Below are 144179 nucleotides of genomic sequence, written 5' to 3' on the forward strand. Positions count from 1 at the left end.
GGAGTTGTAGAACGAAAGAATAGGACTCTGCAAGAAATGGCCAGAACCATGATCAATGAAACCAATATGGCTAAGCATTTCTGGGCAGAAGCAATAAACACTGCATGCTATATTCAGAATAGAATCTCTATCAGACCTATTCTAAATAAGACTCCTTATGAATTGTGGAAGAATAAAAAGCCCAACATTTCATATTTCCATCCTTTTGGATGTGTATGCTTTATTCTGAACACTAAAGATCATCTTGGTAAGTTTGATTCCAAAGCACAAAAATGTTTCCTTCTTGGATATTCTGAACGCTCAAAAGGCTACAGAGTATACAATACTGAAACATTGATTGTAGAAGAATCAATCAATATCAGGTTTGATGATAAGCTTGGTTCTGAAAAACCAAAGCAGTTTGATAATTTTGCAGATTGGGATATTGATATATCAGAAGTTGTTGAGCCAAGAAGCAACGCATCAGAAGCAGAGCTTCTCAGAAGCAAAGAATCTGAAGATCAAGTATCAGCTTCTCTGGAGAATCTAAGCATTTCTGAAGAACCATCTGTCAGAAGATCATCCAGACTCATCTCTGATCATTCAGAAGATGTCATTCTTGGAAAGAAGGATGATCCAATCAGAACAAGAGCATTCCTTAAGAACAATGCAGACTGTCAATTAGGCCTTGTGTCTTTGATCGAGCCAACTTCTGTTGATCATGCTCTAGAAGATCCAGACTGGATAATTGCTATGCAAGAAGAACTGAATCAGTTTACAAGAAATGATGTTTGGGATCTTGTTCCTAGACCAGATGGATTCAATATAATCGGTACAAAATGGGTCTTCAGAAACAAGCTCAGTGAGAAAGGTGAAGTGGTAAGGAACAAAGCCAGACTGGTGGCTCAGGGTTATAGTCAGCAAGAAGGGATTGACTATACAGAAACCTTTGCACCAGTGGCCAGGTTAGAATCTATTCGTCTATTAATTTCATTTGCCACTCAACATAACATCACTCTCTATCAGATGGATGTTAAGAGTGCCTTCTTAAATGGTTATATAGATGAAGAAGTTTATGTCCATCAACCTCCTGGTTTTGAAGACTCTATGTCTCCTAATCATGTTTTTAAACTAAAGAAATCGTTGTATGGATTGAAACAAGCTCCCAGAGCTTGGTATGAACGCTTAAGTTCTTTCCTTCTGGATAATGGTTTCACTAGAGGAAAAGTGGACACTACTCTCTTCTGTAAAACCTTTAAAAGGGATATTTTAATTTGTCAAATATATGTAGATGATATTATTTTTGGAACTTCTAATGCTACACTTGGAAAGGAGTTTGCTGAGTCTATGCAGGCTGAGTTTGAAATGAGCATGATGGGAGAACTCAAGTATTTCCTTGGAATACAAATAAATCAAACATCAGAAGGAACGTATGTTCACCAAACCAAGTATGTGAAGGAACTTCTGAAGAAGTTTAATCTTCTAGACTGCAAAGAAGCCAAAACTCCTATGCATCCAACATGCATCCTAGGTAAGGATGAGGTAAGTAAGAAGGTAGATCAGAAGTTATACAGAGGTATGATTGGATCTCTTCTATATTTGACTGCTTCTAGACCTTACATTCTGTTCAGTGTTTGTTTGTGTGCTAGATTCCAATCAGATCCTAGAGAATCTCATTTAACTGCTGTTAAGAGAATTCTAAGGTATCTGAAAGGTACTACTAATGTTGGCTTAGTTTACAGAAAATCTAAAGAATACAACTTAGTAGGATTCTGCGATGCTGACTATGCTGGAGACAGAATTGAAAGAAAGAGTACTTCAGGAAGTTGCCAATTTCTTGGAAGTCATTTGATCTCCTGGTATAGCAAGAAGCAAGCAACTATTGCTCTATCAACAACAGAAGCAGAATATGTCGCTGCTGCTGGTTGCAGTACACAGATGCTCTGGATGAAGAGTCAGTTAGAAGATTATCAGATATATGAGAGTAACATTCCTATATTCTGTGATAATACTTCTGCTATATGTTTATCTAAGAATCCTATTCTTCATTCAAAGGCTAAACATATTGAGATTAAACATCATTTCATAAGGGACTATGTTCAGAAGGGTGTTATATCTTTAAACTTTGTTGATACAGACCATCAATGGGCTGATATCTTTACAAAACCCCTGGCTGAAGATAGGTTTAAGTTCATTCTGAAGAACATCAGTATGGATTTATGCCCAGAATAAGAAGATGAGAAGTTCTTACGTATGAGTATCTTTTGAAATGAATGTGGATTTCTTTTTAAAATCAGAAGTTCTGATTGAAATCTTTTAGAAATTATGATTCGGTTATTACTAACGTTTCATTGTCTAAGTTGATTCAGAACCTCTTTTAAAGCAAAACAGCTGTAACGTTTTATCTCGGGATGGTAAACCTGTCGTTACTGTTCATGGATAAGCGCGCGTGCAGTTGAAGGGACGCCGACCATAGGTAACTGTGCTAGTCACCTCATTTGTCTTTATTATCTCTCCTCATGTCACGTAACATTAAATGCTATCCATCATTTGTTTCATTTTATTTTCTTTTTATATTCTTCAAACGTTTCTTTTCCCTCTTATATTTCTCTCACTTTGCATTCAGTTTCTTTTTCGTTCTCTATCTTTTTGCATTCATATCAAACCCTAGCTGTTCATTATCTGCAAATCCATCATGAATTCTTCATCAAGCCCAGGAAACCATGAAAATGATCAAAACAAAAAGAGAAAAGCTGTTGAAACATCTTCTTCCAAACCCAAAAAGATAAAGATCACCTATGACCCTCTCAAGGTGAATCCATTCGAAGCAAAGTTATCTGGAAACTATTCTAGACGTGTGTTTCAACCCCCTGGTGAAAGCCCTCCATCATCTCCATCGTCTTCCTCATCTTTTTACCTTCAAGACTCAACTTCCTCCTCATCTAACCTTTCCTCTCCCTCAACCCATTCCAAAGAAATCTCTTCTTTTTCACCTGCTGAGAATGTTGTCTCTGATAAAGATTGTGGAAGATCTGCATCAGAACCAAGTCTCCCTGACCCCTCGCCTGGAAGCCCAAGAAGCAGTCAATGATGCGTTTCACTCCTTCATGGCAAGGAAAACTGCAACTAATGACAGGGTTCAAGACATGCTGGCACAGATTTTGTCTTAGCTAGGGTCTTAGTCTTTGGTCTTAGTAGTTTTCTTTCCTTGTTGCATCTGCTTGTCAAACATCCTCTCATGTAATATCTTTTGATTATCAATGAAAAGTTTCTTTGTTTTTACATTCCAGTGATTTTATTTGTCGTTTTATTCATCTGAATCTTTTGATATATCCTTTTTGATGTTATGACAAAAAGGGGGAGAAGATAAATGATAAATGATTTGATTAATCTATCAGTTGCTGGGTAAAGCTCCCACACATGTACTAACAAGAACTGCAAGTTCTATATGGTTTAAGTGTTTTGCAGGTATAAAGAAGTGAAGAGAATCTTCAAAGCAAACACAAGAAGCAAAACCATAAGAAGTGTTATTCTGTAAAAAGAATAAGCTCATGGAAACTGAAGCAAGCTAAGTGCTATCAAGCTTCAGAAATCAGAAGCAAGAAAGAAGAATAAATCAGAAGCACTGATAATAGAATTTGATCCATATTTGTCTATTTGCTCTGACAAAATTCTATTTGCTCTGATACATTATTTTAGCCTATATGGCTCTGATACATATAATGTGTTCGAATATACATTTTATGTTCTGACTCGTTCATGCTGACTTTTGTCGTTTAGTTTTTGTTCTGTAACATTTCAGGATGTAGAGATGCTCTGATGATGCTCTGGTACATTCAACAATGTTCTGATACAAATCTAGCATGAAGTGATGTTGGTAGAAATTCAAGCTCTGAAGCTATCCGAGGGAAGCAGAAATCAGAAGCTGTGAATGTTCTAAAGATCCAGAAAACTCAAGTTCTGAAGCTGTCCTAAATGGAAGCAGAAATCAGAAGCTGTGAATGTTCTGAAGATCAAAGAAATTCAAGTTCTGAAGCTGTCCTAAATGGAAGCAGAAATCAGAAGCTGTGAATGTTCTGAAGATCAAAGAAATTCAAGTTCTGAAGCTGTCCTAGATGGAAGCAGGAATCAGAAGCTGTGAGTGTTCTAAGGATCTAAAGAAATTCTAGTTCTGAAGCTGTCCAATGGAAGCAGAAGTCAGAAGCTATGAATTCTCTAAAGACAGAAGCTTATGTGATCGTCTCTACCGAAATAATCAGGGAAGTCTTTTATTAAAGTTCTTCGAGTATTTATTTCAGGGGGAGATTATTTATCTCAGGGGGAGATTGTTAATCTCAGGGGGAGACATATTCATATGCTTATGCTATAGCTGTGTAATTTGTCTTTTGCCGTCTGCTCTTTCTGATCGCAAATTCATATCATTTATATATGTTTTTGTCATCATCAAAAAGGGGGAGATTGTTAGAACAAGATTTGTTCTGATCAATTATCTTAGTTTTGATGATAACAATAATATGAATTTTGCTTAAGATAATATGGTACTCTAATCCAATGCAATTTCCTTTTCAGGAAATATATAAAGAGTATGCATAATTCAGCGCTCAGAAGCTTTGTCTCAAAGGGTTCAGCATGCAACATCAGAACATGGTCTGGCAAGACATCAGAAGATGGTCGAAGCAGAATCAGAACATGGGTCTATGGAAGCATCAGAAGAACATGAGATCAGAAGCACTGAAGTTCTGATGGTATCACGCTCAGAAGCACTTCAAGGTAAGAAGATCAGAAGATGCTTTGCACCAAGCTGTTTGACTCTGATGATATTCAAACGTTGTATTCACAAACATCAGATCAGAAGGAAGTACAAGTGGCAAGCTACGCTGACTGACAAAAGGAACGTTAAAAGCTACTAAAGGCAACGTCAGTAGACACAGCGTGAACAAGGCTCGAGGTAGTTGACAAAAGCGTATAACATTAAATGCGATGCTGTACGGAACACGCAAAGCATTAAATGCACTCAACGGTCATCTTCTCCAACGCCTATAAATATGAAGTTATGATGAGAAGCAAGGTTAACGATCCTGAACAAAACAACTCATATTAACTTGCTGAAACTCTGTTCTATTCAAAGCTCAGAATCTTCATCTTCATCAAAGCTCACTACATTGCTGTTGTAATATATTAGTGAGATTAAGCTTAAACGTTAAGAGAAATATCACAGTTTGTGATTATAGCTTTTAAGAAGCAATTGTAATACTCTTAGAATTGATTACATTAAGTTGTAAGGAACTAGAGTGATCGTGTGGATCAGAATACTCTAGGAAGTCTTAGAGGTTATCTAAGCAGGTTGTAACTAGAGTGATCGTGTGGATCAGAATACTCTAGAAAGTCTTAGAGGGTATCTAAGCAGTTGTTCCTGGAGTGATCAGTGTGTGATCAGAAGACTCTGGAAGACTTAGTTGCTGACTAAGTGGAGAACCATTGTAATCCGTGCGATTAGTGGATTAAATCCTCAGTTGAGGTAAATCATCTCTGCGGGGGTGGACTGGAGTAGTTTAGTTAACAACGAACCAGGATAAAAATAACTGTGCAATTTATTTTTATCTGTCAAGTTTTTAAAGCTACACTTATTCAAACCCCCCCCTTTCTAAGTGTTTTTCTATCCTTCACATGGTGGACTACGCGCTCACGTGTGCTGGATGGAGAATCAGATGCATCTAATGGTGAATAGAGTGAGGCACATGGCAAGAGTGTGGACTGCAAAGCACAGGAACCGAAGGATTCAAAAAAGCTGACGCGCGCTTTCTGGCTAATCAAGGCCTGCCGCACTTCATCTTCTTCCTCCCTTTCGTTGCTAAAACCTCTGCAACCGTAGCTAAAGCTTTTAGTTATGGTTTTTGTCCGTAGCTACAAGACCTGTACATGTCAAAATTTCATACAAGCAATATAAATTATTTAGGAGACCATGGTTCAGCTTAAAATCGTCCCCTGAGTTCAAATATGCCACTGGTTTCCTCTAATTTTGCCTAAATCAAAGGATCCCAAATTTTAGCTTAAGAACCCTAGAATGGTATCTCCATGAATACACAACCAAACCTTAATTAAATGTCCAGAATCATTCAGAGTGTGATACTAAACACAAATCTACAAATTAAACATGTTAATTATGCTTGAAAGATTGTATTCGTGTTCATTTTTGTTGGAACAAACTGTGAGCCTTAGTGGATGATTCTGAGTGCTTTGCTTGCTGAAAATGATTGGGATAGGTTCAGGGATGTTTGAGGATCGTGTTTAGATAATTATTTGGACTTGAAATTAGCTTAAACTCAGAATTCAAAATCTAAATTTCTTTGAAAATTTGAAGTTGATACAAGTGTGATACAAGTATGATATTGGTTCAAAATTCGTGTGTGTGTCCTTGCTGAAGTGTTCTAAGCTATTTATAAGCAGTAGAGGTGCTGCAAACTTAAGGTAACAAGCTTTGAGTGTCTTTGAACTTTTGAATTTTTTAATAATAAAAGCTTTGAATTTCTTGACCATGGCTTTAATTTTCTTCACCCCTCTTGCCATAGGTCTTCTGTACCTCTATGCTGCAGAACTTGGATCAAACTTGGTGACTCAAGCTAAGGACAAAAGCCTTGAATCATTATCTTGAACCATTTCTTTTTTAATTTAACTTTAAATGAAATAAAATTAAATTAAAAAAGAAATAAAAATGTCATGGGCCTAATGTTGGTCGTGGGAGCCCTTTAACATCATTAGAAACATGTTTGGATCATGAATGTGTGGTGTCGTTTTTTTTACCTCCCCGTTTCTCTTGGGAGGACGGCACTCTAGACCCTTCACGCAAAATTTGGAAGGAGAATGCGCCCGGGGCGGGATGAATTTTGTTTCAGTTCTTCCTACTATATCACACGAACTTTCTTATTGTCCTACGAGTAGGAAAGGGGAAAAAAGATCTCAACTAAACCCTAGGAGTTTGCTAAGTGTGGGGATTCACCTAGACTAGAAATTCTGGAGTTCGGGGGGTCGGTTATGTGGTGTCGTTTTTTTTACCTCCCCGTTTCACTTAGGAGGACGGCACGCTAGACCCTTCACGCGAAATTTGGAAGGAGAATGCGCCCGGGATGGGATGAATGTTGTTTCAGTTCTTCCTACGATATCACACGAACTTTCTTATTTGTCCTACGAGTAGGAAAGGGGAAAAAAGATATCAACTAAACCCTAGGAGTTTGCTAAGTGTGGGGATTTCACCTAGACTAGAAATTCTAGAGTTCGGGGGGTCGGTTATACATAGGGAAGAGTTTAAGCACCCTACATATCCGTAGTACTCTACGGGAACCTTCTCTGTGTCATTGTGATTGTGTTTATTGCTAATGATTGGGAAAGTTTCTCCTTTGTGTTAGGAGAAGGAATTGAATTGATTTAAAAAGACAGACAGACAGATAAACAAACTGACTATTTTTGGTATTTTATTAGCTCGCTGAGATTCCTTGTGAACCTCATGCCTACATATCCCTAGTGGAAGTCAGAGCTTAATGTAGTTCGGGGAACTAACTAGGGAAATTAATTATTTTTTGGTGCCTTGCTTGAAGCTCAAGGTTGAAGCTTTGAATTAAATCTCTGTTTACAGTAAAGAGACATGAAGTCATCTTTATAGAGAGGTATTTCTACTATTCCACCACAAACATTTTTAAGTGACAGAAAAGCTGAATTCATTTCATTAAGATAGGGACCTTACTTGTATGTTTGCAAGTATGCCAGTCGCGTTCTCTTAAATGAAAGAAAGATTCTCATCCAAATTAGGGAAAGTGTACAAGTCTGGGATTGTTTGCCTCAGAGCATGCCTTTCAGAGTCCTAAATGGGAGAATGTTTGAAATTGAAATTGAAATTGAAATTGAAATGTTTGTTTGAATGTGGTGAGATAGAAGAAAGATCTCTCTATAGAGATAAGCTATGTCTATCTACTGTATAAAAGATTTGATTTTTTAGCTGGCTTGAATGAGGCCCAAGCTTGAGGCTTTTTGATTGATTTTATTGACTTATTGAAAGATAACTCCACTGGGGAGAATTTAAACTAAGGAGTTTTTTGTGTTCTGTACAAAGCCCAGAATTGAGGCTGACTCTAGTTGGAGAGTTTTTATTTGATGGATTTTATTTGGTGTTCTGTATAAAGCCCAGAATTGTGGCTGACTCTACTTAGGGAGACTCTATTTGTGTGTGCCCTGTACAAAGCCCAAGGTTGTGGCTAACTGCTGAGGATGGTTATTAATTTGTTCCTTGTATGAAGCCCAAGGTTGTGGCTACTCTAGCTAGGGGGAATATTATTTTCTGCCTTGTACAAAGCCCAAGGTTGTGGCGGACTTTTAAAGAAACTGAGTGTGGAAGACTCTATGGGGAAAAGATCCTAGAGATTAGGAATCTTTAACACAGGGAAATATGGTTTATCTGCCTTGTACAAAGCCCAAGGTTGTGGCTAAAAAATGAAAGACTCACTGGGGGAGTTTTATTCTGCTAGAGGTTTTAACAAACTAATTTATTATTTTTATGTTTTTTTTGGAAGCTAACCCTTTCCAGGGATTTTGACTCAGCTGGAGAAATTGACTATTAAAAGATTGATTTTTATCATGTTTTTTTGGAGGCTGACCCTTTCCAGGGGTTTTTGACTCTTTTGAGGAATTTATCCCTTAAAGGAATAAATCTTTTGATTTTAAAGGAGTGATTTTGGAGGCTGACCCTTTCCAGGGGTTTTTGTTAAAATGGAAGAATGATTTGGAGGCTAACCCTTTCCAGGGGTTTTTGTTAAAATGAAAGAATGATTGGAGGCTAACCCTTTCCAGGGGTTTTTGTTAAAATGAAAGAATGAATGGAGGCTTTTACCAAGATGTTTCACCGGGAATAATTCATCTTGGGGGTTTGAACTACAGATCTCTAATTAGGAAAGAGCCTTCACCGGGAAGACATTCTCAATCCTAGGTCATATTCCTATAAGATATATATAGTTTAACTGTCCTAGGGTTTACACTCAAACGTAGTTCTAAACAAATATATAAACAGTTCTATATTTGACAGTAATTTAAATAAAGACTGTAAATTGAAAGCTTGTAAAGCATAACCTGGATGGAGTGGAGGCCTTTGAAGAAGTATGTACAAAGCCTTACCAGCAATTTTGTTGTTTTGTTGATAACAGTTGAATATTTATTATAAACAGTTAAAGGTTTTTGAAAACAGAAGAAGTGAAGATGGACAAAGGTCACATAGGTATCTGAAGAGTTTCACCGGGAATAATGCCCTTCAAATACCAGAAGAATGTTTTGAAACAGAAAGGAGATTTTGTAAATACAGTTTTTGAAAACAAACTATGAAAAGAAAAAGGTGCTGGGACTTACACTCTATTAGAGGCCCAATGAAACTGATTTACTGTTTATAAAAAAAAACAGTTGAATGATGATTGAAAAGATATAAGGTTTTGTTGTTTGAAAACCTTAATCGTCCGCATAATCAGAGATTGAAAACAGTTTTGAATATTGACAAAAGTCAACTTAATTAAGGCAGAGATGAAATCTATACCTAATTAAGACCTAAATAATTAGGGTTTTATCATAAAATTATTCACAAAATAATTAGGTTAAAACAAAATGAAGATATATATATTTTCAAAGTATTTAAGAAAACACTTAAAACATTCTATTTTTAACCTAATAAAAATATATGAAAATAAATAATATTTTTATGATTTTTTTGATTATTCACAAAATAGATATATTAAATAACAGGTGTGTGAAAAATGAGATGAAAATGATTTAATTTGATAGGTGAGTTAATTGGTTGAGCTTGTGAAGAAAATTAAACAAAATAGTGATAAAAAATAGGGTTTTGGTCTCACCATGGTTTGAACACACGCCCTCTAAGTCACCAGCTCAAAATAACACCACTGAGCCAACGCGCGCTTGGTGATTATAACACACCCATTTGGTTATGTTTCAAAACAAGTGGTAAATCATTGAAAAATAAAAGAATCAAAAAGTCTGGGGCGAGGGGTGTAACACCCTTCTAAACCCCGCGGAAATTAACATCAAAATCAGAGTAAAACATGAAGAAGAGTATTACAACGCCAACAAAATAAACAACATTCATGTCATGCCATAAAGGAACGATAAACCAAAAATTATTCAGGTAGCATGTTAACACAGCGGAATCTTCTTAACAACTGAATAATCAAACATCTGGAGTCGAAGACTCATAATTCAACCATAAACCATAAACAAAACAGAAGTTTATCAGCCAATTCTAAAATAACGTTCCCGGTGTTACACGACCAGAGCATGACATTGACCCAACCGACTCTAACGAACTACTTGACGAGCTAATCCTAACCAAGTAGACAAGCTACTCCTCAATCTGAAAAATAACAACAGTAAGGGTGAGTTTCGTTCGCATTAACAAATGTTATAGGTATATAAACAATACAACTTCATCCATACATTATTCACCCAAATCAATTATATTCAGATAATATAGCAACACACATACCAAAATACACACAAATCATAACATTGGACAACTTCCATTCATGTTACAATTATACACAACAACCTAATGCAATGCAACTAAATGCATGTGGTACCAAACATGGGATAACCCATCTCACCGATCCACCACCATAAAGATTCGGCTACTTCTCTCACCAATTCCACACAATGGGAATTAGCTACCGCTGTCCCACCACCATAAGGGATACAGCCCACAACATGATTATGAAATGCATGCATCACATACCGCATGCTAATCATCAACACCAAACAACTGAACAATCATAATCATCAACCAATGCAATAACAATATACACCACCACAACCAATTAAATCAAGTGTTTAAATTAAATTCGAGTCACAACTCAAACACTATTTTATTGCATATATCACTGAATTAGCCTCACTATGTTCGAACGACACATCAAACAGACTAACGGTTAAAAAGTGATACATCGTTAAACTTTAACAAAAAAATCCAAACAGCACAGCACGCGGCGCCAACATCCACACGCGGCGCGAAACGAGGAAAAGTTACGCCTTCGCGGCGCCAACACCTACACGCGGCGCGACGCGAGGAAAAGTTACGCCTTCGCGGCGCCAACACAGGTACGCGGCGCGACCTGTGCGTATCAAAACATCTTGCCAATCAGTCCACCTGTTCGCGGCGCCACCCTGTGCACGCGGCGCGAACCGGTGATTTCAGAAATCCCAACCTGCAGAAAACAGCATTCTATGCCTCCCAAATACTCTCAAATCATACCAGTACGATTTTCAGCAGAATAGACCACACATACGACATAAAATGCACGTTTACACATACTTCTAATCAGGTTTAACATCATTGTTCATCACCAATCATCATTCACAACCTAAATTGAATCAAAGTTCTATAAACCCCAAAACCCCAAACCCGACATATAATCCAATTCGAAATCCTAACATACAAATTCCATCGAATCATTCATACATCCCATAATAGAGGTTAATGAGAAGAATCCCCCCTTACCTCGATGTCGAATTCTTGAATGCTCTTCCTCTTCGCACTTGCTCTTCTCCCAATTTCACGTTCAATCTCCTCTGCTCCCTTTTGGTTCTTTTTTCACAAAAATACTCCTCTTTTCTATTTTTATGAAAATATAACTTTATTTTAGAAAAAGGGCTTTGCAACTGATACACCCCCCAACTGCTACTTACAACACTGGCCCATTAGCCTTATTTCATCCCTATTCCCAAATAATTCCACTTAATTCTAATATTTAATAAAAAAATTAATTAAATTAAATAAAGAATTTTATGGGGTGTTACAACTCTCCCCCACTAGAAAAGTTTTCGTCCTCGAAAACATACCTTAGGCAAAGAGTTCTGGGTAGGAGTCCTTCATCTGGCTCTCCAATTCCCATGTAACATTTCCACCGGCTGGTCCTCCCCAAGCTACTCTGACCAACGCTATCTCCTTGCCACGCAATTGTTTCACCTTCCGATCTTCAATCCTCGTAGGCAAAGCTTCAACTGTCAGATTATCCTTTACCTGTACATCATCCACTTGGATAACATGTGACGGATCAGCAATGTATTTCCTCAACTGCGACACATGGAATACATCATGCAGATTCGCAAGTGTCGGTGGTAACGCAATGCGATACGCCACCTCTCCCACTCTTTCTGAAATCTGAAACGGACCAATAAAACGCGGAGTTAATTTCCTTGACTTTAGAGCTCGTCCGATACCAGTCATCGGTGTAACTCTCATAAACACGTGATCTCCTTCTTGAAACTCAAGAGTTCTCCGTCTCTTGTCATGATAACTCTTCTGACGACTCTGAGAAGCCTTCATCTTCTCCTGAATCATCTTAATCTTTTCTGTCGTTTCTTGAACAATCTCTGGTCCAATCACCGCACTTTCGCCAGATTCATACCAACATAAAGGCGTTCTACATCTCCGACCATACAAAGCTTCAAACGGAGCCATACCAATGCTCGAGTGAAAACTATTATTGTAGGTAAATTCGATCAAGGGTAGATAACTATCCCAAGTACCACTCCTTTCCAACACACAAGCACGCAATAAATCCTCTAGCGATTGGATAGTTCTTTCTGTCTGTCCGTCCGTCTGCGGATGATAAGCAGAACTCAATCTCAGCTTAGTACCAAAAGCCTTCTGCAACCCTTCCCAAAATTTGGATGTAAACCTTGGATCTCTATCTGACACGATACTCGAAGGAATACCATGTAAACTCACTATCTTCTCAATGTACAATTGAGCCAGCTTCTCCATCGAGTAATCCATTCTCATTGGTATAAAGTGAGCAGACTTAGTCAACCTATCCACTATGACCCAAATGGCTTCTAGTTCTTCACCGTTCTCGGCAATCCAGAAACAAAATCCATAGATATACTATCCCACTTCCATTCCGGAATAAATAACGGTTGCATAGCTCCATATGGTTTCTGATGCTCAACCTTCGACTTCTGACAAGTTAAACAAGCATAGACGAATTCAGCTATTTCTTTCTTCATTCCAGGCCACCAAAACAGCTTCTTCAAATCATGATACATCTTGGTCGCACCAGGATGTATACTCAATCCACTACGATGTCCTTCTTCGAGAATACTCTTCCTCAATTCAGAAACATTAGGAACACAAACACGATTACCAAACCTTATAATACCATTCTCGTCGATTCTGAATTCACCTCCCTTGCCTTGGTTAATTAGAGTCAATTTATCCACTAACTCTACATCAACTTTCTGACCCTCTCGAATCTCTTCCAGAATGCCACTAGTCAACTTCAGCATGCCCAACTTAACACTGACAGGAGTGTCTTCGCATACTAAACTCAAATCTCGGAATTGTTCAATTAAATCCAATTCTCTCGCCATAAGCATAGACATATGCAAGGACTTCCTACTCAAAGCATCGGCAACCACGTTTGCTTTACCCGGATGGTAATTCAGCCCAAAATCATAATCCTTGAGGAACTCTAACCATCTCCTTTGCCTCATATTCAGCTCTTTTTGATCAAATAGATACTTCAGGCTCTTGTGGTCACTAAACACTTCAAATCTTGAACCATATAGGTAATGCCTCCACAACTTCAACACAAATACCACTGCTGCCAACTCTAAGTCATGAGTCGGATAGTTTCTCTCATGCGCCTTGAGTTGTCTCGACGCATAAGCGACTACCTGTTGATTCTGCATCAGTACACCTCCTAATCCTGACAACGAAGCATCACAATAAACAACAAAAGATTCCCCCGGATTCGGCAAAATCAAGATCGGTGCACTAGTCAATCTCCTTTTCAACTCTTGAAATCCTTCTTCACATTTCGAATCCCAGATGAATGCTTGACCCTTCCTAGTCAACTTAGTTAACGGTAACGCTAACTTCGAGAAACCTTCAATGAACTTTCTATAGTAGCCCGCAAGACCAAGGAAACTACGGATTTCGAAAACTGACTTCGGAGCTTCCCATTGAGACACTGCTTCTACTTTCGTTGGGTCAACGGCAATACCATCTTTAGAAATTACATGCCCAAGAAAGCTTACTTCACTTAGCCAGAACTCACACTTTGACAGTTTCGCATAAAGTTTCTTTTCCTTCAGTAGTTCTAATACCGCTCTCAGATGCTCTGCATGTTCTTCTTCACTCTTAGAATATATTAGAATATCATCGATAAATACCACCACAAACTGATCCAGGTAAGGGTGAAAGATCCTATTCATATATTCCATGAAAACTCCCGGTGCATTAGTTACTCCAAATGGCATCACTGTATATTCGTAATGACCATACCTTGTTCTAAATGCTGTTTTCTGAATATCGTCCGTCTTCACCCGAATCTGATGATATCCCGACCTCAAGTCAATTTTGCTAAACACACTCGCACCGACCAGTTGATCCATTAAATCATCAATCCTCGGTAATGGATACCGATTCTTGATAGTAACTTTATTCAGCTGTCTATAATCCACACACAGTCTCATAGAGCCTTCTTTCTTCTTTACCAACAACACCGGCGCACCCCACGGCGACACACTAGGACGAATGAATTCTTTTTCCAGTAACTCTTCCAGTTGACTCTTCAAGTCTGCTAATTCAGATGCCGACATACGATACGGCGCCATCGACACCGGACTAGTCCCAGGGACTAACTCAATAGCAAATTCCACCTCCCTCTCTGGCGGTAACTCTCTTACATCTTCTGGAAAAACTTCTGGAAATTCACATACTACTGGCAAATCACTACTCACCGCTTTCTTCTTCACTTTTGCACTCGTGAACACGATGTCCAGGTTCCCCACACTTAAAGCACTTAACAGGAGCACTAGAGTCTCCCCCACTAGGCTTCTTCCAACTTCCAGCTTTATAATTACCTCTACCATATGGTTTACCACGGTCCATAGGCTTCTTCCCTTTCTTGTCAACTACCTCACGGGAGTGAGATGACTTCAGCTTCAGGTTGTCCTCTTCGTAGATTCTACTACAATCTACCAGATCAGCAAACCGACGAATCCTTTGGTACCTGATTCCCTGCTTAATTTCATCACGGAGACCATTCTCGAACTTAACACACTTCGAAAATTCGCTCGCTTCATCATTGTTATAGTGAACATAGTATTTGGCCAGCTCAACAAATTTTGAAGCATACTCCGGTACCGTCATATTACCTTGTGTCAGCTCCAAAAACTCAACTTCTTTCCTGCCCCGAATATCCTCAGGAAAGTACCTCCTCAGGAATTCTCGCCTGAATACCGCCCAAGTGATCGCTACACCTGCAGATTCAAGTTCATCTCTACTAGCCATCCACCAATCATCAGCTTCTTCAGACAGCATGTGAGTCCCGTACCTCACCTTCAGATTTTCAGCACAATCGATCACCCTGAAGATCCTTCAATTTCCTTCAGCCACCTCTGAGCGCCTTCGGGATCGTGCGTGCCTTTGAACAAAGGAGGATTGTTCCTCTGAAAGCTATTCAGCTGCCTGTCAGCACCAATACCAGCTCCATTGGCATTCCCTCCCAACACACCAGCAATCATGCCCAGAGCCTCAGCGATCGCGTCGTCATTTCTTCCCCCTCTTCCGGCCATTGTTCTGCTAAATATCAGACAATATTCATTAGAACAAGAAGTATCGACAGTGTCAACTTTACACTAGTCGTATACGAAGGATTAACCGACACTAAGACTCTGACTCAAACGACCGACTATGCTCTGATACCACTATTGTAACACCCTTCTAAACCCCGCGGAAATTAACATCAAAATCAGAGTAAAACATGAAGAAGAGTATTACAACGCCAACAAAATAAACAACATTCATGTCATGCCATAAAGGAACGATAAACCAAAAATTATTCAGGTAGCATGTTAACACAGCGGAATCTTCTTAACAACTGAATAATCAAACATCTGGAGTCGAAGACTCATAATTCAACCATAAACCATAAACAAAACAGAAGTTTATCAGCCAATTCTAAAATAACGTTCCCGGTGTTACACGACCAGAGCATGACATTGACCCAACCGACTCTAACGAACTACTTGACGAGCTAATCCTCACCAAGTACACAAGCTACTCCTCAATCTGAAAAATAACAACAGTAAGGGTGAGTTTCGTTCGCATTAACAAATGTTATAGGTATATAAACAATACAACTTCATCCATACATTATTCACCCAAATCAATTATATTCAGATAATATAGCAACACACATACCAAAATACACACAAATCATAACATTGGACAACTTCCATTCATGTTACAATTATACACAACAACCTAATGCAATGCAACTAAATGCATGTGGTACCAAACATGGGATAACCCATCTCACCGATCCACCACCATAAAGATTCGGCTACTTCTCTCACCAATTCCACACAATGGGAATTAGCTACCGCTGTCCCACCACCATAAGGGATACAGCCCACAACATGATTATGAAATGCATGCATCACATACCGCATGCTAATCATCAACACCAAACAACTGAACAATCATAATCATCAACCAATGCAATAACAATATACACCACCACAACCAATTAAATCAAGTGTTTAAATTAAATTCGAGTCACAACTCAAACACTATTTTATTGCATATATCACTGAATTAGCCTCACTATGTTCGAACGACACATCAAACAGACTAACGGTTAAAAAGTGATACATCGTTAAACTTTAACAAAAAAATCCAAACAGCACAGCACGCGGCGCCAACATCCACACGCGGCGCGAAACGAGGAAAAGTTACGCCTTCGCGGCGCCAACACCTACACGCGGCGCGACGCGAGGAAAAGTTACGCCTTCGCGGCGCCAACACAGGTACGCGGCGCGACCTGTGCGTATCAAAACATCTTGCCAATCAGTCCACCTGTTCGCGGCGCCACCCTGTGCACGCGGCGCGAACCGGTGATTTCAGAAATCCCAACCTGCAGAAAACAGCATTCTATGCCTCCCAAATACTCTCAAATCATACCAGTACGATTTTCAGCAGAATAGACCACACATACGACATAAAATGCACGTTTACACATACTTCTAATCAGGTTTAACATCATTGTTCATCACCAATCATCATTCACAACCTAAATTGAATCAAAGTTCTATAAACCCCAAAACCCCAAACCCGACATATAATCCAATTCGAAATCCTAACATACAAATTCCATCGAATCATTCATACATCCCATAATAGAGGTTAATGAGAAGAATCCCCCCTTACCTCGATGTCGAATTCTTGAATGCTCTTCCTCTTCGCACTTGCTCTTCTCCCAATTTCACGTTCAATCTCCTCTGCTCCCTTTTGGTTCTTTTTTCACAAAAATACTCCTCTTTTCTATTTTTATGAAAATATAACTTTATTTTAGAAAAAGGGCTTTGCAACTGATACACCCCCCAACTGCTACTTACAACACTGGCCCATTAGCCTTATTTCATCCCTATTCCCAAATAATTCCACTTAATTCTAATATTTAATAAAAAAATTAATTAAATTAAATAAAGAATTTTATGGGGTGTTACAAGGGGGATTCGAACCCCAGACTTGAGGCATGAGGAGACTAAGGGCGTATGTGAGGCCACTAGGGCAAACGATGAATTCGTTTATAAAACGCATACCATTCAAAATAAAATAAACCTAGCCCATGGATTTGAATTTCGCGCGCCACTATAGTCATCTTCTTCCTCGAGCTCAAGGATTTTCAAATTCCTAACTCTCTGGTTTCTCAACTAAATGGCATGATGTAAACATCAATCTTGCTCTAAATTTCCTCACGAATCCAAATATGTAACTAACAATCATTTATATTAACTATAGCTACTTAATTTCTTAGAAAACATGAAGAATATATGAACCCTAAATTTAAAATTAAATGACAAACAAGATGAATAAATGAATGATGATAGAGGGTTTTCAATCCTCTGATGATGCTGAACAAGATAGTATCGAGCTTTATCACAAAGAGTACTTAAATTAAAGAGGTGGAGTTCAAAAACTTACCTCTGAAAATGGAGGTCGTGAGGATGATGGGGAACTTCTGGGCTTGTGTGAATGATCCTAAAAGCTTCCTTGGGACTCAGTGATGCTAACTGGATGTTTATTGTGGCTTGAATCCTTCTGAATTGCTCTACCCGACACCTTCGATTTGAGCTTCAAGTGGACATGGAGAGTGATGAATCTTGAGTTACAGATGAGCTGCAGCCATTTGAGCAGCTTCACTATGACCTAAGGAATGTGTCTGGATGTTTGGCTTTGTTGGAAACCTTCTGAATTGCCCTATGGACCTCCAACTGTAACAGCTCCAAAGTGAGAGCAACAATGGTGTTCCTCCACCTACAGAAGTGATCCAGGTGCTTGGATCACCTCAAGTGAGCCCCCTTGAGATGTTAGAATGCTTACTTTCCAAAGAGAAGCTCTGGTTTGAAGAAAACGATTCTTCTTGCCAAAGAACTTTGAAAAACCATAAACATGAGAAGAGAAAGAGAAAGCAAGGAATATGGTTGCTTTGGGGTGTTTTATGAATGAGAAAGAGCCCTCTATTTATAGGCAAATGGTTCAGAGCAATTGAACATAGCAAGCTTGCTTAGTGAAGTGAGTTTGGTTTCTTAGCCATGAAGAAAATTTGAAAATATCCCAAATGCAATGATGCATTTTCGGGCTAGCTTCCCCAACCATTGATCTTTTATGATCTTAGGGAACATTTCTGATGCAGAGGAGGGTTCTAATTGGCTTAGAGCAAGATTCTGTGAGTACAAGATTACACTCAAAGATGTTTTTGATTTATGGCAAACTCAAATGAGCATTCAAACAACAAGGAGGAATCAGAAAAGCAAAGCATTTGATCACTCATGAAAGCACAAGGTGATCCACTATGCATATAAGTCGACTCAACACAAGCTGGACATGAAAAATGCAGAAAATCAGCAGTTAGGTCGACCTACTGTCAACCTAGGTCGACCTAAAATGAAGGAAAATCCATATACCTCTGCTAGGTCGACTCACAGACCATTTAGGTCGACTCAAAATGAAGAAATCTTCATATCAGTCTGCTAGGTCGACCTACATGGCAACTAGGTCGACCTAATCTGTGAAAATGTCCCCAGAATGCATCAGAAGAGGATTCTGGTCGACCTACTCCTTCAACAGGTCGACCTAACTGGGAGCAAAATTCTGCAAGCTCTGTTAGGTCGACCTAAGCACTACAAGTGGTCGACCTAACTGATCAAGAAAGTTCAAAAATCAGTTTTTCTTGGTTCTAACTGTTATGCAATCATATATATTGTGCAAGGGTAATTATTCAAGCAACACCAACGACTGAAAGATACACAAACGCTTCTCATCTTCGTTCTTCATCATCTCCAACACAATTACACATAATCATTCTTGCGTTGCGGGTTAGTGATGAGTTCGATAACGTCCATGGAACGGAATTGAAGATTCCTAGTGGGTGAAGGTTTGTGGGGTTTGTTGGTGAATAAAATCTGCGGGTTTTGTCCTCCACGACGGGTGGTTCTTGGGGGTTTTTATCAAGAGGCGTTCATTGAGGATTCGGCTGAGTGTAACGATTGAGGAACGGGGAGTTCAAGGAATCAAGACACTGCAGAAGGGAATCAAAGTGAAGCTCTTGGATAACCTTGATCTGGCTCAAGATTAAGGGGGAAGAAGATTCAAAGGATCGACATAATTGGTTTATCGTTTATCGCTTTGTTATCTTCTTTGTATATACTACTTTCAACATTAATGAAAGATTACCCAATTTCAATTTGGAATTGGGGGCAGACGTAGTCGTAGCGAGGACGATCGACGAACTGCCTAAACAAATATCGTGTTCTTGTCGCTTTTACTTTCTCTTTTACTTTCTGTTCATAATTGGTTAGAAGTGCAAAATTGATCAACGATTCAAGTGTTAAAATTGTGAATTAAAGTTCTGCACAAACATCACAATTCACCACAACTTGAATCACTATCAATTTGAACCTATCACCAAGTGTTTGTGTTTTTGCTTTATCCAATCTTACTGCATTGCAAATCAAAGTTGTCAATCTAGAAGTTAATTGGATTTCAGTTGTTAAACGTATTGGTTAGCCATCATATTACTTCACCATCAATTCCACTTACTTTTTGGTTTTGAAACACATACGACCTTTGCAATAGCGGTCCAGAATAGACGCAAGTCGATTCAGAACCGCTTTCGCTCGAGTCTGTAGAAAAATCTGTAAAAACTTAGTGAGATCTATTCACCCCCCCCTCTAGATCTATAGGCCAGCGTCTAACAAGTGGCATCAAGAGCTCTGGTTTATTCCGTGCTACGTGAAACACTTATTGGAAAGATGGCTTCTGGACCTAAAGGGGCTCATAATAGAGCTCCAGTTTTCAACGGAGAAAACTACGGCTATTGGAAGGATTGTATGTGTGTCCATATCAATGCAATTGATAGGAACATCTGGACAGCTATTGTCAATGGTCCATTTCAGATCACTATGACAAATGCAGCTGGTGCAGTTGTTCCAAAACCAGAAGATACTTGGAATGCTGAAGATGAAAAGAAATATGCATACGATTGGAAAGCGAGAAACATTCTAATCTCAGCTCTAGGAGTTGATGAATACTATCGCGTTTCCCATTGTAGATCAGCTAAAGCTATGTGGGACACATTGCAAGTTGCCCACGAGGGAACGGATGATGTCAAACTAGCTAGGATCAATACGTTAACTCAAGAGTTCGAACTTTTCCACATGGAAGATGGTGAAACCATCGAAAGCATGCAGAAAAGATTCGTTCACCTGAAAAATCGATTAAATTCTCTTGATAGACCTGTTTCCAATGCAGTTGCTACTAACAAAATCTTAAGGTGTTTGAACAGGGAATGGCAGCCCAAAGTTACAGCAATTAAGGAAGCAAATGATCTCAACACTTTAGACATTACCACTCTTTTTGGTAAACTAGAGGAACATGAACAGCATCTTAAATGCCTTGACATGCATGAGAAGAGGACAAAGAAAGAAAAGAACATGGAGAAAGAGGTAGAGAAGAAGTCAATAGCTCTAAAAGCTTCGAGCTCCAAGACCTCAAAACGAGAGCCAAAGGATAGTGACACAAGTGATGACGAAGACTCCGATGATGAGGAAATGGGACTGTTTGTGCGAAGATACAACAAATATCTAAAGAAAAATGGAGCAAAACATTCCGACAAAGGATTGATCAACTATAGAAAGCAATCAAACATGTTCAAACAAGATGACGACAACAAAGGAAAGATCAAAGGTCTTTGCTTCAATTGTGGGAAAGCCGGTCACTACAAACCGGATTGTCCATACCTTAAGAAAGAAAAGGAGAAGAACCAAAGCAAAGGTCATAACAAATATAAAAGAGCTTACATAGCATGGGAAAGTGATTCATCTAGTGAAAGCTCGTCAAGCGATGAAGAAGAATCAGCAAACCTATGTTTCATGGCTCATCAAAACAAGAAAAAGAAAGCTGTAAGTCATCTTAAACCTGAACTCGTAGATAAGGTATCTCATTCTCAACTAAAACTTGCTTTTGAAGAATTACATAGAGATGCAATTAAAGCTTTCAAACTTTTGGCCTCAAATAAGAAAATATTTTCATATCTTGAATCAAAAGTTGAGAAAACCGAAAGGGATATGGAAGCTTTAAAACAATCTATGCTAGACATTCAAAAGGACAAAGTTGAAATAGATCCTACATCATGGTTTGGTTGTGAGACATGTCACATTTGGCAAAAAGAAGTGAGAGATCTAAAAGCCAAGTTAGACAAGGCTCTACAACCAAAAGTGACTTTTGCAGTTGATCCAAACAAGTTCAAAAGATCGTATACTCCTTTATATAGTAAATACACTTTTGTACCAAAAGTATCAACTAGCAAAACTCCATATTCTCATCATATTACCTGTCATTATTGTTGCAAAAAGGGACATACCATTGAAAAATGCAAATTTAGGAGAACTTTAGTTCCTAAAGGAGTATTTCAATGGTTGCCTAAGTGCAACAAATTGTGTACTCACCATCCAGGACCCAATGAAGATTGGGGACCTTCCACTCTAATTTAATCTCGCAGGAAAAGTGTCTTGACATCGCCGAACGGTGGTAGTTCCTTGATAGATGGTGCTCAAGACACATATAGGAAGACATACAAATTTTGGTATGTCATCTATGAAGACAGTTTGAAGAATCATACTTGGCAAAGGAAATGTAGGTGTCCTAGCCATAGCAAATGTATGAGATACACTACAAATACAGATATTCCGAGAAACACATAGGACGCAGTACTTGATGTGCAAATTGGCAAGTTGCATTGCAAAGAGATTTTAAACCTATTCTTAGCAGAATATTGTTTGGGACTATGTCCCGCATCCCGGAGAACATCGAGTAATTGATACTAGATAAGTTTTTCGCAAGAATCAACCTGTGAAACATTCCATCAAAACAATTCATTATCAAATCTAGGAGTATGGCACACTGATAAGAAGACTCCACACAATGATGACAAAACACCTACATATTGAGAAAGCGGTAACATGTTTATTGTTCACTTCCAAAAATTTTATTGATGCTATAATATGCTATCAATTAACATGCTTATAGTGACTTCATGTGCTCTTATCTACTCTTCTCAAATACTTATGTATATGTGTTCATCATTTCATTCATAACATACAATGGTTGTGCATTCAAGCAAATGACAAAACAAAAATACATCATATAGAAACATTTCTAAGGCATTTTCATCATTGAAAGCAACTTAGGTCGACCTACCCTGTATTTGAGTCGACCTACATAAGAAGCTTCTTTAGAAAAACCAAAAAGGTCCAGTTGCATCGACCTACTCATAATTTAGGTCGACCTAATTTGGTCATTTGTATTGTTACTTCTGTTAGGTCGACCCAGCTTCACTTTAGGTCGACCTACTGCGTAAATTTTTCCATATTTGGGCCTGTTAGGTCGACCCGACCCAATATCATGCATTCAAAACATTCCATTCTTGCATTCCCTCTCATTCTCATCTCTTTTGGTACGGCTAACCCTAACTCCTCAAACTCTAAACTATCAAAAATCATCCCTCTCTCACTCAAAGCATCTCCAATCATGCCTCCAAAATCAAGAAAAGGAAAGGAAATTGCTTCCAGTTCATCATCTCAACCGGTAAGTGCTCTTGTTCATCCTGATTGTAGAGAAAACTTTGAGAAGTGGCAGATGAAAAGGAAAATTGTTAAGCAATATACTTATGATCCAAATCTTGTCGAAAACATGCATATCCCTGATGTTGCTGCGTTAATTGAACATCAAAATATTCATCCCTTATTGCAATGTGATACCCCGTACTGTGAAAATACCGTTAGGGCTTTCTATGCAGGATTTTCAAAAGGAGACGGTTGTAATTTCCGTTTCAAAATGGGATCTAGATCGCATGTTGTCGACAAACGGGTCTGGATTAGTATCTTTGGTCTGACAATCGTTGGTGATGAACTCCGTATGGTAGACGGGGATGTACCGGGAAACTATGATCATGAGGCCTACATGAAGTCAATCCTCAAAGATCCTTCCGTATTTGATAGACCAAATGAAACAATAACAGCTGGTCATTTGAAGCGAGATCCTAGACTCTTGAACTGGGTAATCTCAAGAATCATTCGACCAAGGGCTGGAGGATATTCAAGAATTGAAAGAAATGAAGTGGTGCTCATGTATCTGCTGCAAAACAGAACGCGTTTACACTGGCCTCACTTCCTTGCTGCTAAGTTTCATGAAGTCAAACAGAAAACTACAGCCCTATGTTATGGTTCAATCATTCAAACAATTGTCAATCACTTTGGTATGCGACTTGATCACTTACACTACACTCGCGTACATCAATCCCAGGAATTCTCACAAACCACCTTGACTCTTATGGGATATCATTGGAATCCTGTGAGGAAGACATATTATCTCATTCAAAAAGGAACAGGGAAGGTTATCTACAACTATGATGATCCTACGGAGTTTGGAAACAATGTAGGAAATGAGGAAGAGGGAAACGATCAAGAAATAGCAAATGAGGAGGATCAAACCATGGAAGACATAGCTCATGACACAGATCCAAATTGGCAATATGTTCCGTCTCAACAGGAAGAAGTTCCTTGGGGATACACTGCTCCACCTCCTCCTGATCAATCTAACATAATATCTATGCTTGAAGCTATGCAACTTCAACAACAGCAGAACTTTGAAACTCAACAGCTTCAATTTCAAACGATGCAGCATCTTCAACAACATAGATATGAGGAACAACAACGGCAATACCAATCTCTGTACGGCTTGGTTCAGGAACAAAGGAACGATTTTGAGACGTTTGCATCCAACTCCATATTGAGGCAAAATCAGTTTGAGGAAACGGCATTGCATCGTCATGCTAACATCAGCCAGAGCTTCAACACTCTTAACATGTCTGTGCTGGATTTGTTGGAACAGGTTGAAGAAGATCGACCTCACACATTTCAAAGAGGAAGAGGAAGAAGGGGCAGGCGTTAGGACATATCGTTATCATATCATCATTTCATTGCATTTCATGCCATTAAGTTTTTTTTGTGTTTTGTTTTGTTTTGTTGTTAAAAACATTATATGATGTAGCACTCTATGTCCTCTTTTATAATTCTCTTGAACTACTATGTATGTTGTTAGCTTGCTTTAAAACATGTTATCTATCTCTATGACTACTGGTATTCTTTATTTTTCTTGTTTCTCTCCTACTCTGCTCTCTTTGTTTCTCTTTTTGATGTTGTCAAAGGGGGAGATAGATACAATAGATGCTGAGTGTACGGGGGAGCCTTGGTGAGAGATTGCCCTGTTGAGAGATAGATGCTGGATGTACGGGGGAGCTCTGTTGAGTCCTTGTCACTTACTACCAAAGCTTTTGACTATTGGTTTGCCATCATCAAAAAGGGGGAGTATGTGAGTACAAGATTACACTCAAAGATGTTTTTGATTTATGGCAAACTCAAATGAGCATTCAAACAACAAGGAGGAATCAGAAAAGCAAAGCATTTGATCACTCATGAAAGCACAAGGTGATCCACTATGCATATAAGTCGACTCAACACAAGCTGGACATGAAAAATGCAGAAAATCAGCAGTTAGGTCGACCTACTGTCAACCTAGGTCGACCTAAAATGAAGGAAAATCCATATACCTCTGCTAGGTCGACTCACAGACCATTTAGGTCGACTCAAAATGAAGAAATCTTCATATCAGTCTGCTAGGTCGACCTACATGGCAACTAGGTCGACCTAATCTGTGAAAATGTCCCCAGAATGCATCAGAAGAGGATTCTGGTCGACCTACTCCTTCAACAGGTCGACCTAACTGGGAGCAAAATTCTGCAAGCTCTGTTAGGTCGACCTAAGCACTACAAGTGGTCGACCTAACTGATCAAGAAAGTTCAAAAATTAGTTTTTCTTGGTTCTAACTGTTATGCAATCATATATATTGTGCAAGGGTAATTATTCAAGCAACACCAACGACTGAAAGATACACAAACGCTTCTCATCTTCGTTCTTCATCATCTCCAACACAATTACACATAATCATTCTTGCGTTGCGGGTTAGTGATGAGTTCGATAACGTCCATGGAACGGAATTGAAGATTCCTAGTGGGTGAAGGTTTGTGGGGTTTGTTGGTGAATAAAATCTGCGGGTTTTGTCCTCCACGACGGGTGGTTCTTAGGGGTTTTTATCAAGAGGCGTTCATTGAGGATTCGGCTGAGTGTAACGATTGAGGAACGGGGAGTTCAAGGAATCAAGACACTGCAGAAGGGAATCAAAGTGAAGCTCTTGGATAACCTTGATCTGGCTCAAGATTAAGGGGGAAGAAGATTCAAAGGATCGACATAATTGGTTTATCGTTTATCGCTTTGTTATCTTCTTTGTATATACTACTTTCAACATTAATGAAAGATTACCCAATTTAAATTTGGAATTGGGGGCAGACGTAGTCGTAGCGAGGACGATCGACGAACTGCCTAAACAAATATCGTGTTCTTGTCGCTTTTACTTTCTCTTTTACTTTCTGTTCATAATTGGTTAGAAGTGCAAAATTGATCAACGATTCAAGTGTTAAAATTGTGAATTAAAGTTCTGCACAAACATCACAATTCACCACAACTTGAATCACTATCAATTTGAACCTATCACCAAGTGTTTGTGTTTTTGCTTTATCCAATCTTACTGCATTGCAAATCAAAGTTGTCAATCTAGAAGTTAATTGGATTTCAGTTGTTAAACGTATTGGTTAGCCATCATATTACTTCACCATCAATTCCACTTACTTTTTGGTTTTGAAACACATACGACCTTTGCAATAGCGGTCCAGAATAGACGCAAGTCGATTCAGAACCGCTTTCGCTCGAGTCTGTAGAAAAATCTGTAAAAACTTAGTGAGTGAAGGATAGAAAAACACTTAGAAAGGGGGGGGATTGAATAAGTGTGACTTTAAATCTTGGACGATAAAAATAAATTGCACAATTATTTTTATCCTGGTTCGCTGTTAACGAAGCTACTCCAGTCCACCCCCGCAGAGATGATTTACCTCAACTGAGGATTTAATCCACTAATCGCACGGATTACAATGGTTTTCCACTTAGTCCGCAACTAAGTCTTCCAGAGTCTTCTGATCACAACTTGATCACCCCAGGAACAACTGCTTAGATACCCTCTAAGACTTTTCTAGAGTCTACTGATCAACACGATCACTCTAGGCTTAGTTCACTCCTAAGACTTCCTCTAGAGTATTCTGATCAACCTGATCACTCTAGTTACAAACTGCTCAGCCAACTGCCAAGACTTCCTAGAGTATACTGATCAACACGATCACTCTAGTTCCTTACAACTTAATGTAATTCTAAGAGTATTACAAATGCTTCTTAAAAGCGATAATCACAACTGTGATATTTCTCTTACAGTTTAAGCTTAATCTCACTAAGATATTACAACAGCAATGTAGTGAGTTGATGAAGATTCTGAGCTTTGATTGAACAGCGTTTCAGCAAGTTAATTTGAATTGTTTTTGGTCAGGATCGTTAACCTTGCTTCTCATCAGAACTTCATATTTATAGGCGTTGAGAAGATGACCGTTGAATGCATTTAATGCTTTGCGTGTTCCGTACAGCAATGCATTTAATGTTATACGCTTTTGTCAACTACCTCGAGCCTTGTTCACGCTGTGTCTACTTACGTTGCCTTTAGTAGCTATAACGTTCCTTTTGTCAGTCAGCGTAGTCTGCCACGTGTACTTCCTTCTGATCTGATGTTTGTGAATACGACGTTTGAATATCATCAGAGTCAAACAGCTTGGTGCATAGCATCTTCTGATCTTCTGACCTTGAAGTGCTTCTGAGCGTGATACCATCTTCTGATCTTCAGTGCTTCTGATCTCATGTTCTTCTGATGCTTCCATAGACCCATGTTCTGATTCTGCTTCGACCATCTTCTGATGTCTTGCCAGACCATGTTCTGATGTTGCATGCTGAACCATTTGAGACACAACTTCTGAGCGCTGAATTATGCATACTCTTTATATATTTCCTGAAAGGGAAATTGCATTGGATTAGAGTACCATATTATCTTAAGCAAAATTCATATTATTGTTATCATCAAAACTAAGATAATTGATAAGAACAAATCTTGTTCTAACAATCTCCCCCTTTTTGATGATGACAAAAACATATATAAATGATATGAATTTGCGATCAGAAAGAGTAGACGGCAAAAGACAAATTACACAGCTATAGCATAAGCATATGAATATGTCTCCCCCTGAGATTAACAATCTCCCCCTGAGATAAATAATCTCCCCCTGAAATAAATACTCGAAGAACTTTGATAAAAGACTTCCCTGATTATTTCGGTAGAGACGATCATATAAGCTTCTGCCTTCAGAGAATTCATAGCTTCTGACTTCTGCTTCCATTGGACAGCTTCAGAACTTGAATTTCTTTAGATCCTTAGAACACTCACAGCTTCTGATTCCTGCTTCCATCGTGGACAGCTTCAGAACTTGAATTTCTTTGATCTTCAAAACATTCACAGCTTCTGACTTCTGCTTCCATTCAGGACAGCTTCAGAACTTGAATTTCTTTGATCTTCAGAACATTCACAGCTTCTGATTTCTGCTTCCATTCAGGACAGCTTCAGAACTTGAGTTTTCTGGATCTTTTAGAACATTCACATCTTCTGATTTCTGCTTCCCTCGGATAGCTTCAGAACTTTGAATGTCTACCAATCATCACTTCATGCTAGATTTGTATCAGAACATTGTTGAATGTACCAGAGCATCATCAGAGCATCTCTACATCCTGAAATGTTACAGAACAAAAACTAAACGACAAAAGTCAGCATGAACGAGTTAGAACATAAAATGTATGTTTGACCACATTATATGTATCAGAGCCATATAGGCTGATATAATGTATCAGAGCAAATAATGTATCAGAGCCATAACATTATATGTATCAGAGCAAATAGAATTTTGTCAAAACAGGATAGACAATATATTCAAATTCTATTATCAGTGCTTCTGATCTCTGAAGCTTGACAGCACTCAGCTTGCTTCAGTTTCCAAGAGCTTATTCCTTTTACAGAATAACACTTCTTATGGTTTTGCTTCTAGTGTTTGCTTCTGAAGATTCACTTCACTTCTTTGTACCTGCACAACACTTAAACCATATAGAACTTGCAGTTCTTGTTAGTGAATGTGTGGGAGCCTTTACCCAGCAACTGATAGATTTTAATCAAATCATTTATCATTTATCTTTCTCCCCCTTTTTGTCATAACATCAAAAAGAAATATTTAACAAGATTCAGATGCATAAGACAAATAGAAACACTGGAATGGAAAACAAGGAAACTTTTTTCATTGATAATCAAAAAAGGTGTACAAGACCGGAATGCAGGAAAACAGATGCAACAAGGAAGGGAAACAACAAAGACCAAAAGACTAAGATCCTAGCCTACGCAAAATCCGTGCCAGAACATCATGAATCCCGTCAGTGCTTGTAGCTTGCCTTGTCATGAAGGAACGAAACTCAGCATTGGCTGCTTCTTGCGCGTCCAAACGAGAAGCCAGCAGAGCTTGATTCTGATGAAGAGTTTCCAAGGTCTCCATCAGAGCTGATGTTTCACCAGAAGAAGAAGCACCAGTATTTCTGCCCAGAGGGACAGCAATCTCAGCAGGGTGATCTCCTGGAAGATCTTCAGCTTGTGCATCTACCATTTCCTCATCTGAGTCTGACTCAGAAGGAGCCTTGGCATATTCTGGTTCAGGCAGCTCAGAAGTTCCATCTTCCAATGCTTGAAGAATAGCTGCTAGGTTTGTTGGAGGAGTAGGACCAGCAACTTCAGCACGATAAACCACTACTGGAAAGACCATGTGAGGTGCTTTTTCAGAAGGGTTCATTCTGAACCAGTTGAACAGCCACTGAAAATCTCCAGTCAGCACAGGAAACCAGAGCACAGAAGACCGGGGTTTCCACACCACGATATCTCTGCAGAGATTTTCTTCTTCCAACTCATCTGCAGGTATCTTCTCTTCAAGAATGCTTCTGTTCCTGATGAGATAGTAGTGGCTGCTCTCACCAACTTCCAATCGGAGACCACGAACACCAGGAGCTTCAGACATAATCCTTCTCTGAGTGTCTGTAGCCTTATCCAGAAAATCCTGACGAAAGGTATTCCAGAGGTTGTTTGTAGCATACTCATCCAGATGATTAAGGTGAGCAGCACCTAGAATCTCCAACCAGCCATTTACATCAGCATGTAAAAGCTCCAGATATGTTTGAGTGGTAGGGGTTGGAGGGTTGACAGTGAACCTTGAGTCGGGAAGAACAACACTATAGGGATTAGGTGTTCTGGTGGGAAAAGGGTATGAGAGGGATGAAGAAATATCTGATGGAAGGGTTAAAGGAGAGGAGATATCAGATGGTGAAAAAGGTGGTTCCGAGAGGATGAATGAGGAGGAAGAGGTGGTGGAGGTCTTTGAAGAGGGAGGTGATTGACGGGAACCGTCAAAGGGTTGATACACTTTGAGAGGGTCATAGGAGATCCTAACTCTTTTAGGTTTGGTTTCTGGTTCAGCAGATGCCTTTCTCTTTTGTTTCCTATCATTGTCTTGATTCCCAGAGCTTGACGATGGATTCATGATGAACTTTCAGATATTGGAAACTGCTAGGGTTTATGATATGAAAAGAGAGAGAGATGAAAAAGAAACCGAATGCAGAGAGAGAGAAATATGAGAGGGAAAAGAAACGTTTGAAGAGTATAAAAAGAAAACTGAAGAGAGTAAATGATGAAAAGCATTTAATGTTACGTGACATGAGGAGAGATAATAATGACAAAAGACGTGATTTGCACAGTTACCTAAGTAGACGTCCCCTCAACTGCACGCACGCTTGTCCAGGAATGGTGAACACGTGTTTACCATCTGGATAGCCAGTTACAGCTGTTTTGCTTTTAGAGAGATTCTGAATCAACTTAGACACTGAAACGTTAGTAATAACTGAATCACAAATTCTAATTGATTTCTATCAGAACTTCTTAAAAAAAATTTCATATCAAAGGATACTCATACGTAAGAATTTCTCATCTTCTCATTCTGAGCTTGTTTCTGAAGACCCATTTTGTACCAATTATATTGAATCCATCTGGTCTAGGAACAAGATCCCAAACATCATTCCTTGTAAACTGATTTAGTTCTTCTTGCATAGCAATTATCCAGTCTGGATCTTCTAGAGCATGATCAACAGAAGTTGGCTCGATCAAAGATACAAGACCTAATTGACAGTCTGCATTGTTCTTAAGGAATGCTCTTGTTCTGATTGGATCATCCTTCTTTCCAAGAATGACATCTTCTGAATGACCAGAGATGAGTCTGGATGATCTTCTGACAGATGGTTCTTCAGATATGTTTAGATCCTCCAGAGAAGCTGATACTTGATCTTCAGATTCTTTGCTTCTGAGAAGCTCTGCTTCTGATGCGTTGCTTCTTGGCTCAACAACTTCTGAGATGTCAATATCACAATCTGCAAAATTATCAAACTGCTTTGGTTTTTTAGAACCAAGCTTATCATCAAACCTGATATTGATTGATTCTTCTACAACCAATGTTTCAGTATTGTATACTCTGTAGCCTTTTGAGCGTTCAGAATATCCAAGAAGAAAACATTTTTGTGCTTTGGAATCAAACTTACCAAGATGATCTTTAGTGTTCAGAATAAAGCATACACATCCAAAAGGATGGAAATATGAAATGTTGGGCTTTCTATTCTTCCACAATTCATAGGGAGTCTTATTTAGAATAGGTCTGACAGAGATTCTATTCTGAATATAGCATGCAGTGTTTATTGCTTCTGCCCAGAAATGCTTAGCCATATTGGTTTCATTGATCATGGTTCTGGCCATTTCTTGCAGAGTCCTATTCTTTCGTTCTACAACCCCATTTTGCTGTGGAGTTCTAGGACAAGAGAAATCATGGGCAATACCATTTTCTTTGAAGAACTCTTCAAAGGATCTGTTCTCAAATTCACCACCATGATCACTTCTGACCTTTATGATTTTACACTCTTTTTCAGATTGAATCTGAATGCAGAAATCAAAGAACACTGAATGAGTCTCATCCTTGTGTTTCAAGAATTTTACCCATGTCCAGCGGCTATAATCATCTACGATGACTAATCCATATTTCTTTCCTCTGACAGATGCTGTTTTGACTGGTCCAAACAGATCAATGTGCAAGAGTTCTAATGGCCTTGAGGTAGAAACAACATTCTTAGACTTGAATGCAGGTTTGGAGAACTTGCCCTTCTGACATGCTTCACAAAGAGCATCTGATTGGAATTTCAGATTAGGGAGTCCTCTGACCAGATTCAGTTTGTTAATCTGAGAAATCTTTCTCAAACTAGCATGACCTAATCTCCTGTGCCAGACCCACTGCTCTTCAGAAACAGACATAAGACAAGTCACCTTCTGACTCATAAGATCTTGCAGATCTGTCTTATAAATGTTGTTCTTCCTCTTGCCTGTAAATAGGATTGAGCCATCCTTCTGATTTACAGCCTTGCAAGACTTTTGATTGAAGATTATATCATAACCATTGTCACTTAATTGACTGATAGATAAGAGGTTATGAGTTAATCCTTCTACAAGAAGTACATTAGAGATGGAAGGAGAGTTACCAGACTTTATAGTTCCAGAGCCAATTATCTTGCCCTTCTGATCTCCTCCGAACTTGACTTCTCCTCCAGACTTAAGCACCAGGTCTTGGAACATAGACCTTCTTCCTGTCATGTGTCGCGAGCATCCAGAGTCCAGGTACCATGACATGTTGTGCTTTGTCCTTCTTGCAGCCAAGGATATCTGCAATAGGAATAATCTTATCCTTAGGTACCCACATTTTCTTGGGTCCTTTCTTGTTAGATTTTCTCAAGTTCTGTTTGAACTTGGATTTAGCATTGTAAGCAATAGGAGGAACAGCATGATAATTCTTAATGTGAGTTTCATGATATTTCCTAGGTTGTGTCACATGCTTCTTAGTGTGTGTAATGTGAAAACTTTGTGCATGTGAAGTGTGCCTAATATCATGTGAGTGGCCATACTTGAACTGATCATACAATGGCTTGTATGTGATTTTCATCTCATCAACAGGTTCAAGTTTGTATGGGATTTCACCCTCAAAACCAATGCCGACTCTTTTGTTTCCAGACACAGCATATATCATAGAAGCTAGCTGACTTCTGCCAATACTTCTAGATAAGAACTTCCTGAAACTTAAATCATATTCTTTCAGAATATGGTTTAGACTAGGAGTGGATTTTTCTGAATTAGAAGGAGATCCAACATTATTGGATAATTTTAAAAGTTTTTCTTTTAATTCAGAATTCTCCAACTCAAGCTTCTTTGTTTCAAATTCAAATTGCTTTTTCAGCTTTTTGTATTTGAGACTGATCTGAGACTTGAGTTCCAGAAGTTCAGTTAGACCGGAAACTAACTCATCTCTAGTAAGTTCAGAAAATACCTCTTCAGAATCTGATTCTGATGTAGATTCTGATCCGTCATCTTCTGTCGCCATCAGCGCACAGTTGGCCTGCTCATCTTCTGAATCATCTTCTGACTCATCCCAGGTTTCCATAAGACCTTTCTTCTTATGAAACTTTTTCTTGGGACTTTCCTTCTGAAGATTTGGACATTCATTCTTGTAGTGTCCAGGCTCATTGCATTCATAGCACATGACCTTCTTCTTGTCAAATCTTCTTTCATCAGAAGATTCTCCACGTTCAAATTTCCTTGAACTTCTGAAGCCTCTGAACTTCCTTTGCTTGGTCTTCCAGAGTTGATTTAGCCTTCTGGAAATCATGGACAGTTCATCTTCTTCTTCAGATTCTGATTCTTCAGGATCTTCTTCTCTAGCCTGAAAAGCGTTAGTGCATTTCTTGATATTAGATTTTAATGCAATAGACTTACCTTTCTTTTGAGGCTCATTTGCGTCCAGCTCTATTTCATGACTTCTCAAGGCGCTGATAAGCTCTTCCAGAGAAACTTCATTCAGATTCTTTGCAATCTTGAATGCAGTCACCATAGGACCCCATCTTCTGGGTAAGCTTCTGATGATCTTCTTTACATGATCAGCCTTGGTGTATCCTTTGTCAAGAACTCTCAATCCAGCAGTCAGAGTTTGAAATCTTGAAAACATCTTTTCAATGTCTTCATCATCCTCCATCTTGAAGGCTTCATACTTCTGGATTAAGGCTAGAGCTTTTGTCTCCTTGACTTGAGCATTTCCTTCATGAGTCATTTCAAGGACTCATATATATCATAGGCCGTTTCCCTGTTAGATATCTTCTCATACTCAGCATGAGAGATAGCATTCAGCAAAACAGTTCTGCATTTATGATGATTCCTGAAAAGCTTTTTCTGATCATCATCCATTTCTTGCCTTGTTAGCTTTACGCCTCTGGCATTTACAGGATGTTTGTAACCATCCATCAGAAGATCCCATAGATCACCATCTAGACCCAGAAAGTAACTTTCCAGTTTATCTTTCCAGTATTCAAAGTTTTCACCATCAAATACCGGCGGTCTAGTATAACCATTGTTACCGTTGTATTGCTCAGCAGAGCCAGATGTAGATGTAGTCTTTTCACTTTCATCAACCATCCTTTAAATGAAGCGTTTTTCTCTTCCTGAATCTTTTCTAAACACGGTTAAGTGCTTGCACCTTAGAACCGGCGCTCTGATGCCAATTGAAGGATAGAAAAACACTTAGAAAGGGGGGGGATTGAATAAGTGTGACTTTAAATCTTGGACGATAAAAATAAATTGCACAATTATTTTTATCCTGGTTCGCTGTTAACGAAGCTACTCCAGTCCACCCCCGCAGAGATGATTTACCTCAACTGAGGATTTAATCCACTAATCGCACGGATTACAATGGTTTTCCACTTAGTCCGCAACTAAGTCTTCCAGAGTCTTCTGATCACAACTTGATCACCCCAGGAACAACTGCTTAGATACCCTCTAAGACTTTTCTAGAGTCTACTGATCAACACGATCACTCTAGGCTTAGTTCACTCCTAAGACTTCCTCTAGAGTATTCTGATCAACCTGATCACTCTAGTTACAAACTGCTCAGCCAACTGCCAAGACTTCCTAGAGTATACTGATCAACACGATCACTCTAGTTCCTTACAACTTAATGTAATTCTAAGAGTATTACAAATGCTTCTTAAAAGCGATAATCACAACTGTGATATTTCTCTTACAGTTTAAGCTTAATCTCACTAAGATATTACAACAGCAATGTAGTGAGTTGATGAAGATTCTGAGCTTTGATTGAACAGCGTTTCAGCAAGTTAATTTGAATTGTTTTTGTTCAGGATCGTTAACCTTGCTTCTCATCAGAACTTCATATTTATAGGCGTTGAGAAGATGACCGTTGAATGCATTTAATGCTTTGCGTGTTCCGTACAGCAATGCATTTAATGTTATACGCTTTTGTCAACTACCTCGAGCCTTGTTCACGCTGTGTCTACTGACGTTGCCTTTAGTAGCTATAACGTTCCTTTTGTCAGTCAGCATAGTCTGCCACGTGTACTTCCTTCTGATCTGATGTTTGTGAATACGACGTTTGAATATCATCAGAGTCAAACAGCTTGGTGCATAGCATCTTCTGATCTTCTGACCTTGAAGTGCTTCTGAGCGTGATACCATCTTCTGATCTTCAGTGCTTCTGATCTCATGTTCTTCTGATGCTTCCATAGACCCATGTTCTGATTCTGCTTCGACCATCTTCTGATGTCTTGCCAAACCATGTTCTGATGTTGCATGCTGAACCATTTGAGACACAACTTCTGAGCGCTGAATTATGCATACTCTTTATATATTTCCTGAAAGGGAAATTGCATTGGATTAGAGTACCATATTATCTTAAGCAAAATTCATATTATTGTTATCATCAAAACTAAGATAATTGATAAGAACAAATCTTGTTCTAACAGTGAGATCTATTCACCCCCCCCTCTAGATCTATAGGCCAGCGTCTAACAGATTCCTTGATGATTCACCATTTGTCATAAATTCAAAAATGCAATCATTACATAATCACATGCCTTTGTTTTTGGGAATCTTCTCTAATCCTTATGCAATGATGAAATTGGATGTATGGCATGTCTTCAGATGTATTAGAGGTCGGGTAGCATCATTTAGAGAGGTCACTTGCACAAAATTGCAAAGTTTCAAATTGCACATGACCTATAATTTTCACTTCAAGTGCCTAACTTTGATCAGCCATATCTCTTAGCTCAAAATGAATTTGGAGAAGGTTGAGCACAATTTGGAAAGCCCTTAATATGTACTTTGATTAATTAGTTTGGTGTTTGCCCAAATTCTTTAGGGAAATTAGTGAAAAAGTCCCATAAAGTTTGAAGAAAACTAGGGTTTTCTTGCATGTTTTGTGAAGGCAGCCACTTTGAAACTCCATAACTCTTCAATGGTTGATTTTTAGCCAAAACGTTATATGTGTTAAAGTTGTTTATTGGATCAAAATCTACAACTTTCATGTTGGAAGTTTTTTTCAGTTTGTAGGTGAAATTTTGAGAAAATCCCTTCCAAAGTTTGGCAAAAATCACTTGAAAACACTTGGAAAAATTTCTAAGTATGAAAAGTCAAACTTTTGACTTTTGATTCTTGATTGTTTTTTCTTGATTTTCCTTGATCAAATGACTTCAAATATCATATATTGATGATTTAAAACTTCAAAAGTCATGGTTGACCAAAATTTCTAAAAAGTCAAAGGTGATCCTGTGCAGTTGACTTTTTCAGATGAAGTGAATTCTTGGACTTTTGTGATGAATCAAAATCTCCTCTTCAAATGAGTGATGTGAATGGATTATATTGAGGGAATAGACGCTCTTGAGTCATTCTTTGAGTTTTGGATCCATGTCCTGATTAAAAGTCAACTGTCTTGGTGAATTAGGTCAAAAACCCTAATTGTCGACCAGATGAAATTGATGACTGTAGGCCTTGGATTGGGTTGTAATGCCCAATTGATATTGTCATATGAGCTATTTGAAGATGATTGATGCCTTTGAGTGATCCCCTGGAGTTTTCTAGGGTTTCCCAAATGTGATCCCTGATTTTAGTCCTTGATGGGGGCTCAAAACCCTAGACTGGGTATCAAATGAACAAGTGACTGCTCTGAGTATCTATTTTGTCTTTGATGAAAAGTCTAAAAGATATGACATCTCAGGGGGGTCAAAAATTAGGGTATGACAGATGCCCCTATTTAAGTTTCTTGCGTCTGGAGAGAGAGAGAGATTAATATCTCGATTGCTTCAGAGTGAAAGAGACTTAAATACCAAAGAATGCCCGAATTTTGGGCGCTTCTGAGATGTAATAGTGATAAAATCTTTGCATGACTTAATCCCGTTGTTGCACTTGGCGGGGAACAGGGAGACAAACTCCTATGGAAACACATGATGTGAACTCTGGTGAATGGATGGCAATGTAGGATGCGCAATCCATCTTCTTCAACTAAGTGTTGATACTTAGAAAAAGGTAAACAACCTCCCTTCGTTTCGGATGTCCGTATCTCGAAACTGGTCTAAGTTGTAATTTTGGACAATATCTCAGATAAAGAGAAAATCCCCAAAGATTTGTTTCCTCATCAAACTTCTCATCAGCACTTGGAGATGAGATGCCATTTGATGGTGATAAAGAAACTTCACCATCTTTTCTTTTGACTTGACGTCTTTGAAAGAATGTCATATGGCCTCATGATCTTTTGAGGGGCTAATGACTTTGCTTGAAAGCGGACGAACTGTTTTCAGGATGAAAACCACCATTCGTCAACTTATGCCGGGGAACCAACAAACTATTTTCCTAAGAGGAAAACTGCCATTTGTCGACTCTGAAGGGGATGAAATATCTCAGAAACAGACAAACTGTTTAAAGAAACTGCCATTTGTCGATTTCTTGAGTATTTAACAGACAAACTGTCTTTCCTTGGGGAAAGACTGCCATTTGCCAATTACTAGGGGAACAAACTATCTTCTACTGGGAGAGACTGCCATTTGTTGACCCTGCCGTGAGTGAACTGTCTTTTGCTGAAAGAGACTGCCATTTACTGGCTCGTTTTAGGAAAAAGTGAGCAAACTGTCTTCTAATGGAGGAGACTGCCATTTGCTTACTTTAAATAAGAATTCTTAAACGAACTGTCTTCATGAAGAAGACTGCCATCCGTTGACCCGCCTTGGGAAAAGGTGAGCAAACTCTCTTCTAATGGAGGAGACTGCCATTTGCTGACTTTGGAATAAGAATTCTTAAACGAACTGTCTTCATGAAGAAGACTGCCATCCGTTATCTCTAAGGGAACAAACTGTCTTCTGTTGAAAGAGACTGCCATTTGCCGACCCTGTCGAGAAATCCTTAAGCGGAACGAACTGTCTTCTGCTGAAAGAGACTGCCATTCGTTGACCAGTCTTAGGAAAAAGTGAGCAAACTGTCTTCTACTGAAGGAGACCACCATTTGCTTACTTTAAATAAAGAATTCTTAAATGAACTGTCTTCATGAAGAAGACTGCCATCCATTACCTCTAAGGGAACAAACTGTCTTCTGTTGAAAGAGACTGCCATTTGCCGACCCTGTCGAGAAATCCTTAAGCGGAACGAACTGTCTTCTGCTGAAAGAGACTGCCATTCGTTGACCCGTCTTAGGAAAAACTGAGCAAATTGTCTTCTACTGAAGGAGACCGCCATTTGCTTACTTTAAATAAAGAATTCTTAAACGAACTGTCTTCATGAAGAAGACTGCCATCCGTTACCTCTAAGGGAACAAACTGTCTTCTGTTGAAAGAGACTGCCATTTGCCGACCCTGTCGAGAAATCCTTAAGCGGAACGAACTGTCTTCTGCTGAAAGAGACTGCCATTCGTTGACCTGTCTTAGGAAAAAGTGAGCAAAATGTCTTCTACTGAAGGAGACTGCCATTCGTTGACCTGTCTTAGGAAAAAGTGAGCAAACTGTCTTCTACTGAAGGAGACTGCCATCTGCTGACTTTAAATAAAGAATTCTTAAACGAACTGTCTTCATGAAGAAGACTGTCATCCGTTACCTCTAAGGGAACAAACTGTCTTCTGTTGAAAGAGACTGCCATTTGCCGACCCTGTCGAGAAATCCTTAAGCGGAACGAACTGTCTTCTGCTGAAAGAGACTGCCATTCGTTGACCCGTCTTAGGAAAAAGTGAGCAAACTGTCTTCTAATGGAGGAGATTGCCATCTGCTGACTTTGGTGGGGAAATTCGAAAGTAGACAAACTGTCTTCCGGAGAAGATTGTCAACTGTCGACCTGCTTGGGAAGTCCAAGAGTGGACAAACTATCTTCCGGAGAAGATTGCCGTCTACTGACCCATTGGGGATAACAAAAGTAGTGAACAAACTTACTCTTTGAGGGAGATTTCTGCTTGCTGACTTGCTGGGGAATCTGAACTATCTTCTTGAAGAAGATTATCATTCACTGACTCCGCTGGGGATTTGTTGAAGTATCCTCCTGGGAGAAAACTTGTCGCTTGTCAATTTTGCCGGGGATTCAGAGTTATTTTCCTGATGCAATCTGTCATCCATTGCCCTTGCTCGGGATATCCAACGACTCTGTGAGGAAGGCAAATGCGAAACAAACTCATTTTGTCGAGTGTCGCTTTGCGGGAGAATCTTGGCTGGGGAACTCCAAAAGTGAACAAACTATCTCTTTAAAGGAGATTTCCATTTGTTGACCTGCTCGGGGAGACCCTTGTGTACGAACTGTCGTCTTCAAGAAGAAAGTTCCTCCATAACTCGCAGGGGAAACTCGAGTTCACGCCTTAATGACTCGGGCATTATCATGATCAGAGCCCGACTAGACTATGCAATTATGATGTAATGTATGCATAAATATTATGACAAATATAAAATGTAAAGTGAATGTGAATAGAATTGTCGCGGATGTGAAATCCTGGGATACGACTTGAATCGTGTTGATCAGAAGATGTCTTCTTCTTGAAATGCACTCCATTGGGGATATCTGGTTATCAGTTGCCCGCTGTTTGGAAGTGAGTGAAATGATTTAAAATGAAGATTCGTCATCGGGAGATGCTCGCAAAGCGACCTCATGGGGAAATCTGGGTTCCCGGAGTCTCAACCGTTCTTGGAACAAATGTTTGCATTCTTCCTATTGTAAGTAAACCTTAGAAAGAAATTTCACCTTTATTTTTGCAAGTAAATTCATTTAATTTTATGAAAACATTTGTTTCAAGAGAATGACTGTTTAAACTTAAAATGCATTTCAAGAAACTGAATAAGACTCGATTGCAAAGAAAAGCACAAGGCTCAAATTATTATATATGGAATGGTAACCAGCCAAATGCTTGATTCCATGGAGTATTTACAAAGTTGGAAATTGGTAATTTTTGGGAAAAGGGCTACGATTAAACGTGACGACCGTTATCTTTCCCTTCCACTCTGAATTGCGCTACATTCGTGCTTCGTAAAAGATGACCTACTGATGATGAATACTCCGCTATGGATTTCGAATGATCAAGTTTGTCCTGAACACAGTTACTTGCCATTTATCCCTAACTTTTGCGTAAAATACCCCTTTCGGGTTTTAAGTCTACCGGGATTGATTATATATATTTTTTATGTCTCTAACTTTTGCCTGAATCGCCCTTTCGGGTTTTCGATTCACCGAGACGCTCTTTTTTACCTAAGCCGCTCTTTGCGAGTTTTCAACTTAGCGAGCTGTTCTTTTGTTTATTTAGGCGAAGTATTTCTTGACTGCGTCGACGTTCACAGGACGGGTGAATTCCTCTCCATCCATAGCCGTGAGTATTAAGGCTCCTCCTGAGAAAGCTCTCTTGACCACGTATGGGCCGTCATAATTGGGAGTCCATTTCCCTCTCGAATCTATAAGAAAAGATTGAATTTTTTTTAGTACAAGGTCGCCTTCTTTGATTGTGCAAGGTCAAACCTTTTTGTCGAAAGCTTTCTTCATTCTTTGTAGATATAGATGTCCGTGGCATAAAGCTGTCATGCGCTTTTCTTCGATTAAGTTCAATTCATCGAATCTGCTTTGACACCACTCGGCTTCTGTTAATTTTGCTTCCATCAAGACTCTCATTGATGGGATCTCAACCTCTATAGGTAGGACTGCCTCCATGCCATATACAAGGGAGAAAGGAGTTGCTCCAGTCGAAGTACGTACAGATGTACGGTAACCATGAAGAGCAAACGGGAGCATTTCATGCCAATCCTTGTAAGTGATGACCATCTTCTGGATAATTTTCTTGATATTCCTGTTAGCTGCTTCTACAGCTCCATTCATCTTTGGTCTGTAAGGAGATGAGTTATGATGTTCAATCTTGAATTCTTCACAAAGTTCCTTCATCATTTTGTTATTCAAATTTGACCCATTGTCAGTGATTATCCTGCTAGGAATGTCGTAGCGACAAATGATGTGATTCTTGATAAACCTGACGACAACTTGTCTTGTGACGTTTGCATATGAAGCTGCTTCGACCCACTTGGTGAAATAGTCTATGGCTACCAAGATGAAGCGATGTCCGTTGGACGCTTTCGGCTCGATCATTCCAATCATGTCGATTCCCCACATGGAGAAAGGCCAAGGGGAAGAGAGTATGTTGAGAAGAGATGGTGGCACGTTAATTCTATCAGCGTAGATCTGACATTTGTGACACCTCTTTGCATACTGGTAGCAATCTGACTCCATCGTCAGCCAATAATATCCTGCTCTCAGTATTTTCCTTGTCATGGTATGTCCATTGGTGTGAGTACCAAAGGAACCTTCATGTATTTCTCTCATGAGTGTTTCTGCTTCTTTCTTGTCAACGCATCTGAGCAGAACCATGTCGAAATTTCTCTTGTACAGAACATCTTCATTCAGGAAGAATCTGCCAGCTAACTTTCTCAAAGTCTTCCTATCTTTCTTTGATGCCCCAAGAGGGTACTCTTGTCTTTGAAGAAAGTCCTTGATGTCGTGATACCACGGTTTGTCGTCGATGATTGCTTCTACTGTGAAAACATGAGCAGGCCTATCCAGGCGCATAACATCGATCTGAGGAATGTCATTCCAATGATTTATCCTAATCATGGAAGAGAGTGTGGCTAATGCATCAGCCAAGTTATTTTCTTCACGAGGAATGTGATAAAAATCTACCTTGTCGAAGAATGGTAACAATCTTCTCGCGTAGTCTTTGTAAGGGATTAGCCCTGGTTGGCGTGTTTCCCATTCTCCTTTGATTTGATTTATGACCAAAGCAGAATCTCCATATACATCCAAGTGTTTGATTCTTAGATCCATGGCTTCTTCGAGACCCATGATGCAGGCTTCATATTCGGCCTCATTGTTTGTGCATTTGAAAGTTAATCTGGCGGTAAATGGAATATGGGTACCCTGAGGTGTAACAATGATTGCCCCAATTCCTCGTCCATAAGCATTGACAGCTCCGTCAAAGATTAAGCCCCATTGGGATCCTATCTCAGGTCCTTCGTCTGGCAGTGGCTCGTCGTAATCCTTCATCTTGAGGTACATGACGTCCTCGTCTGGAAAGTCAAAACTGGTTGATTCATGACCATTGAGTGGGTGGTGAGCCAGGTGCTCAGCTAGGATGCTTCCTTTCACGGCTTTCTGTGCGTGATACTCAATGTCATATTCTGATAACAACATCTGCCAACGGGCAATTCTCCCAGTTAAGGCAGGCTTCTCAAAGATGTACTTGATCGGATCCATATGAGAGATCAAATAAGTAGTATGTCGAATCATGTACTGGCGGAGACGCTTGGCAGCCCAGGCCAAAGCACAATAGGTTTTCTCGAGCATGGAGTAGCGGGATTCACAGTCCGTGAATTTCTTGCTTAGGTAGTAGATGACATGCTCTTTTCTTCTTGTCTCGTCTTGCTGTCCAAGGACACAACCCATGGAATCTTCTAAGACGGTTAAGTACATTATCAAAGGTCTTCCTTCCACTAGAGGAGACAAGATGGGTGGTTCGAGCAGATATTCCTTAATGCTGTCGAACGCTTTCTGACAATCGTCTGTCCAGACGCAACTCTGATTTTTCTGTAGAAGTTTGAAAATTGGAGCACAAGTTGCAGTCATGAGATATATGAATCTCGAGATGTAATTCAGACGTCTAAGAAATCCTCTAACTTGTTTCTCGGTTCTGGGTGAAGGCATTTCTTTAATTGCCTTGACTTTGTCTGGATCCACTTCAATTCCTCGTTTGCTGACGATGAAACCAAGGAGTTTTCCTGAGTAGACACCAAAGGTACACTTGTTGGGATTGAGGCGAAGCTGAAACTTCCGTAAGCGTTGAAATAACTTTGTCAGATTCTGTATGTGATCTTCCTCATTCTCGGATTTAGCAATCATGTCATCCACATAGACTTCCACTTCCTTATGCATCATGTCGTGGAAAAGTGTAGTCATAGCTCTTTGATATGTTGCCCCTGCGTTCTTTAGTCCAAAAGGCATAACGCGATAGCAGAACGTGCCCCAGGGGGTCATGAAAGCTGTTTTCTCCATGTCTTCAGGTGCCATTTTGATCTGGTTGTATCCTGAAAATCCGTCCATGAATGAGAAAACTTTGGATTTTGCTGTACTGTCAACCAACATATCAATATGTGGTAAAGGAAAGTCATCCTTAGGGCTAGCTTTGTTCAAATCTCTGTAGTCGACGCACATGCGGACTTTTCCGTCTTTCTTAGGAACGGGAACAATGTTAGCCAACCACTGAGGGTATTCTGAAGTGACGAGGAAACCAGCGTTGATCTGCTTTTGAACTTCCTCTTTGATTTTCATAGCCATCTCCGGATGAGTTCTTCTCAATTTTTGCTTGACCGGAGGGCATTCTGCTTTTAATGGTAAGTGATGCTCCACTATACTGGTATCCAACCCTGGCATATCCTGATAAGACCAAGCGAAGACATCTGAAAATTCTCTGAGCAGCTGTATCAAACTTTCTCTGATCTCTGAACTGAGCGAAGCTCCAATCTTAACCTCTTTTCTGTTTCCATCGGAACCAAGGTTAATGATCTCTAGAGGCTCATTGTATGGCTGAATGGCCTCTTCCTTTTGTTGAAGTAACCATGAAATTTCCTTTGATATTTCTTCGTCTTCTTCTTCCTCTGCCTCGAATACAGGAAACCCAAAGCTTGGAGAAGTCATACGGTCGTACGTTTCAACGGGGTATTTTATAATTAATCTGCATATGTGTGATAAGTTTTATTTAGACAACGAGGGAAGACTCGGTGTATGCAGTTAATAGAATTTTTGATGTTTTTTAAGGGGTGTTTTTTTAGGATTACCAATTTCCGAAAAAAGAAAAGGAAAAACTAACGAAGGAACAAAATGACATTTTTATTTATTGACAATCATTTCTTGAAACAAAGACCCTATAAAACAAAACTCTATTGCTTTGGGCGAAGCAAAGAGGGACATTTTCCTAAGAAATAGTAAAATGCAAAGCCCTATGAAACATCTCTTCACCCTGGGCTATGGTGAGAGGACAAAATAACGGTGAAAGTTCCTACTTAGGAGTGCGAACAACAGTTGAAACTTCAACAGCTGTCCAATAGTGGCGAATCCCATTGTGCACTAAGTAATCTAGAACCTTAGGCTTAAGTTGGCCTGTGGTAGGTCTTGATTTACCAACCACTGTCTTTGCAACACTCAGACGATCTTCTTCTACTTCAGCAGACTGAGCGGTGTGAGCATACCCATTTCCAAGTGGATTATGTCGGACTTTCTTTTGAGGAAACTTCCAATCTTCTGAATGGAGAGACTCATTGTCGGAGACACTTTCGAGATCATCCTCTTCTGTATTTTGGTCTTGCTCTTCTCCCAAGATGGCATTGACTGGGTATGTGAACTCTAGATCCGTAGCCTCGGAAGGTGACTTGGGGATATAATCCTCAATGATGACTTCACCAGATGCTGATGATGAATAGCAAGGGTTATATATCTCTTTTGGATGAGAGAGGTACTTGTAATCAATGTTCCATCCAGTTGGAACAATGTCTTCAAGAGAGATTCTTGAACTTTCAGGAGCGGAGTATTTCACGATGTAGTCGAATTTTCCGCTTGGTTCTCCTAATGTGCCCCAAGTCTCTTCGGGGATAGGAGGAACTTCTTCTGATGAACTATGAATTCTGGTGGTGAAGCTGTTAGTAACTTCATCACTTCTTGGTTGAGTCTTACTTTCAGATCCTTTAGTTGGATAACAGCAAGGTGAATCAGACTCTGTTAGGGATATATATCCTGCTTTGTTAAGATAGGATAGCCATTCCTCTTCGTCGGTGTTTTCCGTACCGATGGTATTAACTGCTTGTTGAACAGGTTGAAGAAAACCTCCGCTGTGGAAAGATTCTTGAATTGGAAGAACTACCTCAATTCCTGGAATAGCCTTTGATGATGTTGGAAAGAATCCAACTCCTGTTCTATTCTTGCTGTTGGTAGGAATATTAATGTGCCCCCAACCACTGGTAGTGCCATCCTTTACAACTTGGATTGCATCTTTGTAGGAAGAAATAGACGCTGCTTTCTCTTTTCCTTTTTCCTTGTCCAAGGAAAGTGCTTGGAATTTAGTTCCAACAACTTCTTTTGGTTCTATGTCGGAGAATGATGACAGGTTGCTGATAATCAAAGCTTGTTCTCCACATACGGTTACCAATTTGTCATCTCTTATGAACTTCAGTTTCTGATGAAGTGTTGAAGTAATTGCCCCAGCCTCATGAATCCATGGGCGACCTAGCAAACAACTGTATTGTGCCGGGATATCCATAACTTGGAAAGTGATTTTGAACGTCTAAGGTCCAATAGTTATGGGAAGATCCACTTCTCCAAAAACTGACTTTCTTGATCCATCAAATGCTTTGATGATGACGTGACTATCCCTTAACGGGTGATCTTTGAAAGATAATCTTGACAATGTTGATTTAGGCATGACGTTGAGAGAGGATCCATTGTCTATTAGGACTCCTGTGAGTACATCACCCATGCAGCTAACTGAGATGTGAAGTGGAAGGTTATGGTCCACTCCTTCTTCAGGAAGATCTTCATCACAGAAACTCAGGTTGGTTCCTGCGGAAATGTTGGCAACGATACTGTTGAATTGTTCCATAGTAACACTTGGTTCTACGAAAGCTTGTTCCAAAACTTTCTGTAGAGCTTCCCTATGAGCTTCAGAATCAATAGTAGGGAGAGAACAGATATCCTAGACGGAGTATGTAGCAGCTGGTCTACAATGTTGTATTCACTCCTCTGGATTAACTTCAAGATCTCATCATTTTCTTTCGCTTGAACAGCATTGGTTGGATGATTGTCTTGCCTATGTGGGGCTTCTTCCGAAGGCTTTTCCACATTTTCTGTTGCTCTGTTGAAGACTCGTCCACTTCTAGTGACTCGACTAATGTCAGCAATGTTGACAACAGATGGTAATGGTATTTCCTTACCATTTTCAATGAATGTAGCATTGTACTTGTATGGTATAGCCTTCCTGGACTCATACGGTACAGGACCTGGTAAGTAAATGACTAATGGAGCAATTGCTGTCTTCCTGCTGTCATACTTGACTTGCATAGGTTCAACTTGATTAATTTGAGGAGATACGGTAAAGACTTCGTCATCTTCTCTGTTGGCAAGAACTGTAATGGTATTTTCATCCATCAGTTTCTGAATGTCGTTGCGAACGCGCAAACAACCTTGTGAATTTCTTCGACAAATTCTGCATCTACTGTAAGGATGGAAATCTGTTCCAAAGTAGGCAAGTCCATTCAAAGTCTTATGGAACCTGACTACCGATCCTTCGAGATCTTCAACTTTGTAGATTTTGTATTCTCCTGGACATCCTTGAACCATGTTGATGTCGTGCTCGGATTGGACTTGAATGTGTTAAATCCATCCTAAGTCCATTTGTTCTTGTAATGCAGCTTGAACTACGGCACATCATTGATTATTCTTTGGACAAATTTCACATGTGAGGTAGTTGTGAGGTGGTACGTGACCATACCCAGCTTGTCTAGCATGCATCTTGACAAGATTTTCCCCTATCTGACGAATGTCGTAGACTTGAATGACGTTGGGGTGTTGATCTATCAGATTCACTGAAGCTTCTTTATGCTGCGGCAGAGGATTTGCCTGGACGTTAGGATTAGTATCTTTGAAGGACAGCATTCCGCTCTTCACTAATTTTTGAACGTCGATCTTGAAATTGAGACATCTCTCATTGTTGTGACCTAGTGCCCCGTGATGATAGGGACAAGATTGGTCAGCCTTGAACCAATGTGATGATTCATTTGCAGGATTTGGAGGATTCTTTGTCTGAATGATTCCTTTCGCCAGTAGTGTTGGAAACAAATCCGCATAAGGCATTGGCACGGGGTCAAAAGGAGGATACCTTGAAACCCGATTGTTGTTGAAATTTGGAGGTCGAACCTGCTGCTGAGGTTGCTGCGACCTTTGTTGAAATGGTTGTTGCGAAACCTGAGGTTGATAAGCTGGCATTGAGTTAACGATCGGAGTTACTGTAGCAACCTGAGGTGAAAAATTCTTCTTTGCTTTGTGCAAGACATTGCTGACATCTTGATCCTTTTTCTTCTGGAAAGAACTTCCATACTTCCTTGGACCAATAGAAGATTCTGGTTCTTTGTTCAAGCGTCCTTCTCGAACTGCTTCTTCTAAACGCACACCCATGTTTACCATCTCGGTAAAATCACCTGGTGTACTTGCAACCATTCGTCCGTAGTAAAATGGACTCAAAGTCTTGGGATAGATTTTCGTCATTTCTTTCTCTTCAAGTGGTGGACAAATTTGAGCAGCAACTTCACGCCATCTCTGAGCGTATTCCTTGAAGCTTTCTCTATCCTTTTGAGTCATGGCCCGGAGTTGATCTCTGTCGGGAGCCATATCCAGATTGTACTTATACTGTTTGACGAAGGCCTCTCCGAGGTCTCGAAAAGTACGAATCTCTGAACTGTCCAAGTTCATGTACCATTTGAGTGCAGCACCAGTCAGGCTGTCTTGAAAATAATGAATGAGCAATTGTTGATTATCAGTCTGAGTTGACATTCTTCGAGCGTACATCACAAGATGACTTTGTGGGCATGAATTCCCTTTGTACTTCTCAAACTCTGGTACTTTGAATTTGTGAGGAATCTTAACATTTGGAACCAGACAGAGGTCTGCAGCATTCTTTCCAAATAGATCTTGTCCTCGGAGAGTCTTGAGTTCCTTCTGCATTTGCAGAAACTGTTCCTAGAACTCGTCCAATCTTTCATACACGCCAGCGTCCTCACTGGAAGCGTGATGATATACTTGTCCGCCCTGTGGAGGAAAAGTATGCATAATAGGTCGTGGAGAAGCCATGACAGCAGATCTTGGAATCTCAGCATTCTGTTGTGCAAAACCCATTGCCGTTGCTCTTGGAACTTCAATTTCCAGAGGTTTGTAACCCTCCGGTGGACGCATATCCATTGTAGATCTTGGAACTTTAGAAGCTGGAGGTATGTACCCTTCTGGAGTAAAGTTATACGGCATGCCCCAAGGTCGATCGGGTGGCATGGTATAATGAGGAATAGGAGTAGAAACGATCTCGGAAACCACAGTCATTTGCGGTTCTTTTGGCGTTGGTCGATTCTGCGCAACTACCAGGGCTTCTACCATACTATTGAGTCTTTCAACAGAACCTTTAAGAGTATTAATCTCTTCTCTGAGTTCTTCATTCTCTTGTTCAAAGTCTTCCATTCTTTTCTTGCGACTTGAGCGAGTGTTGTATGGATGAGACAGCTTGAAAGTCTTTGTTCACCTCCTTCTCCTCCTCTCTTTCTGGAGAAAGGAAAGTGACTATTAGATCCGCGACAATTCTCGTGTCAGTGCGTACGACTAAAGGGATGCATGATATTTAATTAAGTTATTATTTTTCAAGGAAACACCATAATTACGTTATGAAACATCAAACTTTTATTAATTAAGCGAAAACGCTGTTTTTTACACACTTTGAAAAAAGGAAACACAGAGAAACTGAGAGAAAGGACTCTAAAACTTTGACGAAGAGCCGACTTCACGTTCTAACATTTTCTTCTGTTTCTTGAGCTGAGCGTTCTCTGACGTGAGCTGATCGATGATCCAGGAAGCAGGAGGGATATGATGAGAAAGTGATGATTGTGTCACTTGTCGATCAAGTACTTCAAGTAACTCACCCTTCCTTCTTAGGATGTTTTGAATCTCAACATTTTCCGTGTTGACAATTCGGTACTTGTTCCTCCAAGCATTCCTTTCTTGGCATACCTTGTTTAATGCCGCTTGCAGTTTTTCAACATCAGTTGAGAAAAGGTATATTGGTTCCCTTAGGGGAATAGGTTCTTGATGTTGATATGGCATCCTGAGCTTGAATGCTCTGACGCGTACCCATTGAAGGTAAGGATCCAGAGAGATGCAAAGATGTTTTCCTAACAATCTTCTCCCTTTTGTGTGAACAAGACGCCAGGCTTGGACAATTTCCTTCTTCAGCATGTTGCCATGATCGTCGATGTTCTTGAAGAACAGACCCTCCAATTGGATACTACTTGGAATATTTTTCATGGGATAGCCGTACTGACGACGGGCTAAAGCTGGATTATAGCTAATTCCTCCCTTAGTTCCAATAAGGGGTACGTTGGGATAACTTCCGCAACTGAAGATGATCTTGGTTTCGTCGTTGTCAGGACTACACCAATCAATGTCTGTGTGAGTGAGAGACATGATTTTCTGTGACCAGTAAAGGCCATCCCTCATGTTCCAGAAAGTGCTAGACTTTGGCAGGTGCGAAACGAACCATTCGTATAGCAACGGTACGCAACATGTGATTAATCCTCCTCGCTGCAGGTTTCTTGAATGCACAGAGTGATAAGCATCCGCAAGCAAGGGTGGAACTGGATTTCCAATCAAGAAGATCTTAATTGCGTTGATGTCGACGAAATCGTTAATGTTAGGAAACAAAAACAATCCGTAGATAAGCAATGCCAAGATTTCCTCAAACGCGCTCATATCTTGGATGCTGACGAAGTACCGAGCTTGGTCTAACAAGAATTTGGAGGGTAATCCTTGAATTCCTCCTCTACTCACCATATGAGTTCTGATGTCGACTACGTTCAAAGGAGTAGTTGCAGCAATGATAATGTCATCAGGATTCTTTTCCAAACCGGAGTACGGATCTTGCGCGTACACGGGTATTCCAATCAGACGAGAGTACTCCTCTAACGTAGGCATGAGTTGATAATCTGGAAATGTGAAACAGTGATACGTTGGATCGTAAAACTGCACCAATGTGGGAAGGATCCCATCCACGATGTTAGTGCTGAGAAGAGGCAGAAGTTTTCCATACTTCTCCTTGAAAGCCTGGGGGTTGACCACCAGTTTTCCGAGCTTTTCCAATTCCTCGACTTTAGGAATCTTGAAGGTGTATTTCCTAGCTCTCTTTCTTCCGTATTCCATGGTATAGATCCTTAAGTCCTTTCTCCGTTTCTCTCTGTTATACCCCAAAATTTGCCCACATATTTTTCAAGAAAACTCCAATCTGAAAATTAAGAGTCTCATATAATCATGGATTTTTATTTCAACAAAGATCCTGACATATGAAATACTTAGTTTTTAGAATTTTTCTTATACAGTAATTTGGCTTGCAGTTGAATTTATTCTTACGCAAACGCCAAATACTGTTTATTACTTCACACATGCTATTTATTTATTTACAGATAAATAGTACTGACACAATTGGTACAAAGTTAAATCTTTTTTTGCAGGCGCAGAATCAGGAAACTTAGACTGTACTGGTAACAAGTAGATTATTATTATCTTTTGTTTCCCACTAATTTTTGTACTATATTCCATTATTTGCAAAAATCTTTTCAAATCTCTTTTTCAAAAATCAAATCTCTCTTTTTCCAACACTATCATACACTTTCTTTCAAATCTTACTTCCACTCAAATTTTCCTTTTGTACGGAATCACATCATTCCCCAACGTCTCTTTCCTTCTTTCCATTCTATAAATACCTCTCATTTTCTTCCATAAAATCTCACATCAAATTCCAACTCATCTTTCAAATTCCTACCTCATATCTATTTTCTCTTCTTCCCTAACAAGAATGGCAAAGTGGATAGAGACACTGTTTCTTACAGTCATCACCATTGCTACGGTGATCATGACTTTCTTCTGCCTGCATAGTCCTGAGGAGTGTGGACCTGCAATGGTTATGCTCCCAATCATCTACATGTTATTGTTCATAGCATGGGTCATTAATTGTCATTCTTAAAATTTGCCGTATTTCTTATTTCTTAAATGTACCGTTTATTCGTCGTACTGTTCAATATAGTATGTGATATTTGTACTGTCAGTATTAAATGTTGTACTATTTGCCATAATATTGCTTAATTACTAAGATAATATTTTGTGTGTTTTCTGCCAGTCAAATATTCCTATTTCTGTGCATTAAATGATTTTCAGGGTTATTATCGGTAATTTTGCCCGCATACCGTAAATATTAGTTATTTATTATGTCTGTGTTTTTCTAACAAGTCATGTAAATAAACTTTCATTTTTTACATAAAACAAAAACAAAAAAACAACAAAAAAGAAAATTAACTTTGACCGTTGATTTTTCACTCTAACTGCTACATCAATACCTGAACAGTCAGTTGACAGCCAAACTGCTGGCAGTACAATTCTCAGTGTTTTGTACCATCAATCAAATCAATCTTTCACAATTCAAAATTCCAAGATTTTTGTTCTAGAAGTCTTCTGAATATCACGCGATTAGCAGAGACTCAACACTGCGCAAAAATCAGGTACGCTTAACTGTCTCCTACACAAACAGTCCCTAATCAGGGTTTTTCTTGTTTTTACAGGAGCAACAAGTTGTTGAGAGCTCAAATGGATTTCATACACATCCATATATCTCAAAGTACCATCATACAAATTTTCAAACTTCAATTCACTCAGACGCACCGTCAGCAGCTCAAACAGTCAACAGACGACCCGTTTGACCAAAAAAGTCAACAGACAGTCAAAAATGAAATTTTTTGTCAAAGTCCATATTTTGTCAAAGGATTCATCATTTGATCATTGGATGATCATAATTCATCAAGGAAAGATCAAAAATCAACAAAACCCTAAGATTCAAAATTAGGGTTTTTGCCTGAAAAGTCAACTCAACTTTGACTGATCATAACTCTCTCATCCTTCATCCAAAAAATTCAAACCAAAGCTTGTTTTGAAGGAATTCAATTATCTTTCAAATGCCATTGATCCCATGGTCATTGGATTCACCATTTGAAAAATATAATCAAAGACATTACAGGTCATTTTCAAAGTCAACAAAAAGACACTTTTTTCAAAAGGACACACAAGGAGCTTCAAAAATCATTTTGACATGAGACCAAAGACATTGGTTAGAGGACTCTTTGAGGTTTCCAAAAAGTGCAAGATCTCCTTCATATGACAAAAATTGAAGGATTTACACCTTGTTGAAGTTGGCTAAATTTTGGGAAAATGCATGAAATCAACATTGTTCAAAATTGCATTTTTTCCAAAAGGGGCCAAGTTTTCAGCATTCAAACATCATTTCCATGATGATATGGGCCTCCCACGACCAAGACTAAGCCCATAACATTTTTCATCCATTTTTGCTTGATTTTTTCTTATTTTAAGATTAAATTAAAAGGAAAAAAAGGAAGGATAAAGCATAGCTTATTTTCTAAGCTAAAGTCTCCACATGTGACTTAATTATGCAGCAAGGAAACCCATAAGTCAAGAGGTGTGGAGATCAAGCAATGGTGGCTTAAATTTTAAGCTTGAAAAGTCAAAAATTCAACAAAGCTCATGAATACTTCTTAGCTTATTTTCTAAGCACTCCATGGCTTATATAAAGGCAAGAATACTTCACAAACAAAAGGAGGTCCACAGAACTGGCGACTCTGCTGGGGAGATACTTTCAAAAACAAAATGTTTTCAAAAGGGATTACCTTAAGAGAATAGATCACTTCGATGTTTTCAATTGATTGACTTGATTGCTCTATTTTTCAAAGGCTTGCTTGGGTATTTTGCTTGTGTGAAAGATTCTAACCCAAATCTCGAGATACCTTAAGTATATGACAATAGACCAAGGAAACTGTACGGCATGTACCGATACGGTTGATCTGGTAGTCATCGTTAGTGCGACACTTTGGTTTATACTGATGTCCCTTGAAAACGATCAAGGAGTATATTAGGCTTCCGAAATGTCATTAAACACTAATTTGTCTTAGAACCTTTTTAGTTGAACTTGACTTGTGGCCTATTAAGTGGTTAGCTTTGAAATTGATCGAAGTTAGTTATCCTCGAGGAATATTTTGATCGGCCGCTCGAGCGCCGTATTGAGATGTTACTTCCAAGGATCATAGAACCCGAATACTATTCTAGGACAGGTTTTAACCAACTCAACTTCAGTGGGGAGGGTATCACCTATCAGCTCCATGCAAGCCTTTAAACCTAAGGCTATTGTTTGATTTGTTTTTGTGTGCCACATGTTTGCATCATAAGCATATCATTTTTTGCACCAAACACTTCAAGGATCAAAGAGTTTACCTTTGTTTTTGCAGGTAATGGCTCCCGCCACCAAAGATTACATCCGAATCAACATCTCAACGGTACCATCTGAACTAAAAGACTTAGTGTCAGAATTCCCCAGGAATGTTCAATTCACTGAAAGACATGGTCACCTACTCCATTTGGTTACCTCAAAATTTGAAGAAGACATGATACGGGTCCTGTTCCAGTTCTTTGACCCTGAACATCATTGCTTTACCTTTCCTGATTACCAGTTGGTACCCACTTTGGAAGAATTCTCTGAACTAATTGGATTGCCTGTTCGAAATCAATTACCTTTCACTGGTTTAGAAAGGATTCCAAAACCTGAAGTCATTGCTGCTGCTTTACATCTGCGGAAATCCGAAATCGAGTCCAATTGGGAAACAAAGAGTGGAGTTAAGGGTTTGCTTGCCAAATTCTTATTGGAAAAGGCTCGACTACTGCTAGAAAACAAAAGTTATCCAGCTTTTGAGGAAGTTATGGCACTTTTGATCTATGGGTTGGTTTTATTCCCAAATCCCGACCAGTTCATAAGTGTACACATCATCAACCTTTTCCTAATCCGTAACCCGGTACCAACATTGCTGGGAGACATTCTACATTCTCTACACACTCGTACCATGAAGAAACGAGGAACTCTCATGTGCTGTATACCACTACTGGCTAGGTGGTTTACATTTCATCTTCCCCGATCAGTGTTGAGAAATGAACAAAGAATGCATTGGTCTCGCAGGATTATGTCTTTGTCTCATTCAGATATCCGGTGGAACAACTTCTTTCAAAGAGACATTACTATCATTGATCATTGTGGAGAATACCCTAATGTGCCACTCCTTGGCATCAAATGAGGCATCACTTACAATCCCTCTTTAGCTCTACGCCAATTCGGATATGCAAGGAGCAACGGTCCTCATGACATGATTATCCATGGCATTGTGTTTGATTACGAGAATGATTCTCATAGACACCGACGAAAGTTCATACATGCATGGGGCAGTGTCTATAGAATAGAAAGCAAAACTCTGGGGCAATGGAATTCTATTCCTACGGAACCCTACCTCAGATGGGTCCGCACTCATGCTCAGAAACTCCTTATGACATATCCTGCTGTACTACCTGTGACTATTGAACCAGAGGTCGAAGGATATGAACCTCAAGTTATTCTACACCCGGACATGCCAACTGACCTAGAAGAGTTGCAAAAATCTTGGGTTCAACTCAAAGAGGAAAGAGACACCTTCAAATCATACTGTCAGTGTTAGAACAAGATTTGTTCTTATCAATTATCTTAGTTTTGATGATAACAATAATATGAATTTTGCTTAAGATAATATGGTACTCTAATCTAATGCAATTTCCCTTTCAGGAAATATATAAAGAGTATGCATAATTCAGCGCTCAGAAGTTGTGTCTCAAATGGTTCAGCATGCAACATCAGAACATGGTCTGGCAAGACATCAGAAGATGGTCGAAGCAGAATCAGAACATGGGTCTATGGAAGCATCAGAAGAACATGAGATCAGAAGCACTGAAGATCAGAAGATGGTATCACGCTCAGAAGCACTTCAAGATCAGAAGATGCTATGCACCAAGCTGTTTGACTCTGATGATATTCAAACATCGTATTCACAAACATCAGATCAGAAGGAAGTACACGTGGCAGACTACGCTGACTGACAAAAGGAACGTTAAAGCTACTAAAGGCAACGTCAGTAGACACAGCGTGAACAAGGCTCGAGGTAGTTGACAAAAGCGTATAACATTAAATGCAATGCTGTACGGAACACGCAAAGCATTAAATGCACTCAACGGTCATCTTCTCAACGCCTATAAATATGAAGTTCTGATGAGAAGCAAGGTTAACGATCCTGAACAAAGATAATTCAAATTAACTTGCTGAAACGCTGTTCAATCAAAGCTCAGAATCTTCATCAACTCACTACATTGCTGTTGTAATATCTTAGTGAGATTAAGCTTAAACGTTAAGAGAAATATCACAGTTGTGATTATCGCTTTTAAGAAGCATTTGTAATACTCTTAGAATTACATTAAGTTGTAAGGAACTAGAGTGATCGTGTTGATCAGTATACTCTAGGAAGTCTTGGCAGTTGGCTGAGCAGTTTGTAACTAGAGTGATCAGGTTGATCAGAATACTCTAGAGGAAGTCTTAGGAGTGAACTAAGCCTAGAGTGATCGTGTTGATCAGTAGACTCTAGAAAAGTCTTAGAGGGTATCTAAGCAGTTGTTCCTGGGGTGATCAAGTTGTGATCAGAAGACTCTGGAAGACTTAGTTGCGGACTAAGTGGAAAACCATTGTAATCCGTGCGATTAGTGGATTAAATCCTCAGTTGAGGTAAATCATCTCTGCGGGGGTGGACTGGAGTAGCTTCGTTAACAGCGAACCAGGATAAAAATAATCGTGCAATTTATTTTTATCGTCCAAGATTTAAAGTCACACTTATTCAATCCCCCCCCTTTCTAAGTGTTTTTCTATCCTTCAATTGGTATCAGAGCGCCGGTTCTAAGGTGCAAGCACTTAACCGTGTTTAGAAAAGATTCAGGAAGAGAAAAACGCTTCATTTAAAAGATGGTTGATGAAAGTGAAAAGACTACATCTACATCTGGCTCTGCTGAGCAATACAACGGTAACAATGGTTATACTAGACCGCCGGTATTTGATGGTGAAAACTTTGAATACTGGAAAGATAAACTGGAAAGTTACTTTCTGGGTCTAGATGGTGATCTATGGGATCTTCTGATGGATGGTTACAAACATCCAGTAAATGCCAGAGGCGCAAAGCTGTCAAGGCAAGAAATGAATGATGATCAAAAGAAGCTTTTCAGGAATCATCATAAATGCAGAACTGTTTTGCTGAATGCTATCTCTCATGCTGAGTATGAGAAGATATCTAACAGGGAAACGGCCTATGACATATATGAGTCCTTGAAAATGACTCATGAAGGAAATGCTCAAGTCAAGGAGACTAAAGCTCTAGCCTTAATCCAGAAGTATGAAGCCTTCAAGATGGAGGATGATGAAGACATTGAAAAGATGTTTTCGAGATTTCAAACTCTGACTGCTGGATTGAGAGTTCTTGACAAAGGATACACCAAGGCTGATCATGTAAAGAAGATCATCAGAAGCTTACCCAGAAGATGGGGTCCTATGGTGACTGCATTCAAGATTGCAAAGAATCTGAATGAAGTTTCTCTGGAAGAGCTGATCAGTGCCTTGAGAAGTCATGAAATAGAGCTGGACGCAAATGAGCCTCAAAAGAAAGGTAAGTCTATTGCATTAAAATCTAATATCAAGAAATGCACTAACGCTTTTCAGGCTAGAGAAGAAGATCCTGAAGAATCAGAATCTGAAGAAGAAGATGAACTGTCCATGATTTCCAGAAGGCTAAATCAACTCTGGAAGACCAAGCAAAGGAAGTTCAGAGGCTTCAGAAGTTCAAGGAAATTTGAACGTGGAGAATCTTCTGATGAAAGAAGATTTGACAAGAAGAAGGTCATGTGCTATGAATGCAATGAGCCTGGACACTACAAGAATGAATGTCCAAATCTTCAGAAGGAAAGTCCCAAGAAAAAGTTTCATAAGAAGAAAGGTCTTATGGCAACCTGGGATGAGTCAGAAGATGATTCAGAATATGAGCAGGCCAACTGTGCGCTGATGGCGACAGAAGATGACGGATCAGAATCTACATCAGAATCAGATTCTGAAGAGGTATTTTCTGAACTTACTAGAGATGAGTTAGTTTCCGGTCTAACTGAACTTCTGGAACTCAAGTCTCAGATTAGTCTCAAATACAAAAAGCTGAAAAAGCAATTTGAATTTGAAACAAAGAAGCTTGAGTTGGAGAATTCTGAATTGAAAGATAAACTTTTAAAATTATCCAATGATGTTGGATCTCCTTCTAATTCAGAAAAATCCACTCCTAGTCTTAACCATATTCTAAAAGAATATGATTTAAGTTTCAGAAAGTTCTTATCTAGAAGTATTGGCAGAAGTCAGCTAGCTTCTATGATATATGCTGTGTCTGGAAACAAAAGAGTTGGCATTGGTTATGAGGGTGAAACCCCATACAAACTTGAACCTGTTGATGAAATGAAACTCACATACAAGCCATTGTATGATCAGTTCAAGTATGGCCACTCTCATGATATTAGGCACACTTCACATGCACAAAGTTTTCACATAACACACACCAAGAAGCATGTGACACAACCTAGGAAATATCATGAAAATCATATTAAAAATTATCATGCTGTTCCTCTTATTGCTTATAATGTCAAACCCAAGTTCAATCAGAACTTGAGAAAATCTAACAAGAAAGGACCCAAGAAGATGTGGGTACCAAAGAAAAAGATTATTTCTTTTGCAGATTCTCTTGACAACAAAGAAGACAACATTCAATATGACATGACACCTGGATTCAAGTTGGTCTCAACACTTGAAGGGAAGAAAGATTGTCTTTCAAGTTCTGGTTCTTAAATCTGTTGAAGAAACTTTGTTTGTAGGAATTCAGAAAAGAAAGTTTATTAGTCTTGGAACCATCTGTTTTTGTTTGTCTCTAAAGCATTGATGTTTCATTCTTGATTTTTCTGAATGCTCTAAATGCTACAGAATATACAACATTGAAACATTGATTGTGGTCAAATCAATAAACATCTGTTTTGATGATAAACTTGTTTCTAATGAAACAAAGAGCTTAAGAATTTCTGCAGATACAGTTGTGTCTTATCAAAAGCTGCAGAACAAAGAAGTGAACCTCCAGAAGCTGTGTATATCAGAAGTAATGGATCAGAAGATCATTCAGACTTATATCAGCACACTTCAGAAGGAGTATTTCCAGAAGAGAAACCTGATCAACTCAGAAGCAGTGATCAGAATCTGAAGGCATAAAATCTCTCTGATATTTACAGCTGTCATCTATTATCTGATGATGAAGACGTATCTGTACGGTTAGTACAAAGCGTGCAGTTGAAAAGACGCCGACCTAGGTAACTGTATTAAATCATTTCATTTACTGTATTCTCTCTCCTAATGTCATTTCTCATTAAATGCATAATGATTTCTTTTTAAATCTTTTAAATAACCCGCTTCATCTTCATTCCCACTTTTTCTCTCTTTCTCTCTCTTTTGTGCATTCACCTTGTTGCATCTCTCTTCAAACCCTAGTTCTTGATTTGATCTCAAAGCATTATCATAATGAATCCATCTTCTCGTTCATCAATCTCTAAAGATAGTATCACTTCCACACAGAACCGTTTAAGCAAAAATGATGCTCCGTTGAAAACATGCTTAATACCCACGAAAGAACTGGAAGTTCTATGTGAATAGGCTGTGGACGTCAACAACCTTAAGGCAAATGGCTTTCAGTGTGATGCAAGAATCTTTGAGCAAGGATGGTCTAAATATCTTGATAGATTGGTTGGTCCAATTTATCCTGAACTTGTAAAGGAGTTTTGGGTACATGCAACAGTTACCCCAACTGCCATCATCTCATTCGTGCTAGGGCATGAAGTGACTATCACTGAGAAACTCATCAGAAAGCTGTACAATCTTGATGATAAAGAAGGTTGGTCTGAGTTTCAACCCCATACTGTTGACTGGACTTTAGTTGAAAAACAAATCTCTACGGTTGTTGGAACTGACTCTGCTTTTACGGGCAACTTAAAGCCTTTTTATAAAGTATGGGCTGAGATTATTCTGGGTTCTCTTCACCATAGAAAAAAGATGCGCTGCTCCTCCTACATCAGTCCGACTCACAAGTATACTCTTTTCTGCATTGGCAAAAAGATAGAGATCAACATCTCTCATATTCTATTTGAGAATCTGAAAACCTCTATCTTTGAGTCAAGAGAAGATGAAAGGGCGAAGTACCCTCATATTCCAAGAACAACCATTCCTTTCGGAAGGATGATTTCAGACATTCTGATTGAAAGCAAAGTGGTGGACTCCATCAGAAATCGTAATGCCTCGCATTTTCTTGGAGTAACTCAAGGTCCCATCTTCAATGGTGTTGATCTGTTCGGACTGGAAGTCATTAAGAATGTACCTGTTATGTGCACAAGCTTTCCTGACATTCTGTCTAGAAGAATTGCTGTTAAAGGGTTCATCTCTCTGTTTCATAAAGAACTTGATCAAGTTGTCAAGTTTTACTTGGAAGATTGCGTGAGGAAGCAATCAGATGTTGATCCTGCTTGGATCCGTGGCAGAGTACTTCCGTCTAAAGAGGATATTCTGAAGAAGGATAAGAAGGAACGACAGGCGAGGTTAAAAAGAAAGGCTGAAGAAGATGAGGCTGAAAGAGCCAAGAAGTTAAGGGTCACCTATGATCCTGACAAGGTGGGATCTTCTGAATACAGAAATAAGAGGATCAGAGACTCCCTACACAGAACCAGATCTTCAAGGCAGGTTTATACTCCACCTCCTTCTGTCCCTAAACCTTCTCCCCAATCACCTCCTTCTGGACCAAAAGTAAACTTCACTTTACAAAATCCTTCTCCATCATCCTTCTCCTCTCCCATTCTAAACCCCACACCGTTGAGCATTCTTCCACCAACTCCTTCTGATAATTTCCCCTCACCAATTCCCTTTACAAATACTCCACCCTCTCCTCAATCCATCCCATCTAACACTCCAACCTCATCAATCGTTCTCTCAGATATCCCCTCCTCCTCAACCACCGCACCTCCACCTTCTATATCTCATCCATTACCTACCAGAAAATCCCAACCCTACTGCCTTCTCTATCCTGACTACAAATTCACCTTCAATCCGCCTGAACCTGAACCCTCTACATACCTGGAACTCTTCAGACATGAGGTGATTAGCAGTCTAGACCTTCTGAAGGATGCATTCCTAAATGGTCTGGATGATGTTTCTACAAGAAATCTCTGGAGAAGATTTCGCAAGGATTTTCAAGTAGAAGCAATGGGAGTTCAGAAAAGACTAGTGGCTGCTGCCCCTGGTTACCCTGGTTACCTTCTGGAGGAAGATAATGGTATATACTACCATCCTCTCAGAAATTGTGTTGCTGCTGAGGAGAAGCCCTTTGTGGATGAATTGGAAGTATTGAGACTGGCTGCTGCAATGGAAGCAAACCCATGCAGGGACATGGTTATCTTGATTCCTGAGTATCCTGTTCTGCTTGGAGACTTCAAGACCTTATTTGACTTTCTGAGGGAAAACCCTTCTAAGAAAGACCCTAGCTTGGTCATTCCAGAAGTTGTTGACCCACCAGAAGCTGAAGGTCCCTCTGCTCCCAGGAATTTGGCTGCCATTCTTCAGGCTCTAGAGAATGGAGTCTCTGAAATTCCTGCTGCAGAGTATGGAGATGCTTCTATGCAAGAAGCAGATGCTGAAGATCATGTTGCTAAATCAGACCCTGTTGAGGATATCCCAGCAAATGATCTATCTATGGAAGCTGCAGATCAACATGCCATTCCTGTGGTTGAAAGTGGTGAAGCTTCTTCTGATGAACCTTCTCGTCTTGCAAGGACTCTAGAAGCGATTCAGAGGAGACAGGATGAGCAAAGCTCACTCAATGAGAAGTATGATGCTTTCATTGAAAGGCAAGAAGGACACAACAACGATGTTAAAGAGATGCTGGCCAAGATCTTGTCAAGACTAGGGCCATCTTAGATTGAGTCTGTGTTGTTTCTTTCTTTTCTTTGCATCTGTTTTGTTTCTGTGCATCTGATCTTTTCATCCTGTACTTTTGTACCCATTGGTTGAACCTTAATAAAATCATCTTCTTCCTCCATGTGTTCTGTTTTATTCATCTGAATCTTTTCTATTTTTTGATGATATGACAAAAAGGGGGAGAAATACTGTGATAAATGATTTGATTTAATCAGTTGCATTCACTAACAAGAACTGCAAGTTCTATATGGTTTAAGTGTTTTGCAGGTACAGAGAAGTGAAGTGAATCTTCAGAAGCAAACAAGCAAAACCATAAGAAGCGTTATTCTGTAAAAGGAATAAGCTCTTGGAAACTGAAGCAAGCTGAGTGCTGTCAAGCTTCAGAGATCAGAAGCACTAATAATAGAATTTGAATATCATTGTCTATCCTGTTCTGACAAAATTCTATTTGCTCTGATACATATAATGTTATGGCTCTGATACATTATTTGCTCTGATACATTATATCAGCCTATATGGCTCTGATACATATAATGTGGTCAAACATACATTTTATGTTCTAACTCGTTCATGCTGACTTTTGTCGTTTAGTTTTTGTTCTGTAACATTTCAGGATGTAGAGATGCTCTGATGATGCTCTGGTACATTCAACAATGTTCTGATACAAATCTAGCATGAAGTGATGATTGGTAGACATTCAAAGTTCTGAAGCTATCCGAGGGAAGCAGAAATCAGAAGATGTGAATGTTCTAAAAGATCCAGAAAACTCAAGTTCTGAAGCTGTCCTGAATGGAAGCAGAAATCAGAAGCTGTGAATGTTCTGAAGATCAAAGAAATTCAAGTTCTGAAGCTGTCCTGAATGGAAGCAGAAGTCAGAAGCTGTGAATGTTCTGAAGATCAAAGAAATTCAAGTTCTGAAGCTGTCCACGATGGAAGCAGGAATCAGAAGCTGTGAGTGTTCTAAGGATCTAAAGAAATTCAAGTTCTGAAGCTGTCCAATGGAAGCAGAAGTCAGAAGCTATGAATTCTCTGAAGGCAGAAGCTTATATGATCGTCTCTACCGAAATAATCAGGGAAGTCTTTTATCAAAGTTCTTCGAGTATTTATTTCAGGGGGAGATTATTTATCTCAGGGGGAGATTGTTAATCTCAGGGGGAGACATATTCATATGCTTATGCTATAGCTGTGTAATTTGTCTTTTGCCGTCTACTCTTTCTGATCGCAAATTCATATCATTTATATATGTTTTTGTCATCATCAAAAAGGGGGAGATTGTTAGAACAAGATTTGTTCTTATCAATTATCTTAGTTTTGATGATAACAATAATATGAATTTTGCTTAAGATAATATGGTACTCTAATCCAATGCAATTTCCCTTTCAGGAAATATATAAAGAGTATGCATAATTCAGCGCTCAGAAGTTGTGTCTCAAATGGTTCAGCATGCAACATCAGAACATGGTCTGGCAAGACATCAGAAGATGGTCGAAGCAGAATCAGAACATGGGTCTATGGAAGCATCAGAAGAACATGAGATCAGAAGCACTGAAGATCAGAAGATGGTATCACGCTCAGAAGCACTTCAAGATCAGAAGATGCTATGCACCAAGCTGTTTGACTCTGATGATATTCAAACGTCGTATTCACAAACATCAGATCAGAAGGAAGTACACGTGGCAGACTACGCTGACTGACAAAAGGAACGTTAAAGCTACTAAAGGCAACGTCAGTAGACACAGCGTGAACAAGGCTCGAGGTAGTTGACAAAAGCGTATAACATTAAATGCAATGCTGTACGGAACACGCAAAGCATTAAATGCACTCAACGGTCATCTTCTCAACGCCTATAAATATGAAGTTCTGATGAGAAGCAAGGTTAACGATCCTGAACAAAGATAATTCAAATTAACTTGCTGAAACGCTGTTCAATCAAAGCTCAGAATCTTCATCAACTCACTACATTGCTGTTGTAATATCTTAGTGAGATTAAGCTTAAACGTTAAGAGAAATATCACAGTTGTGATTATCGCTTTTAAGAAGCATTTGTAATACTCTTAGAATTACATTAAGTTGTAAGGAACTAGAGTGATCGTGTTGATCAGTATACTCTAGGAAGTCTTGGCAGTTGGCTGAGCAGTTTGTAACTAGAGTGATCAGGTTGATCAGAATACTCTAGAGGAAGTCTTAGGAGTGAACTAAGCCTAGAGTGATCGTGTTGATCAGTAGACTCTAGAAAAGTCTTAGAGGGTATCTAAGCAGTTGTTCCTGGGGTGATCAAGTTGTGATCAGAAGACTCTGGAAGACTTAGTTGCGGACTAAGTGGAAAACCATTGTAATCCGTGCGATTAGTGGATTAAATCCTCAGTTGAGGTAAATCATCTCTGCGGGGGTGGACTGGAGTAGCTTCGTTAACAGCGAACCAGGATAAAAATAATCGTGCAATTTATTTTTATCGTCCAAGATTTAAAGTCACACTTATTCAATCCCCCCCTTTCTAAGTGTTTTTCTATCCTTCAGTCAGGACTATGAGAGAAGGATATTGGAGCTCACCGGACAGCTTCAAGAAGAACAGCAAATCAACACATTCCTGGGGGCAAAGAGAAAGCGTCCACGGGAGACCTGAAGGATCATTTATTTCTGTCTTGTAAGCCCAAATGAGGCAAAGAAAAAAGAAAAAAGAAGCAAAAAAAAAAGAAATAAATTGATTAACTAACGTTTGTTTCTTCTTTAACAAATCTAAACTCTAAGATCCTTGAAACATTGCACACACATTTCACTTCATACATTGCATACACATGGCATCCAGTCATACACATTGCATAACAGGTTCACATGACGGATTTCTCATCTTCTCGCTGTTTATTTCAGTCAGAAGAGATGGAATCTGAAATGAGCATCAAGAATCTCGAAGCACAGAATGCCCAAGTTCAAGTGGCAATTCTGGAACTGGCAAAGGGGCAGCAAGAACTGAAAGCCCTGATAATCAAGAAGAAAAAGAAGCCCAAAGGATCTGTAGGTGTGAGTCACCTGAGAAGAAAGATCAAAATTCCAGTCAAAAAGTTCACAAAGCCACCGATCCCTGAAACAGTCGGTGATGATGAACAAGAAGACAATCAAAGCAACCAGGGTTCTGCTAAACCCTCTCTCTCTTCAAATGAAGAAAATGATCATTCTGGGGGCGAACCGGATAATGAAAAATACCAACAGCTGGAAGACCGTATGAAAGCTATGGAGATACAAAAAATACCTGGCTTAGATTTCAATGATCTGGGGCTCATCTCGGATGTTGTTATCCCTCCAAAATTCAAAGTTCCTGTCTTTGCAAAATATGATGGAGTTTCTTGCCCGAAACTACATCTGAGATCCTATGTAAGGAAGATACAACCTCATACAACGGATAACAAATTGTGGATTCACTTCTTCCAAGAAAGTCTGTCGGGTACACAACTCGAGTGGTACTACCAGCTGGAAAATACCAAGGTTCATACTTGGGAAGAATTAGCTGCTGCTTTTTACAAACAGTACCAATACAATGCTGATCTTGCGCCAACCCGTACTCAACTAAGGGGCATGTCTATGGGACCAAAAGAAAGTTTTAAAGGATATGCACAAAAGTGGAGAGATATGGCTGGAAGGGTTCAACCACCCTTATCTGATCGCGAACTAGTTGACATGTTCATGGGCACTTTAACTGGCCCTTTCTATAGCCATTTGCTGGGAAGCTCATCATCAGGTTTCACTGACCTGATACTGACCAGAGAACGTGTCGAAAGTGGCATTCAAAATGGAAAAATTCAAATAGGTTCCACCTCTGGTACTACAAAAAGGCCCATGAGTGGGAGAAATGAGGTCAATGCAACTCAAATTCAAAAAAGTCGCAAAAGTGAGCAGCATCAATCTGTAGGGGCAGTTCTGATCTCCGCATCTGCACCTCAAAAAGATCAACAGCCAAAATATACGCATCGACCAGATGCACCAAGAAGAAATTTCACCAAAATCAACATGCCAATTTCTCAGGCATTGCAGCACTTGCTAAAAGCAGATCTGATCACCTTAAGAGGTCCTCCAAAGAATGTCAACACTTCCTCTCTGAATTATCGCCCTGATGCGACATGTGCCTATCACTCAAACTGTCCAGGACATGACGCAGATCACTGCTGGGCCCTGAAAAATAAAATACAAGATATGATAGATGCTGGTGAAATTGAGTTCGATCCTCCAGAAACTCCAAATGTCATCACAGCACCTATGCCAAAGCATGACAAAACTGTCAACGCTATCCTGGACACTGTTTACATCTATGATGTGAACGAATTATCAACTCCACTCTGCAAAGTCAAAGGAAAGCTAATCCGAGCTGGTTACTTCCCAGGGTGTGACCCCGACTGCTTTTATTGCTCATGCCTTGTGGACCTCCGATTTTTTTTTAATACCGGGCCATACCTCTGATCTGTAGAGATACGTGAACTGACTCTTTTTTGTCGCTTAATGCTTTCGCATTTTTTTTGAAAATTCACAGAGTCGCCACCGACCTTTTATTTTATCCAATTAAGGAAAGGTTTATAAAAGAAACAGAAAAAAGACCTTTAAGAAATTCTGGGTAAGGGGGTAGGTTATACAAAGGGAAGGTGTTAGCACCCTTTGTATCCATGGTTATCCATGGGCTCTTAAGTTTGCTTAGCTCACTTGTTTTTCGATCACTTTTCAATTGCTCTGAAATTGCTCATATGTGGTTTCAAATACCTTTGTAAATTGAATTTTGTAATGATCCGTGTGTGGATGTATACAAAATGCTTATTTATCTTTCGAAAGATGTTTTGAAAAGAACGTTAACTTTGTAATAACCCGTGTTTGGATGTATACAAAGTATTGTCTTTTTTTGAAAGTTTTGTTTTGAAAAACAACAGTGTATGAGAATTTTGTTTGTTTTGATTTGAGCAAGCAAACTAGGAGGTCTACCCTGAGTTGTAAGGTCTTTATCCTATTTCCTTTAAAAATCTATCCTTTCACCGGATATAAAAGCAAGGTTCGATTTTGTACTCGAAACAGTAGAATTTGCCTTTGATTTTGAAAGAATGAAAAGGGATTACCTGAAGAGGTGCAAGTGTGATTGTGATTGGATTCAGATATTTATCTTTGAAGTTAGTGATCTAACGGTTCAATTTTATCTTTGACATACACGCAGTTTATATGTATGCTGGAAAGTAAAATGCGGAAATGTAAAGTGCGGAAAGTAAATCTACGCTATTACATCGATTGTGCGGGAAATGTAAACTAGCCTATTTACATGAATTTGACATCCTATACATTTATCTAGGAAGTTAAATTGCAAGAAAATAAAAGGCATGTTTTTGGATTTTTATGATTTATTTTAATTATAATTAATGCAAGATTAATTAAATTAAAATGAAGAAAAAAAGATGAAAATAGATTTAAACCTAGAAATTAAGTTTAAAATATGTACAAAATATTAATTAATTATTTTTAAAACAAAACTAATTTTTTTGGGATTTTTGAAATTGATTTGAAATTGATTTAAGTTAATTAAAACATAATTATGCAAATAATTATACAATTAATTAAAACTTAAAAAGAAAATTATTCAAAATATGTACAAAATTAGTTTATAATATATAAACAATATTTAACATAAAGAACAATTTTTTTTATGATTTTTTGATTGGTTAGAATAATTAAAAAGCAAATATATAAATATATACTAATTAATTATGCAAAAATATTAGAATTTTGAAGAAAATAAAATATTTTTATTTCAGAAAATAATATATTATTTTAGAAGTCTAAAAATATTTTTTGTGTATTTTTTGGATTTTTAAAACTATTTTAAATTAATTTAACAAAGAAATTAAAATAAAATAGAAAATAAAAATAGAGAATAAAAAGGATACTGATCCTGTGTGGTAATCAGTGAGGGAGCATGGTGGGGAAGAGTGATCTGGCGCGTTGGATCATTCATTAAATGAGATCAGATGGTCCAGAAATTGAGGCAAGTGGTGATCAGTACACCTGCAAAGCACAGAATCAGAGATAAATTTAAAAACACGCGCGCGCTTCTGGACCAATGAGGGGGAGACACCTCATCGTCTTCAACCTTCAGACAAGGCCTTTTACAGCGCTTTTGTAAAAAAGCGCTATTGTAAGTGAACCCTAAATCTGCAAAATAACGAATAGGGTCAAACAAGCATAGAAATCAGGCGCGATGGTACCATTGGATTCGTCTTGTTCCACTGAATGTAACCCTGCCCTTAATTTGTTTTAATTTTGGCCCTAATGAAGAACCCTAATTTTGAGCTAAGTAAACCCTAAAATGGTATATGCTACAAACATCCATTAAAATCCAATTGAAGCTCCAGAAACGACCAGAGCTTCAAACCAAACACAATTATGCATCTACATCTTGTTAAATGTGCGTGAGTTATGAGATATAAGTTGGTTTTAGTTTGAACAAACCGTGGCTTTATATAGCTCGATTCAGTGAAGTTTATGAGTTGGAAATGATTGGAATTGATTCAGTGTAGCTCAGAGATGATGTTTGAATGTTTATTTTATATTGAAATGGACTGAAACTTAAAATTCGAATTTCAAGTTTCTTTGAAAATTACAAGTGGTTACAAGTATGCTATATGCTTAGGGATGCTTCTGAACTCGTCTCTCTTTGTTTGCTGAACTATGATAGCTTATTTATAAGCTATGTGTGCTTAGAATTGAAGCTAACTTGCAGCTAGTTGCCTTTGTTGAAACTTTGCATTCTTTAATATTAAAAAAGCTTGAATTCTTGACCAAGTCTTGACTCCATTCAATGCTCTTGCCTTGTGCACCAATCCTCTGCAGAAAATTGAAGGTTCCTTGGGTGAGTCATGCTTAGATTGTAAGCTACCATTTATCCATGCATTTTCCTTTTAATTTTAATCTTAAAATAAGATAAAATCATGCAAAAAATGGATAAAAAAGGTATGGGCTTAGTCTTGGTCGTGGGAGGCCCATAACATCATGGAAATGATGTTTGAATGCTGAAAACTTGGCCCCATTTGGAAAAAATACATTTTTGAGCAATGTTGATTTCATGTATTTTCCCAAAATTTAGCCAACTTCAACAAGGTGTAAATCCTTCAATTTTTGTCATATGAAGGAGATCTTGCACTTTTTGGAAACCTCAAAGAGTCCTCTAACCAATGTCTTTGGTCTCATGTCAAAATTATTTTTGAAGCTCCTTGTGTGTCCTTTTGAAAAAAGTGTCTTTTTGTTGACTTTGAAAATGACCTGTAATGTCTTTGGTCATATTTTTCAAATGGTGAATCCAATGACCATGGGATCAATGGCATTTGAAAGATAATTGAATTTCCTTCAAAACAAGCTTTGGTTTGAATTTTTTGGATGAAGGATGAGAGAGTTATGATCAGTCAAAGTTGAGTTGACTTTTCAGGCAAAAACCCTAATTTTGAATCTTAGGGTTTTGTTGATTTTTGATCTTTCCTTGATGAATTATGATCATCCAATGATCAAATGATGAATCCTTTGACAAAATATGGACTTTGACAAAAAATTTCATTTTTGACTGTCTGTTGACTTTTTTGGTCAAACGGGTCGTCTGTTGACTGTTTGAGCTGCTGACGGTGCGTCTGAGTGAATTGAAGTTTGAAAATTTGTATGATGTTACTTTGAGATATATGGATGTGTATGAAATCCATTTGAGCTCTCAAAAACTTGTTGCTCCTGTAAAAACAAGAAAAACCCTGATTAGGGACTGTTTGTGTAGGAGACAGTTAAGCGTACCTGATTTTTGTGCAGTGTTGAGTCTCTGCTAATCGCGTGATATTCAGAGGACTTCTAGCACAAAAGATCTTGGAATTTTGAATTGTGAAAGATTGATTTGATTGATGGTACAAAACACTGAGAATTGTACTGCCAGCAGTTTGGCTGTCGACTGACTGTTCAGGTATTGATGTAGCAGTTAGAGTGAAAAATCAACAGTCAAAGTTAATTTTCTTTTTTGTTGTTTTTTTTGTTTTTTTGTTTTATGTGAAAAATGAAAGTTTATTTACATGACTTGTTAAAAAACATAGACATAATAAATAACTAATATTTACGGTATGCGGGTACAGTCTGAGTTTCCTGATTCTGCGCCTGCAAAAGATTTAACTCTGTACCAATTGTGTCAGTACTATTTATTTGTAAATAAATAAAATAGCATGTGTGAAGTAATAAACAGTATTTGGCGTTTGCGTAAGAATAAATTCAACTGCAAGCCAAATTACTGTATAAGAAAAATTCTAAAAACTAAGTATTTCATATATCAGGATCTTTGTTGAAATAAAAATCCATGATTATATGAGACTCTTAATTTTCAGATTGGAGTTTTCTTGAAAAATATGTGGGCAAATTTTGGGGTATAACATGCCTGCCCAATGGTTGTGAAAATCTGAGGATGGGAATTCAAAAGTGGATGGATCGCCGTATCATTATGTTTGAGAGGCTCCCTTCTATGGACGTACTGTGCGAAGTCTTTGCAAACGGGATAAGAATAGAGGATGCCTCAGTGATATCCAGCTTACCATTCAAAATCTCTGCTAAAGCTCCATTCAAAATTTCTGCTACACTCAAAGTGGCATCAGTAGTCATTGCTAGTCCAACTCCATTTCCATACTCCTCAGACAAAGCTGTCCCATGGGGATACAACGCTAATGTTTACGTTCATGGAGTTAAGCAAAGTACCTCGACTGAAGAGACCGCAAAGTTATCTACTCCAACTGTGGGTAATATTGTGGGTACCAGCAAGATCACGAGAAGTGGAAGAATCTTTTCACCAGAAATTTCTCCAAATGTTGCTGCTGGTCCAGTCCGAGTCCCAGTTCCTAATCAAAATGTCAACGCTCGAGGCAAAGAGCCACAAGTTGAACAAATTCAAACCCCGGTGGAGATCACTGCTGAGGATCCATCAAAGCAAGAAATGGAGGAAATATTGAAAATCATCTGCAAGAGTGATTACAATATTATTGAGCAACTGGGGCACACTGCTTCAAAAATCTCAATGCTATCTCTGCTAAAATATTCAGAAGCTCATGCCAAAGCTCTGATGAAGTTCCTAAAAGCTGCGCACGTGCCTCAAGAGATCTCAGTCGACCAATTTGAGAATTGTGTTGCCAATCTAACCGTGAGCAATGGTCTCGGTTTCTCTGATGTGGATCTAACCCCTGCTGGAAAAAATCACAACAAAGCCTTACATATCTCCATTGAATGTAATGGCACCACTCTATCTCATGTGCTAGTAGATAACGGTTCTTCTCTGAACGTGTTACCGAAAACAGTACTAGAAAAGCTTGACTTCGAAGGAATTGTGTTACAACCAAGCGATGTTGTGGTAAGAGCCTTTGACGGGTCAACCAGAACGGTATACGGAAAAGTGAATCTCCCAATCAGAGTGGGTTCTCAAATCTTTGATTCTATCTTTTACGTAATGGAAATTCACCCAGCCTACTCCTGTTTACTTGGACGCCCTTGGATACATGGGGCAAACGCTGTAACTTCTACCCTGCATCAGAAGTTAAAATATCCAGTAAAAGGAAAGATTGTCACAGTCTATGGCGAAGAGGAATATGTGGTTAGTCACCTAAGCAATTCCAAATATGTCGAGTTGGAGGACGAATTCATCGAAACTCCATGCCAATCATTTGAGGTGGTCTCTCCAGATGTCTCTACCACCAAGCATATTCCTGCTACTCCAACTACAACTATGGCTTCTCTCAAAGATGCCAAAGCCATGATTGAACAGGGTGATTGCACAGTATGGGGACAGCTTCCCGATATACCCTACAAATCTGACAAGCTAGGTCTGGGCTATGATAGTGAAAATCAAAAGAATGATCAAAGTCCTCGTTCTGGAGGATTAATGTCACACTTCGTCAGCCAAGAAGTAAACGCTATTGAAGATGAAGGAGTGTTCTTGAACCATATCATTCAGCCATATCCAGATGAAATTCCACCTATTTCCATGGGAATGTGGGATGCTGTGGGAGAACCAAACGGCGGGTATAATTATCAGTATGCCGAACCTCAGAATTCTTATATTGCTATGGAGGACCTTACCCCGACTGGATGGGGTGATGAAGTTGGAAATGATCAAATTTTCACAAATCCCGTCACTGAGCAATATCAAAATCCACCCAAAGAAGTATGGGACACGCTAGGAGAACCCAGCGGCAAATATGACTATATGGTGAAATATTCCGCTCCTCCGAGCTCACAAATTGCCATGGAGGACATTGTCCCAACTGGATGGGATGAACATTACGATGACAATTTCGCTCTTGAAAAAGCCAGGGAAATACCAAATAACGAGGGTTGCTTTCTGTCAGCATACACTCCTCACCAAGATGCACAAGTCTCTATTCAAGACATCATCCCGACTTCATGGGACGGCCTTATCGAGCATCTCGCTCAGCCAACAGAGATATCTCAGCCTGGGCTCTCGTATCCAGCAGAGTATATCCCTTATCCCGAAGGATCACCGGCTCATTTTCCCACTAATGAAATCAATGCTGTGGAAGATGAAAAAGACAACTGCAACTGGAACAGCTGGGTACCCCCTGCTCACAACAGTGGATTGAACAACTGGAAAGCTGAGGATGTGATCTCCTTTGACCAGGAGTAAATGCCATTTCCTGTTTTCTTTGTGTATAATGTGCAAAGATAAAAGTGGTTCCTGAACAATCGAACCATGAGCTTGAAAGCCGTGTGCCTTAGCACACTGGTCCTTCTATAAGGGCTTATCATATCATGATCATGTGCATTCAATAAAATCATGGGACGCTTGCATATTTAAATTTTGTGATCCTTTTTCCTTCTTTCTTCGCCTTCTAATAGCTATGTTTTTTCTTCACACATACTCACATAATTAACTTGCAGATTCACATACACTCTGGATCCAGTCAACAACGATTCTGCTATTGCCCGTCATGACTTTGAAAATCCGATCTACCAAACTGAGGACGAAAGTGAGGAAGATTGTGAAGTGCCAAGAGAACTTGCAAGGCTGCTAGAACAAGAAGACAAGGCCATACAGCCTCACGAGGAGCCAATTGAGGTCATCAACTTGGGCAGCAACGAAGAAAAGAAAGAAGTCAAAATAGGGGCTGATTTAGAACACAGCGTCAAGCAAAGACTGATTCAAATGCTGCGAGACTACGTCGAGATATTCGCCTGGTCCTATGAGGATATGCCAGGCCTTGACACGGACATCGTAGTTCATCGCCTACCAATCAAAGAAGGTAGCATTCCAGTCAAACAGAAACTACGAAGGAGTAGGCCTGATATGTCAAAAAAGATCAAAGACGAGGTTGAAAAACAGTTCAATGCCGGATTCCTAAAAGTTGTAAGTTATCCTCCTTGGATAGCTAACATCGTCCCTGTACCTAAAAAAGACGGGAAAGTCAGAATGTGCGTGGACTACAGAGATCTGAACCGGGCAAGTCCCAAAGATGATTTCCCTTTACCACACATCGATGTACTGGTTGACAATACCGCACAATGCAAGGTATTCTCCTTTATGGACGGATTCTCAGGGTACAATCAAATCAAGATGGCACCCGAAGACATGGAAAAAACAACCTTCACAACACCCTGGGGAACCTTTTGTTACAAAGTAATGCCCTTTGGTCTGAAAAACGCAGGAGCAACCTACCAACGTGCAATGGTAGCGCTATTTCATGATATGATTCATCAAGAAATAGAGGTGTATGTCGATGACATGATTGCAAAATCCAACACCGAGGAAGAACATTTGGGTCATTTACACAAGTTGTTTGACAGACTCAAGAAATACAAGTTGCGACTGAACCCAAATAAGTGTACCTTTGGAGTAAGATCCGGCAAACTCTTAGGTTTCATCGTCAGCAGCAAAGGTATTGAGGTTGATCCCGCCAAGGTTAAAGCCATTCAAGAAATGCCTATACCTCGTACTGAGAAACAAGTCAGAGGATTCTTGGGACGTCTGAATTACATCGCCCGATTTATTGCCCACATGACTACTACTTGTGTGCCGATCTTCAAACTGTTGAAGAAAGATCAAGTGGAAAGGTGGAATGACAAATGCCAGTTAGCCTTTGACAAAATCAAAGAATATCTCCAAAAACCTCCAATCTTGTTGCCACCTGTGGAAGGCAGACCTCTGATAATGTACCTAACTGTGTTAGAAGACTCAATGGGGTGTGTGCTAGGACAACATGACGAATCCGGCCGAAAGGAGCACGCAATCTACTATCTTAGCAAAAAGTTTACCGATTGTGAAACAAGATACTCACTACTCGAAAAAACTTGTTGTGCCTTAGCTTGGGCAGCTCGCCGGCTAAGACAGTACATGCTAAATCACACCACTTTCCTAATCTCCAAGATGGATCCCATCAAATACGTGTTCGAAAAACCTGCTCTCTCTGGAAGAATAGCGAGATGGCAAATGATCTTAACAGAATATGACATTCAATACACTTCACAAAAAGCAATCAAAGGAAGTGTGGTAGCTGATCATCTGGCTCATCAAGCAGTGGATGATTATCAAGCATTGAACTTTGACTTCCCAGACGAAGACATTATGCTAGTCAATGACTACAAACAACCAGGACCAGAAGAAGGACCCGGGCCAGGATCCCGGTGGACTATGGTTTTTGACGGAGCTTCTAATGCACTTGGCAATGGCATCGGAGCTGTGATCATTTCCCCCGCAGGAGGTCATACACCATTCACTGCCAGGTTATGCTTCAATTGCACTAACAATATAGCCGAATACGAAGCATGTATTCTGGGTCTCAAAGCTGCAATCGATCTAAGAATCAAATTCCTGGAAGTCTACGGAGACTCGGCCTTGGTAATCTACCAAGTCAAAGGGGAATGGGACACGAAGCACCCAAATCTAATTCCTTACAAAGAATATGTGCTGAGTTTGATTCTTTACTTCGAAGAAATCACTTTCGAACACATCCCACGCGAGGAAAATCAACTAGCTGATGCTTTAGCTACCATGTCATCCATGTTCAAAGTCAGGTGGGACAACGAGGCGCCTATGATCACCATCTACAGGCAAGATGAACCATCCTATTGCAATGAGATCAATACCGAAGGAACCGAGGAAAAACCATGGTTCCATGAGGTAAAAAGATATCTCGAAGCTCAGGAGTACCCTGAAGGGGCATCCATTAACGACAGAAAGTTTCTAAGGAGATTTGCTGCCAAATTCTTTCTAAGCAATGGAACCCTATACAAACGCAACCATGACTCGACTTTACTTCGCTGTGTAAACAAGAAGGAAGCAGAACAGATCATGGAAGAAATACACAATGGTGCCTTCGGTACTCATTCCAGTGGACATACAATGGCTAAAAAGATCCTTAGAGCAGGTTATTACTGGTCTACCATGGAAACAGACTGCCATCATCACTCCCGAACATGTCACAAATGCCAGATATACGCTGACAAAGTACATGTACCTCCAGTTCCATTAAGCGTCCTGACGGCTCCTTGGCCTTTTGCAATGTGGGGTATTGATATGATTGGAGAAATCAAACCTACTGCCTCCAACGGACATCGCTTTATCTTGGTCGCTATTGACTACTTCACAAAGTGGGTAGAAGCAGCTTCATTTGCTTCTGTCACCAAAAATGTGGTAGCCCGGTTCATCAAATACAATCTCATTTGTCGGTATGGCATCCCTGAACGGATTATCACGGACAATGGCACAAATCTGAACAACAGAATGATTACTGAACTTTGCACACAGTTCAAGATCAAACATCATAATTCCTCTCCATATCGACCAAAGATGAACGGCGCGGTGGAAGCTGCCAACAAGAACATCAAGAAAATCATACAAAAAATGACAGTAACCTACAAAGACTGGCATGAGATGTTACCTTTTGCTCTTCATGGTTATCGCACATCTGCGCGTACTTCAACAGGGGCAACTCCATTCTCCTTAGTCTATGGTATGGAGGCAGTTCTTCCAATTGAAATTCAGATTCCTTCCCTAAGGATTATGAAAGAAGCCAATCTAGACGAAGACGATTGGATTCAAACACGGTTGGACCAGATAAACTTGATTGATGAGAAAAGGCTCGCAGCTATTTGTCATGGTCAGCTATACCAAAAGCGTATGATCAAAGCCTTCAACAAAAAAGTCAAAAGTCAAGCATACCAAACTGGTGGCTTGGTTGTCAAACGCATCATCTTACCACAAGGTGATCCCAGAGGCAAATGGACTCCCACCTACGAGGGACCATTCATAATCAAGAAAATATTCTCCGGCGGCGCCATGTTGCTTACCACCATGGATGGCGAGGATTTCCCACACCCTGTGAATGCTGACATAGTCAAAAAATACTTCTCTTAAAAAGAAAAAAAAAACAGCTCGCTAAGTTGAAAACCTGAAAGGGCAACTTAGGCAAAAATGAGCGTCTCGGTGGATTGAAAACCCGAAAGGGCGGTCCAGGCAAAAATTAGAGACTAAACAAATACTATCCCGGTAGGCTGAAAACCTGAAAGGGCGGCCTAGGCAAAAGTTAGGGAATGAAGCATACAACTGTGTTCCGTTCAGCTGCCTACTCACCATCAAGATTCAACACCTCAAAGACACCGATCAGTCTAATCACTTTCTTCCAACAAGTGAGGGATGAGATGCTCGAAGACAGATTGGCAATAGCAGAGTTGAAACTTGACTGGATCATTTTCACATAGCTATTTATCTTCATAAATATTTTTCAAAACTTTCTGACAGTTTCCTACTTCTAGGATTGTTGTCTCCCTGTGCTAACCCGCCTATCATGGCTCTTTTCAATGCAGCTCTTTCAAAAATCACTATTTTCACTTTTTCTGTTTTAAATACGTAAGCGTCCCAATGATAATTTTGAATGAACATATGCATTTGAATATGATTGATGTTTACCAGGAAAAACAGGAATGGCATTCAGGAAATGTCCCGATCATCTGGACATCATTCCATCAGAAGGAAATCACCAAGAGAAACGCATTTCTCAGCAAATTCCTCAAAAAGATTTTCTCTTCAAAAGAAGTCTTATTCCCCAGCAGGGTTGTTCCAGATTACTATCTTCAGAAGATGTGATCCCCGCACCCGGACTTGGTCAGATAGTGCATCGGAGGATTATGCATCTTCCTCATTCCCATTTGAAAGGGCATCAGAACTTCCAGTTACCTTTGGTTCCCCAAGCAGTAGTCAAAGATCCTTCAACGGGATACCCGGGTTCTCAAAGAATTTCCCCAGACGAGGGTACTCAAGCAAGACAAAAGATCATCAACGATCACAATACATTCATGTCCAGCTGACTAGTGGGAATTTATTTTTCCAATTAGAAGCTTGACATCACATTCATACATTCATACATTCATACATTCATACATTCACATATTCATACATCATACATCATGCATCATGCGCATATTCATACACAGCATAACATGCATATTTCTCCGGGAATATCTCACATTTACATGCATCATAAACATTGCATATCACTAACTTGATTTTTCAGGTAGGCAGATATCTTCAACAAAGATGTTCTCAATCACATGCCGTGTTCACCTGAATTCCATGAACGGTTCTCTCAGATATAATCAAGCCGAAGATTCATTCTGATCACTTACCAACTCAAAAACAAGCATCACAGATCTAAAGCGATACCTTAGGCGGTTCCAGAACGATCTAACGTTGCAGATCTAAAGCGATACCTCAGGCGGTTCCAGAACGATCTAACGTTGCAGATCTAAAGCGATACCTCAGACGGTTCCAGAACGATCTAACGTTGCAGATCTAAAGCGATACCTCAGACGGTTCCAAAACGATCTAGCATTACAGATCTAAAGCGATACCTCAGACGGTTCCAAAAACGATCTAGCATCACAGATCTAAAGCGATACCTCAGACGGTTCCAAAACGATCTAACATTGCAGATCTAAAGCGATACCTCAGACGGTTCCAGAACGATTTAACATTGCAGATCTAAAGCGATACCTCAGACGGTTCCAAAACGATCTAACATTGCAGATCTAAAGCGATACCTCAGACGGTTCCACAATGATCAACTTCCAAAATCTAAATCGGAAAAACTTTGGACAAGTTCCGTAACGATTATCTTCCAAGACTTAAAGCGGTAACCTTGGACGGTTCCGAAATAGTCAACACAAAGACTTTCAAATCCTTCATCAAGATATAATCAATGAATTCATTCTGATGAACAAACCATCAACACATTCACCAGGTGGCATATGAAAGCCCATCTCAGGTAATGTTTCAATCTGCCAACAACATTTCGCAGACGACATTCAAATGCAACTTCCAACATCTCTTCTGATCAAGGTAAGTGCAAATTTTCAGGGCATCTAAATATTCAATCATCTTCTACCTTCAGATTTCAGACAATCTCTTCAGGTTTAAGAAGATTGAATAGGGGCAACTGTTATACCCCAAAATTTGCCCACATATTTTTCAAGAAAACTCCAATCTGAAAATTAAGAGTCTCATATAATCATGGATTTTTATTTCAACAAAGATCCTGACATATGAAATACATAGTTTTTAGAATTTTTCTTATACAGTAATTTGGCTTGCAGTTGAATTTATTCTTACGCAAACGCCAAATACTGTTTATTACTTCACACATGCTATTTATTTATTTACAGATAAATAGTACTGACACAATTGGTACAAAGTTAAATCTTTTTTTGCAGGCGCAGAATCAGGAAACTTAGACTGTACTGGTAACAAGTAGATTATTATTATCTTTTGTTTCCCACTAATTTTTGTACTATATTCCATTATTTGCAAAAATCTTTTCAAATCTCTTTTTCAAAAATCAAATCTCTCTTTTTCCAACACTATCATACACTTTCTTTCAAATCTTACTTCCACTCAAATTTTCCTTTTGTACGGAATCACATCATTCCCCAACGTCTCTTTCCTTCTTTCCATTCTATAAATACCTCTCATTTTCTTCCATAAAATCTCACATCAAATTCCAACTCATCTTTCAAATTCCTACCTCATATCTATTTTCTCTTCTTCCCTAACAAGAATGGCAAAGTGGATAGAGACACTGTTTCTTACAGTCATCACCATTGCTACGGTGATCATGACTTTCTTCTGCCTGCATAGTCCTGAGGAGTGTGGACCTGCAATGGTTATGCTCCCAATCATCTACATGTTATTGTTCATAGCATGGGTCATTAATCGTCATTCTTAAAATTTGCCGTATTTCTTATTTCTTAAATGTACCGTTTATTCGTCGTACTGTTCAATATAGTATGTGATATTTGTACTGTCAGTATTAAATGTTGTACTATTTGCCATAATATTGCTTAATTACTAAGATAATATTTTGTGTGTTTTCTGCCAGTCAAATATTCCTATTTCTGTGCATTAAATGATTTTCAGGGTTATTATCGATAATTTTGCCCGCATACCGTAAATATTAGTTATTTATTATGTCTGTGTTTTTCTAACAAGTCATGTAAATAAACTTTCATTTTTTACATAAAACAAAAACAAAAAAACAACAAAAAAGAAAATTAACTTTGACCGTTGATTTTTCACTCTAACTGCTACATCAATACCTGAACAGTCAGTTGACAGCCAAACTGCTGGCAGTACAATTCTCAGTGTTTTGTACCATCAATCAAATCAATCTTTCACAATTCAAAATTCCAAGATTTTTGTTCTAGAAGTCTTCTGAATATCACGCGATTAGCAGAGACTCAACACTGCGCAAAAATCAGGTACGCTTAACTGTCTCCTACACAAACAGTCCCTAATCAGGGTTTTTCTTGTTTTTACAGGAGCAACAAGTTGTTGAGAGCTCAAATGGATTTCATACACATCCATATATCTCAAAGTACCATCATACAAATTTTCAAACTTCAATTCACTCAGACGCACCGTCAGCAGCTCAAACAGTCAACAGACGACCCGTTTGACCAAAAAAGTCAACAGACAGTCAAAAATGAAATTTTTTGTCAAAGTCCATATTTTGTCAAAGGATTCATCATTTGATCATTGGATGATCATAATTCATCAAGGAAAGATAAAAAATCAACAAAACCCTAAGATTCAAAATTAGGGTTTTTGCCTGAAAAGTCAACTCAACTTTGACTGATCATAACTCTCTCATCCTTCATCCAAAAAATTCAAACCAAAGCTTGTTTTGAAGGAAATTCAATTATCTTTCAAATGCCATTGATCCCATGGTCATTGGATTCACCATTTGAAAAATATAATCAAAGACATTACAGGTCATTTTCAAAGTCAACAAAAAGACACTTTTTTCAAAAGGACACACAAGGAGCTTCAAAAATCATTTTGACATGAGACCAAAGACATTGGTTAGAGGACTCTTTGAGGTTTCCAAAAATTGCAAGATCTCCTTCATATGACAAAAATTGAAGGATTTACACCTTGTTGAAGTTGGCTAAATTTTGGGAAAATGCATGAAATCAACATTGTTCAAAATTGCATTTTTTCCAAAAGGGGCCAAGTTTTCAGCATTCAAACATCATTTCCATGATGATATGGGCCTCCCACGACCAAGACTAAGCCCATAACATTTTTCATCCATTTTTGCTTGATTTTTTCTTATTTTAAGATTAAATTAAAAGGAAAAAAAGGAAGGATAAAGCATAGCTTATTTTCTAAGCTAAAGTCTCCACATGTGACTTAATTATGCAGCAAGGAAACCCATAAGTCAAGAGGTGTGGAGATCAAGCAATGGTGGCTTAAATTTTAAGCTTGAAAAGTCAAAAATTCAACAAAGCTCATGAATACTTCTTAGCTTATTTTCTAAGCACTCCATGGCTTATATAAAGGCAAGAATACTTCACAAACAAAAGGAGGTCCACACTCTCTTTCTATGAAGTTTAAAACGTTCGTTATTTAGTTTCCTTGAAAAACGACTCGATAAAGACTCTTTTTTTTTAATTATTATGATGAATGATGCATGAATGCATGAATGCACACACAAGAGTTTTTAAACAAACATGGCGTGGAAGGGTATAGTGGTCATGAAGTCACAACGCAAACCTCGCCCTAAGGTAAACTAAGGATAAGGATTTTTGTACCTGTAGAACGGGTTCTAGGGGTCTCAGAGTTTTTGCTCAACCTTAAAGATACGTTGATTGGTATCTGTAAGAGAGTTTTCTCTGAGTGTAGTATCTGCGTGACAATTACTTCCGTAATCACCGCTCTACGTCTTAAGAAAGGCTTTAAGTTGGGTTAATGTGTTTCTAGGTCCTCCTGGTGCAAATTAGTCTCGGAATGCATTGGCGCAGTTAATCACAACCAGCCAGGCAAATCCCAAAAGTAGACTTGGAAACCAAGATTAGAGGGCCTTCACCGAGAAGACATCTTTCATCCTATTTTATGTTGCACTCAAATCCGGGTATAGGATTTCTCACCACAAGGGGGAATCAAGCCCTTTCCCGATACAGAATAAACAAAATAAACAAATATAAATGCAGCAAACACATGAAATGACACAGAGGTTAGGCAGGACCTCTCTTGTTTGAGGGGGAATTTGGCATCCCTAATTCCTCATTGGGGCTGGACCAGCAACAGGTCAACCATTGGTTTGGATGAAAAACCAAGGTTTTTAACACTTATATCCCCGGCAGAGTCGCCATTTTTCTGTGGTGTCGTTTTTTTACCTCCCCGTTTCACTTGGGAGGATGGCACGCTAGACCCTTCACGCGAAATTTGGAAGGAGAATGCGCCCGGGATGGGATGAATTTTGTTTCAGTTCTTCCTACGATATCACACGAACTTTCTTATTTGTCCTACGAGTAGGAAAGGGGAAAAAAGATCTCAACTAAACCCTAGGAGTTTGCTAAGTGTGGGGATTTCACCTAGACTAGAAATTCTGGAGTTCGGGGGGTCGGTTATACATAGGGAAGAGTTTAAGCACCCTACATATCCGTAGTACTCTACGGGAACCTTCTCTGTGTCATTGTGATTGTGTTTATTGCTAATGATTGGGAAAGTTTCTCCTTTGTGTTAGGAGAAGGAATTGAATTGATTTAAAAAGACAGACAGACAGACAAACAAACTGACTATTTTTGGTATTTTATTAGCTCGCTGAGATTCCTTGTGAACCTCATGCCTACATATCCCTAGTGGAAGTCAGAGCTTAATGTAGTTCGGGGAACTAACTAGGGAAATTAATTATTTTTTGGTGCCTTGCTTGAAGCTCAAGGTTGAAGCTTTGAATTAAATCTCTGTTTACAGTAAAGAGACATGAAGTCATCTTTATAGAGAGGTATTTCTACTATTCCACCACAGACATTTTTAAGTGACAAAAAATCTGAATTCATTTCATTAAGATAGGGACCTTACTTGTATGTTTGCAAGTATGCCAGTCGCGTTCTCTTAAATGAAAGAAAGATTCTCATCCAAATTAGGGAAAGTGTACAAGTCTGGGTTTGTTTGCCTCAGAGCATGCCTTTCAGAGTCCTAAATGGGAGAATGTTTGAAATTGAAATTGAAATTGAAATGTTTGTTTGAATGTGGTGAGATAGAAGAAAGATCTCTCTATAGAGATAAGCTATGTCTATCTACTGTATAAAAGATTTGATTTTTTAGCTGGCTTGAATGAGGCCCAAGCTTGAGGCTTTTTGATTGATTTTATTGACTTATTGAAAGATAACTCCACTGGGGAGAATTTAAACTAAGGAGTTTTTTGTGATCTGTACAAAGCCCAGAATTGAGGCTGACTCTAGTTGGAGAGTTTTTATTTGATGGATTTTATTTGGTGTTCTGTATAAAGCCCAGAATTGTGGCTGACTCTACTTAGGGAGACTCTATTTGTGTGTGCCCTGTACAAAGCCCAAGGTTGTGGCTAACTGCTGAGGATGGTTATTAATTTGTTCCTTGTATGAAGCCCAAGGTTGTGGCTACTCTAGCTAGGGGCAATATTATTTTCTGCCTTGTAAAAAGCCCAAGGTTGTGGCGGACTTTTAAAGAAACTGAGTGTGGAAGACTCTATGGGGAAAAGATCCTAGAGATTAGGAATCTTTGACACAGGGAAATATGGTTTATCTGCCTTGTACAAAGCCCAAGGTTGTGGCTAAAAAATGAAAGACTCACTGGGGGAGTTTTATTCTGCTAGAGGTTTTAACAAACTAATTTATTATTTTTGTTTTTTTTTTGGAAGCTAACCCTTTCCAGGGATTTTGACTCAGCTGGAGAAATTGACTATTAAAAGATTGATTTTTATCATGTTTTTTTGGAGGCTGACCCTTTCCAGGGGTTTTTGACTCTTTTGGGGAATTTATCCCTTAAAGGAATAAATCTTTGGATTTTAAAGGAGTGATTTTGGAGGCTGACCCTTTCCAGGGGTTTTTGTTAAAATGGAAGAATGATTTGGAGGCTAACCCTTTCCAGGGGTTTTTGTTAAAATGAAAGAATGATTGGAGGCTAACCCTTTCCAGGGGTTTTTGTTAAAATGAAAGAATGAATGGAGGCTAACTATCATACCCCAATTTTTGACCTAAGATACCACCTCATAGCATATGCATCATTTGCATCTCTAACAAATTGCATAGCTTGTGTTTGCTACTTGTGACTCAGCAGGATTTGATCAGGAAATCACTCATCAGTACAAGTAACAATCAATTAGGGTTTTGTTCTCCCTTCATTTCAAATGAATCATCTTCATCAACAATCAACATTTGGTCCTTAGAGATTCATTTCAACAAGCTCAAAGGCTCTGAACCAACCAGATTAGGGTTTTGACTGAAGATAGTATACTCCTGACTTTTGCTCAGGATTTGACCTAATGACTTGGGACATGACCTCAAGACCCCAAGTGCATCATTTTGACCTAATCCATTGGCTCAAGACATCTCCTACACAAGGATTGATCAACAGTGAAATTTCAAATCATCAGAATAGGGTTTTAAACTATCAGGGACTAAAATCAGGGATCACATTTGGGAAACCCTAAAAATCCCCAGGAAGTCAATCAAAGGTTTCAATCATATTCAAATAATCCCTATGACAATATCCAATGGAAATTGTGTCTCAATTCAAGATCCACAATCATCAATTTCATCAGGTCGACAATTAGGGTTTTTGACCTAATTCACTGAACAACTGACTTTTTAATCAGGACATGGTGCCACAACTCAAACCATGGCTCAATATCCTCTAAATGCCTCAATATTATCCATTCATACCATTCATTTGGTGAGGATAGCCTGGTTCATTTGAAATCTCTAGAAACGCGATTCGTCTGAAAAAGTCAACTGTACAAGATCACCATTGACCTTTGGGGAATTTTTGTCAACCATGACTTTTGAAGTTTTGAATCATCAATATATGATATATGAAGTCATTTGATCAAGAAAAATCAAGAAAATCAATCAAGAATCAAAAAGTCAAAAGTTTGACTTTCCATACTTAGAAAAATTCTAAGTGTTTTTCAATGGTTTTTTCCAAACTTTGGAAGGGAATTTCTCAAAATTTCACCTACAAACTGAAAAAAACTTCCAACATGAAAGTTGTAGATTTTGATCCAATGAACAACTTTGTCACATATAATTTTTTTCCAAAAGATCAACCATTTAAGAGATATGGAGCTTCAAAGTTGGTATCTTTTGAAAATTTCACTTAAAACTTCATTTTCTTCAAAGTTCATGGATCTTTTTCACCCATTTCCTTAAAGGTCTTGAAGAAACTTTCAACTAGGGTTTTGAAGTGTGTAACATGAGCTTTCCAAAATGTCCAAGAGCATGAAAAAATATGGAGTGTAGCCATGGTTTTGAATTTTGACATTAGTGAGCTTTTCACTTGAAATTTCAAGTCATTTTGCCAAAGTTATGAACCATTTTGCCAAATGATCCAAGTAATGATGCATAGATGCAATAATTGAAGATATTTTCTGATTTGAGATCAGAATGGAAAGAGATAAGAAGCTTGGCAAAATAACCATGGTTAAGTCACTTTTAACCATTTGCAATTAATGTGAAAGATTCCATTTTATCTCTTAAGCCAAATCATCACTTCTTGATCAACTTGCAAGAGCTTTGCATTCAGAATCCTTGGCCTATAAATAGAGGTTCAAATCATCTTCAAACTCACACCAAAACCTCACAAATCATAGGTTTTCTCTTCCTTTCTTGAATTGCAAGTTTCATAGTTTTCAAAGAGGTAGAAAACTCAACCTCCAAATCTTTGAAGTCATGGCCAAAGTGATGGTTCTAACATCTCATAAACATCATATGGGATGTGTTTGATCCACTCACACACCCCAAAACACCTTAAAACTCAGAATCATCATCCCACCTCCATTTTTGCATAAAGAGAGCCTTATCATGCCAAAATCCATTCAAGATCATTTCTGTCCAAACTAACACTTCCAACACCTTATATACATCACATATGAACTATCCCAACACCCATCATCAATCAAAAACTTCAGAATCATCAAGCTCGATTCACACTTGGTTCTACTGCAGATCGGGTTCCATGGAATGATCCATATGTTTTCAATTCACTCCAAGCATCCAGACATGTTCTATAAACATCATTGAAGCTGTTCAGATCGAGCAACAACTTCTGTAACACCTCCAGCTCAAAATTCAATCTCCACTTTGGCCGTTTTTGAAGGTAAGCCTCATGAACTTCAAATTCATACTTGCACGCATCATAAATGAAATGTGAGCATACCATCTTGTTTCTGCACCTATGAGGATCATTAACCCTCCATCAATTGCATCTTAACTTGCACATACATGATTTCAGAATGAATCATAGAATTAGGGTTCTTCGTGTTCATCAGAAAATTGACCCCCTTAGAGTGAAAATAAATGAAATTAAATGGTACCATCATGTTCCTGGTGAAAAATCGAGCAAGATAGGCTATTCACTCGATCCAAATAATTCAGTTTTCAGAATTTTCAAATTTGAATTGGGTTTGTGTTCTTGGCGCCAGATTTTGAAACTGAGTTTAGAATTTGATTCAAAAATATAATTGGTTTGTTGCAAATGTTAAACAGACCACGCGCGTGGTCCAGTTGGCAATGTTTTTGAGTGGTAAACACAAGGGCGTGGGTTCAAGCCCTTTGGAAGACAAAACCTAATTTTTTATCACTATTTTTCTCTATTTTCTTCACAACTTCATCAATTAATTTAACCCATCAAATTAATTCATTTTGACTTCATTTTTTACACACTTATCATTTAATATGTCTATTTTATGAACATCTAAAAAAATCACAAAAATATATTTATTTAATACATTTTTTAATTAAGTATAAAATGACATATTTTAAGTGTTTTTAATACTTTTAAATATTGTTTTTCACTTGATTTTTCAAACTTAATCACTTGTAAATATTTTGTGATCAAACCCTAGTCATCTAGGTGTTAATTAAGTATAATCTTTTTGTTTATCTTGATTAATTTGATTTCTTTCAAAATTTCAAACCGTTTTAAAACACACGATCACCGTTTTTAAAAACAAATAAACCATTGATTAAATCTTTTTGGATTGTGTCGCGGGCGAAAAACCGTTTTGTTCCTCTTTTTGTGGGATGAGACACCTGATGCCTTCTTTGGGCTCGAGTGCTCATAAAAAATGATTTTTCTTTTGTATCGACCAAACTTTTTATTATTTCCAAAGGAGGAAAAGGAAAAAAGCTGCAATAACCTAAAAGTGGGGGGAGATCTTGGGTAAGAGGGTTGGTTATACGAAGGGAAGGTATTAGCACCCAACGTATTTGTAGTACTCTACAGGGTTCTTTATTGTTTTTTATTCTATGCTACGGTGAAGGTTCTGTTGTGAAATAGGTGGGACCTAAGGTGTTTGTTTGATTATGCTCGCAAAGATCATCGAGATCCTCTGCATACATATCCCTTAGAGGGAATCAGAGCATCTGTAGCTCGGGGTCTACGGGTGCTAAGGTTTGAATGGTTTTTTTTGTTTTGTTTTGCTCGCCAAGGATCGACCTTGTGCCTACGTATTCTCAAAGGGATGTTGAGAAAGTCAGAGCAATCGTAGATCCCACTTATGCTAGTGGAAGCAAAGGAAAATAGACAAATGTCGTCTAAATGCTAGATGTATCTAATCTATATCATCACATACATCTGTTTGATTTTTGTTTGTTTAACCAGCCTTGTGGCAAAAACTTTCAATGAAGTCAGCCTTGTGACAAAAAGTTTTGATTAATCAGCCAGCCTCGTGGCAAAAGTTTCAATGAAGTCAGCCTTGTGACAAAAACTTTGATTAATCATCCAGTACGGTGGTAAAACAGTTTGATTGATTAGCCAGCCTTGTGGCAAAAAGAAGTTTGATTGATTAGCCAGACTTGTGGCAAAAAAGTTTGATTGATTGATTGTTTGTGATGATATATAAGAGATACTCCTAGCATAGAGATGAAAAATGTCTAATCTCCTAGGGTATTTGATTTGGATATTGGGGATGCTTATAAGAAGCCCGCGGGTCCTTGTACGAAGCCCAAGAGGAGGCTATCCGAGGGTCCTTGCATTGTAAGCCCAAGAGGAGGCTATGGGAGGGACAGTCCAGGGTCCTTGCATTGTAAGCCCAAGAGGAGGCTATGGGAGGGTCACTCGTTTGTACAAAGCCCAAGGGGAGGCATGGTATAGTTGGTTTGAGCTCTTAGAGCGATTTCACCGGGAAACCATACTCTATGTCCTAACCTAAACTAGGGAGATTCTTTGCACGAAGCCCAATAGGAGGCTATGGGGAACCTAGTGTTGTACTAAGTTGAACAAGTATAATAACACAATCACACATATGAACAAGTACAAATAAATATGCACAAGTACATGAACAAGTATGAACAGTTATATGAACAGTTATATATGACAAAGTATGTGTATATAATGGAGTTTATGAAGGAAATATACCTGTAAGCATGATCCATTTGTATACACAGGGCTCGAGACTCATACTCGGGGAGAGGTCCACTTGAATTTATTCAACAGCTATGTAAACAGGTATTTACAAAAGGGCTTGGGACTTATACCTACATGGAGGCCCATGGTATTTTTTGGGAAGATTTAAAGAAACCTTCATTTTTGGTTTGTTATTCAAAGTTAAAAAACAAACTGATCGAGGTATGTAAAAAAGTGTATGTACAAAAAAAAGCGTACAATGAAATACCTAATTTCATGTACTGGAATGGGTATGTACAAAAGGGGCTCGGGACTTATACCTACATGGAGGCCCATGGTATATTTACAAAACATGGTTGATTGTTTATTTACAGACGCGTTGTTTGAAAAACTGTACAAAAAGAAAAGAAATGGGACTTACACTCTCTAATATTCGAGAGGCCCCACTTCGTTTTGAAAATCAATTGATCAATCAAATAGATTTAATCAATGGTTGCTTTTGAAAATCAAAAAGAAATGGTTTATCGTTTTTGAAAAAGAATCGCGATCGCTCGTCTTAAAACAATTTGAATTTGAAAGAAAACAACTTAATTAAGTTGAAACAAGTTTTAATACTCAATTAAGACCTAAATGATTAGGGTTTGATCACAAAAAAAAATTTACAAGTGATTAGGTTAAAAATTAAATGAAAAACAATATTTAAAAGTATTAAAATTACTTAAAAACAAGTCATTTTAAAACTATTAAAAAATGTATCAAATAAATCTTAGCAGGTATCTGTACACTAGGAACCAAACATAGCTCCTGGGCATTCTTTCCAAACAAATCTTTTCCACGAATAGCCTTGACTTCCAATTGAATCTTGTTTAACTGTTCTTGGAGATCTCCCACAAGACTTCGCTGATTTGTGCTATCACCCTGATCATGATAAATCTCATTGCCATCATAAGGAACAGTGTGAACCGTAGCGGTCGGAACTGTCATAGTGGGTTGAGAAAGTGCCATAGTGATTTGAGAAAAAGTTATCCCCTGATTTGGAGTGAACTGTGAACTCTGAGCAGCAGGCGCTTCAGTTGTGGATGTTTGAACCCCAGAAACATTATGGCGGAAACCTGTACCAAAGCTAAAAGGCGTGCCCCAACCTTCTGGCATGGAGAAAGATGGAATGCCGAATGCAACCGTAGAAACTGGAGTAGTGACTTCAGATGTTACTGTTGCTTGACTGTTGGGTGGCGGCGGCTGATTCTGTGCGGCCATTAAGGAGTCAACCAGAGTAGTGAGACTTTCCAACTTTTCCTGAAGAGTGGTCACTGTACCACGAAGCTCAATATTCTCTTGTTCAGAGTGTTCCATTACTCTTCTTCTATTTGAACGAGTATTGTATCTGTGATCTGATTGCGAGCGCGGTCGAGAAACTTTGAGACGCGACAGCTTGACGATCTATTGGAGAAAGATCCAAAAGATAAGACTCTATACAACAGACTCGATATGCAGAATGATGTATGCAAAAAGAAATTTATGATTTTTTCCAAATATTTTAAAGATTATTTCCTTGCAAACATTTGAACACAAACAAATCTTTTATTCATTCATTTTTTTTTATTGCAATAATGGGAAATGTTACAACATTGGAGCGTAGCTCCTTACAAAAGCAAATGATAAATAAAAAAGCTAAACAAATCCTAAGCATCTTCATCAGACGAAGAACCAAATGCATTGTGCAGCTTGAGCTTCATGATTTCTTTCCCATAGTAAGCTTTCAATTCGGCCTTTTCGGTCTTTAACTTGTCAACAATATTCTTCCAATCGTCAGGAGTTGGAGCGTTGCTTGTTGAACCTTCAGGTTTTTTCTTGCTTTCTTTGATGTACCTCTTGATTGCAGCGTCTTTCTGACGAATCTTCTCATCTTTACTCATGAGCCATCCATCTTGACAGTAGAGAGTTTCTTCGTGATCTTTCACTTGTTTCTTCAACCTTCTGTTTTCCATATCGGTCCTACGAAACTTGTGCTCCCAAGCATTTTTCTCTAACCTCATCTTGGCTAAAGTGTCTTGGTATTCCTTCATAGTGGGAATGGGAATATTGGGTAGTTGAGGTACCACAAGAGACATGGGTTTTTCATAATCATAAGGCATTTGAAACTCTTTTGCTCTTTTCTTTACCCAGCAGGTGTAGGCGTCCGTAGCAATGCAATTCCTTTCCTCACCTTTTTCTTTCCATCGGACGTCGTACCAAGCTCTCATCATTCTTGTCTTCAACCTTTGAGGATCTTCCCTTTCTTGATAGAAGTAGCTTTCTACTGCGAGACCAACAGGTTTAACTGAATTTGCATACCCGAGTTGTCGTCGGGCTAAGATCGGATTGTAGTTAATTCCTCCTTGTGTACCAATGAGGGGTACGTTGGCGAACTCTCCACAACTTTCAATGGTTTCTGTACCACAGCGAGCCAAGGTATACCAACGGATATCATTATTAGTAAGAGACATAAGTCTTCGAGGCCAACGCAAACCTTCTCGGTTTTCTGTGAAAATAGGAGACTCAGGTAAGTGTGAAACAATCCATTTGAACAATAGAGGTGCACAACATACAATGATTCCACCGCCTTGGCGATTCCTATGATGAACAGAGAAATACATGTCACCAAGCAAAGTTGGAACAGGATTTCCAATCAGAAAGATCTTTATGGCATTGATATCAACAAAGTTGTTGACATTGGGAAACAGAACCAACCCATAGATGAGCAAGGCTAGTACAGCTTCAAAAGCTATCATGCTACCAGTTTTAATGAAATCAAAGGCTTTCTTTACCAGGAAGTGTGAAGTTAAACCCGGAAGGTTTCCTTTGGTAGTCCAATTACTCTCTACTTCAGATTTCTTCAAGTGGATACTTGTTGCAATGACATGTGACTTAGGAATGGCTTCCAAACCATTGAAAGGTATTTTGTCAGACACAGGAATACCCAAAAGATTGGCATATTCTTCTAAGGTCGGTACCAACTGGTAGTCTGGAAAGGTAAAACAACGGTAGACGGGATCATAGAACTGAACCAGAGTTTTGAGAAGTCCTTCATCAACATGAGTGTTCAAAATAGGCAAAATTTTTCCATAACTTTTCCTAAAATTGGAAGGATTTTGTACAGAAGATGCTAACTCTATCAGTTTTCCCACATCAGGCGCTTTGAAACCATATTTCTTGGTATGCCTTTTTACTTCTTCCATGACTAAATCCTAAAGTGTTTGTAAAGAAAATTTCTCTAAATCTTTGGAAAAATCATGTTTTTATGGAAAAAAAGATGGGTTTTTTTTTGAATGTATGAATGCGTGGATGCATGAATGCCACATATTCAAACATGGTAAAGCAAACATGGTAGTTCAAACATGGTAACACTAACATGGTACTACAAACATGGTAATTCAAACATAGTACACACAGGTTCAAAGGTCCAGCGTCACGAGCATGAGGTCAGAGAACCAAATAGGGATAAATCTAGTTAATCACCTGTACAACATGTTCTACTGATACGTCAGAGTCTACATTTTTCTTTCGGATATTACCGGCTTTCACAACTAAACTGATGAGCCAGAAATATTCTCAAGAAAAACTCGTCTGAGTGTGGTTCTCCGCATGACAACTATCCAAGTCTTCACCTGGATCGTTTCTGCACCACGTCCTAATAAGGCCAGGATGGGTTGGGGTTCTACGGTCTCTCAGCTTCTACAGTTCAATGCGGCAATAATGTCTTCGCTACGAAAGCATGCTAAACATATATTACCAACAAGGAACCTCCACTGAGCGGAAGGATTCTCAAGTGCGCCTGCACATGACTATACCCTCCACCTAATTTCTTATGTGTACTTAATCCGGGTTAGGATTTGTCCATAATGTATCACTTGTAACAGAACCACACAAGTAACAGAACCAAAGAATCACACATGTAACAAAAATTAAAATAAAAACAATAATTAGAAATAACCCTTCCTTTGGAAACAATAAAAAGATGGTTCCCCAGTGAAGTCGCCATTTTTCTGTCGCGGGCGAAAAACCGTTTTGTTCCTCTTTTTGTGGGATGAGACACCTGATGCCTTCTTTGGGCTCGAGTGCTCATAAAAAATGATTTTTCTTTTGTATCGACCAAACTTTTTATTATTTCCAAAGGAGGAAAAGGAAAAAAGTTGCAATAACCTAAAAGTGGGGGGAGATCTTGGGTAAGAGGGTTGGTTATACGAAGGGAAGGTATTAGCACCCAACGTATCTGTAGTACTCTACAGGGTTCTTTATTGTTTTTTATTCTATGCTACGGTGAAGGTTCTGTTGTGAAATAGGTGGGACCTAAGGTGTTTGTTTGATTATGCTCGCAAAGATCATCGAGATCCTCTGCATACATATCCCTTAGAGGGAATCAGAGCATCTGTAGCTCGGGGTCTACGGGTGCTAAGGTTTGAATGGTTTTTTTTGTTTTGTTTTGCTCGCCAAGGATCGACCTTGTGCCTACGTATTCTCAAAGGGATGTTGAGAAAGTCAGAGCAATCGTAGTTCCCACTTATGCTAGTGGAAGCAAAGGAAAATAGACAAATGTCGTCTAAATGCTAGATGTATCTAATCTATATCATCACATACATCTGTTTGATTTTTGTTTGTTTAACCAGCCTTGTGGCAAAAACTTTCAATGAAGTCAGCCTTGTGACAAAAAGTTTTGATTAATCAGCCAGCCTCGTGGCAAAAGTTTCAATGAAGTCAGCCTTGTGACAAAAACTTTGATTAATCATCCAGTACGGTGGTAAAACAGTTTGATTGATTAGCCAGCCTTGTGGCAAAAAGAAGTTCGATTGATTAGCCAGACTTGTGGCAAAAAAGTTTGATTGATTGATTGTTTGTGATGATATATAAGAGATACTCCTAGCATAGAGATGAAAAATGTCTAATCTCCTAGGGTATTTGATTTGGATATTGGGGATGCTTATAAGAAGCCCGCGGGTCCTTGTACGAAGCCCAAGAGGAGGCTATCCGAGGGTCCTTGCATTGTAAGCCCAAGAGGAGGCTATGGGAGGGACAGTCCAGGGTCCTTGCATTGTAAGCCCAAGAGGAGGCTATGGGAGGGTCACTCGTTTGTACAAAGCCCAAGGGGAGGCATGGTATAGTTGGTTTGAGCTCTTAGAGCGATTTCACCGGGAAACCATACTCTATGTCCTAACCTAAACTAGGGAGATTCTTTGCACGAAGCCCAATAGGAGGCTATGGGGAACCTAGTGTTGTACTAAGTTGAACAAGTATAATAACACAATCACACATATGAACAAGTACAAATAAATATGCACAAGTACATGAACAAGTATGAACAGTTATATGAACAGTTATATATGACAAAGTATGTGTATATAATGGAGTTTATGAAGGAAATATACCTGTAAGCATGATCCATTTGTATACACAGGGCTCGAGACTCATACTCGGGGAGAGGTCCACTTGAATTTATTCAACAGCTATGTAAACAGGTATTTACAAAAGGGCTTGGGACTTATACCTACATGGAGGCCCATGGTATTTTTTGGGAAGATTTAAAGAAACCTTCATTTTTGGTTTGTTATTCAAAGTTAAAAAACAAACTGATCGAGGTATGTAAAAAAGTGTATGTACAAAAAAAAGCGTACAATGAAATACCTAATTTCATGTACTGGAATGGGTATGTACAAAAGGGGCTCGGGACTTATACCTACATGGAGGCCCATGGTATATTTACAAAACATGGTTGATTGTTTATTTACAGACGCGTTGTTTGAAAAACTGTACAAAAAGAAAAGAAATGGGACTTACACTCTCTAATATTCGAGAGGCCCCACTTCGTTTTGAAAATCAATTGATCAATCAAATAGATTTAATCAATGGTTGCTTTTGAAAATCAAAAAGAAATGGTTTATCGTTTTTGAAAAAGAATCGCGATCGCTCGTCTTAAAACAATTTGAATTTGAAAGAAAACAACTTAATTAAGTTGAAACAAGTTTTAATACTCAATTAAGACCTAAATGATTAGGGTTTGATCACAAAAAAAAATTTACAAGTGATTAGGTTAAAAATTAAATGAAAAACAATATTTAAAAGTATTAAAATTACTTAAAAACAAGTCATTTTAAAACTATTAAAAAATGTATCAAATAAATATTTTTTGATGATTTTTTTTGATATTCTTAAAATATGTATATTAAATAAGAAGTGTTCAAAAAATGAAGCAAAAATAAATTGATTTGATTGGTTAAATAATTAAGTGAAGTTGTGTAAAAAATGAAAGAAAAATAGTGTCAAAAAATTGGTTTTGGCCCCCATGAGTGTTGAACCCACGACCTCACGCTCACTACTCAAAAACATGACCAACTGGACCACGCGCGTGGTCTGTTTAGTATTTGCAACGAATCAATTATATTTTTGAATCAATTTCTAATTTCAGTTTCAAAATCTGGCGCCAAGAACACATACCCAATTCAAATTTGAAAATTCTGAAAACTGAATTGTTTGGATCGAGTGAATAGCCTATCTTGCTCGATTTTTCACCAGGAACATGATGGTATCATTTAATTGCATTTATTTTATCTCTAAGGCTATCAATTTTCTGATGAACACGAAGAACCCTAATTTTGAGTTTCAATCTGAAATCGTGTGTGTGCATGATAAGTTGCAATTGATTGAGGGTTAATGATCCATACATATGCAGAAACAAGATGGCATGGCAGTTTTTCATTTATGATGCATGTATGATAGAGTTTGAAGTTCAAGTGACTTACCTTCAAAAACGGCCAAACTGGAGATTTGATTCTTCAATATAAGTGTTACAGATGCTTTGTATCAATCTGGATAGCTTCAATAATGATTATGGAAGGTGTCTGGATGTCTGGAACAAGCTGAATTCATCTGAGCATGGCCATGGCACCCGAACTGCAGTTGCTTCAAGTATGAATCGAATTTGAAGATGGAGGTGTTTCAGATTGCTGGTGAGTGTTTGGATCATTCATATGAAGTATATGGATGGTGTTAGGAGTGTTAGTTTGGACAGATATGGCTTGGTATGGATTTTGGCATGATAAGGTTCAATATATGCAATTATGGAAGTGAGGTAGTGATTCTGAGATTTGAGGTGTTTTTGGGTGTATGAGTGATTCAAACACATCACATTTGACATTTAGAAGTTGTGGGAAGCATCACTTTGTTCAGAACTTGCAAGGTTTGGAGGTTGAGTTTTCTACCTCACTTTGAAACACATGACTTGTAATTCAAGAAAGAAGAGAGAAAACCTATAATTGTGAGGTTTTGGTGGGAATTTGAATGAGTTTTGGACCTCTATTTATAGGCCAAGGATTCTGAATGAAGAGCTTTGCAACTTGATCAAAGTTTGATGATTTGGCTTAAGAGATAAAAAGGAATCTTTTACATTTAATGCAAAATGGTTAAAGTGACCAAACCATGGTTAAAACTCAAGCTTCTTATCCTCTTCCATTCTGATCTCAAATCAGAGAAAATATCTTCAATTATTGCCTCTTTGCATCATTACTTGGACTATAGGCAATGTAGTCTTGAAACTTAGTGAAAAATGGTGAAAATTCAAGTGAAAATGATCACTAAATGCATAATTCAAAACCATAGCTACACTCCATATTTTTTCATGCTCTTGGACATTTTGGAAAGCTCATGTTACACACTTCAAAACCCTAGTTGAAAGTTTCTTCAAGACCTTTAAGGAAATGGGTGAAAAAGTTCCATGAACTTTGAAGAAAATGAAGTTTTAAGTAAAATTTCAAAAGATGTCAACTTTGAAGCTCCATATCTCTTAAATGGTTGATCTTATGGAAAAAATTTATATGTGTCAAAGTTGTTTATTGGATCAAAATCTACAACTTTCATGTTGGAAGTTTTTTTCAGTTTGTAGGTGAAATTTTGAGTTATTCCCCTTCAAAGTTTGGAAAAAACCATTAAAAAACACTTAGAAATTTTTCTAAGTATGAAAGTCAAACTTTTGACTTTTTGATTCTTGATTGATTTTCTTGATTTTTCTTGATCAAATGACTTAATATATCATATATTGATGATTCAAAACTTCAAAAGTCATGGTTGACCAAAATTCCCCAAAAGTCAATGGTGATCTTGTACAGTTGACTTTTTCAGACGAATCGCGTTTCTGGAGATTTCAAATGAACCAAGCTATCCTTATCAAATGAATGGTATGAATGGATCATATTGAAGCATTAGAGAATATTGAGCCATGGTTTGAGTTGTGGCACCATGTCCTGATTAAAAAGTCAGTTGTTCAGTGAATTAGGTCAAAAACCCTAATTGTCGACCTGATGAGATTGATGACTGTAGGTCTTGAATTGAGATGCAATTTTCATTGGATATTGTCATAGGGATTATTTGAGGATGATTGAAACCTTTGGTTGACTCCCTGGGGATTTTTAGGGTTTCCCAAATGTGATCCCTGATTTCAGTCCCTGATAGTTCAAAACCTTGATCTGAGGATTTGTCTGATCAATCTTTGTGTAGGAGATGTTATGAGCCAATGGATTAGGTCAAAATGATGTACTTGAGGTCTTGATATCATGCTCCAAGCCATTAGGTCAAACTCTGAGCAAAAGTCAGGAGTGTGATGTCTTCAGTCAAAACCCTAATTCAGTCGATTCAAAGCTGTTGAGCTTGTTGAAGTGAATCTTTGAGGACCAAATGTTGATTGTTGATGAAGATGATTCTTTGAGATGAAGGGAGAACAAAACCCTAATTGATTGTTACTTGTACTGATGAGTGATTTCCTGATTAAATCCTGCTGAGTCACAAGTAGCAAACACAAACTATGCAATTTGTTAGAGATGCAAATGATGCATATGCAAATGATATGAGGTGGTATCTTAGGTCAAAAATTGGGGTATGACAGATGCCCCTATTTAAGTTTCTTCAACCTGAGACATGAAGATTGAAAATCTTCATTTTGACAGGGTAGAAGAGACTTAAATATCAGAAGACGCGAATTTTGGACCTAAGATACCAAAATTGCGAATGATGCAAGGATATCTTTACCGAGGGATATCAAAACTGACTCCACTGGGGAAAAGAGATTGGGAAGGATGTCTCAATCCGTTTTAGGAAGAGAATCCGTTTTTTTCTTTTTTTTTTCGGGAAAGCAAGTGTATGCTTCACCGGGGAATGATAGCTTTGTAAGAAAAGCTTACCTATCGACATTATCGACTATCAGCATGGGGATAGACTTGTTTAATAATGCGAAGGTGAAAGGTGTGAAACTATATTACCGACTATCAGCATGGTGATAGACTTGACAAGGTAAAAAGAGTTTCAAAGGTTCGGTTAATATTACCGACTATCAGAATGGTGATAGACATGTTTAATAATATAACCAGAACAAAAAGTTACCGACTACCAGCCTCGTGATAGTGGTTTCGAAGACATGATCAATTATCAGCCAAGTGATAAAATGATTCTGGAGACTTTGCTAGGGAAATTACTGGTTATTCAGCCTTGTGAACAGTAATAAGGCCCTGATTGTCAAATGGTCTTCATGATTGATTTCCTCGAGAGGAAAAGTCTTTTGGAAGAGACATAAGCTGCTCGGATGATGAGGCTATTGCTTATTGTCTGTTTTCAACGACTCTGTTTGGTGGAATCGGAATATGAATTTCTGGTAAAGACAAGGTTCTATCCATGAATGAATTTGGAAAGAAACAGTCAAACAAGACTTTGTACCCAATGAGGAATGAACTCGACTGGGGATTTTCTCCTTCGTTTTGAGAGGAAAAACTAAAGCAACCTTCTTCCACGAGGAATGATCTCAGTGGGGAACGGGAGAAAGAAGATGTTATTTCTGCTTATGGGGACAACCTACTAGAGAGATGACACGCCCATACTTATTTCTTTTTTTTTCTCTTCTCTTTTCTTTTTCCTTTTTTCTCTTTCTTTTCTCTTTTTTTTTTGGGATAGATATATCCTAAACAAGCGATTATTGAAAAATGCAAGAATGCATAAATGATGCAAATATGTATGAATGATGAATGTCACGAATGTAGCATGCATACTGACAATACTGACAGACAATGAAGTGTATACTGGAGAGGGACCAACGTCGCAATACAACCAGATACTCGGCAAATGTTCTTCAACACGGTGTAGATAACACAGGTGATGAATGATGTTGTGTGCTTTAAACTTCTCTGGGGAAGATGAGTACCTTTTCTTACTGAGATGGAAGAACTTCTTCACTGGAGATGGAAAATCTTCATCACTGGGGATAAAAGAACTTCTTCACTGAGAATAGAAGAGCTTCTTCACTGGGGATAGAAGAGCTTCTTTACCTCGAGGGATAATTGCTTCAAGAATTCTTTTCTGGGACAAGAATACCGTTGTCTCAACAATTTTTCAGGGAGAATCCTTTTGTTCATCCTATGGAGACGACTGCTGATGTTCCTTCCGTTGTTCACAACTCAAAGGAAAATTTCACTTTTATTTTGAAAAAGAAAAGTGAAGTAAATTTATTTAAAACTTATTTTTTTCTTTTTTGTTTCAAAAAGTGAATAACACAATTAAAGCGTCATTTTGCGAGCTGAAAGAAATTAAAGATTGCAAACAAATGGGCACAAGGCTCAAATTTATTTAATAGGATGGTAATCAGCTAAAGGCGTGATTCCATGGAGTATTTACAATAGTTGGAAATGGTAATTATGCGGAAAAGGCTACATTGAAAGCAATAACCACTATTCCCTTAACAACTTTGAGTTCCAACTGTGCTTGTCGCTTCAGATTGGCGATGATTTGCTTGAAGACCCTTTGACGAAGTACGGACTGATGCAGTTACTTTGTCATTAATCCCTAATTTTTGCCTAGATTGCCCTTTCAGGTTTTCAATCTACCAAGATGAATTTTTTCTGTTTATTGTCTCTAATTTTTGCCTGGACCGCCCTTTCAGGTTTTCAGTCCACCGAGACGCTCATTTTTGCCTAAGTCGCCCTTTGCGGGTTTTCGACTTACCGAGCTGTTCTTTTGTATTTTTAGACAAAGTATTTCTTGACTGCATCAGCATTCACAGGATGTGGGAGTTCATCACCATCCATGGTTGTAAGAATCATGGCGCCGCCAGAAAATGTTCTTTTGACAACATACGGGCCTTCGTAATTAGGAGACCATTTGCCCCTAGAATCTGGTTGAAAAGACAAGATCTTTTTAAGCACGAGGTCGCCTTCTTGAAATTCACGAGGTCGAACCTTTTTGTTGAAAGCTTGTTTCATCCTTGCTTGGTATAACTGTCCATGGCATAGAGCAGTCATACGTTTTTCTTCGATTAAGTTCAACTGATCGTATCTGTTTTGACACCATTCAGCCTCTGATAACTTAGTTTCCATGAGGACTCTCATTGATGGGATTTCAACTTCTACGGGGAGCACAGCTTCCATGCCGTATACTAGAGAAAAGGGAGTTGCCCCTGTTGAAGTACGCACTGAAGTACGGTACCCATGTAAAGCAAATGGCAGCATTTCATGCCAGTCTTTGTAAGTGACGACCATTTTCTGGACGATCTTCTTAATGTTCTTGTTGGCGGCTTCAACAGCGCCGTTCATTTTTGGTCTGTAAGGAGAAGAGTTATGATGCTCAATCTTGAATTCCTCACACAGTTCTTTCATCATTTTGTTGTTCAGGTTTGAACCATTGTCAGTAATGATCTTGCTGGGAATACCATATCGGCAAATGATGTTATTCTTGATGAACCTCACAACCACTTGTCTTGTAACATTGGCGTAAGATGCTGCTTCGACCCATTTGGTGAAGTAATCAATTGCTACCAAGATGAAACGATGACCATTTGAAGCTTTCGGTTCGATCATTCCAATCATGTCGATACCCCACATGGAAAAAGGCCATGGAGATGAGAGAACGTTGAGTAGAGTCGGTGGCACATGGATCTTATCTGCATGGATCTGGCACTTGTGACATCTCTTCACGTGTTTGTAACAGTCTGATTCCATAGTCAACCAATAGTATCCTGCTCTTAAGATCTTTTTGGACATTGCATGCCCGTTTGAATGAGTTCCAAAGGACCCTTCATGCACTTCATGCATTAACATGTCTGCTTCGTGTCTATCCACGCATCTGAGCAAAACCATGTCGAAATTTCTTTTGTATAGCACATCCCCGTTCAGGAAGAAACTGCCAGAAAGTCTCCTTAGAGTTTTCTTATCTTTGTTTGATGCCCCAAGTGGGTACTCTTGAGTTTGAAGGAAGCGTTTGATGTCGTGGAACCACGGTTTATCATCGATGACTGCTTCGGTTGCAAACACATAGGCGGGCCTTTCAAGGCGCGTGATTCTGACTGTAGGCATATCATTCCAATGATTGACTTTGAACATGGAAGATAGAGTAGCCAAAGCGTCTGCCATTCGATTCTGATCTCGAGGTATATGATGCAATTCAACCTTGTTGAAGAAAGTCAACAGACGTCTTGCATAATCTCTGTAAGGAATCAAGCCAGGGTGGTAAGTTTCCCACTTGTCTTTGATTTGGTTGATCACGAGGGCTGAATCTCCATATATGTCGAGGATCTTAATCCTTAAGTCAACGGTTTCTTCGAGACCCATGATACAAGCTTCATATTCTGCGATGTTGTTGGTGCAATCAAATAGCAGTCTGGCAGAGAATGGGATATGAGTACCCTTGGGAGTGATGATGATTGCCCCAATTCCATTGCCAAAAGCGTTTACTGCTCCATCGAAAATTAGGCCCCATCTTGATCCAGGCTCAGGACCTTCTTCAGGTAATGGTTCGTCACAATCTTTCATTTTCAAGTACAAGACGTCTTCGTCAGGAAAGTCAAACTTGAGAGATTGATATTCATTAATTGGTTGATGCGCCAAATGATCGGCGAGAATGCTTCCTTTGACCGCTTTTTGAGCACGGTATTCAATGTCATATTCGGATAACAGCATTTGCCATCGGGCAATCCTTCCTGTTAATGCAGGCTTTTCAAAGACATACTTGATCGGATCCATTTTGGAGATTAACCAAGTAGTATTGTTGATCATGTATTGGCGGAGACGTTTTGAAGCCCAAGCCAAAGCACAACACGTTTTTTCGAGCATGGAGTAACGAGACTCACAGTCTGTGAATTTCTTACTCAAGTAATAGATGGCATGCTCCTTCTTACCGGTTTCATCTTGCTGTCCAAGCATACAACCCATGGATTCTTCTAACACAGAAAGGTACATGATTAATGGTCTTCCTTCAACTGGAGGAATCAATATTGGTGGTTCTAACAGGTATTCCTTGATACTGTCAAACGCTTTCTGGCAATCTTCAGTCCATACAACCCCTTGATCTTTGCGGAGAAGCTTGAAAATTGGCCCACAAGTAGCAGTCATTTGAGAGATAAATCTAGAGATATAGTTCAATCGTCCGAGAAATCCTCTTACTTGTTTTTCAGTCTTTGGTGCAGGCATCTCTTGAATAGCTCTGACTTTGTCGGGATCTATTTCGATACCTCTTTGGCTGACAATGAAACCCAAGAGTTTTCCAGATCTAACCCCAAAAGTACATTTGTTAGGATTCAAGCGAAGCTGATATTTCCTTAGTCGTTGAAACAACTTCAAAAGGTATTCAATATGTTCTTCTTCTGTGCTAGACTTGGCTATCATGTCGTCCACATAAACTTCAATTTCTTTATGCATCATGTCATGAAAGAGAGTAGTCATTGCCCTTTGGTAAGTCGCGCCTGCATTCTTCAATCCAAACGGCATCACTTTGTAGCAAAAGGTACCCCATGGGGTGATGAAAGATGTCTTCTCCATGTCTTTAGGAGCCATCTTGATCTGATTATAACCGGAGAACCCGTCCATGAAGGAAAAAACGTTGAACTTAGCAGTGTTATCGACCAACATGTCGATATGTGGTAATGGAAAGTCATCTTTTGGACTGGCTTTGTTTAAGTCACGGTAGTCAACACACATTCTGACTTTTCCATCTTTCTTCGGAACTGGCACTATGTTGGCCAACCATTGAGGATATTCTGAGGTGACAAGAAAACCTGCGTCGAGCTGTTTTTGAACTTCCACTTTGATCTTGTTAGCCATATCAGGGTGAGTCCTTCGTAATTTCTGCTTGACCGGCGGACATTCTGGCTTCAATGGCAAGTAATGCTGAACAATATTGGTATCCAACCCAGGCATGTCTTGGTAGGACCAGGCAAACACGTCAACATATTCTTTGAGAAGGTCTGTCAACTTACTCTTGACATCAGCATCAAGCAGCGATCCAATGGTCACTTCTTTTTTGTCTTCTTCAGAACCCAAGTTGATCTTTTCTAAAGGCTCTTTGTGAGGCAGAATGGCTCTTTCCTCGTGCTTAAGTAATCGAGAGATCTCGTCCGGGATCTCCTCTTCTTCCTCTTCTTCGGCTTCGAACACAGGAAACTCAAAGTTGGGAGAGGGCATAGGGTTATTGCATTCAATGGGTTTATCAATAGTAAATCTGCACATGTGATTTATATTTATTTCAGAAAATTTATGAATGCAGGAGTGTATGCAGATTTTTTTTGAAAAAGTTTTTTTTTTTGTTATTTTTTCTTGGTTTTTTAGGATTACCATTTCCAGAAAAAAGCAAAAATAAAACATATAATGTAGGGAATTCAAAATGACACTTTATTTATGATTCATTTTTGAAACAAAGCCCTAAACACAAACTCATTTGTCTTGGGCAGGACAAAGAGGGAAACTTTTAAAACAAAGCCCTATACACAAAGTTATTTGGGCGGAACATTTAAAAGCAAAGCCCTATAAAACATCTCTCTGCTTTGGGCAAGGCAGGAGGTCAAAATAACAGCGAGGTGATTACTTTGAGCGGCGAACAACATTCGGAACGTCGACAGCCTTCCAGTAGCAACGAACTCCTCTGTGTATTATGTATTCAGGAAAATTATCCTCAGGATTGTCTTCAGTATTGACATTGACCGCTGGTCGAGCAGGATTTGAAGGTCCTGGTTTGTCAACCTTGTTCTTTGTAGAGTTGAAATGGTCTTCTTCCACCTCTTGAAGAGCATAAGATGAGTCACAATCTTCAGAATTTTCAGGGTGTTCTTCCCAGTCTTCAGGATGAAGAGATTCATTGTCAGCGACACTTTCTGAGTCAGTTGCGGGACCATTTTCCCCTTCATCTTCAAAAATGGCATTTATGTGATAATAACCATCTTCAGGATTGTTAATCTTGGCAGATGCATTAAATCCGAAATCTTCAGTAATTTCAGGTTGCTGAGAAAATTGACAGGGCTGATAAACCTCTTCTGGTTGACTATTATATTCAAAGGAATCTCCCCATCCAGTTGGTTGGATATCCTCAATCGCAATCTTGTAACTTTCAGGTGCAGTATATTTCACCATATAATCAAATTTTCCACTTGGTTGTCCCAAGGTGTCCCAGATCTCTGCAGGAACAGGCTCAGTTTCTTTGCCTTTGGATTTCTGTGACGGAGGATAGGGTTCTTCCTGAGATATATATCCTGAGTCATTGAGATAACATTTCCATTCTTCTTCACTATCGGAGAGACCTTCTTCGATGCATTCTTCAATAAGGACATTGACCTCTTGAGGAATTGGGTTAAGGAATCCTCCACTAATGAATGTTTCTTTGATCGGACGAAGGGTTTCATCCTTCTTGGTGCAGTTTGAGAATGTTGGTGAACATCCGAGCCCTGCTCTAGTTTCATTCTTAGTAGGGATCTCAACTTGCCCCCAGCCAGTGGTAGTTCCATCTTTCACTACTTTTACTGCCTCTTTGTAAGAAGAGATTGATGCTTTCTTCTTGGAAGATTCGTCTTCTAAAGAGAGACCTTGGAACTGTGTTCCTTCCACATCATCAGCACTTATGAAAGAGAAATTGGATAAATGGCTCACCATCAAGGCTTGTTCTCCACTTATTGTTACCAATTTTCCATTTGTTACAAATTTTAACTTTTGATGGAGCGTCGAAGTTACTGCCCCTGCTTCATGGATCCATGGTCGTCCTAACAGACAGCTATAAGCGGCTTGAATGTCCATGACTTGGAAGGTGATTTGAAATGTATGTGGGCCAATTGTCATGGGAAGGTTGACTTCGCCGATAACAGATTTTCGCGATCCATCAAATGCTTTGACTACTACACCACTGAACTTCATAGGCATTCCTTGGTAAGACAAGCGAGCAAGAGTCGTTTTTGGCATCACATTCAAGGAAGATCCGGTGTCTACCAGTACATTAGACAAAGAGTCTGACTGACAGTTCATAGAAATGTGCAAAGCAAGATTGTGATTTCTGCCCTCCTCGGGGAGTTCTTCATCACAGAAGCTTAAATTGTTACAAGCTGTTATGTTGGCTATTATCCCATCAAAATGGTCCACAGTCACATCATGGTCTACAAAAGCTTGATCCAAAACTCTCATCAGGGCTTCCCTGTGGGCTTCTGAATTCAACAGCAATGAAAGTATTGAGATTTTTGAAGGAGTCTGCATAAGCTGATCCACAATCTTATACTCACTTCTTTTGATAAGCTTCAAAATTTCATCAAAGTCAGGATTGACATTGGTTCCACTGGACTGACCAACATCAGTGTTTGTATTACTAACAGGAGTTTCCACAGGATTCCCTACTGGTGCATTGACAGGTTTTTGTCCAGTTGTAGGAGCAACAGGCTGCTTTGGAGGTAGTGGAGTATACACACGTCCACTTCTTGTTACACGACTTACATCAGCAATGTTTACAACAGATGAAAGAGTAGGCAAAGGAACTTCTTGTCCGTTCTTTATCATTGTTGCACTGTAGTTGTATGGAACTGCCTTGTCAGAGTCATAAGGAACAGGTCCAGGTAAACAAATGATCAATGGAGCAACAGGAACCTTTGGCTTATTGTAAGTAACTTCCATGCGCTCAGGCATGTTGAAATGAGGAACGATGACGTTAACTGTAGGCATTTCCGAGTTGATATCTGAGACTAAAAGCTCATGCGGATAACATCCTATCATGTTAACTTCATTTTCATCCCTATTTCTGTAGATCTCAATAGCACCATTATCTAGCAAAACTTGGAGATCTCTTCTCACAATTGAACATCCGTGAGGATCCACACAACATATTCTACAGGAACCGTATTGATGCTGGCGAAAATTCTGCCCCCGACAAAGAGTGGCGTGCATTTGTACCAAATCTGCTCTTGAGAAGTTGATATTATAGACTCGGTATTGGCCAGGACATCCATACACCATGTTTACAACATGTCCTCCATGATTGGGCAGCGGATTTGCTTACACATTAGGATTCAAATTTCTGAAAGAGAGGAGATTAGATCTAACCAACCTTTGAACTTCATATTTCAAGGCTATGCAATGCTCAAGATCATGGCCAGGTGCTCCTTGATGATAAGGGCATGAGACCTCAGCTTTGTACCACCATGGGAGTCTCTCAGGTACTGGTGGTGGCGCTTTAGTTTGAACAAGACCTCTTTCAATCAAAGCAGGGTACAATTCTGTGTATGTCATTGGAATTGGATCAAACTGTGGAGCTCTTTGCACACGATTCTGATTGTTGTTGAGTTGTTGAGCCTGTTGTCGAGGCTGTTGTTGTTGAAACTGAGGAGTGAATCCCGGATTCGGTGTTGTGTTAACGACTGGTGTGATAGAAGCAACCTGTCGTTGACGATTGACATTTCCTCTTGGCTTTCCTTGGGATACCATGTCAACACTTTGTTCTTTCTTCTTTGGGAAACCACTTCCGAACTTTTTGGTTCCACTTGAAGATCCACCTTCTTTAGTCAGACGTCCGGTTCGGACTCCTTCTTCTAGACGCATCCCCATGTTTACCATTTCGGTGAAATCACTTGGAGCACTAGCAATCATGCGTTCATAATAAAATGGACTGAGAGTATTCAAGAAGATCTTTGTCATCTCTTTCTCTTTTAATGGCGGATTAATCTGAGCAGCAGTTTCTCTCCATCGTTGGGCATATTCTTTGAAAGCTTCATGATCTTTCTGAGCCATGGACCGAAGCTGATCTCTGTCTGGAGCCATATCCGAGTTATACTTGTATTGGCGGACAAAGGCCTCACCTAGGTCATTGAAAGTTCGAATATTAGTGCTATCCAAGCCTGTGTACCACTTCAGTGCGGCACCAGTCAAACTGTCTTGAAAGTAATGGATAAGCAACTGATGATTGTCTGCATAAGTAGACATCTTTCTGGCATACATCACGAGATGACTTCGTGGACAAGAACTACCTTTGTACTTCTCAAAGTCTGGGACCTTGAACTTAGCAGGTATCTGTACACTAGGAACCAAACATAGCTCCTGGGCATTCTTTCCAAACAAATCTTTTCCACGAATATCCTTGACTTCCAATTGAATCTTGTTAAACTGTTCTTGGAGATCTCCCACAAGACTTCGCTGATTTGTGCTATCACCCTGATCATGATAAATCTCATTGCCATCATAAGGAACAGTGTGAACCGTAGGGGTCGGAACTGTCATAGTGGGTTGAGAAAGTGCCATAGTGATTTGAGAAAAAGTTATCCCCTGATTTGGAGTGAACTGTGAACTCTGAGCAGCAGGCGCTTCAGTTGTGGATGTTTGAACCCCAGAAACATTATGGCGGAAACCTGTACCAAAGCTAAAAGGCGTGCCCCAACCTTCTGGCATGGAGAAAGATGGAATGCCGAATGCAACCGTAGAAACTGGAGTAGTGACTTCAGATGTTACTGTTGCTTGACTGTTGGGTGGCGGCAGCTGATTCTGTGCGGCCATTAAGGAGTCAACCAGAGTAGTGAGACTTTCCAACTTTTCCTGAAGAGTGGTCACTGTACCACGAAGCTCAATATTCTCTTGTTCAGAGTGTTCCATTACTCTTCTTCTATTTGAACGAGTATTGTATCTGTGATCTGATTGCGAGCGCGGTCGAGAAACTTTGAGACGCGACAGCTTGACGATCTATTGGAGAAAGATCCAAAAGATAAGACTCTATACAACAGACTCGATATGCAGAATGATGTATGCAAAAAGAAATTTATGATTTTTTCCAAATATTTTAAAGATTATTTCCTTGCAAACATTTGAACACAAACAAATCTTTTATTCATTCATTTTTTTTTATTGCAATAATGGGAAATGTTACAACATTGGAGCGTAGCTCCTTACAAAAGCAAATGATAAATAAAAAAGCTAAACAAATCCTAAGCATCTTCATCAGACGAAGAACCAAATGCATTGTGCAGCTTGAGCTTCATGATTTCTTTCCCATAGTAAGCTTTCAATTCGGCCTTTTCGGTCTTTAACTTGTCAACAATATTCTTCCAATCGTCAGGAGTTGGAGCGTTGCTTGTTGAACCTTCAGGTTTTTTCTTGCTTTCTTTGATGTACCTCTTGATTGCAGCGTCTTTCTGACGAATCTTCTCATCTTTACTCATGAGCCATCCATCTTGACAGTAGAGAGTTTCTTCGTGATCTTTCACTTGTTTCTTCAACCTTCTGTTTTCCATATCGGTCCTACGAAACTTGTGCTCCCAAGCATTTTTCTCTAACCTCATCTTGGCTAAAGTGTCTTGGTATTCCTTCATAGTGGGAATGGGAATATTGGGTAGTTGAGGTACCACAAGAGACATGGGTTTTTCATAATCATAAGGCATTTGAAACTCTTTTGCTCTTTTCTTTACCCAGCAGGTGTAGGCGTCCGTAGCAATGCAATTCCTTTCCTCACCTTTTTCTTTCCATCGGACGTCGTACCAAGCTCTCATCATTCTTGTCTTCAACCTTTGAGGATCTTCCCTTTCTTGATAGAAGTAGCTTTCTACTGCGAGACCAACAGGTTTAACTGAATTTGCATACCCGAGTTGTCGTCGGGCTAAGATCGGATTGTAGTTAATTCCTCCTTGTGTACCAATGAGGGGTACGTTGGCGAACTCTCCACAACTTTCAATGGTTTCTGTACCACAGCGAGCCAAGGTATACCAACGGATATCATTATTAGTAAGAGACATAAGTCTTCGAGGCCAACGCAAACCTTCTCGGTTTTCTGTGAAAATAGGAGACTCAGGTAAGTGTGAAACAATCCATTTGAACAATAGAGGTGCACAACATACAATGATTCCACCGCCTTGGCGATTCCTATGATGAACAGAGAAATACATGTCACCAAGCAAAGTTGGAACAGGATTTCCAATCAGAAAGATCTTTATGGCATTGATATCAACAAAGTTGTTGACATTGGGAAACAGAACCAACCCATAGATGAGCAAGGCTAGTACAGCTTCAAAAGCTATCATGCTACCAGTTTTAATGAAATCAAAGGCTTTCTTTACCAGGAAGTGTGAAGTTAAACCCGGAAGGTTTCCTTTGGTAGTCCAATTACTCTCTACTTCAGATTTCTTCAAGTGGATACTTGTTGCAATGACATGTGACTTAGGAATGGCTTCCAAACCATTGAAAGGTATTTTGTCAGACACAGGAATACCCAAAAGATTGGCATATTCTTCTAAGGTCGGTACCAACTGGTAGTCTGGAAAGGTAAAACAACGGTAGACGGGATCATAGAACTGAACCAGAGTTTTGAGAAGTCCTTCATCAACATGAGTGTTCAAAATAGGCAAAATTTTTCCATAACTTTTCCTAAAATTGGAAGGATTTTGTACAGAAGATGCTAACTCTATCAGTTTTCCCACATCAGGCGCTTTGAAACCATATTTCTTGGTATGCCTTTTTACTTCTTCCATGACTAAATCCTAAAGTGTTTGCAAAGAAAATTTCTCTAAATCTTTGGAAAAATCATGTTTTTATGGAAAAAAAGATGGGTTTTTTTTTGAATGTATGAATGCGTGGATGCATGAATGCCACATATTCAAACATGGTAAAGCAAACATGGTAGTTCAAACATGGTAACACTAACATGGTACTACAAACATGGTAATTCAAACATAGTACACACAGGTTCAAAGGTCCAGCGTCACGAGCATGAGGTCAGAGAACCAAATAGGGATAGATCTAGTTAATCACCTGTACAACATGTTCTACTGATACGTCAGAGTCTACATTTTTCTTTCGGATATTACCGGCTTTCACAACTAAACTGATGAGCCAGAAATATTCTCAAGAAAAACTCGTCTGAGTGTGGTTCTCCGCATGACAACTATCCAAGTCTTCACCTGGATCGTTTCTGCACCACGTCCTAATAAGGCCAGGATGGGTTGGGGTTCTACGGTCTCTCAGCTTCTACAGTTCAATGCGGCAATAATGTCTTCGCTACGAAAGCATGCTAAACATATATTACCAACAAGGAACCTCCACTGAGCGGAAGGATTCTCAAGTGCGCCTGCACATGACTATACCCTCCACCTAATTTCTTATGTGTACTTAATCCGGGTTAGGATTTGTCCATAATGTATCACTTGTAACAGAACCACACAAGTAACAGAACCAAAGAATCACACATGTAACAAAAATTAAAATAAAAACAATAATTAGAAATAACCCTTCCTTTGGAAACAATAAAAAGATGGTTCCCCAGTGAAGTCGCCATTTTTCTGTCGCGGGCGAAAAACCGTTTTGTTCCTCTTTTTGTGGGATGAGACACCTGATGCCTTCTTTGGGCTCGAGTGCTCATAAAAAATGATTTTTCTTTTGTATCGACCAAACTTTTTATTATTTCCAAAGGAGGAAAAGGAAAAAAGCTGCAATAACCTAAAAGTGGGGGGAGATCTTGGGTAAGAGGGTTGGTTATACGAAGGGAAGGTATTAGCACCCAACGTATCTGTAGTACTCTACAGGGTTCTTTATTGTTTTTTATTCTATGCTACGGTGAAGGTTCTGTTGTGAAATAGGTGGGACCTAAGGTGTTTGTTTGATTATGCTCGCAAAGATCATCGAGATCCTCTGCATACATATCCCTTAGAGGGAATCAGAGCATCTGTAGCTCGGGGTCTACGGGTGCTAAGGTTTGAATGGTTTTTTTTGTTTTGTTTTGCTCGCCAAGGATCGACCTTGTGCCTACGTATTCTCAAAGGGATGTTGAGAAAGTCAGAGCAATCGTAGTTCCCACTTATGCTAGTGGAAGCAAAGGAAAATAGACAAATGTCGTCTAAATGCTAGATGTATCTAATCTATATCATCACATACATCTGTTTGATTTTTGTTTGTTTAACCAGCCTTGTGGCAAAAACTTTCAATGAAGTTAGCCTTGTGACAAAAAGTTTTGATTAATCAGCCAGCCTCGTGGCAAAAGTTTCAATGAAGTCAGCCTTGTGACAAAAACTTTGATTAATCATCCAGTACGGTGGTAAAACAGTTTGATTGATTAGCCAGCCTTGTGGCAAAAAGAAGTTCGATTGATTAGCCAGACTTGTGGCAAAAAAGTTTGATTGATTGATTGTTTAAGATGATATATAAGAGATACTCCTAGCATAGAGATGAAAAATGTCTAATCTCCTAGGGTATTTGATTTGGATATTGGGGATGCTTATAAGAAGCCCGCGGGTCCTTGTACGAAGCCCAAGAGGAGGCTATCCGAGGGTCCTTGCATTGTAAGCCCAAGAGGAGGCTATGGGAGGGACAGTCCAGGGTCCTTGCATTGTAAGCCCAAGAGGAGGCTATGGGAGGGTCACTCGTTTGTACAAAGCCCAAGGGGAGGCATGGTATAGTTGGTTTGAGCTCTTAGAGCGATTTCACCGGGAAACCATACTCTATGTCCTAACCTAAACTAGGGAGATTCTTTGCACGAAGCCCAATAGGAGGCTATGGGGAACCTAGTGTTGTACTAAGTTGAACAAGTATAATAACACAATCACACATATGAACAAGTACAAATAAATATGCACAAGTACATGAACAAGTATGAACAGTTATATGAACAGTTATATATGACAAAGTATGTGTATATAATGGAGTTTATGAAGGAAATATACCTGTAAGCATGATCCATTTGTATACACAGGGCTCGAGACTCATACTCGGGGAGAGGTCCACTTGAATTTATTCAACAGCTATGTAAACAGGTATTTACAAAAGGGCTTGGGACTTATACCTACATGGAGGCCCATGGTATTTTTTGGGAAGATTTAAAGAAACCTTCATTTTTGGTTTGTTATTCAAAGTTAAAAAACAAACTGATCGAGGTATGTAAAAAAGTGTATGTACAAAAAAAAGCGTACAATGAAATACCTAATTTCATGTACTGGAATGGGTATGTACAAAAGGGGCTCGGGACTTATACCTACATGGAGGCCCATGGTATATTTACAAAACATGGTTGATTGTTTATTTACAGACGCGTTGTTTGAAAAACTGTACAAAAAGAAAAGAAATGGGACTTACACTCTCTAATATTCGAGAGGCCCCACTTCGTTTTGAAAATCAATTGATCAATCAAATAGATTTAATCAATGGTTGCTTTTGAAAATCAAAAAGAAATGGTTTATCGTTTTTGAAAAAGAATCGCGATCGCTCGTCTTAAAACAATTTGAATTTGAAAGAAAACAACTTAATTAAGTTGAAACAAGTTTTAATACTCAATTAAGACCTAAATGATTAGGGTTTGATCACAAAAAAAAATTTACAAGTGATTAGGTTAAAAATTAAATGAAAAACAATATTTAAAAGTATTAAAATTACTTAAAAACAAGTCATTTTAAAACTATTAAAAAATGTATCAAATAAATATTTTTTGATGATTTTTTTTGATATTCTTAAAATATGTATATTAAATAAGAAGTGTTCAAAAAATGAAGCAAAAATAAATTGATTTGATTGGTTAAATAATTAAGTGAAGTTGTGTAAAAAATGAAAGAAAAATAGTGTCAAAAAATTGGTTTTGGCCCCCATGAGTGTTGAACCCACGACCTCACGCTCACTACTCAAAAACATGACCAACTGGACCACGCACGTGGTCTGTTTAGTATTTGGAACGAATCAATTATATTTTTGAATCAATTTCTAATTTCAGTTTCAAAATCTGGCGCCAAGAACACATACCCAATTCAAATTTGAAAATTCTGAAAACTGAATTGTTTGGATCGAGTGAATAGCCTATCTTGCTCGATTTTTCACCAGGAACATGATGGTATCATTTAATTGCATTTATTTTATCTCTAAGGCTATCAATTTTCTGATGAACACGAAGAACCCTAATTTTGAGTTTCAATCTGAAATCGTGTGTGTGCATGATAAGTTGCAATTGATTGAGGGTTAATGATCCATACATATGCAGAAACAAGATGGCATGGCAGTTTTTCATTTATGATGCATGTATGATAGAGTTTGAAGTTCAAGTGACTTACCTTCAAAAACGGCCAAACTGGAGATTTGATTCTTCAATATAAGTGTTACAGATGCTTTGTATCAATCTGGATAGCTTCAATGATGATTATGGAAGGTGTCTGGATGTCTGGAACAAGCTGAATTCATCTGAGCATCGCCATGGCACCCGAACTGCAGTTGCTTCAAGTATGAATCGAATTTGAAGATGGAGGTGTTTCAGATTGCTGGTGAGTGTTTGGATCATTCATATGAAGTATATGGATGGTGTTAGGAGTGTTAGTTTGGACAGATATGGCTTGGTATGGATTTTGGCATGATAAGGTTCAATATATGCAATTATGGAAGTGAGGTAGTGATTCTGAGATTTGAGGTGTTTTTGGGTGTATGAGTGATTCAAACACATCACATTTGACATTTAGAAGTTGTGGGAAGCATCACTTTGTTCAGAACTTGCAAGGTTTGGAGGTTGAGTTTTCTACCTCACTTTGAAACACATGACTTGTAATTCAAGAAAGAAGAGAGAAAACCTATAATTGTGAGGTTTTGGTGTGAATTTGAATGAGTTTTGGACCTCTATTTATAGGCCAAGGATTCTGAATGAAGAGCTTTGCAACTTGATCAAAGTTTGATGATTTGGCTTAAGAGATAAAAAGGAATCTTTTACATTTAATGCAAAATGGTTAAAGTGACCAAACCATGGTTAAAACTCAAGCTTCTTATCCTCTTCCATTCTGATCTCAAATCAGAGAAAATATCTTCAATTATTGCCTCTTTGCATCATTACTTGGACTATAGGCAATGTAGTCTTGAAACTTAGTGAAAAATGGTGAAAATTCAAGTGAAAATGATCACTAAATGCATAATTCAAAACCATAGCTACACTCCATATTTTTTCATGCTCTTGGACATTTTGGAAAGCTCATGTTACACACTTCAAAACCCTAGTTGAAAGTTTCTTCAAGACCTTTAAGGAAATGGGTGAAAAAGTTCCATGAACTTTGAAGAAAATGAAGTTTTAAGTAAAATTTCAAAAGATGTCAACTTTGAAGCTCCATATCTCTTAAATGGTTGATCTTATGGAAAAAATTTATATGTGTCAAAGTTGTTTATTGGATCAAAATCTACAACTTTCATGTTGGAAGTTTTTTTCAGTTTGTAGGTGAAATTTTGAGTTATTCCCCTTCAAAGTTTGGAAAAAACCATTAAAAAACACTTAGAAATTTTTCTAAGTATGAAAGTCAAACTTTTGACTTTTTGATTCTTGATTGATTTTCTTGATTTTTCTTGATCAAATGACTTAATATATCATATATTGATGATTCAAAACTTCAAAAGTCATGGTTGACCAAAATTCCCCAAAAGTCAATGGTGATCTTGTACAGTTGACTTTTTCAGACGAATCGCGTTTCTGGAGATTTCAAATGAACCAAGCTATCCTTATCAAATGAATGGTATGAATGGATCATATTGAAGCATTAGAGAATATTGAGCCATGGTTTGAGTTGTGGCACCATGTCCTGATTAAAAAGTCAGTTGTTCAGTGAATTAGGTCAAAAACCCTAATTGTCGACCTGATGAGATTGATGACTGTAGGTCTTGAATTGAGATGCAATTTTCATTGGATATTGTCATAGGGATTATTTGAGGATGATTGAAACCTTTGGTTGACTCCCTGGGGATTTTTAGGGTTTCCCAAATGTGATCCCTGATTTCAGTCCCTGATAGTTCAAAACCTTGATCTGAGGATTTGTCTGATCAATCTTTGTGTAGGAGATGTTATGAGCCAATGGATTAGGTCAAAATGATGTACTTGAGGTCTTGATATCATGCTCCAAGCCATTAGGTCAAACTCTGAGCAAAAGTCAGGAGTGTGATGTCTTCAGTCAAAACCCTAATTCAGTCGATTCAAAGCTGTTGAGCTTGTTGAAGTGAATCTTTGAGGACCAAATGTTGATTGTTGATGAAGATGATTCTTTGAGATGAAGGGAGAACAAAACCCTAATTGATTGTTACTTGTACTGATGAGTGATTTCCTGATTAAATCCTGCTGAGTCACAAGTAGCAAACACAAACTATGCAATTTGTTAGAGATGCAAATGATGCATATGCAAATGATATGAGGTGGTATCTTAGGTCAAAAATTGGGGTATGACAGATTGATCAATTGATTTTCAATACCATGGGCCTCCATGTAGGTATAAGTCCCAAGCCCTTTTTATACCCATTCCTTTTTCTTTGTACAAAAAACTTCTTTCAAAACAACTTTCAAACTGTTTTCAAAACGACGAAACCTCGCGTCTGTAAATAAAACAATCAATCATGTTTTATAAAATAAAACATGGGCCTCCATGTAGGTATAAGTCCCAAGCCCTTTGTAAATACTTGTTTACATAGCTTTGAATAAACTCAAAAGGGCCTCTCCCCGAGTATGAGTCCCGAGCCCCTGTGTATACAAATGGATCATGCTTGCAGGTATATTTCCTTCATAAACTCCATTATATACACACACTTTGTCATATATGTATAACTGTTCATATTTGTTCATGTACTTGTTCATATTTGTTCGTACTTGTCCATATTTGTGATTGTATTATATATGATTGTTTAACTTAGTACAACACTAGGTTCCCCATAGCCTCCTATTGGGCTTTGTGCAAAGAATCTCCCTAGTTTAGGTTAGGACATAGAGTATGGTTTCCCGGTGAAATCGCTCTAAGAGCTCAAACCAACTATACCATGCCTCCTCTTGGGCTTCGTACAAATGAGTGACCCTCCCATAGCCTCCTCTTAGGCTTACAATGCAAGGACCCTCGATTGTCCCTCCCATAGCCTCCTCTTGGGCTTACAATGCAAGGACCCTCGGATAGCCTCCTCTTGGGCTTCGTACAAGGACCCACGGGCTTCTTATAAGCATCCCCAATATCCAAAACAAATACCCTAGGAGATTAGACATTTATCATCTCTATGATAGGAGTATCTCTTCTATATCATCACAAACAATCAATTAATCAATCAATCAAACTTATCAAACTCTTTTTGCCACAAGGCTGGCTAATCAATCAAACCTTTTTGTCACCGTACTGGCTGATTAATCAAAGTTTTTGTCACAAGGCTGACTTCATTGAAACTTTTGCCACAAGGCTGGCTGATTAATCAAAACTTTTTGTCACAAGACTGACTTCATTGAAAGTTTTTGCCACAAGGCTGGCTAAAAAGCATCTTTATCATTCTAAGCACCATAAGTGGCACAGCCCGGGGCTTATAATGAAAAGATTTTCAAACAAAAACAAACAGATGTATGTGATGATATAGATTAGATACATCGAACATTTAGATGACATTTGTCTCTTTTCCTTTGCTTCCACTAGCATAAGTGGGAACTACGATTGCTCTGACTTTCTCAACATCCCTTTGAGAATACGTAGGCACAAGGTCGTATCCTTGGCGAGCAAAACTTCTCCCTCAAACCACTCAAACCTTAGCACCCGTAGACCTCGAGCTACAGATGCTCTGATTCCCTCTAAGGGATATGTATGCAGAGGATCGCGATGATCTTTGCGAGCATAATCAAACAAACACCTTAGGTCCCACCTATCTCACAAGAACCTCCACCATAACATAGAATGAAACAAACACAACAAAAAAGCCTATAGAGTACTATAGATACGTTGGGTGCTAATACCTTCCCTTCGTATAACCAACCCTCTTACCCGGAATCTCTCTCCCACTTGTGCATTGCTTTTAGTTTTAGGCTTTGCATCTGTTTTTAGGTTATTGCAACTTTTTTCCTTTTCCTCCTTTGGAAACAATAAAAAGTTTGGTCGGAACAAAAGAAAAATCATTTTTTGAGCACTCGAGCCCAAAGAAGGCATCAGGTGTCTCATCCCGAAAAAAGGATACGATTTTTCCCGCGACAGAAAAATGGCGACTTCACTGGGGACCATCTTTTTATTGTTTCCAAAGAAAGGGTTAATTTTAATTTTTGTGTTTGTTATTTCATTTTTGTTACATGTGTGGTTCTGTGGTTCTGTTACATCTGTGGTTCTGTTACAAGTGATACATTATGGACAAATCCTAACCCGGATTAAGTACACATAAGAATTAGGTGGAGGGTATAGTCATGTATGGCATACAAGGAGTCAGTCCTTAAAAAGTCAGCATGAGAATCCTTCCGCTCAGTGGAGGTTCCTTGTTGGTAGTATATGTTTGGCAAGTTTAATTGCGAAGACATTATTGCTTTCATTGAATTGTAGAAGCTGAGTTGGCTGTAGAACCCCAACCCATCCTGGCCTTATTAGGTTGTGGTGCAGAAACTATTCAGGTGAAGACTTGGATTAGTTGTCATGCGGAGAACCACACTCAGACGAGTTTTTCTTGAGAATATTGTTGGCTCATAAGTTTAATTGTGCAAAGCCGGTAATATCCGAAAGAAAAATGTAGACTCTGACGTATCAGTAGAACATGTTTTGCAGGTGATAAACCCTAGTACTATCCCATGTTTGGTTCTCTGACCTCATGCTCGTGACGCTGGACCTCTGAACCTGTGTGTACCATATTTGTATTACCATGTCTGTATTATCATGTATGTAGTACCATGTTTGCGTTACCATGTTTGAACTACCATGTTTGCTTTACCATGTTTGAATATGTGGCATCCACGCATCCATGCATTCATACATTCATTAAAAACCCATCTTTTTCCATAAAAACATGATTTTTTTCCAAAAAATTTTTAGAGAAATTTTCCTTGCAAACATTATAGGATTAAGTGATGGAGTGGGTAAAAAGGCATACCAAGAAATACGGTTTTAAAGAGCCTAATGTGGAAAGACTGAAAGAATTAGCATCTTTTGTACAAGATCCTTCCGATTTTAGGAAAAGCCATGGAAAGCTTTTGCCTATCTTGAACACTCACGTTGATGAAGGACTTCTCAAAACTCTGGTTCAGTTCTATGATCCCGTCTACCGGTGTTTCACCTTTCCAGACTATCAGTTGGTACCAACCTTGGAAGAATATGCCAATCTTTTGGGTATTCCTGTGTCTGACAAAATACCTTTCAATGGTTTGGAAGCCATTCCTAAGTCACCAGCCATTGCAGCGGGTATCCACTTGAAGAAATCTGAAATAGAAAGTAATTGGACTACCAAAGGAAACCTTCCGGGTTTGACTTTGCAGTTTTTAATAAAGAAAGCCTTTGATTTCATTGAAACTGGTAGCATGATAGCTTTTGAAGCTGTACTAGCCTTGCTCATCTATGGGTTGGTTCTGTTTCCCAACATCAACGACTTTGTTGATATCAACGCCATAAAGATCTTTCTGATTGGAAATCCTGTTCCGACTTTGCTTGGTGACATGTATTTCTCTGTCCATCATAGGAATCACCAAGGTGGTGGAATCATTGTATGTTGTGCACCTCTTTTGTACAAATGGATTGTTTCACACTTACCTGAGTCTCCTACTTTCACGGAAAACCGAGAAGGTTTGCGTTGGTCTCAAAGGCTTATGTCTCTTACTAATAATGATATTCATTGGTATACCTTGGCTCGCTGCGGTACAGAAACCATTGATAGTTGTGGAGAGTTCGCCAACGTACCCCTCATTGGTACACAAGGAGGAATTAACTATTATCCAGTCCTAGCCCGACGACAGCTCGGGTATGCAAATTCAGTTAAACCTGTTGGTCTTGCAGTGGAAAGCTACTTCTACCAAGAAGGAGAGGATCCTCAGAAGTTGAAGACAAGAATGGTGAAGGCTTGGTACGACGTCCGAAGAAAAGAAAAAGGTGGGATAAGAAATTGCATTGCCACGAACGCCTACACCTGCTGGGTAAAGAAAAGAGCAAAGGAGTTTCAAATGCCTTATGATTATGAAAAACCCATGTTCCCTGCAGTATCTCAATTGCCCGACATTCCCACTATGGAAGAATACCAAGAGACTTTAGCCAAGATGAGGTTAGAAAAAGACGCTTGGGAAGAAAAGTTTCGAAGAACTGATGTGGAAAACAGAAAGTTGAAGAAACGAGTGAAAGATCACGAAGAAACTCTCTATTATCAAGATGGATGGCTCATGAGTAAAGATGAGAAGATCCGTCGGAAAGACGCCGCAATCAGGAGGTACATCAAAGAAAGCAAGAAAAATCTTGAAGCCTCGACAAGCAACGCTCCGATGCCTGACAATTGGAAGAATGTTGTTGACAAGCTGAGGGCTGAAAAGGCCGAGTTGAAAGCTTACTATGGGAAAGAAATCATGAAGCTCAAGCTGCATAATGCATTTGGTTCTTCGTCTGATGAAGATGCTTAGGATTTGTTTAGATTTTCATTTATCATTTGCTTCTGTAAGGAGCTACGCTCCAATGTTGTAAAATTTCCCATTATTTCAATAAAAGAATAGTTTGTGTTCAAATGTTTGCAAGGAAATAATCTTTAAAATGTTTGGAAAAATCATAAACTTCTTTTTGCATACATCATTCTGCATATCGAGTCTGTTATATAGAGTCTCATCTTTTGGATCTTTCTCCAATAGATCGTCAAGCTGTCGCGTCTCAAAGTTTCTCGACCGCGCTCGCAATCAGATCACAGATACAATACTCGTTCAAGCAGAAGAAGAGTAATGGAACACTCTGAATAAGAGAATATTGAGCTTCGTGGTACAGTGACCACCCTTCAAGAAAAATTGGAAAGTCTCACTACTCTAGTTGACTCTTTAATGGCCGCACAGAATCAGCCGCCGCCACCTAACAGTCAAGCAACAGTAACATCTGAAGTCACTACTCCAGTTTCTACAGTTGCATTCAGCATTCCATCTTTCTCCATGCCAGAAGGTTGGGGCCCGCCTTTCAGCTTTGGTGCAGGTTTCCGCCATAATTTCTCTGGGGTTCAAACAACCACAACTGAAGCGCCTGCTGCACAAGGTTCGGCGTTTATTCCACATTCAGGGGTAACTTTTTCCCAAATCACTATGGCACTTTCTCAACCCACTATGACAGTTCCGACCCCTACGGTTCACACTGTTCCTTATGAAGGCAATGAGATTTATCATGATCAAGGTGATAGCACAAATCAGCGTAACCTTGTGGAAGATCTCCAAGAACAATTCAACAAGATTCAACTGGAAGTCAAAGCTATTCGTGGCAAAGATTTGTTTGGAAAGAATGCCCAAGAGCTATGCTTAGTTCCCAGTGTACAAATACCTGCTAAATTCAAGGTCCCAGACTTTGAGAAGTACAAAGGAAGTTCTTGTCCACAAAGCCATCTTGTGATGTATGCCAGAAAGATGTCTACTTATGCAGATAATCATCAGTTGCTTATCCATTACTTTCAAGACAGTTTGACTGGTGCCGCACTGAAGTGGTACACAGGTTTGGATAGCACCAACATTCGAACTTTCAACGATCTAGGCGAGGCCTTTGTCCGACAGTACAAATACAACTCGGATATGGCTCCAGACAGAGATCAGCTCCGATCCATGGCTCAGAAAGACCATGAAGCTTTCAAAGAATATGCCCAACGATGGAGAGAAACTGCTGCTCAGATTAATCCACCGTTAAAAGAGAAAGAGATGACAAAGATCTTCTTGAATACTCTTGGCCCGTTTTATTATGAACGCATGATTGCTAGTGCTCCAAGTGATTTCACCGAAATGGTAAACATGGGGATGCGTCTAGAAGAAGGAGTCCGAACCGGACGTCTAACTAAAGAAGGTGGATCTTCAAGCGGAACCAAAAAGTTCGGAAGTGGCTTCCAAAGGAAGAAAGAACAAAGTGTTGACATGGTGTCCCAAGGAAAGTCGAGAGGGAACGTCAATCGTCAACGACAGGTAGCTGCTATCGCACCAGCCGTTAATACAGCACCGAATCCGGGATTTACCCCGCAGTTTCAACAACAACAGCCTCAACAGCAAGCTCAACAGTTTCACAATAATCAGAATCGTGTACAAAGAGCTCCACAGTTTGATCCGATTCCAATGACCTACACAGAATTGTACCCTGCTTTGATTGAAAGAGGTCTTGTTCAAACTAAAGCACCACCACCAGTACCTGAGAAACTCCCACGGTGGTACAAAGCTGAGGTCTCATGCCCTTATCATCAAGGAGCACCTGACCATGATCTTGAGCATTGCATAGCTTTGAAATATGAAGTTCAGAGGTTGGTTAGATCTAATCTTCTCTCTTTCAGAAATTTGAATCCAAATGTGCAAGCAAATCCGCTGCCCAACCATGGAGGGCATGTTGTAAACATGGTGTACGGATGTCCTGGTCCATACCGAGTCTATAATATCAATTTCTCAAGAGCAGATTTGGTACAAATGCACGCCACTCTCTGTCGAGGGCAGAATTTTCGCCAGCATCACTACGGTTCCTGCAGCATATGTTGTGTAAATCCTCACGGATGTTCGATTGTGAGAAGAGATCTCCAAGTTCTGTTGGATAATGGTACTATTCAGATCTACAGAAATAGGGATGAAAATGAAGTTAACATGATAGGATGTTATCCGCATGAGCTTTTAGTCTCAGATATCAACTCGGAAATGCCTAAAGTTAACGTCATCGTTCCTCATTTCAACATGCCTGAGCGCATAGAAGTTACTTATAACAAGCCAAGGGTTCCTATTGCTCCTTTGACCATTTGTCTACCTGGACCTGTTCCTTATGACTCTGACAAGGCAGTTCCATACAACTACAATGCAACAATGATAAAGAATGGACAAGAAGTTCCTTTACCAACTCTTTCATCTGTCGTAAACATCGCTGATATGAGTCGCGTAACGAGAAGTGGACGTGTGTATACTCCACTACCTCCGAAGCATCCTGTTGCTCCTGCAACCGGACAAAATCCTATCAATACACCAGTGGGGAATCCTGAGGAAACTCCTGTCAGTAATACAAACACTGATGTTGGTCAATCCAGTGGAACCAATGTCAATCCTGACTTTGATGAAATTTTGAAGCTTATCAAAAGAAGTGAATACAAGATTGTGGATCAGCTTATGCAGACTCCTTCAAAAATCTCAATACTTTCATTGCTGTTGAACTCTGAAGCTCACAGGGAAACCCTGATGAGAGTCTTGGATCAAGCTTTTGTAGATCATGATGTGACTGTTGACCACTTTGATGGGATAATAGCCAACATAACAGCTTGCAACAATTTAAGCTTCTATGATGAAGAACTCCCCGAGGAGGGCAGAAATCGCAACCTTGCTCTGCACATTTCTATGAATTGTCAGTCAGATTCTTTGTCTAATGTGTTGGTAGACACCGGATCTTCCTTGAATGTGATGCCAAAGACGACTCTTGCTCGTTTATCTTACCAAGGAATGCCTATGAAGTTCAGTGGTGTGGTAGTCAAAGCATTTGATGGATCGCGAAAATCTGTTATCGGAGAAGTCAACCTTCCCATGACAATTGGTCCACATACATTTCAAATCACCTTCCAGGTCATGGACATTCAAGCTGCTTATAGCTGTCTGTTAGGACGACCATGGATCCATGAAGCAGGGGCAGTAACTTCTACGCTCCATCAAAAGTTAAAATTTGTAACAAATGGAAAATTGGTAACAATAAGTGGGGAACAAGCCTTGATGGTGAGCCATTTGTCCAATTTCTCTTTCATTGGTGCTGATGATGTGGAAGGAACTCAGTTCCAAGGTCTCTCTTTAGAAGACGAATCTTCCAAAAAGAAAGCATCAATCTCTTCTTACAAAGAGGCAGTAAAAGTAGTGAAAGATGGAACTACCACTGGCTGGGGGCAAGTTGTGATCCCTACCAAAAATGAAACCAGAGCAGGACTCGGATGTTCACCAACATTCTCAAACTGCACCAAGAAGGATGAAACCCTTCGTCCGATCAAAGAAACATTCATTAGTGGAGGATTCCTTAACCCAATTCCTCAAGAGGTTAATGTCCTTATCGAAGAATGTATCGAAGAAGGTCTCTCCGATGATGAAGAAGAATGGAAATGTTATCTCAATGACTCGGGATACATATCTCAGGAAGAACCATATCCTCCGTCACAGAAATCCAAAGGCAACGAAACTGAGCCTATTCCTGCAGAGGTCTGGGACACCTTGGGACAACCAAGTGGCAAATTTGATTATATGGTGAAATATACTGCACCTGAAAGTTCAAAGATTGCGATTGAAGATATCCAACCAACTGGATGGGGAGATCCCTTTGAATATAATAGTCAACCAGAAGAGGCTTACCAATACTCTCAATTTTCTCAGCAGCCTGAAATTACTAAAGATTTCGGATTCAATGCATCTGCCAAGGTTTATAATCCTGAACGTGGTTATTATCACATAAATGCCATTTTTGAAGATGAAGGGGAAGATGGCCCCGCAGTTGACTCAGAAAGTGTCGCTGACAATGAGTCTCTTCATCCTGAAGACTGGGAAATACATCCTGAAAATTCTGAAGATTGTGATTCATCTTATGCTCTTCAAGAAATAGAAGAAGACCATTTCAACTCTACAAAGAACAAGGGTGACAAACCAGGACCTTCAAATCCTGCTCGAACAGCGGTCAATGTCATCACTGAAGATAATTCTGAGGAGAATTTTCCTGAATACATAATACACAGAGGAGTTCGTTGCTACTGGAAAGCTGTCGACGTTCCGAATGTTGTTCGCCGCTCAAAGTAATCACCTCGCTGTTATTTTGACCTCCTGCCTTGCCCAAAGCAGAGAGATGTTTTATAGGGCTTCGCTTTTAAATGTTCCGCCCAAATAACTTTGTGTATAGGGCTTTGTTTTAAAAGTTTCCCTCTTTGTCCTGCCCAAGACAAATGAGTTTGTGTTTAGGGCTTTGTTTCAAAAATGAATCATAAATAAAGCGTCATTTTGAATTCCCTACATTATATGTTTTATTTTTGCTTTTTTCTGGAAATGGTAATCCTAAAAAACCAAAAAAAAAAAAAGAAGAAAAACTTTTCAAGAAAAATCTGCATACACTCTTGCATTCATAAATTTTCTGAAATAAATATAAATCATATGTGCAAATTCACTATTGATAAACCCATTGAATGCAATAACCCTATGCCCTCTCCCAACTTTGAGTTTCCTGTGTTCGAAGCCGAAGAAGAGGAAGAAGAGGAGATCCCGGACGAGATCTCTCGATTACTTAAGCACGAGGAAAGAGCCATTCTGCCTCACAAAGAGCCTTTAGAAAAGATCAACTTGGGTTCTGAAGAAGACAAAAAAGAAGTGACCATTGGATCGCTGCTTAATGCTGATATCAAGAGTAAGTTGACAGACCTTCTCAAAGAATATGTTGACGTGTTTGCCTGGTCCTTCCAAGACATGCCTGGGTTGGATACCAATATTGTTCAGCATTACTTGCCATTGAGGCCAGAATGTCCGCCAGTTAAGCAGAAATTGCGAAGGACTCACCCTGATATGGCTAACAAGATCAAAGTGGAAGTTCAAAAACAGCTCGACGCAGGTTTTTTAGTCACCTCTGAGTATCCTCAATGGTTGGCCAACATAGTGCCAGTTCCGAAGAAAGATGGCAAAGTCAGGATGTGTGTTGACTACCGTGACTTGAACAAAGCCAGTCCAAAAGATGACTTTCCATTACCACATATTGACATGCTGGTTGATAACACCGCTAAGTTCAACATCTTTTCCTTCATGGACGGGTTCTCCGGTTATAATCAGATCAAGATGGCTCCTGAAGACATGGAGAAGACATCTTTCATCACCCCATGGGGTACCTTTTGCTACAAAGTGATGCCGTTTGGATTAAAGAATGCAGGCGCAACTTACCAAAGGGCGATGACTACTCTCTTTCATGACATGATGCATAAAGAAATTGAAGTTTATGTGGACGACATGATAGCCAAGTCCAGCACAGAAGATGAACATATTGAATACCTTTTGAAGTTGTTTCAACGACTAAGGAAATATCAACTTCGCTTGAATCCTAACAAATGTACTTTTGGGGTTAGATCTGGAAAACTCTTGGGTTTCATTGTCAGCCAAAGAGGTATCGAAGTAGATCCCGACAAAGTCAGAGCTATTCAAGAGATGCCTGCACCAAAAACTGAAAAGCAAGTAAGAGGGTTTCTCGGACGATTGAACTATATCTCCAGATTCATCTCTCAAATGACTGCTACTTGTGGGCCAATTTTCAAGCTTCTCCGCAAAGATCAAGGGTTGTATGGACTGAAGATTGCCAGAAAGTGTTTGACAGTATCAAGGAATACCTGTTAGAACCACCGATATTGATTCCTCCAGTTGAAGGAAGACCGTTAATCATAAACCTTACCGTGTTGGAAGAATCCATGGGTTGTATGCTTGGACAGCAAGATGAAACCAGTAAGAAGGAGCATGCCATCTATTACCTGAGTAAGAAATTCACAGATTGTGAGTCTCGTTACTCCATGCTCGAAAAAACATGTTGTGCTTTGGCTTGGGCTTCAAAACGTCTCCGCCAATACATGATCAACAATACTACTTGGTTAATCTCCAAAATGGATCCGATCAAGTATGTCTTTGAAAAGCCTGCCTTAACAGGAAGGATTGCCCGATGGCAAATGCTGTTATCTGAGTATGACATTGAGTACCGTGCTCAAAAAGCGGTCAAAGGAAGCATTCTCGCCGATCACTTGGCGCATCAACCAATTAATGAATATCAATCTCTCAAGTTTGACTTTCCTGATGAAGATGTCTTGTACTTGAAAATGAAAGATTGTGACGAACCGTTACCTGAAGAAGGTCCTGATCCTGGATCAAGATGGGGCCTAATTTTTGATGGAGCAGTAAACGCTTTTGGCAATGGAATTGGGGCAATCATCATCACTCCCAAGGGTACTCATATCCCGTTCTCTGCCAGATTGCTATTTGATTGTACCAACAACATCGCAGAATATGAAGCTTGTATCATGGGTCTCGAAGAAGCCATTGACTTAAGGATCAAGATCCTCGACATATATGGAGATTCAGCCCTCGTGATCAACCAAATCAAAGACAAGTGGGAAACTTACCACCCTGGCTTGATTCCTTACAGAGATTATGCAAGAAGTCTGTTGACTTTCTTCAACAAGGTTGAATTGCATCATGTACCTCGAGATCAGAATCGAATGGCAGACGCCTTGGCTACTCTATCTTCCATGTTCAAAGTCAATCATTGGAACGATATGCCTACAGTCAGAATTACGCGCCTTGAAAGGCCCGCCTATGTATTTGCAACCGAAGCAGTCGTCGATGATAAACCGTGGTTTCACGACATCAAATGCTTCCTTCAAACTCAAGAGTACCCACTTGGGGCATCAAAAAAAGATAAGAAAACTCTAAGAAGGCTTTTTGGCAGTTTCTTCCTGAATGGAGATGTGCTATACAAAAGAAACTTCGACATGGTTTTGCTCAGATGCGTGGATAGACACGAAGCAGACATGTTAATGCATGAAGTGCATGAAGGGTCCTTTGGAACTCATTCAAATGGGCATGCAATGTCCAAGAAGATCTTAAGAGCAGGATACTATTGGTTGACAATGGAATCTGATTGTTGTAAACACGTGAAGAGATGTCACAAGTGCCAGATCTACGCAGATAAGATCCATGTGCCACCGACTCTACTCAACGTTCTCTCATCTCCATGGCCTTTCTCCATGTGGGGTATCGACATGATCAAAATGATCGAACCGAAAGCTTCAAACGATCATCATTTCATCTTAGTGGCAATTGATTACTTCACCAAATGGGTCGAAGCAGCATCTTATGCCAATGTTACAAGACAAGTGGTTGTGAGGTTTATCAAGAATAACATCATTTGCCGATATGGTATTCCCAGCAAGATCATTACTGACGATGGTTCAAACTTAAACAACAAAATGATGAAAGAATTGTGTGAGGAATTCAAGATTGAGCATCATAACTCTTCTCCTTACAGACCAAAAATGAACGGCGCCGTCGAAGCCGCCAACAAGAACATTAAGAAGATCGTCCAGAAAATGGTCGTCACTTACAAAGACTGGCATGAGATGCTGCCATTTGCTTTACATGGGTACCGTACTTCAGTGCGTACTTCAACAGGGGCAACTCCCTTTTCTCTAGTATACGGCATGGAAGCTGTGCTCCCAGTAGAAGTTGAAATACCATCAATGAGAGTCCTCATGGAGACTAAGTTATCAGAGGCTGAATGGTGTCAAAGCAGATACGATCAGTTGAGTTTAATCGAAGAAAAACGTATGACTGCTCTATGCCATGGACAATTATACCAAGCAAGGATGAAACAAGCCTTCAACAAAAAGGTTCGACCTCGTGAATTTCGAGAAGGTCACCTCGTGCTTAAAAAGATCTTGTCTTTTCAACCAGATTCTAGGGGCAAATGGTCTCCTAATTACGAAGGCCCGTATGTTGTCAAAAGAACATTTTCTGGCGGCGCCATGACTCTTGCAACCATGGATGGTGATGAACTACCGCATCCTGTGAATGCTGATGCAGTCAAGAAATACTTTGTCTAAAAAAGACAAAAGAACAGCTCGGTAAGTTGAAAACCCGCAAAGGGCGACTTAGGCAAAAATGAGCGTCTCGGTGGACTGAAAACCCGAAAGGGCGGTCCAGGCAAAAATTAGAGACAAAAATAGAAAAAATTCATCCTGGTAGATTGAAAACCTGAAAGGGCAATCTAGGCAAAAATTAAGGATTTATGACAAAGTAACTGCATCAGTCCGTACTTCGTCACCTGAGGAGTCTTTTTTCATCGAAGGATCTTCAATCAAATCCTCGCCAATCTGAAGCGACAGGCACAGTTGGAATTCAAAGTTGTTAGGGGGAATAGTGGTTATTGCTTTCAATGTAGCCTTTTCCGCATAATTACCATTTCCAACTTTTGTAAATACTCCGTGGAATCACGCCTTTAGCTGATTACCATCCTATTAAATAAATTTGAGCCTTGTGCCCATTTGTTTGCAATTCTTGATTTCTTCTAGCTTGCAAAATGACGCTTTAATTGTGTTATTCGTTTTTTGAAAGAAAAGAAAAAAAGTTTTAAATGAATTTACTTTCCTTTTTTCAAAATAAAAGCGAAACTTTCCTTTGAGTGGTGAACAACCGAAGGAACATCAACAGCTATCTCCATAGGATGAATCAAAGATTATGATAGGAAAAGCTCTTCTATCCCCAGTGAAGAAGGTCTTTTATCCCCAGTGACGAAGATTTTCCATCTCCAGTAAAGAAGTTCTTCCATCTCAATAAGAAAAGATGCCAGTCTTCCCCAGAGAAGTTGAAAGCATGCAATACCATTCATCACCCGTGTTATCTACACCGTGTTGAAGAACATTTGCCAAGTATCTGGTTGTATTGCGACGTCGATCCCTCTCCAGTATTCTTCTTTTTCTGTCAGTATTGTTAGCATGCAAGCGACATTCATGACATTCATCATTCATACATATTTGCATCATTTATGCATCATTGCATTTTTCAAATGTCTGCCTAAAATCACTTGTTCAGGATATATCTATCCCAAAAAAAGAGAACAAGCAAAAAAGAAAAAAAGAAAAAAGAAACAGGTACGGGCGTGTCATCTCTCCAGTAGGTTGTCACCCATAAGCAGAAAGAACATCTTCTTTCTCCAGTTCCCCACTAAGATCATTCCTCGTGGAAGAAGGTTGCTTTAGTTTTCTCCTCTCAAAACAAAGGAGAAAATCCCCAGTTGAGTTCATTCCTCATGGGTACAAAGTCTTGTTTGACTGTTTCTTTCCAATTCGTTCATGGATAGAACCCTGTCTTTACCAGAGATTCAAATTCCGATTCCTCAAATAGAGTCGTGAAAAACAGACAATAAGCAATAGCCTCATCATCCGAGCAGCTTATGTCTCTTCCAAAAGACTTTTCCTCTCAAGGAAATCAATCATGAAGACCATTTGACAATCAGGGCCTTATTACTGTTCACAAGGCTGAATAACCAGTAATTTCCCTAGCAAAGTCTCCAGGATCATTTTATCACTCGGCTGATAATTGATCACGTCTTCAAAATCGCTATCACGAGGCTGGTAGTCGGTAACCTTTTGTTCTGGTTATATTATTTAACATGTCTATCACCATGCTGATAGTCGGTAATATTAAACGAACCTTTGAAACTCTTTTACCTTGTCAAGTCTATCACCATGTTGATAGTCGGTAATACAGTTTCATACCTTTCACCTTCGCATTATTAACAAGTCTATCCCTGTGCAGATAGTCGGTAATGTCGATAGGTAAGCTTTTCTTACAAAGCTATCATTCCCCGGTGAAGCATACACTTGCTTTCCCGAAAAGAAAAAACGGATTCTCTTCGTAAAACGGATTGAGACATCCTTCTCGATCTCTTGTCCCCAGTGGAGTCAGTTTGATATCCCTCGGTAAAAATATCTTTGCATCATTCGCAATTTTGGTATCTTAGGTCCAAAATTCGCGTCTTCTGATATTTAAGTCTCTTCCACCCTATCAAAACGAAGATTTTCAATCTTCGTGTCTCAGGTTGAAGAAACTTAAATAGGGGCATCTGTCATACCCCAATTTTTGACCTAAGATACCACCTCATAGCATATGCATCATTTGCTACTTGTGACTCAGCAGGATTTGATCAGGAAATCACTCATCAGTACAAGTAACAATCAATTAGGGTTTTGTTCTCCCTTCATTTCAAATGAATCATCTTCATCAACAATCAACATTTGGTCCTCAGAGATTCATTTCAACAAGCTCTAAGGCTCTGAACCAACCAGATTAGGGTTTTGACTGAAGATAGTATACTCCTGACTTTTGCTCAGGATTTGACCTAATGACTTGGGACATGACCTCAAAACCCCAAGTGAATCATTTTGACCTAATCCATTGGCTCAAGACATCTCCTACACAAGGATTGATCAACAGTTAAATTTCAAATCATCAGAATAGGGTTTTAAACTATCAGGGACTAAAATCAGGGATCACATTTGGGAAACCCTAAAAATCCCAAGGAAGTCAATCAAAGGTTTCAATCATCTTCAAATAATCCCTATGACAATATCCAATGGAAATTGTGTCTCAATTCAAGATCCACAATCATCAATTTCATCAGGTCGACAATTAGGGTTTTTGACCTAATTCACTGAACAACTGACTTTTTAATCAGGACATGGTGCCACAACTCAAACCATGGCTCAATATCCTCTAAATGCCTCAATATTATCCATTCATACCATTCATTTGGTGAGGATAGCCTGGTTCATTTGAAATCTCTAGAAACGCGATTCGTCTGAAAAAGTCAACTATACAAGATCACCATTGACCTTTGGGGAATTTTGGTCAACCATGACTTTTGAAGTTTTGAATCATCAATATATGATATATGAAGTCATTTGATCAAGAAAAATCAAGAAAATCAATCAAGAATCAAAAAGTCAAAAGTTTGACTTTCCATACTTAGAAAAATTCTAAGTGTTTTTCAATGGTTTTTTCCAAACTTTGGAAGGGAATTTCTCAAAATTTCAACTACAAACTGAAAAAAACTTCCAACATGAAAGTTGTAGATTTTGATCCAATGAACAACTTTGTCACATATAATTTTTTTCCAAAAGATCAACCATTTAAGAGATATGGAGCTTCAAAGTTGGTATCTTTTGAAAATTTCACTTAAAACTTCATTTTCTTCAAAGTTCATGGATCTTTTTCACCCATTTCCTTAAAGGTCTTGAAGAAACTTTCAACTAGGGTTTTGAAGTGTGTAACATGAGCTTTCCAAAATGTCCAAGAGCATGAAAAAATATGGAGTGTAGCCATGGTTTTGAATTTTGACATTAGTGAACTTTTCACTTGAAATTTCAAGTCATTTTGCCAAAGTTATGAACCATTTTGCCAAATGATCCAAGTAATGATGCATAGATGCAATAATTGAAGATATTTTCTGATTTGAGATCAGAATGGAAAGAGATAAGAAGCTTGGCAAAATAACCATGGTTAAGTCACTTTTAACCATTTGCAATTAATGTGAAAGATTCCATTTTATCTCTTAAGCCAAATCATCACTTCTTGATCAACTTGCAAGAGCTTTGCATTCAAAATCCTTGGCCTATAAATAGAGGTTCAAATCATCTTCAAACTCACACCAAAACCTCACAAATCATAGGTTTTCTCTTCCTTTCTTGAATTGCAAGTTTCATAGTTTTCAAAGAGGTAGAAAACTCAACCTCCAAATCTTTGAAGTCATGGCCAAAGTGATGGTTCTAACATCTCATAAACATCATATGGGATGTGTTTGATCCACTCACACACCCCAAAACACCTTAAAACTCAGAATCATCATCCCACCTCCATTTTTGCATAAAGAGAGCCTTATCATGCCAAAATCCATTCAAGATCATTTCTGTCCAAACTAACACTTCCAACACCTTATATACATCACATATGAACTATCCCAACACCCATCATCAATCAAAAACTTCAGAATCATCAAGCTCGATTCACACTTGGTTCTACTGCAGATCGGGTTCCATGGAATGATCCAGATGTTTTCAATTCACTCCAAGCATCCAGACATGTTCTATAAACATCATTGAAGCTGTTCAAATCGAGCAACAACTTCTGTAACACCTCCAGCTCAAAATTCAATCTCCACTTTGGCCGTTTTTGAAGGTAAGCCTCATTAACTTCAAATTCATACTTGCACGCATCATAAATGAAATGTGAGCATACCATCTTGTTTCTGCACCTATGAGGATCATTAACCCTCCATCAATTGCATCTTAACTTGCACATACATGATTTCAGAATGAATCATAGAATTAGGGTTCTTCGTGTTCATCAGAAAATTGACCCCCTTAGAGTGAAAATAAATGAAATTAAATGGTACCATCATGTTCCTGGTGAAAAATCGAGCAAGATAGGCTATTCACTCGATCCAAATAATTCAGTTTTCAGAATTTTCAAATTTGAATTGGGTTTGTGTTCTTGGCGCCAGATTTTGAAACTGAGTTTAGAATTTGATTCAAAAATATAATTGGTTTGTTGCAAATGTTAAACAGACCACGCGCGTGGTCCAGTTGGCAATGTTTTTGAGTGGTAAACACAAGGGCGTGGGTTCAAGCCCTTTGGAAGACAAAACCTAATTTTTTATCACTATTTTTCTCTATTTTCTTCACAACTTCATCAATTAATTTAACCCATCAAATTAATTCATTTTGACTTCATTTTTTACACACTTATCATTTAATATGTCTATTTTATGAACATCTAAAAAAATCACAAAAATATATTTATTTAATACATTTTTTAATTAAGTATAAAATGACATATTTTAAGTGTTTTTAATACTTTTAAATATTGTTTTTCACTTGATTTTTCAAACTTAATCACTTGTAAATATTTTGTGATCAAACCCTAGTCATCTAGGTGTTAATTAAGTATAATCTTTTTGTTTATCTTGATTAATTTGATTTCTTTCAAAATTTCAAACCGTTTTAAAACACACGATCACCGTTTTTAAAAACAAATAAACCATTGATTAAATCTTTTTGGATTGATCAATTGATTTTCAATACCATGGGCCTCCATGTAGGTATAAGTCCCAAGCCCCTTTTATACCCATTCCTTTTTCTTTGTACAAAAAACTTCTTTCAAAACAACTTTCAAACTGTTTTCAAAACGACGAAACCTCGCGTCTGTAAATAAAACAATCAATCATGTTTTATAAAATAAAACATGGGCCTCCATGTAGGTATAAGTCCCAAGCCCTTTGTAAATACTTGTTTACATAGCTTTGAATAAACTCAAAAGGGCCTCTCCCCGAGTATGAGTCCCGAGCCCCTGTGTATACAAATGGATCATGCTTGCAGGTATATTTCCTTCATAAACTCCATTATATACACACACTTTGTCATATATGTATAACTGTTCATATTTGTTCATGTACTTGTTCATATTTGTTCGTACTTGTCCATATTTGTGATTGTATTATATATGATTGTTTAACTTAGTACAACACTAGGTTCCCCATAGCCTCCTATTGGGCTTTGTGCAAAGAATCTCCCTAGTTTAGGTTAGGACATAGAGTATGGTTTCCCGGTGAAATCGCTCTAAGAGCTCAAACCAACTATACCATGCCTCCTCTTGGGCTTCGTACAAACGAGTGACCCTCCCATAGCCTCCTCTTAGGCTTACAATGCAAGGACCCTCGATTGTCCCTCCCATAGCCTCCTCTTGGGCTTACAATGCAAGGACCCTCGGATAGCCTCCTCTTGGGCTTCGTACAAGGACCCACGGGCTTCTTATAAGCATCCCCAATATCCAAAACAAATACCCTAGGAGATTAGACATTTATCATCTCTATGATAGGAGTATCTCTTCTATATCATCACAAACAATCAATTAATCAATCAATCAAACTTATCAAACTCTTTTTGCCACAAGGCTGGCTAATCAATCAAACCTTTTTGTCACCGTACTGGCTGATTAATCAAAGTTTTTGTCACAAGGCTGACTTCATTGAAACTTTTGCCACAAGGCTGGCTGATTAATCAAAACTTTTTGTCACAAGACTGACTTCATTGAAAGTTTTTGCCACAAGGCTGGCTAAAAAGCATCTTTATCATTCTAAGCACCATAAGTGCCACAGCCCGGGGCTTATAATGAAAAGATTTTCAAACAAAAACAAACAGATGTATGTGATGATATAGATTAGATACATCGAACATTTAGATGACATTTGTCTCTTTTCCTTTGCTTCCACTAGCATAAGTGGGAACTACGATTGCTCTGACTTTCTCAACATCCCTTTGAGAATACGTAGGCACAAGGTCGTATCCTTGGCGAGCAAAACTTCTCCCTCAAACCACTCAAACCTTAGCACCCGTAAACCCCGAGCTACAGATGCTCTGATTCCCTCTAAGGGATATGTATGCAGAGGATCGCGATGATCTTTGCGAGCATAATCAAACAAACACCTTAGGTCCCACCTATCTCACAAGAACCTCCACCATAACATAGAATGAAACAAACACAACAAAAAAGCCTATAGAGTACTATAGATACGTTGGGTGCTAATACCTTCCCTTCGTATAACCAACCCTCTTACCCGGAATCACTCCCCCACTTTTGCATTGCTTTTAGTTTTGGGCTTTGCATCTGTTTTTAGGTTATTGCAACTTTTTTCCTTTTCCTCCTTTGGAAACAATAAAAAGTTTGGTCGGAACAAAAAAAAAATCATTTTTTGAGCACTCGAGCCCAAAGAAGGCATCAGGTGTCTCATCCCGAAAAAAGGATACGATTTTTCCCGCGACACTAACCCTTTCCAGGGGTTTTTGTTAAAATGGCAGAAAGAATATCTAGTGGAGACTTCTTGTTTAAAGCCCAAGATTAAGGCTGACTCTTGCTGGTGATAAGCAAAACATGGATCCTAGACTCTGCTAAGGAATATTGATGAAGATAAGGGTGACAGAGACTGTCCATGTCTCTCATTCAAAAAGGTGTGCTCAATGTGAAATTGAGACAAACTTAGCTTGTTTAAAGTCTAGTTTAAAGAATGGAAGAAACTCACCAGGATAGGCTAAAAGGTAACTAAAGACCTGTTCCTATGTTTATAAGAAACCTGATGGGTCCTTGTATACAAGCTCAAGAGGAAGCTGGAAATGCTTTTAAGAAGCCTGGGGGTCCTTGTACAAAGCCCAAGAGGAGGCTAATCGAGGGTCATCGAGGGTCCTTGTTATAGCACAAGAGAAAGCTATGTGGTTTTGAACTTATTTTGGCTCTAAGCAAATGGGTAAGAGGTTTCACCGGGAATAATTCCTCTTTGGGTGGATGTGTCCTATTTTGAATTCTAAGGCTTTTACCAAGATGTTTCACCGGGAATAATTCATCTTGGGGGTTTGAACTACAGATCTCTAATTAGGAAAGAGCCTTCACCGGGAAGACATTCTCAATCCTAGGTCATATTCCTATAATATATATATAGTTTAACTGTCCTAGGGTTTACACTCAAACGTAGTTCTAAACAAATATATAAACAGTTCTATATTTGACAGTAATTTAAATAAAGACTGTAAATTGAAAGCTTGTAAAGCCTAACCTGGATGGAGTGGAGGCCTTTGAAGAAGTATGTACAAAGCCTTACCAGCAATTTTGTTGTTTTGTTGATAACAGTTGAATATTTATTATAAATAGTTAAAGGTTTTTGAAAACAGAAGAAGTGAAGATGGACAAAGGTCACATAGGTGTCTGAAGAGTTTCACCGGGAATAATGCCCTTCAAATACCAGAAGAATGTTTTGAAACAAAAAGGAGATTTTGTAAATACAGTTTTTGAAAACAAACTATGAAAAGAAAAAGGTGCTGGGACTTACACTCTATTAGAGGCCCAATGAAACTGATTTACTGTTTATAAAAAAAAACAGTTGAATGATGATTGAAAAAATATAAGGTTTTGTTGTTTGAAAATCTTAATCGTCCGCTTAATCAGAGATTGAAAACAGTTTTGAATATTGACAAAAGTCAACTTAATTAAGGCAGAGATGAAATCTATACCTAATTAAGACCTAAATAATTAGGGTTTTATCATAAAATTATTCACAAAATAATTAGGTTAAAACAAAATGAAGATATATATATTTTCAAAGTATTTAAGAAAACACTTAAAACATACTATTTTTAACCTAATAAAAATATATGAAAATAAATAATATTTTTAAGATTTTTTTATTATTCACAAAATAGATATATTAAATAACAAGTGTGTAAAAAATGAGATGAAAATGATTTAATTTGATAGGTGAGTTAATTGGTTGAGCTTGTGAAGAAAATTATACAAAATAGTGATAAAAAATAGGGTTTTGGTCTCACCATGGTTTGAACACACGCTCTCTAAGTCACCAGCTCAAAATAACACCACTCAGCCAACGCGCGCTTGGTGATTATAACACACACCCATTTGGTTATGTTTCAAAACAAGTGGTAAATCATTGAAAAATAAAAGAATCAAAAAGTCTGGGGCGAGGGGGATTCGAACCCCAGACTTGACGCATGAGGAGACTAAGGGCGTATGTGAGGCCACTAGGGCAAACGATGAATTCGTTTATAAAACGCATACCATTCAAAATAAAATAAACCTAGCCCATGGATTTGAATTTCGCGCGCCACCATAGTCATCTTCTTCCTCGAGCTCAAGGATTTTCAAATTCCTAACTCTCTGGTTTCTCAACTAAATGGCATGATGCAAACATCAATCTTGCTCTAAATTTCCTCACGAATCCAGATATGTAACTAACAATCATTTATATTAACTATAGCTACTTAATTTCTCAGAAAACATGAAGAATATATGAACCTATTTAAAATTAAATGACAAACAAGATGAATAAATGAATGATGATAGAGGGTTTTCAATCCTCTGATGATGCTGAACAAGATAGTATCGATCTTTATCACAAAGAGTACTTAAATTAAAGAGGTGGAGTTCAAAAACTTACCTCTGAAAATGGAGGTCGTGAGGATGATGAGGAACTTCTGGGCTTGTGTGAATGATCCTAAAAGCTTCCTTGGGACTCAGTGATGCTAACTGGATGTTTATTGTGGCCTGAATCCTTCTGAATTGCTCTACCCGACACCTTCGATTTGAGCTTCAAGTGGACATGGAGAGTGATGAATCTTGAGTTACAGATGAGCTGCAGCCATCTGAACAGCTTCACTATGACCTAAGGAATGTGTCTGGATGTTTGGCTTTGTTGGAAACCTTCTGAATTGCCCTATGGACCTCCAACTGCAATAGCTCCAAAGTGAGAGCAACAATGGTGTTCCTCCACCTACAGAAGTGATCCAGGTGCTTGGATCAACTCAAGTGAGCCCCCTTGAGATGTTAGAATGCTTACTTTCCAAAGAGAAGCTCTGGTTTGAAGAAAACGATTCTTCTTGCCAAAAAACTTTGAAAAACCATAAGCATGATAAGAGAAAGAGAAAGAAAGGAATATGGTTGCTTTGGGGTGTTTTCTGAATGAGAAAGAGCCCTCTATTTATAGGCAAATGGTTCAGAGCAATTGAACATAGCAAGCTTGCTTAGTGAAGTGAGTTTGGTTTCTTAGCCATGAAGAAAATTTGAAAATATCCCAAATGCAATGATGCATTTTCGGGCTAGCTTCCCCAACCATTGATCTTGTATGATCTTAGGGAACATTTCTGATGCAGAGGAGGGTTCTAATTGGCTTAGAGCAAGATTCCTTGATGATTCACCATTTGTCATAAATTCAAAAATGCAATCATTACATATTCACATGCCTTTGTTTTTGGGAATCTTCTCTAATCCTTATGCAATGATGAAATTGGATGTATGGCATGTCTTTAGATGTATTAGAGGTCGGGTAGCATCATTTAGAGAGGTCACTTGCACAAAATTGCAAAGTTTCAAATTGCACATGACCTATAATTTTCACTTCAAGTGCCTAACTTTGATCAATCATATCTCTTAGCTCAAAATGAATTTGAAGAAGGTTGAGCACAATTTGGAAAGCCCTTAATATGTACTTTGATTCATTAGTTTGGTGTTTGCCCAAATTCTTTAGGGAAATTAGTGAAAAAGTCGCATAAAGTTTGAAGAAAACTAGGGTTTTCTTGCATGTTTTGTGAAGGCAGCCACTTTGAAACTCCATAACTCTTCAATGGTTGATTTTTAGCCAAAACATTATATGTGTCAAAGTTGTTTATTGGATCAAAATCTACAACTTTCATGCTGGAAGTTTTTTTCAGTTTGTAGGTGAAATTTTGAGAAAATCCCTTCCAAAGTTTGGCAAAAATCACTTGAAAACACTTAGAAAAATTTGTAAGTATGAAAAGTCAAACTTTTGACTTTTGATTCTTGATTGTTTTTTCTTGATTTTCCTTGATCAAATGACTTCAAATATCATATATTGATGATTTAAAACTTCAAAAGTCATGGTTGACCAAAATTTCTAAAAAGTCAAAGGTGATCCTATGCAGTTGACTTTTTCAGATGAAGTGAATTCTTGGACTTTTGTGATGAATCAAAATCTCCTCTTCAAATGAGTGATGTGAATGGATTATATTGAGGGAATAGAAGCTCTTGAGTCATGCTTTGAGTTTTGGATCCATGTTCTGATTAAAAGTCAACTGTCTTGGTGAATTAGGTCAAAAACCCTAATTGTCGACCAGATGAAATTGATGACTGTAGGCCTTGGATTGGGTTGTAATACCCAATTGATATTGTCATATGAGCTATTTGAAGATGATTGATGCCTTTGAGTGATCCCCTGGAGTTTTCTAGGGTTTCCCAAATGTGATCCCTGATTTTAGTCCTTGTTGGGGGCTCAAAACCCTAGACTGGGTATCAAATGAACAAGTGACTGCTCTGAGTATCTATTTTGTCTTTGATGAAAAGTCTAAAAGATATGACATCTCAAGGGGGTCAAAAATTAGGGAATGACAGGTTATACATAGGGAAGAGTTTCAGCACCCTACATATCCGTAGTACACGGGAACCTTCTCTGTGTCATTGTGATTGTGTTTATTGCTAATGATTGGGAAAGTTTCTCCTTTGTGTTAGGAGAGAGAATTGAATTGATAAAAAAAAGACAGACAGAAAGACAGACAAAATGACTATTTTTGGTATTTTATTAGCTCGCTGAGATTCCTTGTGAACCTCATGCCTACATATCCCTAGTGGAAGTCAAAGCTTAATGTAGTTCGGGGAACTAACTAGGAAAATTAATTACTTTTGGTGCCTTGCTTGAAGCTCAAGGTTGAAGCTTTAAATTAAATCTATGTTTACAGTAAAGAGACATGAAATCATCTTTACAGAGAGGTATTTCTACTATTCCACCACAAACATTAAAATAATGACAGAATAACTGAATTCATTTCATTAAGAGTGTGACCTTACCTGTGTGTTTGCAAGTATGCTAGTATCTCTTAAATGAAAGAAGGATGCTCGTCCAAATTAGGGAAAGGGTACAAGTCTAGGTTTGTTTGCCTCAAAGCATGCCTTTCAGAATCCTAAATGGGAGACTTTGATTGAAATTGAAATGTGTAATGTTTGTTTGATTGAATGTGGTGTGATAGAAAAAAGATCTCTCTATAGAGATAAGCTATGTCTATCTACTGTTTGAAAGATTTGATTTTTTAGCTGGCTTGTATGAGGCCCAAGCTTGAGGCTTTTGATTGATTTATTAACTTATTGAAAGATAACTCTACTGGGGAGAATTTAAACTAAGGAGTTTTTGTGTTCTGTAAAAAGCCCAGAATTGAGGCTGACTCTAGTTGGAGAGTGTTTATTTGATGGATTTTATTTGGTGTTCTGTACAAAGCCCAGAATTGAGGCTGACTCTACTTAGGGAGACTCTATTTTTGTGCCTTGTATGAAGCCCAAGGTTGTGGCTAACTGCTGAGGATAACTGAGTTTTTTAAGTCTATGGATGACTCTATTTGTGTGCCTTGTACAAAGCCCAAGGTTGTGGCTGACTCTTAACTGTGAAAGTTATTAATTTGTGCCTTGTATGAAGCCCAAGGTTGTGGCTACTCTAGCTAGGGGAAAGATTATTTTCTGCCTTGTACAAAGCCCAAGGTTGTGGCGGACTCTTAAAGAAATTGAGTATGGAAGACTCTATGGGGAAAAGATCCTAGAGATTAGGAATCTTTAACACAGGGAAAATATGGTTTATCTGCCTTGTACAAAGCCCAAGGTTGTGGCCACTAAAAATGAAAGACTTACTAGGGGTGTTTTATTCTGCTAGAGGATTTAACAAATTAATTTATTTTTATGTTTTTTGGAAGCTAACCCTTTCCAGGGATTTTGACTCAGCTGGAGAAATAGTCTATTAAAAGACTGAACTTTTATCATGTTTTTGGAGGCTGGCCCTTTCCATGGGTTTTGATTCTTTTGGGGAATTTGTCTTTTAAAAGAGTGAATCTTTGGATTTGAAGGAGTGATTTTGGAGGCTGACCCTTTCTAGGGGTTTTTGTTAAAATGAAAGAATGATGTGGAGGCTGACCCTTTCCAGGTTTTTTTTGTTAAAATGAAGGAATGTGTGGAGGCTGACCCTTTCCAGGGGTTTTTGTTAAAAATGGCAGAAAGATTATCTAGTGGAGACTTCTTGTTTTAAAGCCCAAGATTAAGGCTGACACTGACTGAGAATAAGCAAATAAAGATCCTAGACTCTGCTAAGGAAGATTGATGAAGATAAGGGTGACAGAGACTGTCCATGTCTCTCATTCCAAAAAGTGTACTCAATATGAGATTGAGACAATCTTAGCTTGTTTAAAGTCTGGTTTAAAGAATGGAAGAAACTCACCAGGATAGGCTAAAAGGTAACTAAAGACCTGTTCCTATGTTTATAAGAAACCTGATGGGTCCTTGTATACAAGCTCAAGAGGAAGCTGGAAATGCTTTTAAGAAGCCTGTGGGTCCTTGTACAAAGCCCAAGAGGAGGCTAATCGAGGGTCCTTGTTATAGCACAAGAGAAAGCTATGTGGTTTCGAACTTATTTTGGCTCTAAGCAAATGGGTAAGAGGTTTCACCGGGAATAATTCCTCTTTGGGTGGATGTGTCCTATTTTGGGTTCTAAGGCTTTTACCAAGATGTTTCACCGGGAATAATTCATCTTGGGGGTTTGAACTACAGATCTCTAATTAGGAAAAAGCCTTCACCGGGAAGACATTCTCAATCCTAGGCCATATTCCTATAATATATATATATAGTTTAACTGTCCTAGGGTTTTGTTTACCCAGAAAAATGGTAAACAAGCGCTAGTTTCCTTTTTAAAGGTTACTTTTGCGGAATCAACTAGAATACTCCAGGACTAATTGCTTTATTTTGTTATATTATGTGTATCTGGTTTGTATTAAATGCAACAGTAACTTTAAAATAAAAGTAAACACTGAAATTAAAGGCTTTAAAGTAAATCAAAGCAATAAAAAAGCAGTAAATGTGCACTGAAAGATGAGATATAACGTAAAATGATTGCATTAATTAAACTGGTACGCATACGTACATTCCAAAGTTGCACTCGTTACTCATTTTTGCACAGAGATTTGAGTTTACTTGTGTTTGTGTAGAAAATGCGGACCCTTAACTATTCCTATGGAACTTGCTTAAATAGTAAAAATAAAATAACTACTACTAACGGTCTACTGGTTATCAGTCAACACGTGTCTTCGACATGCAAGATCTTCAATTGTGAGACCTCCATGCGTCCTGTAAGAACTGCCAGAAAACTGCTTAAAACTGCCTCTTAACTTCTAATACTTCTCGACTTCCACTTCAGTTTCTGCAGCCACATTCTTAAGTCTTCGCAAACTTCTGATCGAACGCTGAAGCCTCCGATCATCTTTCTAGTCGAACAGCTTCGACTACTAAGCATTACTTAGTCGAACCACTTCGACCCAAATGGCAATGTAATTATTTAATTGAGGCCCAATTACCAATTTAGGGCCTTTTTACCAAATTGAGGCCCAATTACCAATTTTGAGCCCCAGTTGCCCATTTGTTGGTAAGTCGAAAACCTAGGGTAACAAATTGCCCCCCAAGCGACTTCTTTCGACTGACTTTAGGAAAGAAGAAAGATGGCGTTTCAGTTCTTTCTTGGGTTTCGACTTTTGTTAATTCCCATTACGCCATGATTACATTTCATTTTCCCAGACACTAATTATTACCTAAACACTAGGTTAGTGGGCTATAACTGCTCCCACATTCCGAATCCAGTTTTCAAAGCGTTTCTTTGACATGACTTTTGATTTTACAACTTCTTTTTTTCACGATTTCTAGTGACGTCACCACCAGCTTATATATATGTACAGCTTCTTTCTCCTTTTTTTTTTCTTTCTCCTCGTTCTACTTCTCTTCTCAAACGTTTCAGAAAGAACCATCTCTTTTCCTCTAACCTTTACCCATTTTCTTCTTCTCCTTTTATACACAACAATGGCAGCTACGACCACCAACACCACTGTGTACGATACGAGTGCGAACCCTTTAGGGTTTATTATGTCTCGTGAGGAAGAAGAACAAGGCTTAGATTTCATTCCTCAACCTAACCTTACTGAGGCCAAAGCCATCATTTGGCAAAACCAGATGTTAATCCCTTTTCAGATTACTGATAAATTAATGGCTTTTTCAGGGACCATTTACCCAATAACTTATTCCTTTGATCCATGGGCAGAATAACTTTCCATACATAATTGCCTACCATAAATGTCTTCTCTTTGACTTTCTTGTTGTAAGCCTTCGCCACTTTTTCTTTTTGTCTTATTAACCTATCCAATGCTATTAGCCTTTCTTCGTCTAATTCTACTAATTCATCTAACATCATATTCCAGTATTCGTCAGACGAGAGACTATTTTGTCGTTGAATTCTTGTCGACTGTAGATGAATCTCTGTAGGCAATACAGCATCATGCCCAAAAGTCAAACGAAATGGGGTAGTATTTATTGCTTCCTTTGGTGACGTTTGACAAGCCCAAAGAATTTGGTCGAGCGTTTGATGCCAATTTCTTGGCTTTTTCCCCACATGCTTCTTTATCAAATTTATAATCACTTTATTAGCAGCCTCGACTTGACCATTAGCCTGAGCATAATACGGAGTGGATGTTAGCAATTTAAATCCTGTCTCTGCTGCAAAAGCTTGCATCTTTCGACCAACAAAAACTGATCCTTGATCAGTAGTAATAGTTTCTGGAATCCCATATCTGTAGATAATGTGTTTTTGTATGAAACTGATCACTGCTTCTTGATCAGCATTAACTAGTGGGATTGCCTCTATCCATTTAGTAAAATAATCTATTCCTACTAAAATGAATCTTTGTTGCTTAGACGATGCAGGTTTGATTTCTCCTATTAAATCCAAAGCCCATCCTCTAAAAGGCCAAGGTTTGACAATGGCATGCAATTCACTGGCTGGAACATGTTGAATGCCTGAAAATTTATGGCACTCTTGGCATCCTCTTGCATATTCAATACAATGTTTTAACATTGTTGGCCAATATAAACCTTGTCTAAACAACAACCACTTCATCTTATGGCCTGATTGATGAGCTCCACAAACACCACTATGAACTTCTGACACAACCAAATATGCTTCAGCTTCACTTAAGCATTTCAACAATACACCCTCGGCTGTTTTCTTCTATAAATCATTTCCTAATATCACATAGTTTAGAGCTCTATATTTAATCTTTCGATCAGTTCCTCCGACTGGATTATTTAGGTATTGGACCAATGGGTTTCTCCAATCAGCATCAGTCATATTGTCGATGGCAAAAATTTCCAAGGCATACAAATATTTACTTTCAACTTTACTTTCAACATTATCACCTACCCCCTCAAATGTTGACGTCGACAATTGACCTAACTTGTCTAATACTTCATGGGTTTCTTTATCCTTGATTTCGACCATATCTTCTAACTTGTCTTTAGAAACTCTATACCTAGAAGCAATTTGTGTCAATTCATTGGCAATGCAATTGTTAGATCTTGGTACATGCAAGATCTCAACATGTTTGAATTTTTCTAATAAACGTATCACAATTGCATAATACATTATTAGATTTTCTTTGATGCATTTATACTCTTTTTTGATTTGTCGAATTATTAGCTCAGAATCACCTCGAATCTCAACTCGTTTTGCCCCTAAATCTATTAGGGCCTTCAAACCAGTTATCAAAGCTTCATATTCGACCTCATTGTTAGAGCATACTTCTTTCATTTTATAATGGAACTTTGTTGGAAGTCCTTTGGGAGAAATAATCAAGACTCCAATGCCTGATCCATTTTTGTGACTAGAACCGTCAAAAAACAGTTTCCAGTTAGTTCGTTTGACTTGATTTACAGACAATTCTACTAATCCATGGTCGACTATAAAATCAGCCACAACTTGTCCTTTCATAGCTTTTAAAGGGACATATGTCAAGGAAAATTCAGTTAGCGCTAAGGCCCACTTACCAATTCGACTATGCAAAATTGGTTTAGACAACGTATGTTTAATAATATCAAAATGAGAAGACACATACACATCAACAAGCTTTATATATTGCTTAAGTTTATTACATGAGAAGTACAAGCATAAGCATAATTTTTCAATATCATAAAACCTAGTTTTAGCATCTACTAGGGTTCGACTTAGATAATATATGGCTCTTTCGACGCCATTATCATCTTCTTTCTTGGGCCAACATACTCCCAATTGTCGAGCCTGATGCAGCTATGTATAACTTCATACTTTTTGTCCTATTGGGGGGTAACAAAATAGGAGGCTTAGTTAAATAAGCTTTTATATGGTCGAATGCCTGTTGATGTTCTTGTTCCCATTTGAATTGATCTTGGTTCTTAAGTTTCACAAGTGGCAAAAATATCTTCGTTTTGCCACTTAGATTTGAGATGAATCTCCTCAAGAAATTAATCTTCCCCAACAATGACTGGAGTTGTTTCTTTGTTTCTGGCGCCTTTAGCTCCAAGATTGCTTTCGTCTTATTTTGGTTTATCTCAATGCCTTTTTTGTGAACCACAAAGCCTAGGAAATCCCCTGCATGTACACCAAAAGCACATTTTAAAGGGTTCATTTTGAGTCCATATTTCCTCATTCGTTCAAAAGATTGTCGAAGATGGTCTAAGTGACCATTTTCACAGTTAGATTTATTACAATATCATCAATATAAACCTGCATAAACTTGTCAATAAAATCATGAAACATGGAATTCATGGCTCGTTGGTATGTAGCTCCAGCATTTTTTAAACCAAAAGGCATTACCACCCATTCATAAGTTCCTAAAGCACCTGGGCATCGAAACGCCGTCTTAGGTACATCTTCGTCAGCTATAAAAATTTGGTTATAACCTGAATATCCATCCAATAAACTGAGATATTCAAATCCGGCTGCAGAGTCGACTAACATTTCAGCAACTGGCATGGGATATTCATCTTTAGGAGTAGCCTTATTTAAATCTCTGAAATCTATGCATACACGAAGGCTACCATTTTTCTTTATGACAGGCACTATATTAGCTAACCATTCGACATACCTCGCAGTTCGAATAAACTTGCTTTTCAGCAATCTTTCAATTTCTATTTTGATTTTTTCCATAACCTCTGGCGCAAATCTTCTAGGAAGCTGCTTGATAGGTTTCTTCCCTGGGTTTAGTGGTAGTCGATGTTCCACCACATGTCGACTTAAACCAGGCATTTCATTGTAATCCCATGCAAAACAATCTTTGTATTCTTTCAAAAGTCGAATCAACTTGGTCTTTAGGTCACTTGTAAGCCTTGTACTTACATAAGTAGGCCTTTTAATGACTCCATCACCTAAGTCAATTTCCTCAAGAGGATCTTGAGCTTGCATCCTTTTTACCGATCCTGATGGATCCATTTCGAAACCTAAAGGTTCGTCATCGTATATCCCGTCAAGTCGTTCGACTTGGTGATCGACTTCTTGATCCTTTTCATTTTTTACTATCATGGCCTCAATCGTCATATTTTTCTCTAGTTCGGCTTCTAAAGCCGCTTTTTCTTTGTTTTCGGCCAAATAGGTTGTTATTCGAGCCAGGTATTCTGACTCAGTGGTCATCGTCTTTGATTGTTGTCCTCTGCTCTGGAGGACTTTCATTGTTCAATGGTTCATTAGGATCTTCTTTATTCCAAATGAAACCATAATTTGGGTCTAAGTTCAGATACTTAGACACACTTTTATCAGAAGGATATACATCTTCTGCTTTGTAGCAAGGAGCTACATTTGCCAAATGCTGGTCGAAGTGTCTGCGACCACTTTCAGTTTTGTAATAACTTTGGTCGGCTTCAATATTCTCCACTATACCATCTGACCTCCAAATGGCCACACGCTGATGTAAGGTGGAAGGAACTGCCCCAATACCATGGATCCGTTCTCGACCCAACAGCAGTTTAAAATTTGCCTGCGATGCAATCACCATGAAGACGGTTGACCTGACAGACGAACCAACAGCTAGTTTTACTTGAATTACTCCAAGTATTTCACTTGTCTTGCCCTCATAATTTGACAGTACCATATTATGGGGTCTTAAGTCTTTATCAGACTTTCCCACTTTCTGAAGTGAAGAATAGGGCATTAAGTTTACAGCAGCCCCACCATCGACAAACACTTTGTTTATTGGAACACCATCCACTTTCGCCCTTATGAATAAAGGCTTCAAATGATACATCATTCCTCG

Source organism: Vicia villosa, linkage group LG7 (assembly GCF_029867415.1).
Source record: "Vicia villosa cultivar HV-30 ecotype Madison, WI linkage group LG7, Vvil1.0, whole genome shotgun sequence".
Classification (NCBI taxonomy): Eukaryota; Viridiplantae; Streptophyta; class Magnoliopsida; order Fabales; family Fabaceae; genus Vicia; species Vicia villosa.